Source organism: Heloderma suspectum, chromosome 7 (genome assembly GCF_057233095.1).
Source record: "Heloderma suspectum isolate Gila_16-S chromosome 7, 16-S_ref, whole genome shotgun sequence".
NCBI lineage: Eukaryota > Metazoa > Chordata > Lepidosauria > Squamata > Helodermatidae > Heloderma > Heloderma suspectum.
In genome coordinates this window covers 111,136,278-111,271,605 of record NC_139464.1, presented here as the reverse complement: position 1 = coordinate 111,271,605, position 135,328 = coordinate 111,136,278, and the positions used below count along the sequence as shown (strand labels likewise).

Below are 135,328 nucleotides of genomic sequence, written 5' to 3'. Positions count from 1 at the left end.
ATGTGGGCAGAAAACACCGATAGCTAGTGTAAATTTTGCACTTCACGTTCAAGACAGTATTCTTGTCCCTGAAAAGGAAGTGGGCCCAAACCAAAAGCATGGCGTGTAAGTTACATTGTTTTCTTCTCAAATACATGTAAAATATCTTGTATTAAAACTGTCAGAAAAAAAGGGCTTGGAACCAGAGTTCCATGAGCAGAGTTCCGTTCATGGAATGGGGAGTTCCTCCGCTAGTTCTCCTTTCTCTGTGCAGCCCCCTGAACACTCCCAATCTCTTCTGGATGGTTAGGGGATCCTCTGGAACAGCCTGGGAGGTTGTGTGGGGTGCTGCAGTGGGAAATTGGCAAAAATCCTCCCTGCCACTTCTGTTTCTGGAAACTGGAAGTCCCTTCTGCCAATGGAACAAGTCCTTCCATTTGTGAATGGGCTCTGTTGGATCCAAGCCAATGAACTCTTTTGGGCTGGACAAGTCAGACAGGAAAGAATGCCACTAGAATCTCAATGGAGTTCATGGAAGTGAAATTACTTTTTCAGTTGCAGAGAAAGAAATAAAATAAGGAATTGGGGCTTTGAGAGTTTTACATGGTTTGAGATTATATTCAAGTGCTAAATATAATTACTACTGTGTAGAAAGCTGTACAGAAAGGTATGGGCACATAGAAGAGAGACTGTGTGTGGAGCCAGTCTTTTAAAATATCTGTTATAGTCACTTGCACAGCTGAACAGGAAAGCTGATTAAAACAAAAACAGTATTCCCATTCAACTCTGTGAATGGCTGTAGTAGTAGAGATGTCAAAGATAACTCTAGTTATGTGTATGGTTATTCCTGATGCACACATAGGTTTCTAGGATTGTAGTTGTAGTCCACTGAGCCTCATGCATTGCTCCTTTAATGAAAACAAAAATGTCACATCACACTTGTAAGGGCTGAAGTTCTCCTTCTACTAGAGTTGATGATAATTTTGGAAAATAAAAAGGAGAAACCTGAGATAAAGATGATCACAGACAAGGCTCCATGAAGTCAACATCTCTTCTCACAGGTCAGAAATCTTCTTGGGGCCACCTTTACAGAGTAATGGCTCCCCCATATCCCCCATAACAGAAGAATAAGCTCCTTGTCACATGATGGGGTATGGCATATGCATACCATGAAATCTTCATTCTTATAGAATCGAAAGTGTTTTGTTCTATGTAGGCCTTGGGATTGTGGCCATAGGCTGCTTCTCACATAGCTTCAGGCCAGCTCAGTTCTAATTTGACACCTTGTATATTCTGTGAAAATGCAGCAAGGTGTCAGTAGACCAATGAATCCTACTTCTAAGGTTGCTATCCTAAACATACATACTTGGAATCAATGAGGCTTACCTTTGAGTAAACATGGATAGTATTGGGCTATAAGGTGTTCTTTTTGGAATGCTAAAGTCTTTTAACAACATATGTTTTTGGTTGCAGTATCTGTTCTGAAGCACTGTCTGCAAGGCAAGTTTCCATCACCTTTGCAGAAATCATAATCCATGCACCTAGTTTTCTAGAAGTTCAAGAACGATTACATCTAATTTGCACCATGGCAGAGTATCTCTATTTGGAGCCTTCCTCATTGACACTTACTCCATTCAAAGACTCCTTTGGTAAACATGTTTGGAATCTAACAGTATTAGCTGAAGACATTAGATACATCAACACTTCGAAAAGCCATTATGTAGGACTCTACTGGCCAGTTGGGTTTGGAGTGTTTGCCATGCTGTATGAATTAGTGCAAGTTCTACGACACAATGTTGAGTCAAACAATCTCTCACAGCTGCTGGGATATGAAATTGCTGGTTGGAGAATACTTAAGAAAGAAGGAAATGAAAAAAAGCATTCAGGAAAGCGGTACAGGAGGCAATTAATGGCCACCCCAAGACCTGCACTGAGACCAATCAAAACGGAGACCTTCACAGTTTTGTCAGCTCCTCTTTTATACACACAGTCTGTTGTAAGACCTAGTAAGAGAGTATCACCTTTGTACCAAGCCACCAGGATAGCTATACCCACTTACACAGATACCTTTTTACATCCTGCAGTACACCAAATGTTACTGAATGATCTGACTGAAACACCGGCATCTACCATTTTTCAGTATCTTTCTTCTGAACTTTCACCTTCTCTGATATCAACATCAATAGAATTTGAGGTTAAGGTGGCTTCCAAAACACCACCAATATCAGAGAACCTATACTCTCAAGTGCCACAAGATATATACTCTACAACTAAGAAATCCAAGCCAAAGCATAATTCCACACAATATTATTTAGGCTTTTCTGTGCCAATCAGCAAAACTCCATTCTCAAGACCTGTTCACCACGTAATGGCCACTTATGTTTCACCAGAAGTCATTCCTTCTGAAAGATCATCTGTAGCACACTTTTCAGGAGAAATAACAAGCCTAGATTATGGTGACTCATATGCACAACTAACAGCATCTGAATTACTATCTAGAGATGCCATTTCTATAGAAAAGCTTTCACTGTCATCCAGCTCAACATTGATGAATCTTACAGAATCATCTAGATTTCCTTTTTCCCATGTTGTCATGTCTTTACTCTTGTCAGATGATGGATATCGGAATCAAGGCCTACGTAGCAACTACAAATATGCCTCAGGGTCATTTATGTCTTCACCACTTGCAATACAGACTGAAGTACCTACGTGGAATATTGGCTTCAACTTGGTTGGTATTTTGTCAACATTTGACGCTGCAATTATAACAAGTGCTTCTGCCCACAACCATAGATTGCCTCCTGATATACGCCCAGCAGATCAGTTGTATTACAATGACAATACTCTGGACTTGACAATGTATAGCACTCCAGAATTCAACATACCCGTATCTGTCAATTCCCTAGAATCTCGATTACTATTTAAAAGCAACAGCATTCCTACAATGCTTCCTTCCCTTTCATTATCATCACCTATGGAACTGACAAGAGTATCATTTGGACTTTGCAGTATATTACCAACAGAAGAATTATTGTCTGATAGAAGAGAGGTTAGCCCAGAGGTAATTCATATCTATGAACGTGCACCAGAATCTTTTCCAACTGCTCCACAAACATACAAACTTTTAGTTACAGAAGACAAAATCTCACCTCTTACTATAACTCACATGGACACGGTTCTGTGGGAAAAACAATCAAATTTATTTTATGTTACAAAATCCAGTGCCACCATTTTAAGCAGCAGTTTCCTTGATGAGGAAGAGCTGTATACTTATGAAGCTTCGCTGCTTACCTCGCCTATAGAATTTGCTGGTACCCCCAAGTTCTATTTCCCTACAGATGAATTTGGCTCTTCTGACAGCAGTGTTGTTAGAACTCATACAGGATATCGTGATGCTTTACAAGTGGACACGAATGATTTAAGCTTGGATAGTTCATTTGGAACCAAAACGATCTTCCAAATTACCAGGGAGCTTATGTCAAAACTGATGGAAGAGTCAACTGTCACCTCCAATAAAGAAATACTCACAGAGAAGAGATTCTATGCCACTACATTATACCAAGGACCACAAGGTAAGCTGTGTGTTCATTAGCAGAGTGTTACCAATTCAGTGTGAGCAATTCACACCAGATTTCATTATATGGGGCAACCGTATCCTCATCCATTTATGGCAACAACGTCTTCACAATTTTTTTTTCATCCCTATGAGAAAGGAGTAGTAAATAGAATAAAAGCAGGAGCCCTGTTGGATCTAACGAGCAGTCCATCTAATGCAGTATCCTACTTCCAACAATAGCCAGCCAGCCAGCCAGATACCTTTGGGAGACCATAAGCAGGGCATGATGGCACAAGCTGTCTGTCCTTGCTTGTCCCCATTTGTAGTCAGAAGTATACACCCCTCTGAACACAGGATTCCACTGTGCTGTCACGGCTAGTAACAGTTTAATTCCCCTTTATGCCACGCAAGTTAGTGCCCAACCCCACATCTTGCGGCAGCCTTCATTTAGGGAAACGCAAAAACTAAACATGACATACTAAAAAATACTGCGACTGTTTTTGCACCCACTGGCTTGGCTTTTTTGTGCTATTCCTTCATGTTGGGTGTGACCCTTCTTCCCCCACCCCTTTATTCTTTTATTCTGACTATTATGGTAGCTTAAACAAATTTATTCTAATGCAGTAATTATTTAAAGATACCCCAGATTGTACAGGGTCAGAGAAAAGAAGAACTATGAATTTTATTGTGGCAGCTTTTTTATGACTGCTTAAGCAGGGAATGAAATTTTGTTTAGGCATACTTAGCTCTGGTGGTTGAAGGAGGTTTGGGGATATTGTAAGAAAAGTGTGTTCATGGTCTAAGTTGCCTAATCTTTGTCTCACCCCGATCCAATTTTTTAAACATTCTGTCAATTTTTTTTCTCCCTCAGTCCAACCTTGACTGAATTAAAACCTCAGTCTTAACCTTCTGGCTTGTTGATATAATGAAACAAAACTGCACACTTTTTACGACTGGAATGGGTAGCAGCTCCAGAATCTGGTTGAGTTTTTAGAATTACTGGCTCTAATGAACCCAATCAGACAATTAGGTGTATTTTGTAATCTGGCCATAGCACCCTTGTTAGGCTATTCTAATAATTCTTACTTGGGCCATTGCTGACATCCCTAAAGTTATTTCCTGTATTCCCTTTGTGTTTACTTAAGGATGCCAAAAAATTACCATCATGCAGATAAATAATAGGTGTATCTAGCTCATGATGAAGCTGAGGAGGAGAACAAACTAAGCAGAGACTATGTAATGTATTTATATGTGTGATGCACAGAGACCATGAAGAATTATAGTTATTGAATTTTATGTTAAAAACATTAGTTTTGAATTGTTAAATTTTAAAACAGTAGATTAAAAGTCAGCTTGCTGAGAGGCTTGGTTACGGCAGCAGACCAGGAGGCTTGTAGTTTTTCATTAGCTCTGTGCTTGCCACCTAATATAACAATGGGCGAATGTGGCTTGAATACAATTGGAGTAGAGGAGAAAAGTGGCCAGGAAGTTACTGCGACCAGCTACTGCTGATTGGATGGCACCACAGCTTTGGAGCCAACTCACTCTATAGCCATAAGCAGTTTATCTGAGCAGTCAGATTTTGAAGATTCAGCAGCAGTATCTTTGAAGTACGCAACATGTCAGGAATGCCCCTGTAGTCTTCTGAGCGATCCAACAGCCAGAATCAACAGTCAGACAAAGGGCTGCTTTCCAAGGCTTTATCTCCATTCAACCTAATGAGGCTTACAGATGCTAATTGCCTGAGACTCAGAGGAAATACAAAGGAACAGCCTACCAGGGGTTTCTAAGGGTTAGGACGTCAGTTGGTCTCCATTTGAAGAAACACACAGCAACTCTCTGAACTTAAGGAGGAGGAGGGGAAATTCTCCCCTTTTCCTGTGGGGCCTTGGGGCACAGCTGCTGACATCGAGCCAAACGGGCTGAGCGCCTCAGCTCAGCTCCTGCAACCACTTGCTTGAACTTGCGCCTGTGCCTCGCATCTAAAAGCTCAAGTTGTCCCTCCCTTTCCATGCCAGGGTCAGTATCGCTCCCAGGAATGTGAGTGGGGGGGTGCTCCCCCTCCAGCTATGCCTCTGAAACCTGAGGGGGTTCCTCTCCCACGGACTCCTCCTCAGAATCAGGGCTACTTTAGGACTCTATGGGCTCAGATCCAACCCTGACACAACAATTCCTAATTCACAGATTTAACCATCACTCCCCATAGGGCTAAGTCCTGTTCTTTCATTTAAAAGTCTTGACCTACTTCATGGCTGACTTGAATTTGTGTGGTGCATAAATCAGGGGCAGGCATAAATCAAAATGGAGAACTGAGAGCTTTCCTGGTGTGTGGAAATGGCTAGTTATGACAATGCCACCTTGGCCTCCTCAGCTTCATCATGAGCTAGATACACCTATTATTTATCTGCATGATGGTTATTTTTTGGCATCGTTAAGTAAACACAAAGGGAATACAGGAAATAACTTTAGGGATGTCAGCAACTAAGCAGCCACTTTCTTCTCTCATTTCAATAAACATGCTTAATTATGTTGGTTTCATTTTTCTTGTCAATGGGTTTTTTAAAAACTCAGTGCTACAGTAACCATAGTATTTCATGAATTTGCCCAGAAACATCTTGACGTTTACCTCATATGAGTCTCCACATGGTACAGGAGCAATGGTGACTCCTTTATTTCCAATGTCACAGATCATGCTGATAGGTAAGACATAATTAAAGTTTTAAAGTATAGGCCTAGACATTCCCCAGCCCAAGTACAGAATAGTGCTGAGTTTTCCCTCACACAGGTCAGTAGAAGGGCTACATATATGTCCTGGGAGCCCTTGTGCCTTGTATCTTGATGTTCCTTATGCTCAGAGCCATCATCAAACCTCTACCACTTGTGCCCAGAGCCCACAGTTGGTTGGATTGGGGCAGTGGTGGGGCCCTAGGATCCTAGTGGGAACGCTTCTTCCAAGGGAGTGATAGAATTGAACCCAGGAGAGTGAGGGTAGCCCTTGCATATCACTCATTACCACCTGGTCAGCAGCAGGATTTTAACTTGGTCTTCCTCACTCAGCTGCTCTTCCAAATATCAGTAAATGTGGATAGGGAAGCTGAGCTAGTTGAACTTGGGATGACTCACTCTAACAGAGGGAGCGGTCAGCTGCCTGGATATAGGGGTCTCCCCCAATGAGAACTCAGCAGGACATGTGGGGGCACTAGGGCCTATGTCAGAAATATTCTGAGGTAAACTGGTATAAGCATGCATTTTACAAATTCCTTTTGCTATTCAGTGCCAGACTAGTGAAAGCATGGCTTTCTACCTTTCTTCCCTATTTCTTCACTCCTATGTAGGCCAGACAAACGCCTCACCAAGAGTTGTTAATGCAATTAAGTGGATAACGGCAACAATTGGACACATGTTCTCATTTTCGGTACCTCCCGACACATTTTATGATCAGGAGGATGGAAATACAACCCAGCTAACCCTTGGAATAAGTCCAGTTGATGGTTCACCAACAGGTCCGGAAAGCTGGTTGCAGTTTAATTCAGCTTATCAAACTGTGTATGGCTATCCACTTGATAACGATTTTCAGTATTCACCTCAGAAATTTCTACTCTTTGCCACTGATTCAGGAGGACTGAGGACTTCAGATACCCTGACAATAGAAATACTCAGGCCATCCATTATCCCATGTCACATTTATACTGTAAGAACAAAAAATAGCTATCACTCATTCCTGAGAGACAGGGAAAGAGTTAACTTGTTTTTTGAGAAGCTTTCCAAGTATTTGACTGCTGGCAGTCCTGGGAACATGGCACTACTTCACCTCAAACCTGGGTCCACTGTGATCACGTGGTATAACAAGTCCTTTTGCACAAGAACCAAATGTGCAATACATGACATCCAAGGTGTGTTGCTCAAACTAGGAGTGCCTGGTGAAAATGTTAATCCAGATTTTGTTGAGGCAATGTTGCCAGACTACAAAATTGTTCAAATTGAGGATGTTGCATATGGTGGAATCTGTTTACCTACTGCAAAGCCATTGAATGAATCTCTAACATCAAACAGGACCTTAGCTAACTTTAAGGACAGTCATTCCTGGATAAAAAACATCTTCTCTGCTTTGCTAATCAGCATATGTACTACAATTATGGTGATTCTGATAGTTGCCTTCCACTACTATAAATACTACAAGAAATTATTTAGATCACAACCTGCTTCTGTTCATGGAAAACCCTTCTTTAGCTACATTGATTTGGAAATGGATATGCTGAAATCCCGGAAGTCACCTATACTTGAAAAAGAGGTCCCACCAACAGCTCAGTTATGGTTACCTGTGCCACCATCTTCCCAACTGTACCTCTGCAGACCAAATAGAAGCCTTGTTGCCTCAAGGCTATCTCCACCCCCAAAATATAGACTTCCACCATCTTATGGAAGAACCTTGTCAGACTCATAATTACCTTAAGTCATAGAAGGTATTATCCCACAGCTAGACTATACTGAGAACAGAATGTAGGGAAGACACTTTTTTTTCATCCTTATATAGGAATAAAATGTAAATTGGCTTTTTTAAAGTTGCCAAGAGGCATAATTATGAATTTGGATACATAGTAATTATTCATGATGACATAATTTTAAAAAAACATAGCTAAGTGCCAAGTAAAATAGAATTAGATACAAAATTTTATTTAATGGGTCAATATACTTACCATAAACACATATATGCCTGCCATGCACACCAAGTAATAAGGTGTTATATCACCATTTGCACCTGCTTTGTCTCTCAGAAGCTCTGGGACAATAAAAAAGGTTCCCCAACTGTACTATAGGGTATGTTAATGACTATCGAATAATTAAGTAATTCCCCCCCCCAAAAAAAAAAAAAAAATTAGGGGAATTTTTGGCAGTTAGTGGCAAAACACCCAACCTTTACTGATCAAAATCAACAGATCCTTTTTTTTAATCTCATGTTATGACAGTGGTGTGATTGCTGCTGTCCCATGGCTCCATCCATCCCATGCTGATCTAGTAACCTAAGAATATAGATAATATGTAACATGGGGAGAACTATGCTAATGTTCGCTCCTCTGATTCAGCAGTTGATGGTAGCATGGCTTTCTCCATACAATAGCTTCCCACTGATGTGATTTCTACCTTATATTATTCAATACATGAAGAATGGGTGGTGGTGGTAGTGGTAGAGAAACCATGCCACTTCCTTAACTTAATAATCAGCTTTTAAAATCTCAGCTATAACAATGTAAGGCATTCTGTATCCATTAACTGTTTCCTCTGGCTAAGATGAAGTCAAAGAAAACTGGGGTTTGCGTCTACTACCAAGTAACTTTCCTTTTTAAAGGCAAATTGCCAACTATAACTTTTCCAGGTTTCCTTCATGTTTTGTGGACTAGCCTCTAAAGTTGCCAACTTTTTACTCACTCTTGCTTCTGTGCAGCATAGGATCTGCAGACATTAGCAGGTGATAATTCTTATCTCCACGTCACGGGAAACGTAAACTACCGATTTCTGCAAGTCAAACTCCTGTCAGAGACACAGTAGGTCAGGCTGTATTTTTTGGGTTAGCTGGCCATCCTTGGCTTTCTCTTGTGTTACAATGGCCACAAGGCCCCAAATAAATGGAGTACAAAATTTGAAAGTAATATTTTAAAGATGTTATGAATGGCACCATAGTTTTATCTTAAGAAGTATTTAAAAACACACTAATTTCTACAGACTGACACTGGAAACAATTATTACCTGAATTTCCTAGTCTATTAGGCATTTGAGTTATAGCAACAGTCTAAGCTGTAGGATTTTAAATTCTGTTCTCAAATGCTCTAACACTTTTAAAACAGTGAGGAGGGGAATATGATAGCTGAAAAGTAGGTGATAAGACGGTATGAGAAATACAAACTCCTCTTCTTTAAAAGGTTAGAAAGCCAATTTCCCATATAACTATTTCTTCACTCCGTATGCTCTTAGTGTTTATTATATGGCATAATAAAACAAGTTGTTATAAAAAGCAGATTAAAGTACAAGAATAAAATGTATGAATCTATTGGGAAAGTGTAGATAGTATTAACACCTAAATTTTCTGAGCGTTTTGACTATCCAGACCAAGATATTTCACCTAACCCTGTCTCCCCACAATTGTGACCAGTAAAAACTTGAAAGTGCATATTTCTCACAACTGCAGTTGTGAGAAATATGCACTTTACTATAGGGGTCCCAAACCCTTTTGGACTCATGGGCACATTTGGGAATTTGAGAAACTGCTGTGGGCACCGTTACAATATTGCTCCTACGTGGCTGGTCATGTAATGGCTGCTGTGGGAGCCTGGATAGTCAAAAGAAGTGGCGGGGACAGAAACAGCAAGGCTAGAAAATGGGAGGGGGGAATAGCAAGGCAAAGGGAGAGAAATAGTGAGGCTAGGGGCTGGGAGTGGAGAGAAATAGCAATATAAAGGGGTGAGTGGGAGAGAGTGAGGCTAGGTGCTAGGAAGGGAGAGAAAGAAGGCTAAGGATGGGGGAGAAAAATAGTGAGGAAAGGGGTTGGGTGAAGAGAATGAGCTCGGAGGCTCGGAGAAGAGAGAGCAAAGGGGAAAGGTCTTTGTGGATGGAAGATTGGGTAGGGCCAGGAAGCATCTTTTTCCTTCTCTTCTTGCCCTCTGAATAGCTGATTGGTGGCAGATACAGGAAAAGGAAGGAGAACCTGGTGTCCTAACATTTTTCAAGTTTTTTAAAATGAAAAAATACATTTTTGAAGGGGCAGGGAGAGCTTTGTGGGCACCATGGTGCCTGTGTACATTGCATCCTAATGTTTTCTACTTTTTAAAAATTAAAACTACATTTTTGAAGGGGGCAGGGAGTAGAAAGCTTTGCAGGCACCATTAGAGGTCCCCGGGGGCACTGTGTTGGGGACCCCTGCTTTTTTATATACAGTGCCATTTCCCTCTCCACCCATCCCTCTTTGTCGGTGGATGGACAACAGAGAGAGGGCCAATCTAGCCACCCTTGGCAGGGAGTTGCAGAGCTTGGGAGCAGCCACTGAGAAGGCTCTCTCTTGCAACCTCACCAAACGTGCCTCTGATGGCAGTGATACCGAGAGAAAGGCCTCCCCCTGAAAACTCAGCCAGGCTGACATGGAAGAAAGTGGACTTCCAAGTAGCCCCTTCCCAAGCCATATAGGGTTTTATAGGTTATAACCAGCACTTTGAATTCTGCCTGGAAACAGACTGGTAGTCAGTGAAGCTGTGGTAAAAGGGAGGCATGTGCTCCTTGCAACTAGCCCTGGCGAACAGTCTGGCCACGGCATTCTCGATGAGCTGAAGTTTCCAAAGGCAACTGTGCACAGAGCATGTTAGAGTAGTCCAAATGAGATTCAGCTAAGGCATGTGTGACCATGGCCAGATCAGACATCTGGAGGAATGGGTGCAACTGGTGCACCAGCCTCAGCTGTGCAAATGCACTCCTGGCTGCTGCTGAAGCCTGGGCATCCTGGTTCAGGGCTGAATCCAGTACACCCAAGCTGCAAGCCTGCATCTTCAGGGAGAGTGCAACCCCATCCAGCCCAGGCGGAATTCCTATTTCCTGAGCTGTCTTTTCACTTACTAAGGGCACCACTGGCTTGTCTGAATTAAGCTTCAATTTGTTTGCCTTCATCCAGTCCACTATCAATATCAGACACTGATTTAGAACTAGAACAGCTTCCTTGGATGTAAATGGATAGAGTTGGGTGTCATCAGAATACTGGTGGCATTGAGCCCCAAAACTCCAGACAACCTCTCCCAGCAGTTTCATGTATAATTTAAATAGCATAGGGCACAAGACGGAACCTTAACAGACACTACAGGCCAATGGTCATTGCATCAAACAGGAATCCCCCAGCACCACCTTCTGAAATATATATACATAAAATCTAGACAGAGTCAAAGTAAGCCAAACTAATGGTTGCGAATTGAAAAGGTGGGGGTGGGGAAGGAAGCTAAGCAACTAATGTGCAATTTTCTGGATTTTAAAATGAACAAGCAAGAAGAATGAAAGGTAAAACCTATTACAGAAGGGTGTGTGTGTGTGTGTGTGTGTGTGTGTGTGTGTGTGAGACCTAGGGACGAAACTCAAAGTAAGTACTAAATGTTTGGTTTCTAAAGAAACAGAATAGTTCAACTGACACACACACACACACACACCCTCTAGCCAAATAACTTCAGACAGAGCCCTCTAACACCACTAGAATGATCTCTTGCCATGAGCAAACACAGCCATACAGATTGAAAAGGTGTGTGTGTGTGTGTGTGTGGGGTGGGTGGGAGCTAAGCAACTTAAGTGAATTTTTCTGTTTTTTAAAATGAACAAGCAAGAAGAATGAAAGGTAAAAACTTATTACAGAAGGGTGGGGTTGGGTGAAACAGAATAGGGAGGAAACTCAAACTCAGTAATATTTTTTTTAAAATAAAGAATCTACAAAACAAAGAAAGAGAATTGAATTCGGATTGGGAATAAAGACACACAAAGCTGCATGCACAGGATCTCTCTCTAACAACAAAACCATCACCTAACCAGCGCGCGCCCTCTCACGCAATGAAACAAAAACAAGGACGCAGGCTGATCTCTCCACTCCAGTATTCCCTCCCCTCCTCCACCAATGTCACTGATTGGAGACTGCTGGGTTCCATTCAGCCCTAATTTGGCAACTAGAGTTGCCATTCGCCAAAGCTCCCTCCCTCCTCCTCCTCTCCCCTTCCCCACTCCCTCCCCTCCTATTCCCCCGACCCCCCGATCTCTCACAAGTTGATAATTTGGCACCAGGCTGTCTGGGCTGCTCAGAAGGCATCATAAGAGCTCCAAGTCACCGAGGTGGACTGAGGTGCCTCGTATAGGAACAGCTCCGCTTTGGGGAGCCTTGGTGCTGTTCTGATCCACCTCATACCGTGCCTCCGAATCAGCCTGCTTCACCTTGTTATTTGGGCTTTGGACTGAAGCAGTGCACAGCCCTAATATTTAGTGTTGTGATACCAGTGCTTTCCCTTCTGCAACTTCTGTTTTGAGCTGTAGCCAAGACACTATCTCAAAAATTAGCTGGGATACAGAGTTGGCAAAGTATCTTTTCCCCTCTGCAACATGTGTTACCTAACACTTCCAAACTTAATATCTACTTTTAAAAACCTCTCCACCCAGTAATTCCTCTGTAAGAGATCACATGGAAAGACCTCAGTGCGAACTGGGCTATACGTAGAAATTGCCTAACAGTCATTTTTGCTGTCTGAGAAACAGCTGTGCGTTGTCTATGCACAGCCCAGTTCAGATTGAAGTTTCTCACGTAATTATACAATGACTGCTTGGAGATACAGTGGTACACTTTTAAGTTGCATACCAACCCAAACCAGTCAAACAGGAAGGACCATCTTACTGAATTTGTCTTTTTTAATGTCCAGAACTGGGAGAAACACTGCAGACTTTTCACAGCACTTTTAACTATGGAAAGTGCTTTATAGACATTGTCCTGTTCATCCTAGAAACAATTTTGTATGGCAGGTCACCATTACCCATTTTTAATGGGATTAAAGGTTAAGAACATTACAGTTCTGCTCAATCAGATGGAAGGCCACTCTAGTCCAACATTCTATTCCCACAGTGGCCAGCCAGATGGGAAGCCTGCAAGCAGGACACGAGTGCGATAGCATCATTCCACTCGTGTTCCCCAGCAAGTGGTATTGAGAGGCAATTAAGAGCCCATTGTTGCTCAAGGCCTCTCCCAGTGAGCTTTATTGTTGGTCTCCTAGCCCAGTGATGGATTTTTTTATGAACAACTCTACTAAACAGTATGGGGCAGTATCCAATACTGGTGCTGTGCCTCCACTCATTCTGCTGTGCCCCTGGGACTCACTGCTAGATCAACAGGAAGCTAGTGCTTCCTAATGCAACCCTGGAAATGAACAGAAATGCTCGTTTCTGGAATGGGAAAGGTCAGTGGAGCTCCTTTCTGCAAGCTCTGTTGACCTGCACCACTCCAGAAACAAGTGCTTCGGTTCGTTTCTGATTGCTTTAGGAAGCTCTAGCAGTGGGTCCTGCTGGCTCACGGGGAGCATTGGATACTGTGCATGACCTCCTAAAAAGATGTCAGGTATCTAAGAGTATAATGATACAATTAAAAAGAAAAGCACTCAAGTAGAAAATAATTGTTTCTCCAATAGGCAGCAAAGCCATTTTAAAATTTATTTTATAAAGACCTTACTACAAGTTGGAAATAAAATGTCTTGCTTTATTCAGTCCTAGAGTAAAAAGGGATTTGGGGCAAATGATTTGCACTTTTAATGTAATATTCAGATTTTGCATTTTCATAGAAAAGGGCTAAAATTAGAAAACTGTAGAAATCAATCAAAGCAACTGAACTGTACAATTTGATACAGGTATCAAATCAATCATAAAAAGGTTTATGTAACATAACCAAATATAGTTCTTAAGATTCAGTATTCACTGTCTGCTGGCTTTGCCATTTTCTGTTGTTTCCATTCTGAAACAAAACAAAAACATTTGTAAAGTTCAATTTGGAGTATACTTGTAATTTTCCCAAAATTATTTTAAATTAATCTGGTAATTTCATCCACTTTCCTGTTTACAACTGAAGTGATACATTCCATAAAGGCTCATAGTCTACTAGACTTGGTGAAAAGCTGGGGGTGGGGAGTGTTGCGGGGGTGGAGAGAGATGAAAAACACCACTCTCTTGTAACCTTTGTAGCTCTAGTCCACTTACAGGAAAAAATATTTAATAACTTCACCTGAATGTTTTCATCTACTAGCTAATACTGTTGAACGTGAATCTCTTTGATATTGTTTCGGAGGCACCGAGTTTTAAAGAATGACTAGAATTAATTTCAGGAACCTATACTGAATATATATATATAAGATATAATATATATATCTTTATTATCTCAATAAAGATAAATGTCCTGGAGGTGTGAGGTTTCATCTATCACGTAAACCCTGCTTTCCTTCCTCAAGCTGATTCTCTCATCACTGCCTACTAAAACCAGCTGACTAGTTTAATGTACACCTCACTGGGATTTTGTTTCAATAAGGTATCCACATAAAGGTTTGTTTTTTAAATGAAAAAGAGAAGGAGGAGGACTCCTTTTCTCTCCACACATATAAGCAAGATCTTGTGTGATTATGCCTTACGAATTTTACAAAAGCTAAATCTAACCTTGTTCCTTATTAAGTAGTTCCTAGTGTAAGGAGTGACTTCTACAGATAAGCATGCTGTGTCCTGGCAGAAGAGAAGAAACCCTTCCTAGAATAAGAACCTGATCATCATTGTTCTGAGCAGACTGCAGAAGAACAGGATTAATTTAAGGAAAAATCAATTAACACCCCTCCCCCAGTTATATTTTTGATATACTCGTGAACAAGATATTTAGATAGCCTGTTGAGCAGTAAGAAAATCACATAATGTAACATGCTATTTAACAGTACAAACCCATTCTCCTCTTTAAGATGTTGATACAGTTCTGCTTTATTGTTCACAGAGTTCAAGCGACCAATAAATTCTTGATGTTTCCTAGAATTTGCAGTGTTAATTCTGTTGCTCCATAAAGACAGCAGAGATATTGGGCCTAGAAATAGGATTTAGTAAACAGAATTTAAGGGTACTCATTTGTTTGTATTCTCAAATCCTAGTTTAGTACTACTTGTTCAAAACAATAAGCATGCATTTTAAAGAGAAAGTTATACGAACACAGCAACTTTGTGTTCATATTTTTACTTGACTGACAGGGTTCACATGACATGCCAACCAACGATTGTTTTCTGGAACAAACCATCATTGGTTAGCATGTCGTTTGAACCGAGACCATTCTTATCAGGGTGAGTTGTTTTTCCCAAACAACCTACCCTGAGAACCCATGGCCTGCCGTAGGGGTTGTTTTACCCACGATGGGTTGGCGTGTCATGCGAACCCAGACATGCCAATCCATTGTGGGTAAACGGCATTGGGCAGCGAGCCCCTCAGCAAGAGGAGCAGAAACCCCTGCCACTATTGCCAAGCAGGGCTCTGATCACGATTCGCAGTCACGGCCAAGCCACTGCCCTTGCCCTTTCCCCCTTGCCAGTGACAGCCCTTCCAGTGGTGCCCAAACAACACCTTGGAGGGGCGGTCACCCACCCTCTTTGCCCCCACCGATGCCCCCTTCCTGACTCCAATCGCAATCTTCATGGCAGCCAGAGCACTTATTTTATTTTCCCGGTCCCATTTTGCGCACAAACAGGACTGCATTTTTTTTAAAAGTGCCCCCTCCCAAAAATCATATGAGAAGGGTAACTCCCATCATCCACTATAGACCATTGGGGCAACAGGACCCATGGAGGGGACAGGTTTTCCCCCCCATCCAACTTTTTGGAAGGGGGCGGAGGACTGAGGGGGAGGAAGGGGGGATGAGGAGGCAAACAAGCCATACACAAGCTCGCCTGATTATCTGGGGGATGTGCTAATCACGCAGAACGGGTTGTTCAAAAAACAACCTACCCTGTATGGCTAGTCACTCATCATGGGCTAGTGTGATGTGTGAAAACCCCTTTTATCTCTTCAGTGGATCCAGGATAAAACACCATCTCCAATTTCTAGCAGACCAGGAAATATTTTACAGCAACTGAACTGAACTTTTCACTCAGAAACAAAATCCAAAGCTAAGCCCTATCAGTATCATTTAGAATTAGAGCAACAGAGGCTCCAGACTTCCCAAGGGCATTCCTCAACCAAATTTGGGGACTACAATACAATGAATTTCTCAGCAGAATTACAAAACAAAGACAATCGCATAACTGGAGATGGAACGTTTTTGACAATCAAAAGTGAAATAGCATTGACAATTATATTATTTTGTTCAAGGAATTATTATATAATCAAGCTTTTGTATAAACTGAGATGTATGATGAAGAGATGCCTTCCGTCCAGCCCTTTGTTTATGCCCCATTCTGTCCTGAGAAGACTGAAATGGCTCGTAAACCCAGAAGGGGAACAGAAGTGCATGTAAGCAACAGAATTCTTCGCTGCAATGTCTGTATCACCCCTCCCTAAGCAAGAAGCCTAGGACAGAGTGAGTGGATTAGCAACAAAGGGAACAACCTCCCTCAGGGGACCAGACTGAGCCTCTGGGCTGCCAGTGACCAGACCCCAGTATAACAACTTGCCATGAAGGCTGATACTATTATCTTTCAAGCAACAGTATTGAACTGTATTATTTAAACTGTATATATATTTTATGTGCTGGTGGAAAAATAATTATACTTCTTGTTAAGATGTTGAGTTTTATTTTGCAATTCATTTTGTATTTAACAGGTAACTGTATAAATAAAAAGCTATTAAATTTGCCTCTGTGTTTCTTCTCAACAAATGTGCACAATTTAGGCCAGTCCTCCAGAACATACACCAATTTTTTGAGGAGTTCATGCGCCTCAATTTTCTCCCATACATGGAGGGATCTCAAGAGCAATTTGTCAATACTATGACAAAACAGATAAATTTCCCCTCTTCCTACTTGCTAAACTGCTGTAGTTATTTACAACATTTACAAACTTTAATGAGTAATTTCTTCCCAAGGCAATCTGCTGCATCCTGTAAGCATATTTTGCATTCTACAACCCCAGATGTAGGATTCTTTCATTCAATTGTATTAAATCCCCATTGGCTACAATCTAGGAGATATAAAGGGTTATTTTTCTCATGTATTATGTCTTCTTGAAATCAATGTGACTTATGCCTGTGCAGTTATGTACTGGACAGAGACTATACAAGACAATCCTGATTTCTCCTCCTCCCTCACCAAAACAAGCATCTTCCTTAGGTTATCCTATACACACTTTCCTGGGAGTATGTCCCATTGAACACAGTGGGACTTACTTCTGAGTAAACATGCACGGGATTGCTCTGCACACGATTACAATTATCAAGGATATATTGATGTTATCAAAGATTTTGTACCTCCAAGATGACTGAATTTTTTTTTAAAAATGCATAATTTAATGCATCACAAATTAAAATGCATTTCAAATCCGTGTTTGTTTGACCTATCTTGCAATTCTTTTGAATTTACCTTTGTTTTTTTCAGTGGTTGGAATTTCATCCATTGTAACAAGGGGCTTTTTGTTGGGTGGTTCAGGAGAATCTGGTGAATCTTTTATTACTTCTGCTTCTGCGAGTTCCTCTTTTTCACGATCTAATAATCCTTTTAGTCTTGAAAGATAAAGAAAAAGAATTACCACTGCAATTCTGAAATTAACAGTTCAGTTTTGTAAGTTATGATGCAGTAATATTGCCTACAGACATGGGCCCAAAACCAGGACAGAGATGTGTGAGAAAGAGTTCATTATGTATCAAGCAATACTGGTAAGATATGAACATAAGAAGAGCCATTCTGGATCAGACCAAGGGTCCATCTAGTCCAGCATTCTGTTCACAAAGTGGCCAACCAGCTGCCCACAGGAAACCCACAAACAGAACATGAGTGCAAAAGCACCCTTCCACCCATGTTCCCCAGCAACTGGTGTACTTAAGCATACTGCCTCTGATACTGGAGGTAGGACATAGCCATCTGGACTAGTAGTTATTGACAGCTTTCTCCTCCAGGAATTTGTCTAACCCCGTTTTAAAGCCATCCAAATTGGTGGCCATCACGACTTCTTGTGTACATGAATTCCATAGTTTAACTATGTGCTGTGCGAAGAGGTACTTCCTTTTATCTGTCCTGAATCTCCCACCAATCAGCTTCATGGGATGACCCCGGGTTCTAATAATATGAGAGGGGGAGAAAAATGTCTCCCTCTCTACATTCTCCACACCCTACATAGTTTTGTACACCTCTATCATGTCTCCCCTTACTCACCATTTTTCCAAGCTAAACAATCCCAGATGTCATAATCTTTCCTCATAGGGGAGTTGCTCCAGCCCCTTGATTTAGTTGCCCATTTCTGCACTTTTTCCAGCTCTACAGTATCTTTTTTTAGATGCAGAATTGTACATAGTATTCTAAGTGTGGTCACACTGTAGATTTGTATAAGGGCAGTATGATATTGGCAGTTTTATTCTCAATTCCTTTCCTACACAGAGTTTGCCTTTTTTACAGCAGCTGCAGCGAGCTGTCCAAAACAACCCCAAGATCTCTTTTTAAAAAAATTATTCTTTATTTAGTTTTGACAATATACGTGAAATACCAACAACAAAATCCATCATATAAAATAAAATTAATAAACAAAAAGGAGGGGGAAAAAGAATTGTTTTCCCCACAATAATTCAAACAGCATATGGAATCTTTGTACAAAACATACTCACAAAAATAAGTAGGAGTCTTAGGGGGATATTACAGATATAAATATAAACATTAAAGGAGGTTTGTGCCTTAAGTAGGCCAAATATTACTAAAGCCTTTTGGGACTGAATGTGAATTACTATCTTTATTCATATATGCAGTAAAAGTCCACCATTCAGCAGCAAAAGTATCTATTTTCTTTTTGTCCTTTTGCTATGCATAACTTTTGAGTCAATTTTTCTATTAACGCTACTTCACATACCATGTTATACCACTTAGCTATTGAAATTCCTTTTAAATCTTCCCAGTACCTGGCAAAAAGCACTCAACTTGTGCTGCTATTAAAAAATATCCAACCAACTTCTCATGTGATAGGTCTCTAATACTGTCCATGGAATAAAAAAGGACTAATTCTGGAGATTTGGTTATAGTTGCTCCTATTATATTTGAGATTTCTGAGAAAATCTGGTCCCAAAATTCTGAGACTTCTTACAATCCCACCACATATGATGGAAAGACCATACCACATCACATCCCCGTCAACATTTATACGAACTATTCCTAGACATATAAGAAATCCTCAAAGGGGTGAGATACCGCTTCTGAACTATTTTTATTGATGTTTCTTGGAACATAGCTGAATTGTAAGGGAATTATGTCCACAGAGAGGACCCTTCCTTCTCATCAGTATTCCAGCCTCTTTCCCATACTCTTTTTAGGTCATTCAATGAGCCCGTATCTGTACACAATACGATGCCGTAAGTTGTGGAAATCAATCCCTTTTCCATGTCTGTAAAATCTGCTACTAACCTTTCAAAAAGGGTGAGAGGCATAATACCATGTTCTTTAATATTGGGTTGCCTTATAAAGGTACCCAATTGGTACCACATTAATGAAGTTATATTAGATTGTCAAAGTTGGAGCCTCCAGGTCTCTTGCGCTGTTGGTTGTGAATTTTCATAATAATCCCTTAATCTATATAAATTCTGTTCTTGAAGTGATTTTACTTTGATTCTCCTATCTTTATTTTTAAATTCAGGATGGATATGAATTGCACAAAGAATTCTGACTGTGGTCACACCATACATTTGTATAAGAGGAGTGTGATCCTGGCAGTTTTATTTTCAATTCCTTTCCTAATCATGGCTAGCATGGAGTTTGTCTTTTTCACAGCAGCCATACACAGGGTCAACACTGTCCACCGCAACCCCAAGATCTTTCTTGGTCGGTCCCTGCTAGCTCAGATCCCATCAGGTTAAACTTGGAGTTGGGAGTTTTTGCCCCAACGTGCATCACTTTACATTTGCTTACACTGAACTGCATTTGCCATTCTGATGCCCATTCTCTCAGTCTGGAGATACTTTTGGAGCTCCTTGTGCTACCTTTTTGTTTTAACCACCCTAAATAATTTGGTGTCATTGGCAGACTGGACCACTTTCAAATTAAAATTATAGGCAGTAAAATACTACAGATCTGTTACTCTGAATCATTACTTCATTTGGGTTGTTTTCATCAAAGCCGAATTACATTTTTAAACAAGCTTAACCCTTCAGTTCCTAGTGCGCACAAACGTACTTTGCTGGGAATTAAGGTAATATGCTCTTCAGGCAACCTCGTAATACAGATTCCTCAACCATCTCTTGTGCATGGATGCTAGCATGAAGCCCAGATAAAGGGTTAGGGATAAATGTAGTGTGGGTGCCCTCTCTGCTGACAATCAGTGAGTCCTTGAAGATTATTTAGGATGCTAATATTTTCTGGAAATCTCCCATTCCATATTTCAGTCTTCAGGATAGAGCTGCCTTGCAACTTGATGAGGCAGAGAAAACAGGCCCTTCATTCATGCCATTTATATAAACAGACATTCTATCAATACTGAAAATTTACCTCTCTGATTCCTGCCAGGATTTTTCTGGCTCATAGTCTTTCCCTGTTTTCTCCGATTTGTCCTCTTTTTCTTCTCTCTTCCTCCCTCGTTTCTTGCGCTCCTCTTCTTCAGGAGGTTTGCTTCTGCAAGCCAGAAGGCACTCCAAGACGCGTTGATGTTTATCTGAGTTAGATATGTGCGCTCTAACAAGGGTCTCCAATTCATTCCACATAATCCTGTACTGTTCATCTCTACACAAGGGAACAAAAGTGAGTTCATTCCTATGTACACAGATGGAGCAATTAACAATGTAGCTTCGTGTTTAATTTAAGACTTCTGGATCTATTTTAACAGCCTATTCTGAGATGGATGGAGCTCTGTAAAGTGGAATCACTACACTCATCTGACTTCCAAAAGAAAATTATTCTTCATTTGATGTACATTACTTTTCTTAGTAACATAACACAAAAAGGGAGAGAGGGAGTTAACTCCTGATTTAGCAATGTAATCTTGCATTAAACACACTAAAAAACATATTTACCTCTTAGGACCCTTTCCTCTTGTCCCAACTGTTGATATTGGCAATGGATCATTTTTCCTTTCCATGTCTACTAAATTGTATATTGTTTTTTGACAATTTAGCACATCTTCATCTGTCAATGCTTCCTTCACAATAACACTGGCTAATGGGACTACCTGCAAGACAAAAGATTAATACAGATATTCTTAACGAACTTGGTGGCTGAGAAATGAATATTACCTGTTTGTACTGATGAGTTTACTATACTAGTGTCCAATATCCCTAACTCTGCTATAGTTCGCTAATGTTTCACATTATATTTGGTTTAGAAAGATTTCCATGCTAACATATACAAACAACAGTATCTAAAAACATAATTCTAATTGGTGTAATGAACAACAGACGTTTCTGTGATAAGGAAGCCATACATTTCTTTTATATACATTAAGACACTTACCAAAATTTGCTTCCTCTAATACCAAACTTGGTGCCCCCATGCCAACATTTTACATTTTATTTTACCTCAGCCTTCTCTTGATATGACTGCTATTTTTGCTGTTACTGCTGTTAACATTGTTGCTGGTTTTTTATGGTTGTTTTTCCTGTGTTTATGTTTTTATTACTTTTAATATTTTAACTATTTTTATGTATTTTATTGCTGTAAGCCACCTTGGGAGGGCTTCTGCCCTGAAAGGCGGCCAAGAAATATTTTAAATGAATAAATAATAAACAAACAGAACTGGAGCCAAAATGGGGCCACTGGGAATGAAGGTGGAGTCAGCATGCTTGGGGAACCCCGAGGTGTACAGAGGTAGCACCACAAGAGCAACAAAAGGGGCCTTGCCCACTGTCTGAATGGCCCGACAAGGACCCCAGAAGCAGATGCTGAATGTCAGCTGGATAAAAATGAAAGGAAAACTGGGCGGGGGGGGGAGTTAATGTTCCTAATAGCTTATGAGAAGATACTGCAACAACCTGTTGCAGGCCCCGCTTGTACAGATTACTATCATGCAAATATTATGTCCGCTACCTACCAAATCCACCTGAAAGGAAGTACGACTAAAATCAGACTAGCCCGTTTCCAAATAAGACATGACTGAAGACTGGGATATAAATACAATTCATGGTCACATACCGCTTGCATATTGAATATGGTAGTCTGTGAGATAATCATGGGCCAATACCGAGTATGCTTCTCTAGTTGATCTTTTGCTCGTTCCAAAGGTATCTCGACACTTTCATCACTTTTGTATCTAGGTTCTAGAAAAGGAGTAAGTCTGTTTTCCCTCATAAATTCACCGAAATCCTAAATAGCCAAATAAGATAAAATTATTTTTCTAAACAAAATTTCATGATACAGCTCAAATATAGTATCCATTCTATATCTTCTATAGTACAGTACCCCTTCTATATCTTCTACATCTTCCTCAATACTATTAAATTCTGCTTAATACATCTTTTCATAGTGTTCAACATGCTTGCATGATTTGGCAATTGTTACAAATAGGAAAAGCTCATTTGTACATTACATTTTTAACCCTGAAACATTCACCCATTAAGTTTCTAAAAGATGGGCCAGTTACTTTTAAATAAAACCACTACAAACCCTATAAGGGGTTAGGCAAGGTGGCATCTTGGTGCATCCCCGGTACCTTTCATGGTGTCCGCTGGGGTGCCATACCCCTCCCACTTCTTATTTTTATTAAATAACAAAGTTTCTTACTGGCAGCTGAGATTGCTTCAAAGCAAAGTGAGGGTCTCTAGCTGCTCCCACCTTCTTTTCCCATGAACGCTTCAGGGCTACATGTGGGTCTCAGAGACATTCTTAGGAAACGACACCAGGAGGATGCAGTCAGATTCTTCCATGTGCAGCACACCCATTTTGCAGTCGTGCCCAGGCCAGTTTCCCAAATTGCCAAATGTGCCCATAGACTCCCCAAAAATTGCCCCTGCCGTAAGGGTTGTTCATGCTTCAAGAAGCCTATGTTTAGAGCTTGAATCAGCTAGCACAATTAAGCTTGATTCAAAGACAAGCTCCCTCTCATTGATTCCAATAGGCCTGAATCAGTTTAAAAACAAACAGTGTATTGCTTTCTCGAGTCCCACAAAAAATCGGTGGCTTAAAAGACACACACACACACACGCAGGAGAACCTTACTGTAATCCTGTAGTCTGTGACTCTACCACCACATCCTTCACTAATTGAAGGAGGATCTTCCAGAATGGATCGGGAACTGCTTAACACATGCAGGAATATCTCTCCTCCATGACTACTAAGCATATGACTAATTACTTTAGAGCCAGACTTCCGTGGTTGTTCCAATAGCACAGAACGACCTAATGAAAGAGAAACTGCTTTATTAGTTACCTTGCTTAACAATTCTACATGATACTTATTCACTCACCCCTATTCATAATTATTAATCAAATGTAGGACTCTTAATGTAAAATATGTTCTGCAGTTCTTTACTAGTAAATATAAAGAACCCATATAAAGCCAAGAATGAAAAAAAATTCCCACCCCTATACAATTAAGCTGAAAATAAAATCCACAGGTTTCATGCAAATCCTGATTTTTCATGTGCAACAAAAAATGCAACCATGTGTCTGCAGCATGTTGTGTAAAACTATCAACAGCAATAACAATCCATTAACATTTCAAAACTGAACCTATTTGTATGAAGGGACCATTATTCTGCTTGCATTATTAATACAAATTCCCACCCACCCACACCACTCCCATTTTCCTAAATTGATTCCAACTGGCACAACCCCAAGAGAAAGTTTTTGATGCCGTTGGAAACAGATCCAGAATTCAATATAGGAATATCGTTTGAGCTTTGTGTTTCAAAGAGTGGCCCTCAGTCTAACACCGCCTCCCCTAACCAGGTGCCCTCCAGAGGTTTTGGACTACAACTCCCAAGATTCTTGCCCATTGGCTATGCTGGCTGAAGCTGATAGGAGCTGAGACCCTAAACATCTGGAAGGTAACAGATGTGAGAAGGCTGATCACCTCTTGAGCTAGCGGAAGCTAGTAAATGATGCAAGCACAAACAATTTTTTTTTTTTTTAAGGTGCTTGAGCAGGTGGTTGCAGGACAACTCCAGGCACTCTTGAAAGAAACAGATTATCTAGATCCATTTCAATCCAGCTTCGGGCCTTTTTTTTTTTTTTTTAATGGAGACTGCCTTGGTTGCCCAAGGGGTGACTTCTGCCAGGAAACAGACAGGGGGAGTGTAACCCTGTTGATTCTGTTGGACATCTCAGCGGCTTTCAGTACCATTGACCATGGTATCCTTCTGGATAGGTTGTCTGGGCTGGGGGTTGGAGGCACTGTGCTGCAGTGGTTCCAGTCCTACTTGGATGGCCGATTCCAGAAAGTGGTGCTGGGGGATTATCGCTCTGTGTCTTGGCAACTATGCTATGGAATTCCACAGGGCTCTATTTTATCCCCCATGCTGTTCAACATCTACATGAAATCGCTGCAAGAAGTTATCTGGAGGTGTGGGCTGAAGTGTCATCGATATGTGGATGACATCCAGCTCTACCTCTCTTTTTCATCAAAACCAGGTGAGGCAGTGGCTGTTCTGTATCAGTGCCTGGCCATGGTAACGGACTGGATGAAGGCTAATAAACTCAATCCAGATAAGACGGAGGTACTCTTAATGGGTGATTCACCTGCCCAGCTAGCTGACATTCAGCCTGTTCTAGAGGGGGTTACACTCCCCCTAAAGGGTCAGGTTCATAGCTTGGGGGTGCTCTTGGACCCAGAACTGTCACTTGAGGCACAGGTTAACTTGGTGGCACAGAGCACCTTTTATCAGCTTAGGCTGATATACCAACTATGCCCTTATCTGGGCAGAGATAGCCTAGCTACAATTATCCATGCTCTGAAAACCTCTCATCTGGATTACTGCGATGCATTATACGTGGGGCTGCCTTTGAAAATGGTCCAGAAACTTCAGCTGGTCCAAAACAGAGCAGCGAGATTGTTAACAGGGACTGGCCAATGTGATAATATTATGCATTTTCCAACTGCACTGGCTGCCAGTCCATTTCCAGGCCTGATTGCTGGTATTAACATTCAAAGCCCTAAATGGCTTGGGGCCAGGTTATCTGAAGGATCATCTCTGCCCAGTCCTTAAGACTATCTTCAGCGGTCCTTCTTCGGGAACCCCTGCCAAAGGAAGTGAAGGTGGCTACCAGGAAGAGGGCTTTTCTGCTGTGGCACCGCAGTTGTGGAATGAGCTTCCTAAAGAGGTTTGCCTGGCGCCTATGTTGCGTCCTTTCCAGTGCCAGGTGAAGACATTTTTATTTTCCCAGGCATTTTGGCATTTTAGTCTTTTAGCTCTGTTGTTTTAAATATACTGTTGTATCTCTGCATTGCTGCTAGGTTTTATTCTGGTTGTACTTTTATACTGTAGTTTTAAGCTTTTACATTTTATATTGTATTTTATGCTGTATTTTGTGGTTTTAATTTCTGTGAACTGCCCAGAGAGCTTTGGCTAATGAGTGGTATAGGAATGTAATAAATAGATAGATAGATAGATAGATAGATAGATAGATAGATAGATAGATCACTTGCTTGAAAAGTACACTTAAGACTTTCAAAAGTTTGGCTTAAGAGGGCAAACTGTAAGCCTGAATTACAAGGGGTACAAGTGCTCTTCAGAAGTCAAGCTGCATACACTTAAGCCCTGTTAATTGCAACCACTGTTCTTAACATCCTATTCCTTGGTGTTACAAGTCATGTTTGCTGGCCTATAATTTCCAGGATCAAGTCAGAAACATATTTTTATATTGGTGCTGGTTTGGTACTAGCATAACACAAAGTTTCAAAGCAGATTGGTATTTGTCTGGAAGAGATGGTAGGTGTGGAGAAAGAACACCTTCTGTCAAGAAAAATAATATCACCAGTCCCACTAAATGCACCAACTTAGTTGCACAGTTCTTAGGATCACGGCCACAGTTAACATGGAAACTTCAGCTAGTCCAAAATAGGGCAGCAAGATTGTTAACAGAGACTGGACAATGAGATCACATTATGCCAGTACTTTTCCAGCTGCGCTGGCTGCCAGTCCATTTCTGGGCCAGATTCAAAGTGCTGGTATTAACATTCAGAGCCCTTAACGGTTTGGGACCAGGTTATCTAAAGGAGCGCCTCCTCCCATATGTGCCTGCCCAGACCCTATGATCATCCTCGGCGGTTCTTCTCCGTGGGCCCCTGCCAAAGGAAGTGAGGCGGCTGGCTACCAGGAGGCGGGCCTTTTCTGCTGTGGCACACCAGCTGTGGAATGAGCTCCCTAGAGAGGTTTGCCTGGCACCTATGTTGCATTCCTTCCGGCGCCAGGTGAAGACATTTTTATTCTCCCGGGCATTGTACCTTCCTAGTCTTTTAGCTTTGGTGTTTTAAATCTATATTTTAAATTTCTGCATTGCTGCTAGGTTTTATTCTGGTTATATTGTTATAATGTGTTTTTAATGCTTTTATATTTTATATTGTTTTATCCTGTGCTTTTTGCTTTTAATTTTTGTGAACCACCCAGAGAGCTTTGGCTATTGGGCGGTATAGAAATAAATAAACTAACTAACTAACACAACAGGCTTCTTGCAATATTCTTATCTGCTTTGCACAACACAACAGCCCACCGTGGCTTAATTTGCCTGTTGTACCCACGGGCACCATTTTTGCATGGCGACCAACTTGCCTTGTGTGAACTGAGGCAACACAGGTTGTTTGAGGGTTAGATAACCATCAAATAACCATCAAACAAACCCTGCTGCCTGAATTCACAGAACACAACAAGCCATGGCAAGCTGGGCACTCAGCATGACATGACAGTCACCATGGGTAGATTAAGCCACAGTGGGCTGTCATGTCATGCGAACCAGGTCAATGTCTGCAACCATTGGAGTGTTTTAAGAAGGGTCCTTGTAGAAGTACAAGTTGGGTAAACCATATAAATGTTTCTGGGATAATCCCATGCATAGGAATCCCATACACAGAGCTAATAATTCCACTAAGATGTTTTCCACGTTCAGATCTTCATAGTAATCATTCCAAGGCATTCTGACAAGAGCAAACCTTATATTGGAACCAGCCCTAGTGTTAGGTAGGTAGGTAGGTAGGGCAACAAAGATTTTGCAGGGAGAAGTTACATTTCATGAAATAATGGTCAAGAGTTTAAATAAGCACATGGACAATTTAATCAGTGTTCTTGGATTTTCTAAAAGCTTATTGAAAAATTAAATAACTTCAGTATAAAATGCAATGTCCTTCCAAGCAACAGCAACTGGATTGCCCAGGCATATTAGTGAGCAAATAAGATTAAATACCAACGTTCCATTTTCTAGGCCAAGGGGGGATCCTACCAAATACAGAGAGGCTGTTGAGCTCAACATCTTTGAGGATAGTGGCTTGAAATGGAGACTGAAGTGTAATAAGAAGAAAACACTGCACTGCTGAGCAAGCAAAGGTAAGGGGTCCTGCTCTATTATTCATACCAGGCCTGGGCAATCCAGAAAGTTCATACTGCCTGCCAAATGCAGAAGGGTAATTGTACATACCCCTATTCCCTTCTGTATCTAAAGTGGATTTCAAGGCTTGAATATATACTCCATTAGCTCCCAGTCTCAGACCATGTGGCTCTTGGTTCAGCCTGAACCCTCAACAATTAAAAAACATTGAATTTTTCACGAGTGTTGAGTCAGAAAATATTTTACCATTAAGAAGGAAGTTAGTAAGGCAAGAGGACGGTCGACTATTTACATCTACAGGTGATATTCTGTATGCTCCAGTGCAATAATGCAGTTCTGAAGAAGAAAAAATGGGGTGGGGTGGAAAGAGACTTTAGTTTGGTTATAGGACAGGATACACATATTGATTTCATAATACACACAAAAGTTAACTTTCCCGAAGTGAAATAAAGATTTTCTTCCAGTCTGCAAATCGACATGATACATATATTGGGATTAATGCAAGTTGAATAGAATTGCACATAAACATTTGTGATTGTGTTATGAAGTATGCTTTACATGAAAATGTATATTGCACATATGTAAACCAAGCATACACACAAGGGATATTTTGGTGTTGAACTCTGGGTGCTTAGGAAAACCTGATATTCCAAAAGCTGAGAGGGCCAGAGACCACAGACAAGGTACTTGAAAGCAATTCTTGGTTTTATTAAATAATTTTAAATGAATTAAACTCACACATCAGGAGAATTAGAATCATACATTAACGCTGAGAAAGTTAAAAGCTCACAAGCACTTAAAAACCAGTAGTAAAGCTAGGTACAATGAGAAACATAGAAAATTGTGTGTGTGTTTGTTCAGGGAGGGGTGAAGGAAGTGTGGCACCTTAAAGAAAACAGCTTTAATTTCTAGCAAGGGTTGTGTGTGTGTAGCTGATTGGGGAAGAAAGATGGGGAGAGAAAGAAGTTTCAGCCAGGGATAATCTGAATGGAAGAGAAACGGACTGTTTTGGGGATTGTGACTGCGGAAAGGTAGCACAAATGCAGGGGTTTTGGAAGTAAATGGGGAGGCTTGAGAGAGGAAAAGGGAACCCTAAAGCCAAAGAGTTTTGGATTTGGGGATGGGGTGATTATTTGGAAAAAGGGAGGAAAAGGATGATTTGAGTATGGACAAATCTGAAAAAAACACAAGTTAATGCAAAGATTTACCTCTCCGTAGCTGCTGACTTGTGAAGTGATGGGAAGCTCTGTTGAGCTCCTTCTCTGGAAAGAAGGGGAGACAGAGAGAAGGAACGGGGAGTTTTTGCTCTTCGAAGCAGCAAGTGAAAAGGGTCTTCCTGGATGGAAAGATTCCTCTTTCTCTAAAATCCAGGGATTGGGTTGCTCTCTTTATCTCTCCTCTCAGGATTTAGTAATTAAAATAAAAAGAGAATAAGTTCTTACTTTGGTATTGCTCACCGGATGTTGGGAAATGGATTTTCAGGTATCAGATTGTGACCTGGTTGCATGATCATTTTCAGCCACTGTGGCTTAACGTAACCATCATGGCTTGCAGCATGTGCCAGACGCTCGCAGGTGGCAGGTGTCTGTAAGCCAACCCCCTGATTGTAGGTTGTTGCGTCATCTGAACCCAGTGAGGGTGGGTTCTTGGTATGGTTAACAAACTACCCACAACTCCAAAACAGCCCATGGGTTCTGGGTGGTTTGTTAACCACTCCAACAACCCATCCTTGCCGAGTTCAGACAACACAACAACCTATGAGGAGGGGTTGGGTGCCCATGGATGCCTGACACTTGCCACAAACCATGGTGGCTTATTTAAGCCACTACGGCTGAAAATGATTGTGTAAACCCGCCAACTGAGAGAAGAAATTAGACAATGACTGGGTTCACATGATCACGGAGGGAAAATAAGCCATGGTGGCTTATTTTCCCTCCCTGCTTGTACTGGTTGCGAGCTGTCTAATTAGCATAATTACCCTTGTAGAGCATCAGTTGTCACAATGTCTGAACCTGGCGAGGGTAGGTGGCTGGCGTGGTTTACAAACCACCCTGAAACCCATGGGTTATTCTAGGGTTTCAGGGTGGTCTGTAAACCACCCCAGCTACCCACACTTGCCAGATTCACATGTCACGACAACTTGCGCCCAGTGAAGGTAATTATACTAATTAGGCAGTTCACAAATGGCAAGCATGAGGAAATAAGCCACCATGGCTTATTTTTTCTCCGTGATCGTGCAAATCCAACCACTGCCTTTCTTTCTCCTTCATGATGTCAGAAAACAGTAGGAGGAGTTGATAGGTCTTTTGCATTAATATCTGGCTATTGCAGCTCCAGGTGAACAAGACAGCCAGGGGGCTTCCGGTGATTGTCTTAAACAAAGGTGACAAAAGAGTAATGTGGGCATATCCACTTACACAATATTGGGGTTTCAGTCTCACAGCTTTAAAAGGTATTGAATACTTAATTTTCTCCTTCCATCGGGCTTGAACAGGAAGGTTAGAAATCAGCATAAAATATTTCATAGAGGGGGCTTCTGTGCTTGTCACCCTAAGGCAAGATCTGAAATGTGCAAGTGTTAATACAGAGGAATTAATGCAATCAGAACACAGTGGCTAGCCAGAAAGGTGCTCGCAAGAAGTCACACAGGTAGTTTCACTTGGGATGCGCATGGCCTGAATTGTCCTATGGCACTGTTATTTTGCCCTCCTCCTAGACCTAAAAAAAACCATTCTCCTTCCAGACACAGACCCCTTCTTCCCAAAACAGCAGAATTTACTAGGTATTTTGTAAGTGCACGCGCATGCACACACACAAACACCTGATTTGCACAACACTGTATATTGTGGGTTATTTAACCCACAATGAGCCACAGTGCCCATGGACACCACTTTGCATATCCACCCCCCACTTAGGGGTTGTTGTATCATGCAAACCCAGTGAGTGTGGGTTAGGCAAGGGTTAAATAACCCTTGCATAACCCATAGTCTGTTCGTGAGTTGGATATGCAAAATGGTGGCCGCACACATCGCAGCCTCACTGTGGGTTAAGTAATCCATGGTGAACCGTCGTGTCACACAAACTGACCAAGGGACATGGAGAATATGCCATCCACTTGTACACTAACAGGGAACTACATAAGTTCCCCAGTCAATACACACAGCCTTCAAGTATTATACTGTCAATGTTTATATATTGTTCAACATCACTTGGAGATGATGCATACTTATCTGACAGTATACAAAATTCTGTATTCATTCTATCTTTGCTTTCCTGTAAACTTGCACATTATCTATTCAACTCACATTAATCACAACATACTGATTATTTAAAATAATTTTAAAATTATCAGAGAATATCTGGCTTCAATGTAGAGCTCCTATACAAAATGGAAGGCGCTCAAAGTCATGAAACGCTATCATATTTGAAACAAGTACATGCTGTACAAGTCTCCTGGCTGTCTGCATTGTATGTTCAACAAATACTGGTAACCTGGAAGAAAAAAAAGAAGAAACAGCACAATCATTAGCATTATGCAGTGAATTGACACCACTGAGGGGGAAAAAAATATACCTACCAACACTGTTTGTTCTTGGTGTACACCATTTTAAAGTTACAGTTTCTTTGAATGTGCCCTCTTTGCTACTACCACCCATATGATTATCACCTGTAACACAATGTTAGAGATAAATGTAAATTATTCAGTAACACATAAAAAGAAATACAGATCAGTATAATGGCACTAAATATTATAACCAATTACTGTGTCTATCACCAAAACAAGTTGTTACTACATACATTTTTAGGAACAATAACAATTTTAAGAAACTCCCTTTCAAATTGGTCCTCAAATCAATGTTCTGCCTTCTTCATGCTGTCTCTTTACCGAAATCCTTTGCTCTCAGATAGACTATTTTCAATGCCCAAGTGTTTTGAGCGTTCTCTTGCTATGGAGATAAAACTTTTCCCTCAACATTTTAAGTTGCATCATATCTCTCATTTTTAAAATGCCTTTTCCAAACAGTGCAACTTCTATATCTCTAATTATGTACTCAATAGCATGCTTAATGTAATCTGTTCTGGTTTTCACCTCTGAATTTATAAGGGCATCTATACAAGAAATGTCTCACCCTGATGCCCAAAAAAACCCAATCAAACAATTCTGTTGCATGAAAAAGCTTCTGTTTTCCACTGATTTAACAGTAGCCTACTATTCTAAGATGTTATTAGAATAATTCTGAATCACTCGTGTCATTCAGAACCATTTCATCCAATATATATCACTATAATACTGTGGAAGAAATTACTGTTCAATATATGTGGATTGAAGTAGTACAGTGAAAACAGGCAGCAAGGATTTGACCTTATAAAAATGAGAATAGTTATGCTCATATCTGTTATTTCAGTTGAAGAATATAAACTAGCAAATGCTAGGGGATCCACGGTAAACTGACCAGTAATCTACTCATGGACCACAATCTACTTTTTGCCCACTCCTGGTTTAATGATTTATTTATTTCATTTCTATACCACCCAATAACCAAAGCTCTCTGGGCAGTTCACAAAAATTAAAACCAGAGTGCAGCATAAAACAATATAAAATATGAAAGCTTTTACATTGTGTAACAGTACAGCCAGAATAAAACCTAGCAGCAATGCAGAGATTAAAAATACAGATGTAAAATACCAGAGCTGAAAGATTAGGAAGCTAAAATGCTAACATACTGGGAGAATAAAAAGGTCTTCACCTGGCGCCTGAAGGATTACAATGCAGGCGCCTGGTGAACCTCTCCTGGAGAGCTCACAGCTGGGATTCCACAGGAGAAAAGGCCCTCTTCCTGGTAGCCACCTGCCTCGCTTCTTTTGGCAGGGGTTCCTGGGGAAGGATCCCTGAGGATGATCTTAGGGTCCAGGAAGGCACATATGGGAAGAGGCGATCCGTCAGTTAACTTGGTCCCAAGCAGTTTAGGGCTTTGAATGTTCATACCAGCACTTTGAATCAGGCCTGGAAATGGACTGGCAGTGAGTGCAGCTGGAAAAGTACTGGAGTAATGTGATCTTACTGGCCAGTCCTTGTTAACAACCTTGCTGCCCTATTTTGGACTAGCTGAAGCTTCTGGATGATGTCAGATATATTAAACATTATGGTAAAAATCCAGGCCCAAGTTAAGCATATTTAAGTACCACTTATTTCCAACACAGCATTAAACACATGCTTACTTCCGTTCCATTGAAATCAATGGAATTTTAAGGGTGCAATCCTATACACGTTTAGAAAGAAAAAAATGTCCTACAACTCCCAGCATACCCCAACCTTTTTTTCTGTCTAAACCTGCATAGGATTGCACTCTTAATTCTGGCTTTATAAAGTTTGTGTGTAACGTATCAGGTACCACTTAGCCCCTTAAACTATGGCAACTGAAAAATGTAATAAGATGAATGTCCTGCTAGAACAGGGGTCTAGAACGTCTTTCAGCCAGAGGGCTGCATTCATTTTGGAGAAGTTCTTGCAGGCCACATTCCAGTGGTCGGCAGGGCAAAAATGCCAGTATATTTAACTTAAAGCTCTTACTGCCAGTAGCTTAGCCTTAGGAGAAGCATTTCAACCTTTTAGAATAGGGAAAAAGCTGGAAAATCACCAGACAGGTGGTGGGGGGGGAGCATGAGAACCACCTGGTGATGTGGGGAAGGGGGTGTGGCCATCTGGAGAGGTCCGAAGGGCTGGATTGGGACTCCAGGAGGGCTGCGTTTGGCCGGCAGGCCTGAGGTTCAACACTCCTGTGCTAGAACAACGAGTAACAACCACCCGAATAAAAGGTAATGCAATTTGATGCTCCCAATATATTCTATTTTATTAATAAAATAAAATAATGTTAAAGATAAACTAACACTGGTTGGGATCCAGAGAACTGCGGGTAGAGTTCTGCTCATGCAAGAGCTTTCTCAACTCTCTGTCCTACTGCAACTCCTTGGACCCTCCAAAGAAGGGTCCTGAGAACTGGGGTCACTCTCGAAAAACATGGGATACGGTGTTGGGGCTACAGTTGAAGATAGGAAACCGGATGCCTTTTGCTTGTGCAGGAAACGCTCTAGATTCCAGCAGTAAGCCTGGAATAAATCTAAAAATGTATATTATTTATTTTGCAAAAATGCAAAATAAGTTTGAAATCCACCGTTGCAGAATTAAAATGAGCTATTTTCTTGTTACATCTCAGAGGCAACAACTCCATATTATTTGCCTTACTCACCACTTTTAAAGAAATCTACATGTGCTTCCTTGTGATGAAGCAGCTCCACATCATAATTGGCAGATGTATTGGCATGCTGTTCTTCCTTAAAAAAACACATTATAATAAAAATATATAAACAAGCCATTTTAGAGTTGTTGTTTTAATTAGATAGATAATCCTACATTTTGCCTTTTGATAAAAATTGCCAAAAGGAAAGAAAATATCTTAGATGAGACATTAATGGATTGGAATTCTGAGGAAACTTGGTTGCTCACTAACCTACTTAAAGATGCAGCCGCTTATCATCGTATGCAGCACAACCCTGTTTACTCAGAAGTAATCCCCACTGTGCTCAACGGTGCTTACTCCCAGGTAAGTATAAATGTTTGCAGCCTTCAGCACACCATAAAATTACTTTAAAAATGACAAGTCAAGATGTGAATTCATTCTATAGCCTTGTCCTCTCTAATTTCTGTACATAAAATTATAAAGGGATGCAAAATAAAACAGACCCAGCACCCACTTCCATCCAGAGATAAGTTATCCAACAGGAAAGCTCTTTCATTTCCTAAGCAACCAATAGTAATTATGATTATAACACCACCATCAGCAAGTGCAGCCATTTTTCATTTTATGGGAATGTCTTCTTTCACTTCAGGTTAACAAGAGAAACCACACACAGTCTTATCTGGCTTCCACAGCTGAAGACTAGCAGCTACTGTGGTTCAAACTGCATGCATAAGGGTAAAAAGCAAAAGGAAACAGCATCTTTAAACAGCTGAGGCAGACTAGCAAACACCATGTATGGCAGATTAGCAAAAAAATTTACTGTAGGGCTTCGTTTTTAATGAATAATACATAGGGAACCCAACATATATACTATTACTAGAAAGAACAAAAGGCAAGAAGAAAGAGCATACCAGCAGCACACACGTCAGTAAGTTGCAAACAAGGTATTTGCAAATGTAAAAAGTTGTACATGATGGTCTATTAAAATTTAATTAAAATAGCCAGAGCACAACAATCACAAAATAATTAACTGCTGCTTCAGCCTACACAATCCAGGCAGTACAATCATTATAACATTTTTCCTTTTGTGCATTCTCTTTTCAAATACAAATAATAAAAATGCTGTGCTTTCATACTGGTGCCCAATTACAGTATATAATTGAAATTTAAGTCTAATTAGAACATCTGGTTTCTCTGATGGCCACTGCAGAGTTGATGAAGGCCAATAATAAAAGGAAACTGCCCCCACTAAGGCTGCAATCCTAAACACACTTACTAGAGAGTAAGCTCCATGGAACACAGTGGGATATACTTCTGAGTAAACATGGATAGGATTGCACTGTATGTATTAGTAGGGAGAATGTCAAGCTTCTACAGGTAAAAGGCCACATTTTAAGATCTCATCAAAATTGCTTTTCTCTTCCTACTCTTCTTGTAAATAGCACTAAATCACTTGGAATTTTTTTTTTTACTTTTTATTCCCAATGATTTCTACTTATTACAAACACCTTTATGTTGGGAGGGCATGAAAATGACACAGAGGAATGAAAGGCTCACTATGCCACTAAAATGCACAAGGGGGCAGAAAAGTCTAACACATGTAAAAAAACAAAAGAATCACAGACAAAGTAATTTGAAGCAAACTAGGCTACATTTACATAAAATAAAGGAAAACAAGTACTACTTTTGTAATTGAATGAATTGCTGAAAACCAATATGGCCATTTGTTCTGTGATCCTTTTTCTCCTTCATAAAATTTACTAACCTGGTCACAGACATTGAATGTGGGCTAATAAAAAACAGAAAAAAATGTGATATGGAGAGAAAAAAACAAATGTAAAAATTCCATTAAAATAAATATTAAAACAATTAAACAAATTTAAAAGAAATGGTGCAGCTACTTCAGCACAAAGCTGCTGACACAACCTTACCTTCATAGGAATGTTAGTTATAGTGGTTGAAGCCAGATCAAAATGCTGCTGTACTAAAACATTCAGTCTGGTGGCCAGATGCCGTCCAGCCCGAACACTATGTACTTCACTGGTTAAGACAGGAGAGAGCTTTTTAAAAAAAAGACAAATACACACAAATACACACACGCAGAATACTCAGTAGTAGCAGATTATGGTATAGCAGCATATAAAAAACAAGACAATTTAGATTAGCCTTGAAAATTCAGTACCTACCTAACAACTGATTAGATGCACAATATTATATTTACAGCCAAACCTTTGAAAATGTGGCCTGAATCTTTTGTACAAAGTACTCTCCGTGCCCATGCCCCCTTCCAGGACTCTTTCATCCTCTCTCTCCCCCTCCCTCATACACACACTCACTCACTCTTCATTCAGGGTTCTCATTGTCAGAGAGGCAGAGGACAGCCCGACTCTTTAGCCCAAGAAGGTTCTCTGACACATAGCACAAAAGCATGGAATTAAATCTAGTAACTCTGGATTGTCTAAAACTCAGCTTTACATAGTAGAAGTAGCAATTTCTCTTCTTTCACTGCAACAACTACATTCTCCTATCAGTAATAAATACTCCTCTCCCATGCGGGGGATAAATGCTTAAGCAACATTCTAAAAACACAATTCACTATCGTAAGGTTACTCAGTAATTTAACAGCCTTACCTCTTTTTTAAGATGATCTGACACAAGACTTTCCTCACCAACAGGGTAAGTGTGGATTAGGACCAGGTCACATTTCTGGATCTGCATAAGACTAAAGAAACCAAATATCCTGTTACAAAGGCAATAATGAAGCATCAACTGCACTACATGTAGCATCCAGGAAATTGTCAACCTATTTCTGGAGTATAAAGCCAGACAGGAACGCTAGCTATACACTATAGTTTTCAATTTCTTCATATACTTGCATGGTCAGGTGGAATTCCATTTACTGTATTTTTCAGTACAACCCACAATTGAAATGTTAAGATTTCTAACTTTTAAACTGAATTTAAATATGAGCTGAAGGAATTCTAGTAGACTAATCCCAAACCTGATGCAGTCTTTTAGCAGAGAAGGATTATTCCCAAATATCAGATATCTTTGGGCTTTTTAGGGCACAGTCCTATGAAGACAGTTGGCAGCCTCTGAACTCGGAGGCTGACGAATATCCAGTGCAGGGCAGCTGGAGTGCAGAGGCTCTCCAGCTGCCCTGCATTTCTGCTAGATGGGCAATTTTGTGTGTCTGGTAGCAGTCCTTTGGAGGGGGAGGGAAGGAGGCTGGAGAAGCCATAGGAAATGTCGTATGGCTGCTGTCCCAGTCTCCTTCCTAACCCTAGGAACTCCCCCTTTCCCCGTCTCCATGTTCTGTTTCTGAATGTGGAGATGTAGCCAGAACCATGCTAGCTCTGAAGGGGAGGGGAGTGCAGTTTCTGGGTTCCAAGGTCAGAGTCCTGTTTCTGACCTCTAGAAACTGAACAATCCTATGACCCGCCCCCCCCCCCCCCCCGGACGCTGTCTGGGTGGACATAGGATTGCTCCCTTATTCACTCAACTACTTTCAGATGTATTTATTACACTGCTGCTACTGATCAGTGCACTACTGATGTGTACCTAAAGAATCTCTTACTGCAAGGAATGTTCCACATGTTTTCCTACACCTGCTGGTCTCACTTCCCTTCAGTAAGAACCAGATGGTAGCATCTCTCAACACATGGGGGAAAGATCCGGCTCCTCACTACTTGTTAAATATGGAGAGGAAAGATTGAAGGGCCTGGGTATGTTTAGCCCTGAGAAGAGAAGTCTGGGGGTGGGAGGGGGATATGAAAGCACTTTTCGAGTACCTAAAGGGTTGTCACACAGAAGAGGGCTGCAATCTGTTCTCTTTCATCCAAGACTGTAGAACATGAAATAACAGGCTTAAGTTACAGGAAGGCAGATTTCAGCTGACCATCAGGAAAAACACCCTGTCAGAGCAGTCAGACAATGGAACCACCTGCCTAGGGAGGTGGTGGTGTCACTGGAGGTATTCAAGCAAAGATTAGGCAGCTATCTGTCAGGGATACTTTAAACTGGATTCCTGCACTGAGCAGGGAGTTGGATTCAGTGGCCTAAATGGCCCCTTCCAACTTTATGAGATGAAATGTGAAAATAAGGGCTTCAGTAAAAGCAAACGCCAAATAAGCCTCTCTCATCCTTCTCCCATCTATGAAGATAGGAAAGCTGCCTTATACCAGTCAGCCCACTGGACCATCTACCTTAAGTCTATATTGACTGGCAGAATCTTTTCCATGCCTAGCTGGAAATGTCAGAAACTGAACCAGAAACTTTTTAATGCAAGCATATATGTGCTCCACCACTGAGCTATGACCCCTGCAGTTCACATAAAAAGCTCTCGCCACCAAAAGATCCCTGAAGATTCAATGTTCAGCAATGCAAATGCAACTTTCATAAAAATGATGTATTGAGACAGAAGGAAATAAATAGCCACAGTGCTACTGACTTGCACACTTACTGATCCGAATTAGCTGCTAGCTTGTTATGCTCATGTATTGTTTCCTGGACAAACTCCTCAAGCATTCGTACATGGCTATCACTGGAAAGAGGGGGGAAAAGACCTCATCTTAGAAAAATATATTGAAATCAACATAACATGAGAAAATACAAATAGTCATTCCCTCATTAAGGGAGCCATCCTATGCAGATAGATGGCCACCTCCAAACTCAGAAGTGACTGCCTATCAAATGCATGGTGGGAGAATTGTGGAGGGGATCCTCTCCGCCGTGCTCCAGCCACTCTGCATTCACAGCTAGATGGCTGATTTCAGCTGTCTAGCCACGGGACATCGGAGCGCAGGGTGGGGAGGCCGAATGACACATTGGAAGTGTTGCACTGGCACTTACGAACTCCCTGCCCCATCCCCAGGAATGCCCCCTTTCCGAGTGCGGGGGGTGGGGACGATCCGTGCCATCTATGAGGCAGCAGGTGGAGAGGTGATTCTCTGGGAACTGACCAATCCTTTGGCCGTCTAACCGCTGTCTAGAGGCCATAGGATTGTGCCCTAAGATGATTTTTAAAATACGCTGCTATTGCGTTTCCTTGTGCTTTATCAAATTTAAACAGACATTTTCTCTCCTTACAGGTACCCTTGACTGTTCCTTGGTGCAGACTAATTTCAGCCTATTTCCTGTCCATGTCACTTTTGTTTGTGTTGCATCCTCCTTCTACATTAATCCGCAATTTCTAAAAAAAACTGCACAAAAATGTGTATTTAAATACTATTTTCTCTCAAAATATGCATTTCAAAATGTATTTTTGTAATTTTCCGAGCTAAGAAATTAGTTGGAACATTCTGGAAGTACAAGAGCCAGTGAATAAATAAATTCTGAGCCACATATTAGTGTGAGAGTTGCAGATCAAGTCAGTTTTTATTGGAATGCATGATGACTGAATTCTTCAAGCAATCCTAGCAGTATAGACCAGAAGTGGAAAGAAACCCATGAGAGCAGTTAGAGAATCAAATGAGCAGAGATGATGAGTGGAAATACCCACACAAATCCTAAATCATAGCCTAACCAAGCTCATTTATATCCCACCTCTCTTTTTTCTTATACAAAAATAAAAAGTAGCTAAAGTTTAATTAAGTCAGTGCCATAATTTTACAATGACAACAGTGCTTTGCCTTTGATTCCTCTCCAACCCAACATTCACACTAACACACTCTGTCCTTATACTTTCCTTCCACAGGAGGACCACAGTCCTTGTTTGCTTGCCTAAGCAGAACAGGATATATGCTGCTTACATCTCGCTGCAGTTGCCCTAGGACCACAGACGCGAATGGCATGAGACCAGAGGCCAATGATGGGCAGCTACCACTGCCTAGAGATGTGAAGATCTGGAGAAGGAGAAGAAGAAACTATCTCCCACCCTAGTTTTTCCCCCCAAAGGACCTCTTTTATTTTGTTCCCAAAAACTGGAAAAATTTAACAACCCTGGATTATGAAATATTTTATTTTAGAATAACAAAATGTTTGAGACAAGGTGTTGATATATTGCCTTTACTCCCCCAAACTGATTTCTAACAAGCTATGTAACAGGAAGACTTTTATAGGAAGGCTCCACTCACAGAAGGTACTTCCACTGATTTTGGGGGATCCCCCTCCTTCCACACCACAGTTCATTCCATTTAGCAGCAACCCCTGACCAGGTTCATACGATCGCCATGGCTCATCATGGCTTATTTAAACCACAACAAGCTGCAGTAGCCACAGGCGCCATCCTGAATATTCAAGCTGTGGCTTGCTGTGTCGTCCAAACCCGGGGACCATGGGTTATGTGGGGGTTAAATGTTGTTTAACCCTTGCAAAACCCTTGGTGCCCAGGTTCGGATGACACAATAAGCTACGGTCATGGCTTGAATATTCAAAATGTCCGCTGGCATATGCTGCAATCCACCATAATGTAAAGAAAATATGTATTTTTGACAGTTTGGGTTTGTGTGTATAGTCCTGTGTTTGTTCTTGTAGTTCTAAAACCCACACGTGAGAAAAACACTGTAGGTTATCCCACCACATATGATGGAACGTTTGGGTTATTCCATCTATGCTTCTTAAAAACAAACACACACACATTTGAAGCTTGGGTCTATGGAACTCATTACTACAGTTTTTAATAATGTTTCCAATTAGAGCTCAGCGAATGCTGCCTCAGCTATAGGACCTTTAACCACTGCCACCAAAGTAAACCCTCTATAGATAAAAGCAATTTAGTACGCTGGTTCCCATGGTGTAGGCATGGGATTGCTACCACCATTAGAGACGATATTTCAAAGCAAACAAAAAAAATAAGATGATTATTAATGGGAATTCTTTACAAAAGGGAGTAAGATGTCATTCTTCAAAGAATAAGTTGAGATTGCTTAAAGGTTCTTAAATTAAATATGCTTGGTTACCATTCCCAAGAGGTAACAGTCTTGCCCAGCAAAATAAGCTCTCAATAGCTTTTCCTTCAGACCAGATTTTTCTAAGCTCCACCCCAATTCCTTCACAAATAAGAAAAGATGCTGCTACCAGTCTTCTGGCTTCTCAGACGATTCAGATGTTGCAAGGACTACTTGCTGCAGTTACTAAAATGTATTACGTATAACCTGGTTTGCTCATAAAATTGTATTTGGTGTATTAAATTTAAAAATATAGTTTATTCAGACAATGATTACACATTTACTGAGTTTACTTTTCAATGTTTTTAATTGCAATGATAATTTTATGAGCAGGCCAAGTTATTCATAATACATTGTATGTGCCTAAAGTAACAATGTGATTTCAGATCTGTAATGAACACTAAAACAAATAAATATCACATATTTTTCAGTATTTCCCCAAATTTCTACTGGGAAAAAAAAAAACATCCCCCCCCCCCCCCATGGTTTCAAAATTTCAAGAAATACTACATCTCTACACCTGCCTTCCAAGAAGAACATCATGGCAACAGCCGGCCTGAAAGAGGAGCTGTAGGGTGCTTGCTTCCCTTCTCTTTGCCAGAAAAAACACTTATAAAAACTATGTAACTGAGACCCAGTGCCTGAGTTTGCTTTTCTCCTCCTCTCTCCCAACCCCTTTTTCTTTGAGTTGTGTCTTCTAGATAGCAAGCCTGAGGGCAGAGACTGTCTAATTAGTGACCTTTGTAAGCTGCTCTGGGAATCTTTTTTTAGTTAAAAATGGAGCCAAGGTGAGAAAGTCTGTATGGGGAAAGAAGTAAAATGTTCCATCTTCAACAGGAAAGATAATTTGAGACCACAGAGTAGGGTGGACAGCCTATCCTTGATTCATTTCCTGCTCAAGAAAAGGATTATGGACCTGTAACAAAGATTGGTTCTCTCTACATTTCTCTATAGTTTAGGTCTGCAAAATGGAAGTACATTTCCCTACTCTGGGGATAGGCAAGCTATGGCCCTAGGGCTGCATGTGGTCCCCAGTCTACTTTCAAAAGCCCTCTGCAAGTGATCAGTCAGATCTCTGACAAGAGTGATCAACAGCCTTCTGGGCAGGAAAGAAAAGGGAGAGCAAGTAAGAAAGAAGGGGGTGGCAGAAAGAGAAATGTGGGGGAGCCATCTGCTGCTGGCTTCAGATCCCGACTGATTACCCCCAAAGAATGCAGTCCTTGACAGAAAAAAGATTCCCTACCACTGCCCTACTGTACGGAGAAAACTATGAGAGGAGATAGCATGTGCCCAATCACTCTGTTTTTGCAATGGACACATGCTACCTATCATAATTTCAACCTACCCCTACCCAGTTCTGTAGCAATACAAATGGCCATGGGCATACTCTGAACATGAGTTAGCTTGCCTGCAGTGTTTCCCTAACCTATTTGTATATATGAGTGGTGGGAAACTTGTTTTGGCTTATAACTCCCATTAACCATTACCATTGGCTATGCCAGCTACAGCTGATGAGAGTTGTAAGCCAACACATCTAGAAGGCTACAAGTCACCCACCCCTGGTGTACATGGTCTTACGGGCAAATTAGAACCCAGAGGGTTTGTCAAGTTGAACGACTTGTACCTTAATATTGCAAGTGCCACAAACCTCTTTGCATTTGTAATACAGATTATCCGTCCTCTATTTCCAACCCGGTCAGCATTCTCCATTAATAAGGTTCGGGCATCATGCTGGTATTCAGTAATTTTGCAGAGCGCTTCTACAGCTGCAACTAAGCCATGAAGTATACTGCAGCATTCAGGGTCTGCGTGAGGATTTGGAGGTCCAACAGCTGCTAAAGCTGCCATTAACTGATTAAGAAAGGAAAATGTTTTGTTGGTTAGTTGCAATCTTAGAGATCCTACTAGAAAAACAACTTTCTTACAAGTTATCCCACACTGAAAAAGATTTTGCAGGGAAAAGACCGATCCAGACGTCCTCTACTATACTATATCCCTAGAAAGTGTCTAGGACTATAATTCCATCAAGAATTATACACATGGTATTTTTATAATTGTTACTTTTGAAATAAAGGAATTTATGCTGAGCATAACCTCACATCATAGCTCCTGCTTTAAAATCATTTCTGCTTCATATCCAAACTTCATATGCAACAAACATGCTAGAACATTTGAGGCAAAGATAATATCGGAACCTGTTCCAGCTGGACTGTTGCCTCCCCAACCTCAGACAATCTTGCATCATACACTCCAAGCGCTACGGCATAGTATGCGGTTATCTCAGAATCTCCATACCCTAGTATTTTCATACAGTGTTAACTCTCAGTGGAGAAAAATGTCCTCCTTTCAAATAGGTCAGCATGAACCATGTCAGCCAGTTTTTGCATTTCCACCAACACTGAATGCCAGATGATTACACAGTAGGCCACCTGCAGGCTGATTTGACAACTCCGTGATCCATAGTAGCCTTACAGTTAGGGGTTAAAAGAAAGGATACCTCGGCTGGTAGTAGCTTTACAGTTAGGGGTTAAAAGACAGGATACCTCGGCTGGCAAAGCTCATTCTGTCACGGTCATTGGACCAAACAAATCAACTGAAAGAGGAAGGAAATGGAAACGAGGCCTTAATATCCCAAGGGAAAAAAAATCCCTCTCACCAGGACCCCCTTCCCCAAAGGCAACTGTTCTATTGGCCTACACCACTATAAATCAACAAATGGTTAGAGTGATGGACTAAAATTGGGGAGACCAAGTTAAATCCACATGCAACCATAAACCTCATGGATTTGGGCACAGTCACTACCTCTCAGCATAACGTATCTTACATGATTGTCGTGAGGGTAACATGATGGTAGGGAGAACCATGTACACTACCCTGAGCTCCTTAGAGGAAGGGTGGGACATAAATGTAATAACCTGACATAAACAGGAAGCACAGACCTATCTGAGCAATAGAAGCTGGGACATTCAGAAGGTTTTTAAATCCTAATTTAGAAAGAAAATATCAATCACAATTTAGAGAGAAAATAAATGCAGGATAGGATAAAGAACTCATATCTTTCATCTCTGTAGGTCCTTCCACATTTGAGTTGTTTGGCTCCCCAAAATGGTCTTTTTGCACACCTTTTCATAAAGTACTTCTTGAAGAACCATGGCACCATAATAGTAAATCTTACTTTCTGTCAATACTAGGAAACCATGAAAGTCATGATTGATTTGTCCCATTGATATGATCTAGTTCAACTAACTTAGCCTGGATCAAACCACATATTCTTTCCATTCTGTTATGAATTAAAAACAGCTTTATAAACCCTAAGTACTTAGTTGTACCTCCTGCAAATTTTGATCTTCTTGGTTCCAAGAGTTTAAGACATTTGCTCCAGAATCACTTACAATGAAGTTCACCTGCAAGTATACAAAACATAGTTTAAGAACGCATTTTAAAAATCTTGATAATGTAACAACCAACCATGCTCAAACAAATATTTTCAAGAGATTCGGAAATACAACATTCTCTGAAGCTGTTCAACCTTCAAGTTTCTTCCAAGGAACTGTAGCCTCATTACAGGGTTATACAAAGACAGGGTAAGCAGGAAATCTGTAGAACGTTACTTTATCTGATCAGCTAATGGTCTTATTGTGTGGATTACATTTAATAAAAAATTGAGTCCAAGGACCTGTGCCATTCCTTCAAGTGATGTGCCCATAAGCACAAGTTAAATGAATGTGACTGTATCAACAAAACAGGCTGAAGTTCTGAACACTCATGCATATACTGGAAAATGTAACAGTACACAGTCCCATTATTCAAAATGGGTAATTTACATTTGCATGCACCATGTGCTTTCAAGTTTATGACCACAGCCGCTCAAGAACTAATGCTCCTATACCTTGGAATATTCAATAATAAGATTGCTGCAGAGTACCTACAAATACCAAATATTGCATTTATACAATTAAGTGGTAACATTTTTAAAAAGTTAATGTTTTATGCTGAAGTGTTTTATCCTGCTCTTGGTTTCAGTAATCTGAACTTCTGTTATTATGTTTTATGTATTCTATGATTTTCTGGGGGTAAGCTGTTTTGAGTTTATTCTACAAAATAGAACAGGATATATAGTTCAAAATAAATAAATAAGAGTAACATGGTTTCCAAGGCTGCAGTCCTAAACAGATTCACTAGAGAGTAAGCCTCATTGAACATAATGGGACTTACTTCTAAGAAAACATGCATAGGATTGCACTATGAATAGCATGTTAATAGTTATTTAAAGTTCTAACTAATGGGTTTTTTAATAAGCGTATAGAAAACTGCAGTACTTGGCACTAAAACCCAAGAATCATGCCTTTAAAAAATAAAAGCAAATTTCTAGTCATAGTGATTTTAGAGAATAAAATAAAGGGTTGCCAGTTTCTAGTAACACAAGTACCTGAACGCAGATTGCAAAGATTGCAATGACAAAGTGGACCACTTCATTCAGTACAGCAATCAATTCTCCACAATGGGAGTTTATTTCCATACCCTTGCAAACTCATTCCCAATATCTATATTTTCTACTTTTCCTTGAGCTTCAGCTGTTCTGTCTAGGACTCACAAACAGAACCAACTGTTTCCAATGAAGTGTCAAAAATGAAAAAAAAAAAAGCAGCATGTAAGTTGTCCAAAGACTGTGGTTGCAAAATTTAAGTGTTAAGATGAAATCCTAAACACAGTTAGTAAAGAGTAAGTCCTACTAAATTCAGAGTAAACTTACTTACAATTACAGTTAGTGTAGAACCCTTTAACTACAAAAGATAATTAACAGTTACTTACTAGTTTTTTAAAAGGAAATATATCATACATTATTCTACAATATTCCATGGAAGATTCCACTGAACAAGTCCATAGTGATCTTGATATAGGTGCAAGTGGTATAATTCCTTGGGTTCGATTCTTTATTAACATATCAAACTCAACATGTTGTTTGCAGGATTCTGCCATATAAGGACAGTGATCCACCACAAAAACTGTTTTGTGTGACTCTGAAAAAAGTTTCATTTTCTTTCTAAAACAAATGAATGACAAAATTAGGAAAACACTACGCAAACTAAAAAGACTAAACTACTAAATGAAGACAATACTGCAATTCACAAGAACTAATAAGATATTTAAGTACCTTTGCATAAGATGTCTTCTAATATATCTACAAATAATAATGTTTCAAACAAAGCATTTTACTGCATTACATAAAGACAGGTATATTACAAAAATGGAAGACATGGAATTTGGTATTTTAGGTTCTCAAATATAATACTTTAAATTCTTAGGCTGCAGTTCTAAACGTGGAAGTAATCCACAGTGAACTCAACTGGACGCATTTCTGAGTAAAGATTTATAGAATTGGACTGTTAGAAGTACTAAGAAGCTTGGTTTAGGACTGTTGCACGGTTATTCTTGCCCCCATTAACACTGCATAAACTTGATCTTTCATGTCCCAAATCTACAATCGGTACAATCAAGGCTTTATCAAATGTGACATTTTTCCTCAGTACTGAAGATAGCATCTTTTAAGACAATCAAATTTCATTTTCCTGCAAGACATAAGCTTATTCCATCAGCTCTTATATCCTTCCTAAACATTTCTTCAACAACATTTGAGGGATAAGATTATTTGGATTATACACAATTATTTGGATTAATTCATTATTCTTCTGGAGGACTGATCAGCAAATTTCAAACTTGCTAAGAAGACATTTACCAAATTTATGTGAAGCCAGGAACACAGTCTCCTTTCTAGTTTTTGGAGATGTTAAAACTCAAGTTCAGCTGGCAATTGTTATCACATTGTATCCTTATTATTACTCACTGGCAACATAAACACAAACTAACTACAGTTTGCTTTTAAAATAACTTGCAGATTTTTATTCAAATGGGCAGTCAACCAGATTTCCCTGGAGCCAAACAGTTTGTAACAGAGCAATCCTATACATGTCTACTTGAAAGTCAATCAAATTCAACAGGATTTACTCCCAGGTAATTAGGATTGAAAGCTAAATTATCACTTCTCCTAGCCTCCCTCATCTGAGTTTTTTTTACTACCTCCCTTTGGTAACTCCAAACCACCACTTTCTGAATGCTAAGGTGCACACTTTTACAATCACAGAACATTATTAGCAACAGGAGTTGCTTTGGAATTAATACATGTAAACCTCAATTCTGTCCAATACTATGCAGCAATCAAAATATGCAGAATAATATTTCAACGTTAAAGAGCATTATGTATAAGAGAATGGAAGACGATCCAAGAATCCTAGTTATTCTTCCTCATTCTCAAGTTCTGATGATGCCTCTCCAGAATTCTGCGTAAGCGGGTACATGATCAGCAAAACATATATGGACAGCTTTGGTTGTGAACAGTCTTTCTCAAACCATTCCGCCCCCCTTACACCCCCCCCCCAAGGTGTCATATGTGTATGAAACACTGAAAAGACAGAAGCTGAGAACAAAAAGGAACAGAATGAGTTAGGATTCTCAGATCTTGGTTTTTCTAAACAGTTCCCATCTGCATGGGAGTTTCTGGGACACAAGCCTCTCCCCCTTTACTGGGAACGCCTTCTCGAGTTTTATTTATTTTATTTTATTTATTAAATTTATTAATCGCCCATCTGACTGGTCACCCAGCCACTCTGGGCGATGTACAGCCCACCATAAAACAATTTGAAACAATAAAGTGTTCTCGAGTAACTCAACATGCTTTCAACTTTAGAAACAACACGCAGCTGAGAACTGCACTGACTTTTATGGATCTTGCAAGCGGTCGCCTGTCCTCCTGGCCTATATAAAAGTCGACAGGAGAAGAAGGTTGTTCCACCCGTCTCTGCTGGTTCCTGAACACTCTGCTCCGCGGACCCAGGGGAGAGGTCTTGTAGCGCGTGTCGGAGTATTTGTTTCGCGTGGGCCTTAGCGAACGAAACGTTTCTTATCCATGTCCTGGGTCTGCCGTTAAAGAGTCGCGCCTATTCCGCCGGGGAGGGAGACGAGCGGCTGCCCTACGGCTCTACCCTGGGGCTGCAGGGAAGGAGCCCCCCGCCCGCCCCCGTTAGAGAGAGAGCTGTGGGCGAGACGGCAGATTGTTTGTATGGAGCCGGAGGAAAATGTGGGGAGGGGGACGTCGGGGGAGGGGAAACTTAGGGCCCTACGGCGGGGGGGGGCGCTTTCGCTCCGTATCGCGGACGGCCGCAGCGAGCTTCTTACTGTAGTCCGCGTCTTCCCTCAGAACCCGGGCCGTGACACCAGCCGCATCTGCAGGGCCCCCTCCGCCAGCCCAGGCCTCGCTGTACTGAGGAGGAGGAGGGCGAGAGCTACCGCGCAGAGGCAGCGGCAGCGGCGGGGCCTCAGCAGCCCCCGTTCGCCCCAGCCAGCCCTCGGGCTCGTCCCCCCTCCGCAGAAGCGCTCAACAGAAAACGGGCCGACCGCCCCGCGGCGGCGCCCGGAGCCTTCCCGCCGCCTCGGCCCCTTTCGCGCACCCGCCGGCAAACCAGCGCCTCACGGTATCGCGAGAGCCGGGCAGCGGCTTCCAGGTCTACGTCAGCCGCAGAGATCGGGGCGGCCGGAGGGAGGATCGCTTCCCGGGGACGGAGCTCCTCGGCTCTTTTCGGCGCGGAAACGCCGAGGCCGCGGCTGCGGCTCGGTAGCAGCGCGCTCCCGGCCTCAGCCCGGCGCGCAGATGCAGACGGTCGTGTTGCTCCGCTGAGTTGCGCGGGCATTTTTGTTTAGAAGCGCGCGCGCGCGCCTGTGCGTTTCTCCGGCAAAATAAAACCCGACTGAGGGCGCAATCCTGTGCCTGTTTAGACAGAAGACAGCCCTACAGCTCCCAGCATTCCCCAGCCAGCTTAGGACTGTCTTCTGTCTAAACAGGCACAGGATTGCGCCCTTAGAAACATCATGGACTCCCGTGCTACTTTGGCGGGGAGAACACACAGTTACAGTGCTGAAGCTTTGCATCTTGTTTTTGTAAGCAGCTGTCATTTCCGCCCCGCAAATAACACAGAAATAGCGTTTAAAGTCACCCCGGAAGATGCACTCTCTCTATTTAAGGGTGCATCCTATGCATGTTTAGGCAGAGAAAAGGCCTACAACTCCCTTGCTGGCAGGGGAATGCTGGGAGCTGTAGGCCATTTCTCTGTCTAAACATGCACAATAAACCGAGTCTGGTTTACTCAGCAGCGGAGTACTGTGTGGCTTAATAGTCCGTACATGAGAAAGACTGATACACAACTGCATGAGTCAATGCGTATCGTTAGTGGGACGATACGACCTACTCCCACATATTGGTTGCCTGTTTTGAGCCACACACCACCTCCGGATGTAAGACGAAAGAGTGCCCTTTTTCAAGAATATCGGAAGGTTATTGCCAATCTCCAGCTACCAATATTAGATGACGTAACTTACTTGGAGCGAAACAGGCTAAGATCGAGACATCCAGCCATTTCTACCGCTAAAGCTCTTCTAGATTATTGTAATATCCACAACACGTGGAAACAACATTGGCTAGGAAACGGCCCTCCACAATGCCGAAGCTTGCCCTGCATCTTGGAAAAACCACCTGGATTTGACCAGCCCCGTGCGATATGGACAACCTTGAACCAAATTCACAGGGGTCACGGTAGATGTGCAGATGCCCTTTATAAATGGGGCAAAACAACGGCATCAGATTGTGATTGTGGGGCTGAAAAACAAACTATCCAACACATAGCGACAGAGCGTCAAAACCGAGCCTACAACGGAGACTTTGCTGATTTCCTGGCTGTGACAACTGAAAGCAAAAAAACTATATCTGTAACCTAGACATACGTTTGTGATCTTCCTGTCTATATTCTATATTCCATATTTATAAATACGAAAATTTTTATAAATTTATAAAAAAATTATAATTTTTTATAAAATCTCTATGTTTTTATTGTAACGCGACGTGAATGTGCCCTACGATAAATAAATAAACAAACAAACATGCGCAGGACTGCGCCCTAAGCGTAATTCCGAAGGTCTATAACAGCAGTCTCGTTCTAAGCCTCGTTCGTGAAAAAGAATTTACGGTCTCGCGATACTTTGACGCAACGTTGGATTGGCTGAAGTAAGTTGCGGGGATTTCCCCACCCTCTCCTTGCGAATCTGTTTCGAAAGGTGCGGTGGGAGGAGCTAGGGATGGAAATCTCGTGATATTAGATGCGGTACTTCTCCCTCCCCCCTTCCCTCCCCTCCGCTCCGGGGGAGCTGAGGCAACGCTCGGTCGTTAGAAGCTCGTCTCGCGATGTTCGCGCGCTGCGGGGAAAGGCGAGATCTCGCGAGAGCCGCTCGCGCGGAGCTGGGATCGGAGCTTAAGCAGCCGGTCGCGGGTCTCGTTCTCGTCGCCTTCACCTACCTCGCAGCCCCCTCATGGGGACGCTCGGCAGGCCGGCGCCTCTTCCGCCGTTCCCTCGAACCGCCGCCATTTAGGGGCGCGACGCCGCAGGCGGAAGGCGACGCGGGATAGCGGGGGTCTCTCCACATCCCCCAGCTCGGTCCGCCGGCTGGGGAGGAATGCGCTGTAACCATCGGTGAGCGTGTGCCCGCGCGCGCGCCTGGATGTGTATGTATGAGGCGAGTGAGGGGGCGCCGCGCTGTGATTGGCTGCTGTGGGGAGACAGGCGAAGGAGCGCGCGAGCGAGGGACAGGTGTCTCCCTCCCCCGCGGCCCCCCCCCGGCACGCGCTGCGCCGTCACGTCGGAGTCTTCGGTTAAACGGCTCTTGCGTGGACGGCGGGGGGGGGGCGCGCCGAGCCCATTCCCGCCTCTCCCCGCTGCGGGCGGGGGATTCCTGGAATGGGGCCGTTCCGTCCGCGCGAGGCGGGAAGAAACTGACGCGCGGAATACAGCGCGGAGGAGAAAGGGGTCAGGAGGCGACTCCTTCCCAGCCGTGGTGGACGTTCGTGGTGGATCCCCGACATCAAGGCCAAGGGCCTATTCTGGCCCCATGGGAGGCGGACAGATATTGTCACGGGAGGTGGAAGCCCAAGGTCCTACTAGATCAGCTTAGAATCGCAGAATAGTAGGGCTGGGAGGGGCCTGCGAGACCACTGAGTCCAACTCCCTGCTGAATGCAGGAATCCAAGTCATAGAGCCATAGAATGGTAGGGCTGGGAGGGGCCTGCGAGACCACTGAGTCCAACTCCCTGCTGAATGCAGGAATCCAAGTCATAGAGCCATAGAATGGTAGGGCTGGGAGGGGCCTGCGAGACCACTGAGTCCAACTCCCTGCTGAATGCAGGAATCCAAGTCATAGAGCCATAGAATGGTAGGGCTGGGAGGGGCCTGCGAGACCACTGAGTCCAACTCCCTGCTGAATGCAGGAATCCAAGTCATAGAGCCATAGAAGAGTAGGGCTGGGAGGGGCCTGCGAGACCACTGAGTCCAACTCCCTGCTGAATGCAGGAATCCAAGTCATAGAGCCATAGAATGGTAGGGCTGGGAGGGGCCTGCGAGACCACTGAGTCCAACTCCCTGCTGAATGCAGGAATCCAAGTCATAGAGCCATAGAATGGTAGGGCTGGGAGGGGCCTGCGAGACCACTGAGTCCAACTCCCTGCTGAATGCAGGAATCCAAGTCATAGAGCCATAGAATGGTAGGGCTGGGAGGGGCCTGCGAGACCACTGAGTCCAACTCCCTGCTGAATGCAGGAATCCAAGTCATAGAGCCATAGAATAGTAGGGCTGGGAGGGGCCTGCGAGACCACTGAGTCCAACTCCCTGCTGAATGCAGGAATCCAAGTCATAGAGCCATAGAATGGTAGGGCTGGGAGGGGCCTGCGAGACCACTGAGTCCAACTCCCTGCTGAATGCAGGAATCCAAGTCATAGAGCCATAGAATGGTAGGGCTGGGAGGGGCCTGCGAGACCACTGAGTCCAACTCCCTGCTGAATGCAGGAATCCAAGTCATAGAGCCATAGAATGGTAGGGCTGGGAGGGGCCTGCGAGACCACTGAGTCCAACTCCCTGCTGAATGCAGGAATCCAAGTCATAGAGCCATAGAATGGTAGGGCTGGGAGGGGCCTGCGAGACCACTGAGTCCAACTCCCTGCTGAATGCAGGAATCCAAGTCATAGAGCCATAGAATGGTAGGGCTGGGAGGGGCCTGCGAGACCACTGAGTCCAACTCCCTGCTGAATGCAGGAATCCAAGTCATAGAGCCATAGAATAGTAGGGCTGGGAGGGGCCTGCGAGACCACTGAGTCCAACTCCCTGCTGAATGCAGGAATCCAAGTCATAGAGCCATAGAATAGTAGGGCTGGGAGGGGCCTGCGAGACCACTGAGTCCAACTCCCTGCTGAATGCAGGAATCCAAGTCATAGAGCCATAGAATAGTAGGGCTGGGAGGGGCCTGCGAGACCACTGAGTCCAACTCCCTGCTGAATGCAGGAATCCAAGTCATAGAGCCATAGAATAGTAGGGCTGGGAGGGGCCTGCGAGACCACTGAGTCCAACTCCCTGCTGAATGCAGGAATCCAAGTCATAGAGCCATAGAATAGTAGGGCTGGGAGGGGCCTGCGAGACCACTGAGTCCAACTCCCTGCTGAATGCAGGAATCCAAGTCATAGAGCCATAGAATGGTAGGGCTGGGAGGGGCCTGCGAGACCACTGAGTCCAACTCCCTGCTGAATGCAGGAATCCAAGTCATAGAGCCATAGAAGAGTAGGGCTGGGAGGGGCCTGCGAGACCACTGAGTCCAACTCCCTGCTGAATGCAGGAATCCAAGTCATAGAGCCATAGAATGGTAGGGCTGGGAGGGGCCTGCGAGACCACTGAGTCCAACTCCCTGCTGAATGCAGGAATCCAAGTCATAGAGCCATAGAATGGTAGGGCTGGGAGGGGCCTGCGAGACCACTGAGTCCAACTCCCTGCTGAATGCAGGAATCCAAGTCATAGAGCCATAGAATGGTAGGGCTGGGAGGGGCCTGCGAGACCACTGAGTCCAACTCCCTGCTGAATGCAGGAATCCAAGTCATAGAGCCATAGAATGGTAGGGCTGGGAGGGGCCTGCGAGACCACTGAGTCCAACTCCCTGCTGAATGCAGGAATCCAAGTCATAGAGCCATAGAATGGTAGGGCTGGGAGGGGCCTGTGAGACCACTGAGTCCAACTCCCTGCTGAATGCAGGAATCCAAGTCATAGAGCCATAGAATGGTAGGGCTGGGAGGGGCCTGCGAGACCACTGAGTCCAACTCCCTGCTGAATGCAGGAATCCAAGTCATAGAGCCATAGAATGGTAGGGCTGGGAGGGGCCTGTGAGACCACTGAGTCCAACTCCCTGCTGAATGCAGGAATCCAAGTCATAGAGCCATAGAATGGTAGGGCTGGGAGGGGCCTGTGAGACCACTGAGACCAACTCCCTGCTGAATGCAGGAATCCAAGTCATAGAGCCATAGAATGGTAGGGCTGGGAGGGGCCTGCGAGACCACTGAGTCCAACTCCCTGCTGAATGCAGGAATCCAAGTCATAGAGCCATAGAATGGTAGGGCTGGGAGGGGCCTGCGAGACCACTGAGTCCAACTCCCTGCTGAATGCAGGAATCCAAGTCATAGAGCCATAGAATAGTAGGGCTGGGAGGGGCCTGCGAGACCACTGAGTCCAACTCCCTGCTGAATGCAGGAATCCAAGTCATAGAGCCATAGAATAGTAGGGCTGGGAGGGGCCTGCGAGACCACTGAGTCCAACTCCCTGCTGAATGCAGGAATCCAAGTCATAGAGCCATAGAATGGTAGGGCTGGGAGGGGCCTGCGAGACCACTGAGTCCAACTCCCTGCTGAATGCAGGAATCCAAGTCATAGAGCCATAGAATGGTAGGGCTGGGAGGGGCCTGCGAGACCACTGAGTCCAACTCCCTGCTGAATGCAGGAATCCAAGTCATAGAGCCATAGAAGAGTAGGGCTGGGAGGGGCCTGCGAGACCACTGAGTCCAACTCCCTGCTGAATGCAGGAATCCAAGTCATAGAGCCATAGAAGAGTAGGGCTGGGAGGGGCCTGCGAGACCACTGAGTCCAACTCCCTGCTGAATGCAGGAATCCAAGTCATAGAGCCATAGAATGGTAGGGCTGGGAGGGGCCTGCGAGACCACTGAGTCCAACTCCCTGCTGAATGCAGGAATCCAAGTCATAGAGCCATAGAATGGTAGGGCTGGGAGGGGCCTGCGAGACCACTGAGTCCAACTCCCTGCTGAATGCAGGAATCCAAGTCATAGAGCCATAGAATGGTAGGGCTGGGAGGGGCCTGCGAGACCACTGAGTCCAACTCCCTGCTGAATGCAGGAATCCAAGTCATAGAGCCATAGAATGGTAGGGCTGGGAGGGGCCTGCGAGACCACTGAGTCCAACTCCCTGCTGAATGCAGGAATCCAAGTCATAGAGCCATAGAATAGTAGGGCTGGGAGGGGCCTGCGAGACCACTGAGTCCAACTCCCTGCTGAATGCAGGAATCCAAGTCATAGAGCCATAGAATAGTAGGGCTGGGAGGGGCCTGCGAGACCACTGAGTCCAACTCCCTGCTGAATGCAGGAATCCAAGTCATAGAGCCATAGAATAGTAGGGCTGGGAGGGGCCTGCGAGACCATTGAGTCCAACTCCCTGCTGAATGCAGGAATCCAAGTCATAGAGCCATAGAATAGTAGGGCTGGGAGGGGCCTGCGAGACCACTGAGTCCAACTCCCTGCTGAATGCAGGAATCCAAGTCATAGAGCCATAGAATAGTAGGGCAGGGAGGGGCCTGCGAGACCACTGAGTCCAACTCCCTGCTGAATGCAGGAATCCAAGTCATAGAGCCATAGAATAGTAGGGCAGGGAGGGGCCTGCGAGACCACTGAGTCCAACTCCCTGCTGAATGCAGGAATCCAAGTCATAGAGCCATAGAATAGTAGGGCTGGGAGGGGCCTGCGAGACCACTGAGTCCAACTCCCTGCTGAATGCAGGAATCCAAGTCATAGAGCCATAGAATAGTAGGGCTGGGAGGGGCCTGCGAGACCACTGAGTCCAACTCCCTGCTGAATGCAGGAATCCAAGTCATAGAGCCATAGAATAGTAGGGCTGGGAGGGGCCTGCGAGACCACTGAGTCCAACTCCCTGCTGAATGCAGGAATCCAAGTCATAGAGCCATAGAATAGTAGGGCTGGGAGGGGCCTGCGAGACCACTGAGTCCAACTCCCTGCTGAATGCAGGAATCCAAGTCATAGAGCCATAGAATAGTAGGGCTGGGAGGGGCCTGCGAGACCACTGAGTCCAACTCCCTGCTGAATGCAGGAATCCAAGTCATAGAGCCATAGAATAGTAGGGCTGGGAGGGGCCTGCGAGACCACTGAGTCCAACTCCCTGCTGAATGCAGGAATCCAAGTCATAGAGCCATAGAATAGTAGGGCTGGGAGGGGCCTGCGAGACCACTGAGTCCAACTCCCTGCTGAATGCAGGAATCCAAGTCATAGAGCCATAGAATAGTAGGGCTGGGAGGGGCCTGCGAGACCACTGAGTCCAACTCCCTGCTGAATGCAGGAATCCAAGTCATAGAGCCATAGAATAGTAGGGCTGGGAGGGGCCTGCGAGACCACTGAGTCCAACTCCCTGCTGAATGCAGGAATCCAAGTCATAGAGCCATAGAATAGTAGGGCTGGGAGGGGCCTGCGAGACCACTGAGTCCAACTCCCTGCTGAATGCAGGAATCCAAGTCATAGAGCCATAGAATAGTAGGGCTGGGAGGGGCCTGCGAGACCACTGAGTCCAACTCCCTGCTGAATGCAGGAATCCAAGTCATAGAGCCATAGAATAGTAGGGCTGGGAGGGGCCTGCGAGACCACTGAGTCCAACTCCCTGCTGAATGCAGGAATCCAAGTCATAGAGCCATAGAATAGTAGGGCTGGGAGGGGCCTGCGAGACCACTGAGTCCAACTCCCTGCTGAATGCAGGAATCCAAGTCATAGAGCCATAGAATAGTAGGGCTGGGAGGGGCCTGCGAGACCACTGAGTCCAACTCCCTGCTGAATGCAGGAATCCAAGTCATAGAGCCATAGAATAGTAGGGCAGGGAGGGGCCTGCGAGACCACTGAGTCCAACTCCCTGCTGAATGCAGGAATCCAAGTCATAGAGCCATAGAATAGTAGGGCTGGGAGGGGCCTGCGAGACCACTGAGTCCAACTCCCTGCTGAATGCAGGAATCCAAGTCATAGAGCCATAGAATAGTAGGGCTGGGAGGGGCCTGCGAGACCACTGAGTCCAACTCCCTGCTGAATGCAGGAATCCAAGTCATAGAGCCATAGAATAGTAGGGTTGGAAGGGGCCTGCGAGACCACTTAGTCCAACTCCCTGCTGAATGCAGGAATCCAAGTCATAGAGCCATAGAATAGTAGGGTTGGAAGGGGCCTGCGAGACCACTGAGTCCAACTCCCTGCTGAATGCAGGAATCCAAGTCATAGAACCATAGAATAGTAGGGTTGGAAGGGGCCTGCGAGACCATTGAGTTCAACCCCCTGCTGAATGCAGGAATCCCAAGTCATAGAACCATAGAATGGTAGGGTTGGAAAGGGCCTGCGAGACCATTGAGTTCAACCCCCTGCTGAATGCAGGAATCCAAGTCATAGAATCATAGACTAGTAGGGTTGGAAGGGGCCTGCGAGACCACTGAGTCCAATCTCCTGCTCAATCCAAGTCAAAGCATCCCTGACAAGTGGCTGTCCAGCCTCATCTTGAATGTCTCCAGTGTGGGAGAGCCCACGACCTCCCTTGACAGCTTGTGTCAAGGAAAGTTGAAGGGTGGGCACTCAATTCCCATGTTTAGTAGTAGAACCATTTCACAAAGTACAAGGAAATAAACTTGGGTTTGCCATCAGAAGTGTAGTTGTCAGGGAGCAAGGACTGGTATGGTAATGTAACGTGTTTGTCACATTTTTAAGTTTGCACACACACACACATACACACACACCCAACATGTGTATATAGATCTGCCAATTTGAAGTGAATGCTTCATGTATCTGATGAGGTAGACCTTGTCCATAAAAGCTTATGCCAGAATATATTTGTTAGTCTGTAAGTTGTCACAAGACTCAGTTGCACCGGAAACAACAAACATGGCTCCTACTCTGGATACTTTTAAGTGTATACCTAAATCATAGGTACACATCCACAAAACGGAAGCCACACATTAAAAGTGTGAATTGGCCCTCTGAGGTTCTTGTACCAGTTCATCGTTGTTCAAGAGCTGGTGTGAGCAGGGCTATCTAAAATGCTGCTGGTCTCTTTCCTCTCTCAGAGTAGGCACAATGAACTACCTACCTTTCTAACATTCTGCGTTCCTACACATGGGAAATTGGAGGAAAGTGGGCCTTTTTGGCTAAGTCTCTCCTACTTTACCACCCTCTTGGGGAGGGAGGGTTTGAAATGTGCTTCCTTGTTTCAACTTCCAGTTTGTGATTACTGACACATTATTGTTGAGAACTGGCCTTAGTTTTGTGTGTGTTATTATTGTAGACTAGTCTCCAACTGACACAGGTTTTGTAAAGAGATTGATTTAGATTTGCTGGCAACTCTGGATGTTTTTTCCATTTATTTTAAAAAATCATTTTATCCCCTTCCTCCAAGGATGGCATACATGGTTCTCTATCCCTGCCCTTCCTAACAACATTGTGAGGGAGGTTATGCTGAATGATAGTGACTGGCCCAAGCAACATGTTTGAGTGGGGATTTGAACACAGGTCTCACTAGTTCTGGTCTGACATTCTAACGACTACATAATGCTGGCTTTGCTGATAATACTGGCTTCGTTGGCATGAAATAGATGTATTATCAGCAATGTGATCCTCTACAGAACATAAGTGATGGAGATGCTGCCCATAGAGTTTACACATGATGGAGATGCTGCCCATTGAATTTACACATACTCTACACCAGGGGTCCCCAACCCCCGGGCTGCGGACCGGTATCGGTCCGTAGCCTGTTAGGAACCGGGCCGCAGTAGGGCTGTGAGAACCCCCTTACCTTGGGGGACCCTGGAATTGTCGCCGGCCCTGGCTGGCTCCGCTCCGTGGCGAGTCTGCAGAGCTGCTGGCCAGCTGTTCTTCAAGTAATAGGCTACGTAAATCTTTACGTAGCTGATTACATGAAGAACAGGGATGCAAATGGCATCCGCAAGTCCGCCAGCAGCCGGAGCCGGCCAGCAATTCCACGGACTCCCTGCAGAGCGGAGCCAGGCAGGGCCAGCGAGGATTCTGGCAGGGGAGGGACGGATTGCCTCCCCCCCCAGCAGACCCAAGGTAAGGGGGGTTCTCACACCCCTACTGCGGCCCGGTCCCATCCCCCCCCCCCCCGGTCCTTTTTTTCCACAGTTTTTCCACGAGACCGGTCCCTGGTCCCAAAAAGGTTGGGGACCGCTGCTCTACACAGTTTTAGTACTTGGTAGAAAATAGTCTTCCATTGCTTTGCTGTGGTAAGAATTTGAGTTGCTCTGAGGTGTAACTGGAACAAATGGTACTTGTCTGTATGTTAAGTAACAGAGGAAAACTGAATTGTGGCCTGCTTAAGATGTTGCTGAAGTAGTTGTGTATTTGGATGAACTTGCTTATGAATCTGTAGAGAAGGCAATCTATAGGGCTTCTATTCCACTTAATTTTCTTCTAATTTGTGGGTTGCCATGTTTCATGTGAGTCTTTTTCCTCCTTTTTAATATAAAAATATTTATTGCATTTAATAGTAGTGATTTATTTATACCCCACTTTTCTACCCCAGAGCGCTGTGTAATAATTGTAAAAAATCATAGAAGCTATAAAAAATACAAATGCATAATAGAGCAAACAAAAAATAAAAGCTTATAGCAGCAAGGGTAAAAGATGTTACTATTAAAACTTCCAGGAATAAAACCAGAACTTTGTCAGGCTGAAGTATCCCTCTTATATGGTGACCTGTTTGTCATGTAAATCACATTACTAATTGATGTGTCAGAGGAAATGTACAGTAAATAACAGGGTAATTGTGGAGTAAGTTGTTGACTGACTTCTCATTTGTTTGGTGGCTTTCAATACTTTTCAGGCAGGAATGGATTGTGACTGTCAGTGAATTTCTAGCTTGTTTTTACAGTGCTGGCATTTGGCAGGGAGTCTAGAAAGGCTATGCAATCTACATAAGCCTATTGTAAAATTGGAATTTATGTAATAGATCTGCAGTGATATTTTTGTTAAGGATTCTGGTTCATGAAATCTTATTACTACTTTGTTTCTCTGCATATTTTTATAAGAGCTAGTTCATATGTTTTGTTTTTATGGATACCCAGATGTGGGAGTCAAAGAAGCATAATGTACAAAACATTTGCACAGTTACACATTATAAGATCCAGGCATTCCACAATGAATTTCGTACATACATCTGCTTTGTGCTTCTGTGCTTTTATGTATTCCTCGCTCGTACATTGTTTTATCCCTCTATGTAGATTTACAGTGGATTGATAATTGACATACATTGACTGTCAAAAGTATTAATTAGAAATGTCTGTATTCCTTATTGTTCCACATTCTGGGTAGTAACCATTCCTCATTTCAATACTGGTGTTTGAAGGTTGCTACCCCAACACCGTCTGCATATAGAAATTCCAGTGTGATTCTGTGGAACAAGCGTTCTAGATAGCTTCTGCGAAGCTTTGACTCAAATTATAGCTCAGTGATGGACATGCTGAGTAGTCTTAGGGCCACTTCAAATGTGAGAGCCTCAAATAGCACTAACAGCTGCCATGACACAAGCCCAGCCAGCTTGCGAACCTGGCAGTGGCTCTCCACACTCGATCCTATTTGTTTGTTCACAGAAGATAGTTTCTTTTGTCAACTTTCCCTATGCTTCAAGTGATGAAAACCAAGGCAATCCTATGCATGCTTACTTCAGAGTAAATCTAACAGAGTTCACTGGGCCTTGTCTCTGAGTAAATATGTTGCTTTGAGAGCCTTGTTGATGCAGGATAGAAAATGAAAGAGACCCATTTGGAATTGGATATAAGTTCTAGTCATTATAACTACTAAAATATGACAGGATTGCCCAAATCAATTTAAGCATCTCTTGTGAAATAGGCTGTCTTATATGCCAATTTGTAAGATAGGATTGATAAGGACCACTCCAACAACCTTATTGGGAGGATCAATGAGGTAAAGTTTAAAAGCAGTGCATAATGAATCTGCAGTCCTAAGTATACTTACTTGGAAGTAAGTCCTGTTAAAATCAATGGGATTTCATGTTATTTGAAGATACTATAAATCTGTTATATAAAGGGTAAAATGTTAAGCAATGTGTGACATTTTTAGGAGGATGGGAATAATATGCCTTAATTCTGGATATGGCTTCCTAATTATTTTGCTTGTTCAATATGTTGCGTAATGATTTTTAGCTTATCAGGTTGTTGCTGGTTCAGGTGAAACCTGCTTTCTCCTCAGTATATTGATTTTCGAGCAACAATGGAAGCAGAGCCATAGAGGAAATAAACCTATTTGTATATCAAGAATACAAGGAGCCTATACATATTAAAATACTTCTTTGAGTTGAGGTGAAATATGTGTGAATGTTTCAGAGTCTAGGAACACATACTCAACACATCACAGGAGTGGCAGAACAATGTTGGTATTATATAAGAAATTTCTTTTTTTACTTATTTTTATTTTTTAGAAATGAGTTGCACAATTGAGAAGGCCCTAGCTGATGCAAAAGCTCTAGTGGAGAGATTGCGAGAACATGACAATGCAGCAGAAGCTCTGATTGAACAAACTACAGCTCTCAACAAACAAGTGGAAGCAATGAAGCAGGTTGGTAGTCTTTTTTTAATAGTTTTTATTCAGAAATCGACTGCTTAAATATGTCCATTTAAAGCTTGTTGCAGAGACGAAATGAGTGAAATGCATCATGCAGCCCACTTATTATTTTGATAGGGCCTCTGAGATCAATGCTGTCTTTATTGGCTGCATGTGTGTGCATTATAATTGAAAAGGCCTCTACAGCATTTTCTTTCATGAACCTGTACATTTGAAACCAGTTGAAGTAGTATAGTGCTTTGTAGTCTTGTGTATCCACATTCAACCCTTTGAGTTTTACATTATATTGCTGATTGTTTACTTGGGCTTCCAAAAGTTTTCTGAGACAGTCCCTCACTAAAGACTCCTGAGAAGATTTAGCAGTCATAGAATAAGAGGAGAGGTCCTCTTATGGATCAGTAACTGGTTAAAGAACAGAAAGTAGAGAGTAGGAATAAATGGTAAATTCTCCCAGTGGAGGGATATAAACAGTGAGTGTCCCACAGGGATCTGTATTGGGACCAGCACTTTTCAACTTATTCATATATGATCTGGAATTAGGAGCGAGTAGTGAAGTGGCCAAGTTTACTGATGATACCAGATTATCCAGGGTGGATAAAACAAAAAGGCATTATGAAGCGTTCCAAAAGGATCTCTCCGAACTGTGAGAATCAGCATCAAAATGGAAATGTGGTTCAATGTAAGGAAGAGCTACTGACTGGTCTGTAGTTCCCAGGTTCCTCCTTTTTGCCCTTTTTGAAGATAGGGACAGCGTTAGCCCTCCTCCAGTCATCTGGCACTTTACCCATCCTCCATGATTTCTCAAAGATAATAGACAATGGTTCCGAGAGCTCTTCTGCCAGTTTCTTTATTCTCTAGGATGCATTTCATCTGACCCTGGAGATTTGAACTCTTTCAAAATAATTAGGTGTTCCTTGACCATATGCCTATCAGTCTCAAGCTGCAATCCTGCCCCTTCAGCCTGTACTTCACCTTTGCCAGGGGGGTCATAGACCCTCTTTTGGGAGAAGACTGGGCCGAAGTAGGAATTGAACACTTCTGTCTTTTCTTTGTCATCCGTTAGTGTTTTGTCATCCTTATTTGTTGAACCACCACATATCTGAAGAAAGCCTTTTTGTTGCTTTTAACTTCCCTCGCTAACCTCAGCTCATTCTCAAGCTTTAGCCTTCCTGACACCATCCCTGAAATTCTGTGCTACCTGCCTGTACTCTTCCTTTGTAGCTTTGCCTTCCTTCCACTTCCTATATGTGTCTTTTTTTCTCTCAGGTCATCTCTAAGCTTTTTGTGAAGCCACATTGGCTTCTTCTGTTGTCTTCTGCCTTTTTTTCTTGTTGGAATTGTTTGTAATTTTGCCTTTAGAATTTCCTTTTTTTAAAATTCCCACTCATCTTGGACTCCTTTTCTCGTTAGAGTCGCTTCCCATGGGACCTTACTGATCATTGTTCTGAGTTTACTTAAAATTGGCTTTCCTAAAATCCAGGGTACGCGTTTGGCTACACTCGGCTTTTGCTTCCTTTAGAACCAAGAACTCAAGCATAACATGGTCGCTTTCCCCCAGAGTTCCCGTAACTGCTACTTTATCCACTAAGTCATCTCTGTTGGTTAGGATCAAGTCAAGGATAGCTGATCCTCTAGTTCCTTCCTCCACTTTCTGTAGGAGGAAGTTATCAGCAACACAAGTCAGGAATTTCCTGGAGGGGCCATGTTTTGCAGAATTTGTCTTCCAACAGGTATCGGGGAAATTGAAGTCCTCCATTACTACTATATCTTGCTTCCTTGAAATATTGGCTATTTGCTTTTCAAAAGTTTCATCCTCATCTTCTCCTTAATTGGGTGTCTGGTAGTAGACTCTGACTACCATGTTCCTTTTATTCTTTGCTCAATTTATTTTAACCCAGATGCTCTTGATGGGGCCACCAAGCTCCTCCTCCTGTATTTCTGTGCAGAGATCTGTATCTTCAACATATAGTGCAACCCCACCTGCCTTTCTGTTCCTCCTGTTCTTTTTGAACAAGTTATATCCTTCAATTGCTCTATTCCAGTCCTGGAAGTCATCCCACCAAGTCTCAGTTACACCTATCAAGTAATAATTTCCCTCCCGTATTAAGAGTTCAAGTTCGTTCTGTTTGTTTCCCATACTCTGGGCATATAAATTTATATATATATTAAATTTATATAATGTATATATATATTACATTAAAAAGTATATAAATTTAATGAATAAACCTTCCTTTCCCCTCCCCAAAGTTGTGGCTGGACAGGCAAAATTGCCCATCTAGCCAAGAACGCAGGGTGGCCTCCATGCTCTGGCTGCCCTGCACTGGATACTTGGCAGCTTTCGACTGCAGAGGCTGCTGACTATCTCAATAGGATTGCACCCTAAGCCACTTGAACCATTTTAATCCCTTTGACTTCACTGGAACTTTACTTAAAAATGTTAAAACTCCATTTATTTTGTGTTTTTAATGAGCGTTGTATGTATGTTCCAGTATTCAGAAAAAATATAAAAAAAAAACATCCCCCAAAATTGTTCAAAATATGCTTTGTCTTTTGAAAATAGCCTTTGGATGAAAAAAGTAACAAGGGATATTAATACTGGCTGGGATACAAAGATACTTTGTCTTTGTCCAACCTATGTCCAAGGGCTTGGGCATGCATAGTTAGATTTCTGACTTCTTTAAAACAGCAGACCCCCATATCAAATTTACAAGCTGCTTTTGAAAGTCCACTCAGTTTCTAAAAGAAGTTGTTGGTGGCATGGTGGGCTCCTGTTGAAAAACACCAGGCCAGAGTCCTCTTGGGCATATTTGACCAGCTGGATTCTGGTTGTTGTTATTGGGGATAAGTTCAACTCTGCTACTGATAGCAGGTGTAACATTCTTTCTGCCATTGTTGATCTTTATAAAATATCTATTTAATTACAGTACCAGGAAGAAATTCAAGAGCTTAATGAAGTAGCAAGACATAGGCCTCGCTCTTCACTGGTATTGGGTATCCAGCAGGAAAACAGGCAGATCAGGGAACTGCAGCAAGAAAATAAAGGTAAACATTTTATTTATTTATTGGATTTATATCCCACCTTTGCACCAAAAAAGGGCACTCAAAGTGCTCAATCTAGACAGAGTCTCATTCTGACCATTTACATAATTTCTGAAATTATGCTCCAATAATGGAGTCCTAAGTATTCATTAATATTAAAAATGTTTTATTAGTAATGTATATTACTAATAATGGTAACACTTATGTGCTAATAATGATACCCAAAATACTCCGCCCTGTATCTGATGAGCAGATGCACAATTAAGCCTCTAAAGTATCTGAAGCAGTAGGTGGGTGTATTTCACCTAGGCACTGTATTTCACAGTATCAGAAATTTGAGTTAATTTCACACATCCAAAGTCCCCCAGTCATTTAATTCTACAGCAACAGTAATTAAATTGATGTCTCTCTTGTAGCTTAAGCAGATTGAGAATTATAGCCAGTATTAACATGTAGAAGCTCCTCTTATAGATGGGGTTTCCTGTGCACGTTTTAAATGTGTTACGTTTATTTTGATAGAACTACGTACTTCCCTTGAAGAACATCAGTCTGCCTTGGAGCTAATAATGAGCAAATACAGAGAACAGATGTTTAGACTGCTCATGGCTAGCAAAAAAGATGATCCAGGTATAATAATGAAGTTAAAGGAGCAGCACTCTAAGGTAGTATGCCTTTAAAAATATGTAAACCTGTTGTAGTGTAATGTTTTTTCAATTACTTTCTGCTTTATACCAGATACTGCAGTTCTTTTATGTTTTACTTGCTGTCTTTAGATGGGTCTACATGTGGCTAAGTCTCATTTCCAAACCCTGGGCCTTACTTCTCCACCACAAAGTGGCATTGAGAGGGGATGATTTGCACAGAAGAATGTGTGGGTGTGAGGAGAAATGCTTAATTTTTTATCTACCCAATATTTTCCCTTCGAACTCCTGATTTCCCCCAGACCTTCATGTTTGTATCAGTTGATAGCACCTTGTACAACAAAATAAGGCGAACTGCTTACCATGAATAAGTTTAGTAACCAATATTAAAAACAACAAAAAAACTTTCAATTTACTCTTTCAGGTTAACTCCTCAAAGGACTGAATGGAAACTTTGTTCAGTCTTTTTAAACTGAAGGAGAATCCTGTTTGTTGGGTTTAAAAATAGTGGTGAAAACTGTTGGAAAACACATGCAGTGTTTTGATTGCAAGCATGATGCAGAAAAGTATTTTGCAGTAGTATGTTTAGGCACATAGTACAGTGCTTTAAGGTGCTGGATTAGCCTATGTCAGCAAAGATGTGTTAAGCTGTATTTAAGATGGGAGGGTCACATTTGTATGGCCTTTCTCTGCTGCTGCATTTTTATTAAAACATTAATATGACCCAGTTTGCACCTAACAATCACCTAATTAACCCATTGTTGGTCAGGGCCATACAGGAGTGAGCAAGTGCACTGGCTCCTGCTGCTTCCACTTTGCATCCGGCTTAGAAAACAACCTAAGAATGCCTCATTCTTGGGTTGTTCAGCATTGCATGCAAACCCAACACTCCAGGGAAACAACCCAGAGTTTTAACCCATGGTTTGTTGTTGTGTTAGAACTTTGGGTTGTTTCCTCAACAACCCAGAGTTCCAGGTTTGCAGGTCATGCTGAACAACCCAGGAACTTTCCTGGGCTGTTTCTTAAACCAGATGCAGTGTGGAACTAGCTGTTGTTAAACCCATGGTTGTCATTATGTGTGAATTGGGGCTATATCAGAAAACATGCCATAACCACTATTTTGGGTATTAAAAATATAACCTCATCCTCTGTGGCCAAAGAGTACTAATAATCCCAAGACGCAGCAGCTAGCCTCAGCCATTGCTTATAAAAGCTACTTTAATAGATTTTTTCCTGCAGTTTCCAAATGCATTTTGAATGCTTCTTTTAAAGTTTCTTCTGAATTGATATGTCATTTATTGCTAGGTAAGGTGGTTTCATCCCTCAAAAAATGGGCTACAAGTCCTTCCTGCACATACTTACTTGCGTGCATGTGTGCACACACACGCACAACGTAAATGACACCAGTGAGAATGTTGAATATAGGAAAAGTAGAGTATTGAACCCACTCCCATCATGGAGAAGTCAGTTGTTGGAAACATGTGTTCTAAAGGTGGCTTAAAAATGCTAGTGTTCCGTATGGAGCAAGACTTATTGGATCTGCACTGTTACATACAGAAATCTTGTAGCTTTAACAATACAGATATTTAGTCTTGAAATGGGCAAAGCATATGACTAGAAGAAATAATCTTTGGTAGGGTTTTACAGTTTAATATGGAACTCTGGTTAAGTACAACCATATTCAGGCATCTTCCTGTTCATGTGTAGAGCTAATGCAGGGGATGTGCACATAAGCCCTGTCCCCAGCATCCCCGCGCACCTGGCTTCTGTTTAATGTATGAAAGTCTGAAAAGGGCTCTCTAAGCATGTTCAGCTGAATATGCTTACAGAGTTCCCATGATCAGGAACCCTCATAAGGCAGGAGCTCTGTAATTGTGTTCAGCTGAACATGCTTACAGAGGCCTTTTCAGACCTTTGCACTCAATGCACAATAGCCTAAATGGAAGTCAAGAACTTGGGGGCGGGGCTTACTTGCATGCCCACATCTTCCTCCCACATATTAGCCCTACATGTAAGCAGGCAAATGTCTGTATAGTGCTTATATTGGAAAGATTTGTGCTATTTTATTCTTTTTGCCTGAATTGTATAAGCTTTGCTTATTGACCACACATACACTTAACACTCCCCTTCATGGATCACTGCTCAAAATCCTACAAGCTAGGCTTCAGCAGTATGCGAACCGAGAACTACCAGAAGTACAAGCTGGGTTTCGAAGAGGCAGAGGAACTAGAGATCAAATCACCAACATTCGCTGCATCATGGAGAAAGCAAGAGAATTCCAGAAAAACGTCTATTTCTGCTTCATTGACTACGCTAAAGCCTTTGATTGTGTGGATCACAACAAACTGTGGCAAATTCTTAAAGTGATGGGAGTACCAGACCACCTTACCTGTCTCCTGAGAAACCTGTATGAGGGTCAAGAAGCAACAGTAAGAACCAGACATGGAACAACCGAGTGGTTCAAAATTGGGAAAGGAGTACGACAAGGCTGCATATTGTCACCCTGCGTATTTAACTTATATGCAGAGTACATCATGAGAAATGCCGGGTTGGATGAATCAGAGGTCGGAATTAAGATTGCCGGGAGAATTATCAACAACCTCCGATATGCAGACGATACCACCCTAATGGCAGAAAGCGAAGAGGATCTAAAGAGCCTCTTGTTGAGGGTGAAGGAGGAGAGTGCAAAAGCTGGTTTGAAACGCAACATTAAAAAACTAAGATCATGGCATCTGGCCCTATCACTTCCTGGCATATAGAAGGGGAAGAAATGGAAGCAGTGACAGCTTTTATTTTCTTGGGCTCCAAGATCACCGCAGACGGTGACTGTAGCCATGAAATTAAAAGACGCTTGCTCCTTGGGAGGAAAGCTATGGCCAACATAGACAGCATAGTAAGAAGCAGAGACATCACCTTGCCGACAAAGGTCCGTCTAATCAAAGCTATGGTTTTCCCAGTAGTAATGTATGGCTGTGAGAGCTGGACTATAAGGAAGGCTGAGCGCCGAAGAATTGATGCTTTTGAACTGTGGTGCTGGAGAAGACTCTTACGAGTCCCCTGGACTGCAAGGAGGTCAAATCAATCAATCCTAAAGGAAATCAACCCTGAGTGCTCATTGGAAGGACAGATACTGAAGCTGAAGCTCAACTATTTTGGCCACCTAATGCGAAGAGAAAACTCCCTGGAAAAGACCCTGATGCTGGGAAAGACTGAAGGCAAAAGGAGAAGGGGACGGCAGAGGATGAGATGGCTAGATAGCATCACGGATGCAATGAATATGAACTTGAGCACGCTCCGGGAGAGTGCGCAGGACAGGAAGGCCTGGCGTGCTCTGGTCCATGGGGTCACGAAGAGTCGGACACGACTGAACAACAACAACACTTAACACTCAGATGGCATTTGAAACTGGAAATGTTACTAGCTGTTAATTTTACTTTTTTCTTTAGGAGCTGCAAGTGCATGTGGACCAAATCACAGAAATGGCAGCAGTGATGCGAAAGGCCATTGAAATTGATGAGCAGCAGGGCTGCAAAGAACAGGAACGCATTTTTCAGCTTGAGGTAAGCTGAAACTCTATGGAAGCTTGAAAAGTGAATAAAATACTTTTAAACTGCTAAATTTAAATAACTAACAAACAAGAGAAGAATTTTAAAGCCCTAATAATTAATGATAATAAAACAGTTTTACATGTATCAAGCTAGCAGCTGAAATCATATTTTGAAAGACATTGCTCACTTAGCTAAAGGCAAATATTTTCCACAGAATCTCAAAGTGCGCTCTTAAAGACATTCTTAATTGTCATACCTAATCTAATAATTAGACTCCCTTTATAAATTCTTAAGTATATAGCACTATAGAAAATAATGCAGGAATAACATTTAGCATATTTTGGGCAAGCTTTATTTGCAGTGGCACAAGAAATTACCTGTGTTGCTGTACCTAACTTCTAGTGCTATGGAAGCTGGGGAACAGCTGGCTGTTCCTAGTGGTAAATTCTGGGGAGCACCGTCATGGGCCAGTTCTTGCACAGTAACGAGGAGGTCAGAAGCTTCCACTTTTAAACTAGTTGTAACCAAACTTGGTAACTGTGCCTTCTTTAACTTGTGATTTGTTAGAATAAATCAGAATCAAGTTGTGCCTTCAGATCCTGACTTGTTCTTTTTTAAAAAAAACATACTTAGCCATGTTCATATGCAATGACTGTGGTTAGTTTAAAAGTGGAAGCAAAAGCATCGGTCTTCTCACAGCTGTGCATGAAATGTGTGTGTGGAGGGGGAGGGAGGGATATGTGAGTCCAGGACTTGTGCACATAGCAATAAACCATGGTTTCTCATTACCTCTGCACCATCACAGTACCTGCATTAAGGAAAACCTTAGGTGTTTTACTTATCCGTATTTCCCAATGGTTCAAGCTATTGTGTTGTCTTTCAGCAATGAGGGAACAACATTAATTTCTCTCCTGTCCAAGTTTAAATCCTGGCGAAACCCAGTTGAAATTTAATTATGAATTCTATTTGTGCTGAGAGGCATTTTTTTCTTGATTACAATTCACAAGTTCCAGAGCTGAAACCTGAACATTGAACTGAGAAACCAGGTTATTCCCAGGCCTTACTTCTGGCTTAATTTTTGCCAGAAGTCCTCACCACCACTCTGTTCCAATGTGTTTATCTGTCTGCTGGATTTGTGGCCCATGTTCCTGTTCAGAGATGCCTACAGTTATAGTACATGTCCGGTAAGAAGTTCAGCTATGTGGCTTAATAGAGATAGGCAAGGCAGAAGCTGTCTGGAGAGAGTTGCAGGATAAGGGGTGACATCCTGTAAATAAGAGGTGTGCCATCCTGACTCCTGCATGGCTGAGGAATGAGGAACTTTCGCTTCTGGTCGTGCTATTGAATTATTCCAGGTACGTTGCCCCTTACACAATGGGATCCTAAAAATCAAAGAACATTTGACTGTGGTCAAATAAGAGACAGTCAGGTTGGTTGGTTGGTGTTCCAACTTTAAAGTGTTGATGTTCTTGAACACTTTTATATCATTCAGTGTAAGTTTGGTTTTTTTACATTTACATTTATGTACTGTCTTTCTGCCAGAGTATTCAGGGTGGTTTAGTAAGAAATAATTGGTTATAATCTAATAGACATAATACCAAAGAGACTGGGAAGAAAGAGGAAATTTGGGTATGGCAGTTGGTTGTAGCTTAGCTGACAGAGGAGGTCTTTCTGTTTTGCTTCTCTAATGTGGTCGTGTGGAAAGTTCTTAACACATGTCCACTTAAAATCAGTGTTTATATTCCTTTATCTTAAGCTTGACCTAATTTACTCTTATTTAACTCTTCCCCCACATTCGCCCTTTACTTTATGGGCTATAAAAATGTCCATTTGCATTTTGGTTCTCTTACAGCTAATATATATATTTTTTTAAAGAAAAAAAAATATTTATACCAAACCATATTTCTGCTAAAAGCAAAAAGCTTGAAGTAGCCTTAAGCTGGGACTTAACCTATGTTTTCCATTACTTTGTTTCAGTTGTCTGAAGTAGCATAATATATAGCTACTTCCACTCTCACGCTAGCAAATATTCTTTCCTGCTTTGCCATGCTACTTTTAAAACCACTGTTTCTTTGTTTACAGCAGGAAAACAAAGGACTGAGAGAGATCCTACAGATCACCAGAGAATCATTCCTGAATCTTAAAGACGATGCATCAGAAAGTACATCTCTTTCACCGTTAATAACAAACAGCGACTTGAGTCTGAGGAAAAGCTGAAGACTCTATGGAGACACTGTATGGCCACTGCACATAATAGCATAAAGTATCAGGGCTCACTTGTCAACCAGCTGTTTTCTAGTACAGCATTGACAAGTTAATGCATCCTAAATCAGATGAGTTTGATACTTTTTTTTACCATGTACAGTACATAAAAAATGACTTATTTAAAATCGCCATTAGTGTCCAATGTTAGGTGCCATAGACATAATTTCTGTAGGACACTGTCTAATGTTGTCAGTGGAAGTTTTTATAAGAAGCCATTCAGAGCAGCTGACAAACTAGATGCAATATTTAGAAAGTTAAAACTACTGGTCCATAGAGGGTGCATAAAGATGTACATAAGAACATAAGTTGCTGTACTCTAGGGCACTTTCACTGCATTGTTGACACACTGACTGAACTTGAGGGAGATCAGTTCTGTAGGTTTTGCAGTAGGGCTGGTTGTACAGCATTTATTGGCTGACACCTGTAGTACCTGCCGTAGTACCTGTTAATAGAAATTTTGCACACTCGGTGCACTTCTCACATTAGCTGCCTTTGAACAAGGAATTGGTGGTAACTACTTACTGTAGAAGTTGCAAAGAACTGTTTCAGCCCTATGAAATAAGATTTCACTTCATATCACACCAAATAGTTTTTAAAATGCAGGCCTTACTTTTTACCCTTACCTAAAGCAAGATAAGTCAGCCACAAATCTCCTTGTAAACAAGGAAGTAATTGAATGAACTTGAGGTTCTAAATGCACTTTCTTGTGACTTTTGCAAAGGAACCTATGAAATGTTTAAGAATTTATTTCAGAATATTTTTTCAGATAAAGAATAATTTTTGCTCTGTTATTTACATAATGTGAAACACTTAATTTTGCCATAAATAAAACACCAAGGCCTGGATCCAATGATTCTGTGCAGTGTTGTGTGTGCGCACTGCGCGTTTCATGTCCCCTGTCCCCACCCTGCAGCACCTCTGAAAAGCCACTTCTGAACATTCTCCTGGATGGTGTACAAAGGAGTGGGGTGGCTGCAGTTGGGGTGTGGGATGGGTGACCTCTTCCTCTCTGCCTTCATAGGACACTTAGGATCCGAGCCTGAATATAGCTTTTCATGTACTGAAATGAATTCAGATTTCAGTAATGAATAATATTTTTAAAGGCATTTGGAACCTTTCTGTACACCAGAGCCAGCTGTCTGACACATGTGACATGCTGAGATATAGCAGTGTAGTAGAATTGATAAATTTTGCTGTAATATGCTCTGCTTTCTTGACATTCACCAACCATAAACCAATATTAATTTTTTGGTAAAGGAGAGATTCCATTCTTCAAGCAGCCTAGCTGAAAAGGTATGCTTCAGTTACTGCTGTGTACTTTCTAGAATGCTCCTCAGTATAAGTTCTTCTAGCAACAATAGGTTGGATCCAGATTTAGTTGAACTTAGGTCTCATTGAAAACAATGGGACCTAAGCCATGACTTAAGTTCAACTAATTTGATCTGAATCTAACCATTAGATTCTAATCCCAGTACTAACAAATGAAACATTATGTACATTCCTTATTGTAGGAATGTATATAAAAATGGAGCAACCCGGTGGTGAGGGCTAAAACTTCAAAATAAACATGGGATAACTGCTTGAGATAGTACAATCCAATTATTTATTTATTTGTTTGATTTCATTTCTATACTGCCCAATAGCCGAAGCTCTCTGGGCGGTTCACAAAAATTAAATCCAATTCAATTAAATCTGACTGTTGTTTAGAACAGGCTATCCCAGCCTTGGGTCACCAGATGTTGTCTGACTACAACTCCCATCATCCCTGACCACTGGCCGTGCTGGCTGAGGGGAGTTTGTCAGACATCTGTAGAATCGCAGTTGAGTGAGGCCAATTTAGAAACATGTAAGAGCAGGTACCTTATTTGGGGTTCCATTTATAAGTAATGTGGCAACTATGCCTTATTGGTAGTATGAGATACTTTTTGTAGCATGCTAATTCATTCATAAATGGTATAGTGCACAGCCACCTAATAAAATACCTTCATCTGCCTTATAAGCACGAATACAAGACAATTTGAATACCTGGCATTTCAGCCTTAAACATTTGCCCTGGATTATTTATACAATGGTAAACATTTTTTAATAAGCTGTTCAAGCGTGTGGCTAGCTTCCATCAATCCTTTTATAATTTCCTTTTTAAATATATGGCCTTACCTAAATACAGTCTGCCCTAATGCATGCAGTTACTTGTGCTGGCACTGAGAAGAACATTAAGGGTGCAATGCTATGCATGTTTAGACAGGAAAAAAGTCCTACAGCTCCCCGCATGGCCCAGCCAAAATGGGTGGCTGGGCCATGCTGGGAGCTGTAGGACTTTTTTCTGTCTAAACATGCATAGCATTGCACCCTAAAAGATAATTGACAGATATACATCCAATAATTTAGCTGCCTTGTTTTGTGCCCTAAAAGGTGGCCCTAAAAATATTTTAAAGCAAATAATTATTGAATAATTCCATATGTATTGCAGTGGAAATAAACATATTCATAATTTGTGTTTAAGTAATCTGGCTTCCCAAAACAAACACAAGGTCAAAGAAAAATTAGCTTGAGCACCAAGTTTTGTATAGCTTTTTTCTCTCCTGTGTTGAAGAGTGGAATTTCTCAAAGCTTTACTTAACCCCTTTGTAAATTATTTTAAAAATTGTAAATAGTTAAAAAATGTATTTTCTTTATATTTGGAGTGTAAAGAAGTAACTATCCCTCTTGCATTTGATACAGCACTGTCAAAATTCAGAGTCTTCCCTGGAAATCCTATTTTGTAAGTGTGGAAATCTTCAAGGTCATAGAGTGGATGTAGTTGTTAACTCACCAGTAATTCTTTCTGGAGAAATGTTTGATTAATGATTTTTAAGTGTAAATTATTGTCTAGTTTAAATATTTGGTTGTCTGAGAGAGTATCATCCTTTTCTCTTGCTCAAAGCAGCATAACTTAGACATTGAATAACTTTCCTTCTGTGTGGCATGACAATTTTCTATCTCTCATTATTTTTGTAATGCAGATCTTGAAATGACCTTATGGTTGAGAATGCATCCTGTACAGTAAACTTATTTTTACCAGTAAATTGGGTTGGGCAAATATTTCAACAGCGTTCTTAGTTTGTCAGATGTGTGAAATGTGTATTCTGGGATGTCTTTGTGGCACCTTCACTGACACTACCTGGAAGAGAAACTTCAGGAGCCTTCAAGCGCGATCCTATGCATGTAGAACTTTTTGCTGTCTACACAACTTCCACCATTCCCCAGCCAGCATGGCTGGCTGGAGAATGCTGGGAGTTGTAGGACTTCTGCTGCCTAAACTTGCACAGGATTGCGCTGTTAATTACCAAGTAAACAAAATATTCAACTTTTAATATAAAAGGAAGCTTTTTTCTATTGTTTTTTGACTGCTAGAAAGAGATCGTTCTTGCTAGCTCATCTCTAAGGATGAAGACGAAGCTGATCACTATAAAATGCAAGTGTATAGAGTAGGAATTAGGTTTTAAGATCTGGTGCAGTAGACACGGTATGTACGTTGTGCTAGGGAATTTGAATTCTGCACTCAAGCAATTCAAGTTTATAACACAAGCAGCTGAATTCTAGAACCTGTATAAGTTATGCATATTTACATAAATCTGTTAGTATAATTCTAATTTTGCTAGTCAGAGAAGCTCCAGGAACTCTCGAAGGCACTGAAGCCCTTCTCTCCTCACAACCACTAGAACTGGTGTTCAGCTGTAACTGTGGCTTCAGCTGGCATTGTCCACTCACTTTCAAATATATCACAACCATAAGAACTAGAAAATCACTGTTGTAGTCTGTTCCCCTCTGGAATCCAAGCATACAGACATCTCTGCTCATAGCTTGTAATAGTAATGGTAAAGCTTCATTAGACAAGAGCATAACAGGAATGCTGAAGCCAGACTGCAATATTAACCCACTAGCCTTCATGCTTGCCCAAACTAGGGAGAAAAAATTGAGACTGTTGTAAACCATGGGCAGTATCCAGTGTTGCTTGTACACTAGCTACAAAGCTAGCAGGAGTTTGCTCCGCTGACCTGTCCTGTTCTGGAAATGAGTATTTCAGCACATTTCTGGGGTTGCTTTGGGAAGCGCTAGCAGTGGGTCCTGCTGCTACAACACGAACAGTGGAGGCGCAGCAGCATTAGATACTGCGCCATATTTGAGGACGTTTCTGCAAGCTTTTTGAACTGATCAGAAGAACCCTTATAAGAGAACAAGCAACATTCTCAAGAGTGAACGGGATTGTACACAAAACTACTGGACTTGTAATTTTAGAAATAGAAAAATAGTGACACACAGCCTTAACTTCCAGTTTTAGTACATTTTCTAGGGGGATAGATGTCAGAACTGCTCAAGAGAAAATAGAGAAAACCAGCGTCGCTCTGATCAGGCAGCAGGTGTCCTAAAAAAATGAATAGTAGCAAACACAGTACTTTTTCTTAACTCTGGTCTTATTTTGTGTGATAAACTGGATTTCACTTCTCCCCAAGGGCCAATTTAAAAATGTTTTCCACTGTAAAACCAGCCGTCCCCAATTGAGACAATGAGATGGGTTTATTTTCTTATGTCTGTGATTCAAGAGGGAAGTGTGCATCTCATTGGCATGCTTCCCACAAACTACAAGTCTCAGAACTTTCCGTAGTTCTTTTTGGGATGGACAAGCAATATAATTAGTCTCGGGCATTGAAATCCTAGGGACAGTGAGCCAGTGACATTGATAGGATTTACAGGCTGTAGAGTATGTGAGTCAATGAGTTAGGTCTCTGATCTCAAGATTCACAAAAGAACCAATACTAGATTCCAGAGCCAGAAGCCATGTCTGAAAAGCATGTGTCATGTTATAGCAATTTTATATCAGTTGCACTGATTACATGTTCATTTCCAGGCTCAATTTGGTGTATAGTGCTAATCTTTAAAGCCCTGAATAGTTTGTACCCAGGTTATCTGAAGGATTGCCTACACCCCTATCAACCTGCATAGGCCTCAGAGGCTCTAGTCTCTGGCCAGCCACTAATATTGGTCAGGATGGCACGTGACAGGGCCTGTTCAGTGTTGGCCCCCACACTTGGCAAATTCCTTCTTCTAGAGAATTCTACCTGGCTTCCTCTCTTGTGATCTTTAAGTGGTCCTTCTGAGATTATTATGTGAAGTTCTGTATTGATCTTATTGCTGGCCACTATGTGTGGTTTTATCTGATAATTTTATATGTGTGTTCAATTGCTTTAACATTTTTATTGTGCACCACCTTGTGTGGACTTGCCCTAAAATAAAACGTAAGGTTAAAGTATGAAAAGTGTAATCATATGAAACAGATTAAGATCAGAACAGGTGACATAGTGAACAAATATTCCAATGCTGGATAAACTTATTTGTACTCTCTTGATCCTAATAAGCAAGATCCTAATATCCAGCCAGATCAGATCAGTCTGTAGCTGTGTTCCTATGCTTTCCACTTCATTTGGACAAAAATACACTAGCTACCCCCTTTACCAGATAAAACAGCAATACACAACAGGCTAAGCTGAAACATACTGACCAGTCCACAAATACAAGAAATCTCAGACAACTAACACTTCAGTTTCAAGCACATCTTTATTATAAAAAGGGATAGAAAATGGGTTAAATGTTTTTGCATTATAACTCATGGCAGTTAAACAAAACAAAACAAAGTAATTATGGCTAATTTTTATACCAAAGTATTTACTGCTTGGTCACATCAGATATGGCAGTTAATCTCAGCACCAAAAAGTGACCAGACAGCCAACAGTATTGAGTCGCTCTGTGCAAAAGGGACACAATATATTTCATCTATTTCTTTCTCTTTTCCACATTAAAATTAAATTAATCTCTGAACAGCTGCCAAGAACTATAGACTTTTCCATCTTTTATCAGTTGTAATCCAATTGCTAGCTTTTTAAAAATTTAAAATAATTTTAGGTGAAATTATCAACTATGTTGGTTCATTTGACACAAGAATGCCTTACAAGTATTCAAAAAGAACATTAAAGAACACTGTTTTTGCTTAATCACTTGAGCCTGTGTGGGGTTGCAGAGATGCAACCAGGAGGTTCACACTGTTCCTTTAAATTTCCTGAGACAGCATAGCACATAAGGCAGCTACAGCATCATTTGTCTTGCACCCCTCCTTGTGCAGCACACATAGGGTCTTGTTAGTTACACCAGGCAGGGAAGGGTGGGCTACATAACCAGGAGAGGAATGGTAAAAGGTACAGTGCATCTCTGGGTTTCCACCTGGCAACCTTAGGCATGAGATAAAATTTAAGCATTAACATTAAAAATTAGGCAAGTTTTAGATGTGTGCATTGTCTTCTCATTTAAGGTGTCGTAACGCAGCAGCTCTCCTGATTTAAGAGAGAAGTCAGTGCAGTTTGTGCCAATAAGCCTTTCCCCACTACTGAAATGTACAGAGTCAGCAAAACAGCCAGCAGCTCAAGAAAGAATCAACATGGAATGCACCAGATCCTTGTTACACATAAGCTGTATTTGAACTGAAAAGGGAGATAAGAGGAGAATGTAGTCTCATGTCTTAAACACTGCCTGTCTACTCTAGAAAGAAAACGTGACACACAGTGCCAAATTCTGTAGCGATGAAGCTCCTACACACTAAATTAGTTGTGTAGATTTGCAGGCACAGCTTTTGCTACCGCAGCAATGAATGGAGAACCTGATCTGCCGAAGTTCTTTTATTCCTGTGCCTAATGAAGGCACGGAACTCTGTTCCACATACTGGATCTCAAAATCCCAATGAAGCTAAGCATTTATCAACATGCTTCCTCTCCCTTGACCAAACAGGCTCTGAGAATATGACATGGACCAGGGTACACTTTGATTAAGCCAGGATGCACATGCCTTCTTGCCCCTACAACTGTAAAGTGGCTAGTTATCCTGCTTTGTGTCACTTCTTTGCCCACTGAAGCTACATAAGTGGCAGGAAAAGATGCTTCAATATTGTATTCACACAATCCTTACAAGCTGCTTTTTTGGATTTGCAGTTCTAACCAGGCAAAGGGGGAGGATTATATTGGGCAATTAGTAATTAAACAGGCAACATCCAGCTGTGCAACGTTTTATTAGGCCTATACAGCACACACACCGGAGCTGCCAAATTCAGAGCAGACAGGAAGATGATGTGAGAGAAGATGAAGTTAAAATGCCTCTGTTTTCTGCACTGCCCTTGCATAATTGTCCCCTCTATTCTGAGCAGATGGCTCACATGCAGGCTTAAGGAACACCCCTGCCCTCCGTGTGCCTTCAGCCTGGTAGAGATAACAAGGCTGGGGATGTTTTGGCCCCCTGAGCAACTTAAGTGAGGAAGCAACTTAGGTCTATTACCCTTCCCCCTCCAGGAAGTTGGCTCTCTTAGGCTATTACATTTTCTGAACAACAGTGCCTCAAATGCCTGTGAACCTGTTCTTTCAATATATAAAGAAAGGGAAAACATTTCAGTGACGAGGAATATTGTGGCCAAGAACAATAGTCCTATATGAAAAGGAACTTCAGCGACTTACAGGCCACTGTAAAAATTAGTCACATTTACTCTACAGTTTTTTTCTTTCTAATTAAAAAAAAAACCCTTCAGTTTCAGGAGACCATTCTTTTTTTAGCCTTAGCAGCCACAACTCACTAAAACCAAATTAACAGCCTGCTAGAGACTTATGCCCTAAAATGTAATTTTTTTTCCTCTCCTCTTGGTTTTTAGAATCGAAATTGCTTATTTGTTTTGACACACAGGAAGTGAACACAAGTTAACCTGGTGCAATTAAAACATTTTAATACTGCCTGACTACTTAAGAGCTGTTATTGGCAAGCAGTGAGAATGCAAGTTTTGTAGCAATAACTTTAATAGTTCCAAGGCCACTACGAGGTTGTTCTTCTATTTGTAGCCAAATCTGCAACTACTTTCCCCCACATTTTGTACATTTGGCTCGTAACCTAAACCTATACTAAAAAGGGTGGTGTTTCATACCGTTGTTGAAGATAAGCGAAGAACTATGCATGTGCTTGAAGTGACCATTTTCTTTTTCTCAGTGTTTTGAAGCTTTAAAAGTTTTACACCTCACCATTAAGCTACCTCTCCATCCTACCCTCCCCACCCCAATAACTTAACACATTGCACATACACGTACTCCATCCTTGTTACAAACTACAGCCAGACAAAAGTGCCTGTGTGCTACAGCACGGAAAGCAGATCACTAAGCAGAGCATAGGGCTTCTCTTAGTCAGCAAGCATGGATCTTTCTCTAGTCCATTCTAGTCTTTGTTGAGGAAGGCAAGGTAACAGAGGAAGTCCTCAGCACCGGGGGATGCCTACTGGTTCCCGAAAGTCTCCAGCCACATTTCTCAAGTCTTTCCACTTGTACATCAGTTTACAAGAGTAATGGTGTTCTTTCCCCAGCTGGTTGCTCTTTTTGGAAGAAGTCCTTAATCTGGGATAGCTTACTATGAATCCTCTCTCTCAGGGGAGGGACATGGTGACTGGGATCCAGGATGTTAGTTATCCTGCGCTCTCTCTCACGCTTCCATATCCGATAGGGGTGCGGTGGGAAAGGTGCCTCGTGTCTCTCTCGGCGCAGCTGTACCGTTATTCCTCCAATTGCTAGCATTGCCCATACTGCTAAGATGATGAGGTCTGCAAGATGAAGAAACCATTCAATCAATAGGTAGTTTCCATGATGTGGAGGATTTCCCTTCTTTTCAGCATGACAGTCGGAAGCATTATTTGCTTACTTCACCCAGTTTTGCTTTCCATTTTCTTACATCTACAACTCCCATATTTCCCTGTCTCCTTTTGGAAATCCATCTTGACAACTAATTCTTCCCAAAGGCCTTGAACTATTATCCTTGGTCCCTAATGCAGTAACAAGAACAACTTGAGATGTTCTGTGGAAGTGGCAAAAGGATAGGCATATATGCTTCTGGCTTTTGTCTGAAGAGGTGAGATGTACATTTCCCCAGTGGGTACCGCGTATGCACCTCCAGCCAGAGCACAATGCATGGATTTCTCCCCTCCCCTTGGGCAAGAGCCAGAAGCTTAGGAAGCAGCAGCAGAGTCATTTACCCTTTCTTGGAACATTCAACTCCTCTCTAGGCCAAGCATACTTGGCAACTGCATTCATAAGGCACAACATTTTCGTTCGCTGTTTCCGTCTGTCAAACATGAATGTGCAAGCATTTTAGAGTAAGGGATGCTATATACTTCTCTCTACAAGTTCTCATGGGCAAACCCCCCAATCAAGGAAGCAAACAGCCTTTCCCCATCCCTCATCTCAAGACATACCATTAGGCTGAAAGGGCACACTTGTGTAAGCTCTCCTGAAGTCTTCATTTAGAATTCTCCGAAGCAGATCTATGCCAATGTAAGAAAGACTTGTGTACATGTAACATGCTGTGGCCAAGACTATGGTATAAGATCCTATTATGCCACATGTCAAGATGTTGAGCTGAAGAGAAAGATCAGAACATGAATAGCTTTGAAATTATAAAATTAGTTTTCACAGTATCTAGCAGCTATCTGTGCAGGCAGAGGTGTCTGAAATCCCGTAACTGGGTCATGAGGCCAGATTTCATGTGGCTTCTTGTTTCAATGCCTTTCCTATCTCCATTTTTGTTCTATTAGTGCCTTTGTAGTGCATGTTCATAAAGGGAAACTACTCTTGTTTGCACTGCAGTTTGTGCAGGAGTACAGAAGGTGTTGAACTGCTAGGAAATGCAGTTCAGCAGAGGCAAAATGTAGCAAGGCTTTTAACCAATGTGATTCACTGAGCACTGGTTTTTACTCATTACATTCACTGCCCTTTTACCATAACGGTACACAAAGAGCAGTGAATAACTAGCATAGTATAAAATCAAACACAAAACAAAGGTGGTATTTGGGGAAGGGGTTCGGAGGGAAAAAAATATAATGGAGCTGGGATTTCATACATGAAAGGTTTACTGAAATAACATAGATTGCCTCTTACAACTATAGAGGAGATATTCTGGCAGATTTGTCAGGATATATTTATATATCATATATACATAATATATATGAGTGAATGAGTATGTTGCCTTTTCAGTGGTTGCACCACCATTATTGCTCAGTTCCAGCAGTTCTCATGTCCTGAGTAGAAGGGACCTTGAGCAGGGCCTCTCCCAAATATCTTACAGGCAGGGTGGGGGCATATAATGACAAGGGCAAACTCTTGTAAAGGTAGTTCAGTTGTAGTATTCTGTACACCACCATTCCAAAATGTACAAGAAAACTGAAGGTGAAACAATTTAGCTTTAAAAAAAAGATACTTACAACTCTGGGGCAGCCAACAAAAAAAATTGGGACCATCAAGGTGATGCAACAGAAGGTCACCCAGAATACAGCATCATCCTGGAAAACTTTATAGTCTCCTGTGAAGGATTCATAACACGAGTCAAAGGCAATTCTAGTCTCCATGCAAAACCAGTTTAATCAAAGTTTAAAACCATGACCAGACTGGTATGTTTCTTACAAAAAGGCTCATTTAACACACCTAGACCAATATCCATAACCCAACTACTTTGGAAAAATTAACTGCATATAAAAGGGACAACTGAGGAACAAAATAATTGTGGAATGTAGGCTATATACTTTCCCCAAGTGAATGCTTGATGGAACACTTGATGAAATGTATCTGAACTCTATATTACATAAGTTATGCAAGATGTGTCAGGTTCATGTATAATATGAAGATTCACAAATTCTTATGCAAACTAATTGCAAATACTACAAGTTATTTTAGAGTGTAATTTATTTTAAACTAGTAGTTCTGTCTATACAACGGTGAGAAAAAGTTTGTGAACCCTAATGATAATTACGGAAATTCCATAGTTTTACCATGATGGTCTTTGTGAATCAAAACCAGTCCTTTTCTAAATATCCAGTAGGGTTTATATTAACCAATTCCGTGTCTTGTGAAATAAAATGATGTATAAATTAGGCAAACAATGAGTACTTAAGAGTCAGAGTATGTGCAAAAGTGAGTGAGGGTTGCATCAGCTCAATTAAAGGGAATAATTAGAATCAGGTGTTTAATTAGGTAGATCTTCAGGGGTGAGTTTGGGAGGCCTCACCCTATAAAAGGATCAGAAACTTTGTGACTTTGGTCTTCACCATATGGTTGTGTGGAAACACATCATGCCACTATCAAAAACCGTCTCTGAGGACCTCAGAAAAGCAGTTATCACTGCTCATCAGTCTAGAAAGGGTTACAAAACCATTTCTAAGGATTTGGGGCTCCACCAATCCACTGTTGGACTGATAGTCTTCAAATGGAGAAGGTTCAAGACCACAGTCACACTGCCCAGGAGCAGTCATCCTACCAAAATCTCTCCAAGAACAAACTGGCACATCATCCAGGAAGTAAAAAAGAACCCCAGAGTAACATCCAAGGATCTGCAGGCCACTCTTGCCTTGGCTAATGTGGATGTTCATGACTCAACGATCAGAAAAAGACTGAAAAAGAATGGTGTTCATGGCAGGATAGCCAGGAGGAAACTGCTGCTGTTTAAAAAGAACATTGCTGCCCGTCTGAACTTCACTAAAGATCACACAGGTGATCCCCAAGACTTCTGGAACAATGTTCTCTGGGCAGACGAGTCAAAAGTAGAACTTTTTGGCCTCCATGAGAAAAACTATGTTTAGCGAAAAACAAACTCTGAGTTGGAACAAAAGAACCTCATCCCAACCATCAAGCATGCTGGTCGGAATGTGATGGTTTGGGCCTGCTTTGCTGCCTCAGGACCTGGATGGCTTGCCAACATTGATACAACCATGAATTCTGCAGAGTATCAGAAGATTCTAGAGGAGGATGTCAGGCCATCTGTCTCTGAGCTGAAGCTGAACTGAAAGTGGGTCATGCAAGAAGACAATGATCCTAAACATACAAGCAGATCTATAAAAGATCGACTGCAGAAGAAGAAATTCCATGTTGTAGAATGGCCTAGTCAAAGTCCAGACCTAAACCCCACTGAAATATTGTGGCAGCACCTGAATTGACCTGTTCATGCAAGGAAGCCCTCAAATGTCACTGAGTTGAAGCAGTTTTGTAAGCAGGAATGGGCCAAAATTCCTCAAAACCAATGTGAGGGACTGACCAACAGTTATAGGAAATGCTTACTTGAAGTCATTGCTGCTCAAGGGGCTGCCACCAGGTACTGAATCTAAAGGTTCACATACTTTTTCACACATGGATATTGAATGCTGAATCAGTTGTGGATAAATAAATGTTGAAAAAGCATCATGTTTACGTGTCACTTGTTCAATCAGGTTATCTACTGTTCTTTATCTAGGATTATGGGGTTAGATTAAGATCTAATAACATCTTAGTTGGGAATACGTGACAATCCTACGGGGTTCACAAACTTTTTCTCGCCACTGTGTTTCTCGCCATTATAATATATGGGATGATTGACAATGGTCTCCATTTTAATATAGCAACTTTTTTTTTAATCTCAGCAAGACAACAGGCAGTCTCTCTAAGAACTGGAAGTCAGCAGATAGGAGTTGAGTTATCCCAACACCAGCTTCATAAAACAAAACATATTCACACATCTGTGGGAACAATAAAAAATATCTCAGGAATTATGACTTTGTGACATACCTAAGGGAGTGAATAAAACTGTAGATGCGACAAGGAACCCCAGCACTAGTCCTACAATCAACATACACAGGATCACGAAGCCAAATCGCCACCAGTAAGCCACCAAGAGGAGACCGCCAACAACTCCAGCTACTGCTGTAAGGGCAAGCCTGACTGAAAAGGCAAAGGCAAGGGGAGGAGGAGGAGAAAGTGTACAATGGTAAGAAAAGTCAGTTGCATACATTTATCCAATCCTGCCCATTCTTGAAAGATTACACTTTAGGGTTTCACATTGTTTTTTCAAATTCTATGCTAATAAGAGTTTCCAGAAAGGTAGGGAAGGTAGTCTGTTGCAGCAAGAACACATAGAATAGTTTAGAGATTTAAAGACTAACAGATTTATTATGGCATAAGCTTCTATGGACTTTGTCCTAATAAATAAGACTTACTGCAAGTTGAGCAGATCCATCCTAGTTTTCTAAAATGTGAACCTACCACTGTAGAGGGGTTGCTGCTTCCCCATGGTTGGCTGGATCCCATGTTGTTAAAAACGTTATCTGAGCATCCAGAGAAGTGTGGGACCAATCATGTAGAATCAGCAGCTACACAGCACTGATAACTGTATGAGTGTAACATTTCACTCTAAGCATCTAGTTCAAGATTGCCTGTAGTTTTTTCATTAGTAGAGAAAGAAAGATACACTTCCACAGCCAACAACAGGATTTACACTTGCTTAACGTTTTCCTTTTGATAACAGAGATCCTATATATACTAGCTTATCATATATTTATCCAGCGCTTTTTCTGAAAAAATTGGAGCTCAAGAATTCACATTTCCACCTCACTCAAGAGTCCATGCTTGCCAATGGCTACCACCCTCTGATGAGGATGACAGTGGGGTCTCAGCCTTATTTACTAGCTTGCAGCTGGGGAAAGGACAGAATCCTGTCCACAGTTGTGCTGAGACTTCTGAAGATTGGTGCAATGGAGAATATCCCTGCCTCCTCTCCAGTTCCAAGCTAGGGACAATGGCTGGGGCAGACTGTTTTCTGCTCACCACCCACATGAGCCCTAGCCTTTGGTTGTTTTGAGCTAATGCCAAAACAAGACTATCCTTCCCTCCCCAGTTCAGGGACTAAGGCTGCAATCCTATGACACTTACCTGGGGGCAAGCCCCACTGAACAGTAGGACTCACTTCCCAGGAAACATACACAGGATTATGCTTAAAGAAAAGGGAGAGGTTCTAACACCACAGATTTGCTTTGTCTGCCAAGGCCAGCCACGATTTGTGGACCTCTGACCTTACTTACGGTTTTCAGGAGATCCCACATCCAGGCAACTTAGAGGTTTTCCTTCCAGAATTCCTACTGCACATTTCCCCCTCTAGTAATTGATATAATACAAATGAATCACCAAGTCCACCAAACAGTTTGTGGAGGGGGGAGGTTGCAAAGAAGTGGGGGGGGGGAGGCAGAATGCCCCCAAGACCACAGAGCCCCACATGACTCTCTGACGGACCTAAGTCTGCAAACATTCTGGATTTTAAAAAAACTTTTGACTGTTAACTTCATCTTGCTTTTGTAAAAGGAAAAAACTCAATCCTTCCATAAAGAAATGAAAGCCTACACTGAAATTCTCTAATTATTCACTGAGAGCTAGGCATCCAAGATGGTCAAATAGCATGTTGACATTACTAGTGTAAATAAAGAACGGACAGTCTTACTGTGTGTCTTCTCCATTAACACAATTCATTTTGTATCAAAGAGGCAGAACTCTGCAACTTGTATAGATTATGCAAACTGAGGATGGTTACAGAATTCTCTTACGATGCATAATTTATTCTGCACTGTTTACTTTTCACAATGTATTCTTTTTCACTAGTTATGGGGGAGGGATTCAGCCATCTATTTAGCTTTTGACACTGCCCACACACTTTCACACATCTTCACAGCATAAGGGTAAGAACCTTTTCCCTTAAAGAAAAAAAAAAAGCGAGAGCCAAGATGATATGCAGGAAGTTGAATTCTGCACTTGCTGTACTTTTTTGCACTGCCACAGAATTGAAGGATACATACAACTCCTGCTTGTGGCCCATGGACTCATTAGAATCTTAGAATGCCAAACTTTAAATCAAGTTAAAGAAATCGTGGCAGATCACAGGATGCAATGTGGACTTTGCTTCCTCCTAGCAAAAATACCAGTTTTGCAACTCGTGAAAAAACAAAAAGCCATCCCTGTTGCTTGTAATACCTTTTTGAATCTTGGCCATGTTATAAAAAGTTTGCACATCTCATGCAATGAGCCTGTTCTGGGCCTTCTGGTGCTACCTGGGAAGCCCTCCTTGGACTTGATAGTTCAGTAATGAGAAGCATTAATATTCATTAATGTAATATTCATCTTTGTAAGCCACTCTGAGAGCCTTTTTCGGCTGAAGAGTAGGGTAAAAACGCCTTAAATAAAAATAAAATAAATAAGCAACTGATGGTCACATCAAACCAAGTCGGCCAGCCCTTTTTACCAGGAGCACTGATGTTCCAACGTCAGGCTTCAAACAAACATTCAAAGAGCCCAAATAAATCCATCCCATAACTCTGCTTACCATCGTAATCAAGAGCCGATGTTCTAGTAATGGCTATGAAGAAAAAGAATGCCATGGAGATGAAGCCCATAAAAAATAGATCTAAGGGGAGAAGTTAGAAATACTTATTAAAAATAGTATTTTTTCCAGGAAAGATTAAGATGCAGTTGTGAATATTAGAAAGAATCCACCTGGTTTTAAGAGGGCTCTACAAGGTCAGTATTTATTCATTCATTCATTCATTCATTCATTTCTATACTGCCCAACAGCCAAAGCTCTCTGGACACATAAACATGAGGACTGTATCATGGTTGTAAACATTATCCCCATAGGTACAGGGGCAGAACTCCAAATCCAATAAAAGCCACTGTTATGTTCATTAAAGAGCCTGTAAACAGGAAGCCCCTTTTAAAGGGCTCATACTTTCGAGGCAATGGAGCTAAGAGTAGCTGTTATGCAACCCTGATCTATTCCTACTAATATGGAATTATTTCATTAACTCCCCACACTGTGTGCTGGAGCACACAAGTGTGCTACAAGTAGTAAAGGCTCCTGTAAGCCCAAGTATCCACCCAGAGAGGAGGCTGCCTGCAGTGTCTCTGCATGGCTAGCTGCTCTGGATATGTCTCCATCAGCTTCCATAGGGGAGGAGGGGCAACAGCTGATTCTGCAATCTCTCCATATTGGGCATGACTGAGCAGTCAAGCACTGATACAGGGACACTGCAGAAGTATCCATCATAAAAGAGGCTACCTGTCACTTCTCTGGGATAGGTCTGGGATTGCCTCCTGCCAATCCTCAGATCAATGATTTATGCAAAAACACAGCGGTGAGGTAGACACATTTCTCTCAGACTCTCTATAACAGGAGTGGGGACCTGTGGCCCTTCGGGAGTTGTTGATCAGAGTTCAGCAAATTTAACTTTGTTGGGAACCATGTCTCGCTGTTCTGCATTGCAGTATCCCCAACCGGTACCTGTTTTCCAGAACCTGTGTCCAAGGAAACAGATGAAGAGGCCAAAGACAGCAAGTGCGGTGAAAAATATTTTGGTGGAGAGTTTTCCTGTACAAGGAAACAAGAGAAGAACGAGCATGTACATTTCTTGAGTAGCCTTTGCTGCTGATGGTTAAACAAGTTGAAGAGGCAATTTTCCTCCAAGGAATGATAAAGAGGCAGCTTCAGCCTACAATACGCCATGCACCGAAGGCATTTTGACAGGCTTTTTCCAGAAGAAGGTGGTCACTATCAAGGTCATCCTTCTACAGTTGTCAAACTGTTTGACAAATTAGACCCCCCTCTGTGAAAAACTATAGGGACATTTTAATCGCTGCAATTAAAAAGAAAAGAAAGATTAAAGCTACAGTAGGTATCGTTCCTCCAGAATTCCCAGCTGCTACTTCCCTGAAGAATTTAACTTTAAAATATAGACAAACATAATAAACGAGTAACTGCACCATTCAGCACAGTTGACCAATTCCTCTTCGACAGCACCCGAAGGCTTCCTTTCCTTTCAACTTCAAGGTAATATTGGTCAAGGTCAAGGTAATATTGTCAAATATTGTCATTCCCATCTCTGTATATTGGGAGTACAGTGTATAATATGGCGAGATGAGAATGGCAGTACTGACCTCCCTCATAGGGATCCTGAGAGGGCCAAACTAAATGTCCTCCTAATCATTCATAGCCACAGTATTTTAATCATGCGTAGTGTAGCTATGCATGATAGTTTTACTTACGCCGTTGTAAGTACACAGATCTCCGATTTAGATCAGGACCATGGAACTCCAGGGAGGGGTGTGTGTGTTAAACCTTCCCCCCACCCATTTCCCCCTGAAATTCACCCTACATACACATACCGCACTATAAATGATGAGGGGAACATTTAGTTTGCTCCTTAGGTAAACTGGCAGAGGTGTTATGGTACAGAGACTTTCAAGGCCATATTGAACCATTCAATGAATTAGAGTTTGAAGAGCTGCCTCCAGCCTTCTATTCAGGTCATGTGTAAAACTGTCTTCTGCCAGCAGCCAGTTTCCAATGGGCAAGTGGCGATTTACAAACTCTGAAGTATGGTGTCAAGCCCTCCCCCCTGTTCTAATGTTATTGGAGCGGCATAACATAAAGCCAGTAACCATACCATTTCTGCACTGTAAGAATCTAGCATTTTTGACTCCCAACCCAGGACTCAAATCTCATTTCAGAAAGAGTGGGTTCAAGATGACACCAGGTGAGACATCCTTCCGCCCCCTCTCCCAAGGAGCTGCCAAAAAATAAAGACCAGCCTCTTGGCCACCATGTTCCCTTATGTACATAGAATTGGACAAATTACGTATGTTTTCAGTTGACTTACTGAGAGTGGAGCAGTTATCCACCAAGGCAGAGACGCTACACGCATATGTGTGAACAGGTACATATGCAGCTGAGGTGTTCCACAGTGGGTCCCTCACTATGACATTGTAGATCACTCCTTGTCCAGGGAGTGAGGAAAAGTACAAGTCAGTTTTGTCTTGGCTAGTTAAGGTCATCATCTGTGTGTGTGGGGGGGGGGGGAATATAAAAAGAACATTTAGGAAATAAAAGTGATGGAACACACACACTCCCACAACCCACATTTAGAGGCGAGCACTGTGTTTACTCCTAACACACTGGATTAGTCATTAAAATATTGGTAACCTCTCAACTGAAGAATCTCCAAGGCAGTTAACAAGTCATACTAGAAGCAATATAAAATAATATAAAAAGACTCCCCCCCCCCCCCCGGCCCTATATATGCTAAAATTTGGATTGTTCAGGCTCAGGCGGAAAAATTTTGGGAAGAGACTAGTGGAAGCTCTACGGCAGAGTACATGCTTTGCATACAGAAGGTCACAGGTTCTGGCATTGCCACTTAAAACAGGGATGGAGAACATACGGCTCTCCAGACGGCCCTCCCATCATCCCTCACCACTTCTACACTGCTATGAGTTACAGCCCAACAACATCAGGAGGGCTACATGTTTCCCCATCCCTGAGTTAAAAGAAATTCTGGAGAATTCCTCTCTCTTTCAGACCCCAGAGAGTCACTACCAATACTAAGCTACACTGACCAACACGTATATAAACCAGCTTTCTATGTTTATGTGATTCGCGTGCACGACCTATAGTCTCCTATTGAAGCAAGTCACCTCAGACACAGGCTACAAAAGGTTTCAAGATAACTTCATTGGAAACTGACTGAAGGAGTTACACCAGGGGTAAGCAGTGTGGTGCTGACGGACACCTTTCTTGGTGCCCATCAAGGTGCTCTAGCCCTCCACTTTTTAAAAAATTAACACATTTTCTTACTGCCAGCTGGGACTGATGTGAAATATGCATCTGTTGGTGCTGAAAATTGTGGGTTCAAAGGATTTGTTTAGTGTGTTTTTGTTTAGTGTGTATTTTATTTAGCTCAGACCTCACTTCTGCCTTGTTCTCTTAGGCAGGTTAGTTGTCCTTGCCATGCCTCCCATGGTAGCCATTTTGTGATGGTGCCCAGGGCAATTTATCAAATTAACAAATGTGCCCACAGTCCAAAAAACTTGACTACCTCTGAGTTACTTGGTCATACAGCAGGATCTCAAAAGCACCATTAATCCATACACCAAAAGCGTACAACTTACTTTAACCCCATTAGCTCTGATATTTTGCACCTCAGACATCTTCCTCATGTGGCTCACAAATGCTGCTTCAGTCAGGTCATTCTCTGGTAGGAAGTACTGATAGATGTCATAGTATAGTCGCCACCTAGAGTCCCGACTAGTTCCAAAATCACATGAAGGTGGATTTGTACCTCTGGAAAATTGCAGAGAGAATATTTACTTGAACTGAGTTAGGCCAGCTATCATACTTTGCTTTAATGGTCTAATTGTCACACTTTGCTTTAATGTTCCAGAGTTTTTAGTAGCAGTTCCTCTTCCCCTCCCAAACATTACAAAGCCTATTCATACATCTTATTGTTGCCCACAGATAAAAAGACAAATTCAGACATTACAAACATGGACAAACATGGTTAGCCTAACTCTGAAAACCATCCTAATTTCCTCCTTTCCTTTGCCGTCAGCCTGTATGTCTTAAGATTCTGACAGAGCCCTAATGAAACAACTTTGTTCAGAACTGTAAGAATATATATTAACTCCTATAGCCCTCGGGTAAGACTGAGGGCTAAATACACATACCTCATGTACCCCAGATTTGCTGGGGCAAATTTAACATGCGTCTCGGCCAAGTTATAGTCTAAATAGATATTGGGGTCAATTTCCAAGTTAAATTCCAGGTTGCAGCCTCCAGGAATTGGATCTAGACAAAAAGAGTCAAAACAACTTGAGTAAAAAAGGGGTTATGACAGGTTTTGAACTATCTGGGAAATCAAGTTACTGTTATGTTCATTGCTTTTGTTAACAGGCTCCACCGGCATGCAGCAGAGTTATATTCACCCACTGCAGGTCTAATGCTGGCTCTCTGCAAACCATGATTTGTAAACTGAGAACTAGCTTCATGAATGCATTACATCTCCCCTGCTATGGTTGCGATGTACTAACTCAAGGCATGGCTCCTTCATAAATTGAAGGTTGAACCATGGTTTGAAATGGGGTTGGGTCAGCACACACACAATATGAAATAATAGCTAACACCAGAAAGGGGAGGGAAAAATAGTTCCAGAGGGAGAAGAAACAAAAAAGTGAGAGAAAAAGAAACAGAGAAAGTGGTTCTAAGAGGAAGTACTGAGCCTAAGTGACAGAAGGAAGAATGTGTGGAGTCCTTTAAGCATGCAGGAGATTCTGGTTAGCTGAGGGTGGTAGAGGTCAAAGGCCAGGAAATAAGGGTCAGAAAGATGGAGTGGGGGGAATAAGACCGTAGAGAATTTTAAAGAGAAGGTCAAAGAATGATGACTTTCTGCATCTCAGCATGATTTCCCAGGCAAACCTTTACTCTGTTGCAGGAGTGGGCAACTTGTGGCCTTCCAGAAGTTTTGGCTTGCAACTCCCATTAGCTATGCTGGCTAGGGCTGATGGGACTACACACACTAGTGATTTATACAGGACAGCCGTATAGATTAAATTATTTACGTTACTTCTAGATTAAATTACTTAAATTACTATGGGTAATTTCAATTCTGATGGCAGGAAATAAAAAAATACCTCTTTCAGCATAAGAGAAAGAAACAGCTGTGCTGAACACCCGATTGGTATCCACAGCTTGCAAATACCATGTACACGTGGTCTGCTGCGGCCGAAGGATATAAACCAGCCCTTTGTCTACTCCAGTTCCCGAGTTGTTTGTGGATGGTTTCTGAGAAGAGATTAATGCATACTTCTAAGAACTGTAATCAGCTAACAGTGCAATCCTATACAGGTCTACTCAGAAGCCAGCCCCATTAAATTCAATAGAATTTTCTCTCCAGTAAACGTGTATAGGACTGCAGCCTAAATTTGTGTGCATGTTCTCACTTAACATACATTGAAGTTTTCTGGAGTGAACATCCAATTGCTCAGTTTGAAAGGTTGCAGCAAGCCAATCACTACATCCATTCATCAGCTACCACATTTTTACAAGAACCTGGATTTAAAAGTATGTTGAGATTTCTGGAAGTACAGCTTCAGGGAAATTTGGGGACTGTAGGAAGCCTGATTTCAAGATAATTCAGGCATATAAGAACAATGTGATAAATTGTTGTTGTTGTTCAGTCGTTAAGTTGTGTCCGACTCTTAGTGATTATTCCTGAACAGAACATTTTATGTCATTGTAAGACAATTTTATTGCAACAGTGGGGATAGTGCGAGCCAGTTTCCCCCTGCCCCCAATTTAACATATACTGCAATGTACTCAAATCTCATCTTGTGATAAGAAATTACAGCCAAGATTGAAATAAACCGTGCAGAGTAAAAACAACTTAATCGTTAACGGATTCTGCTAAAAGCTCAGAAAGGCTGTCCTTCTAGTCAGAGAATGGCCCCCTTTCTTTCTCCATAGTTCCTAATTGCTACCACTCTATTTTCTCACTACCACTACAAAGCCTAGAAAGAGTTCCAGAACTAAACTTCATTATCAAGTTACACCTAAAAGTTATCCATGACTGCTTTATTTATACCTGTTGAAACATTTTGAAGGGGAGGGCAAGCTGTCAAAGCAACAGAGGATTTCAAACCAAGGCAGACTACAATTCTGAAGAAGCCAGCCCCAAGCTTGTTGTTAATGGAGAAAGCAAGGGTATAACAGTTCCAGGACATGGTCTGAAGACATATGATACAGCAAGGTTTGGGTCTGCCTTGATGGGAGACCACGTGCGAACCTTAACTTCTATCACTGAAGAAAGGCAATATATAACTGTAACAGCCAAATAAATGGTACCAGAAAGTTTACTGTGCTTCAAGAGTGGAACTCATATTTCATTTCTTCCCTTAAGCCAGCGGTGCAGAAACTCTTTCACCCAAAGGCCAAATTCCATTGCGGAGAAGCTTTCAGATGGTGCCTTCCAGTGGTGGGTGGGGGTGAAGGCAAAAGGGGCAGGACCAAAAAAATAAAGGTAAAAAAAGGTAAAGGTGTCCCCAACCAGTCGTGTCCGACTCTGGGGTGTGGTGCTCATCTCCATTTCTAAGCCGAAGAGCCAGCGCTGTCTGAAGACGCTTCCGTGGTCATGTGGCCGGCATGACTGAACACCGAGGTGCACGGAACGCTGTTACCTTTCCCGCCGAAGCGGTGCCTATTTATCTACTTGCAATTTCTAGCTTTCTTACTGCTAGGTTGGCAGAAGCTGGGACTGAAGACGGGAGCTCACTCCGTCACGCGGCACTCGGGTCTCGAACTGCTAACCTTCCGGTCTGCAATTCAGTGTCTTAACCACTAAGCCACCGTGGCCAAAAAAATACCAGCAGATTTTAGCTTAAAGCTCTTACTGCCACTAATTAAGCCTCAGGAGAGGTATCGCAACCTTTTAGACTGGGGAAGGAACTGCACAGAAGTCGAAAACTACAAAATGATCTATGGTTGGGGAAAGGGGGTGGGACCAGGAAAAGGGGGTGAAGCCATCAGGGGAACCCTGGAGGGCCAGACTGGGACCCTGGGACTGAGCTTCTGCGTCCCTGCTTTACACCTTGTTCATATGTATATGTTTCTTCCCGGTCTGAGTAAAGCAAGCCTCAGGCTTACACATGTCTGTCTCCACTATCCCCATTCCTCTCCCCGCAGACAGGAAGTAGCACACAACCCAGTGCAGTCCTGGGTTCATGTGCCTGGGATCTCCCAGAGCCTGTTATCAAGTCAGTCCAGATAATGGGCAGTTTATTCAGGGCTATTCCAGATACAAATGAACCATGTATTAGACCAGGTGATATGTTATTTTTTAACCAGATAAGACAGGGCAGGGGAAGTGTGTGTCAACCCTAGGCTTACAGCCCTCAGACCAAGGGCAAAATTCTGATACAAAGAGGGTCTGCATATTGGAAACCATCCACCAAAATATATGTATATATATATATATATATATATATATTGACTCTATCATGCTGTATTTTGTTGCTATCATGTTAAGAAGCAAGACACTAAATACCTTATCAAAGGAGATGGTCACGTTCTTGTGGTGGGTATGGATCTGAAAGACAATGGCAGTCACACTGCTGGCAATATTCCTTAACACTGCTTCAGCTGGAATGGTTTCGTTTAGCAATACATCCTTATACTTCCCCAAAGAAAGCTCAAGGGGAGGGCCTGCATTAAAAAGGGAGAAACAACTTTTAAATACAGGTTTGTTGTCTCGAGCGGGTAAGGAAACACAGATGCCTGCCTGCAGGAGACAAAGCACACTCTGGTACAACACGAAGTTTAACTGGAATCACTGTCACTTTATCAAGTACTCCTCGGAGTCAAGAATGTCTTTGTATTAGATGCTGCCTATCTCTTCTGTTGAATCATGAGTCACCTGATAACCCTTACGCCTGACATAACTAGTTGCTTCTCAGGCCTGCAGGGTCACAAGGCACCATCCACTCCCCTGGAGCTCTAGCTGGGCAGACTTTCTGGAGCTGGTGAACCTTCTAGTCCTGACTTCCTCTTTCCAATTAAGCTACATGGCCTAGCTGAGGAGTCCCCAACCTTTTTGGATCAGTGGACACATTTGGAATTTTGAGATTGATACGTACCAAAATGGCTGCCATGGGAGGCTTGTCCATTCATAAAATGTCTGCCATGGTGGGCATGGCCAGTCACAAAGCACCCGTTTTCCCAGAAGGCAAATTGGTGAGACTAAAACAAAAGTAACTAGCCCAAGAACGTAAGCACAAACAAGGTAGAGCTGGGGTCTGAGCTCCAAAACACAAAAACACTCTTTTGAACCCAAATGAAGATGGCACTGGAAGGCAGAACTTTACTTTGCAGCATGCCAGCCTCTCAATTAAATTTTTAAAGATCTTAAGAAAATAAAAATCAGGAGGGGCAGGGAACCTGAGGGCACCAACATGGGCACCATGTTGGAGACCCCAGGCCTAGCCTGTGCTGGTTGAAAATGTAGGAGCATAACATAAGATGAGCCCTGCCAGGTCAGACCAAAGGCCTAGTAAGTTCAGCATTCTGCTTCCGCAATGGTCAACCAAATGCCTATGGGAAGCCCACAAGCAGGACCTGAAGGAAATAGCCCTCTCCCGTTGTTGCTCCCCAGAAACTGGTATTGAGAGGCATGCTGCTTCTGATGCTGGAGTATGTAGGCATTATGACGAGTAGCCATTGATAGCCTTATCCTCCATGCATTTGCCTAATCCTTTTAAAAAACCATCTGTGATGGTTGCCATCACTACAACTTATGGAGGCGAATTCCATAGTTTAACTATGCGCTGTGTGAAGTACTTCCTTTTGTCTATCCTGAATCTCATCCCCTTCAGTTTCACTGGGTGAGCCTGGGTTCTAGTATTATGAGACAGGGAGAACAAATTCTCCCTGTCCACTCGTTATTGTGCTGAACTGGCAGGCAACTCTGAACAGGAACACAGGATTCAGGAGGACGAATTCTTCATGACAAATACAAGCAACCATTGTAGTTACAGGGATCATAACTGCCCCACCACTGAATTTGCTGAGGGAAGTGGGGCCTCCACTTGCTCTATAAAACTTCTAGGAAGGCCTGGAGTCTTCTACAAAGCCATATGTTTGCAAATAACATAATTCTCTCTCTGTGCTACCATTATACTGTAGTGTTATTCAACATTTTTGGCCAATATTTGACTGTCAGTTGATTATGTTTTTGACCAGGCAAAAGGCAACTCTAGGTAAACCTAGTTAACCAAGCAGTCAAAGCAGTATGCCCATGGCCTCTTGAAAAAAGGAAGAGACAGGGAATTGGTTTTAGTTGACACATGAGACTTTATATTGTGGATTTTAGTGTGTTCGGCTTTAAACTCTATATACTCCTTGGCTTCAGCTTGCTACCTGCCCTCAGGAGGATAACAATTGCATAAATTGTTTATAAGACTGGGTCAGTTCATTAACTGCCACTCCCAAGCTTTCCTAAGCAAGCACAATTTCTTTATCTTGGGAGACAAAACTCACAAGGCTGACAAGCCGTAGCAAGCAGAAGCTTTGACGGCTTGGTTAACTAGGTAAAGCTAGAGTTGCCTTTTGCCTAGTCAAAAATATAGCCCACTGGCAGTCAAATATAAGCCAAAAAATGTTGAACAATACTTGTATGTAAACATTTTGTTGTACTGGTGTGAGAAAGCTACTGAACAGTAGTCATGGTAAGTAACACACCTCCCGCTCTCTGTATTTGCAATACGTTGGAACTTTTTTCCATTTAGAAGAGTTTCTTTAGTATGTGAAAGGATGACTGCTTATCCACAAAATGTCAGTGTGTGTAGTGGGGCTTTGGGCCAGATACTGACTCTCAGCCTAATCTATCTCACAGGGTTGTTGTGAAGATAAAATGGAGAGGAAGTGGCTCATGTATGCTGCCTTGGGCTCTTTGGAGGGAAGATGCCATATAAATGTAACAAACAAACAAATAAAAGAACCATTAGCAGAATGCTCTAAAACTGGGGTGTCCAATATGGTGCCCAAGGGTACCAACGTTGCCCATAGATACCTCTCTTGCCACCCACCAGGCTTCCTGCCCCTCCTGATTTTCATTTTTAGATTTTTAATTTTTAAAAATGTTTATGAAATGGGTGTTTTGTGACTGGTCACGCCCACCATGGCAGCCATTTAATGAATGGGCAAGTCTCCCAATGGCAGCCATTTTGTGAGAGCACTCATGGCACTCTCTAAAAATTACTAATGTGCCCAATTTGAGTTCAAAAATGGTTTTGTGTTTTGGAGCTCAGACCTCACCTCTGCCTTGTATGAATGTTCTTGGACAAGTTGCTTTTCTTTTAGTCTCACCAGTTTGCCTTCTGGGAAATAAGTGTTTTGTGACTAGCCATGCCCACCATGCTAGCCATTTTATGAATGGACGGCAGCCATTTTGTGAAAGCGCCCACAACACCCCCTCAAAATTCCAGATGTGCTGACTGACTCGAAAACGTTGGGGATCCCTGGTCTACAGGAAATCTATACAGCTGTATTATTTGTTACATTTATATCCCATCTTTCCTCCAAAGAGCCCAAAGCAATGTACATGCTTCTCCTCCTCTCCATTTTATTTTCACAACAACCATGTGAGGTAAGGTTAGGCTAAGAATCAGTGACTGGCCTAAAGTCACCCAGTTTATGGCAGAGCGGGGACTAGACCCTGGGTCTCCACAGTCCAATATGCTAACCACTACATCACAGTGGCTCTCAATGTAGCTCTCAAACATAGCTGTCATGAACCAAGTATTCAAGGCCCCATACCAGAGCTTACCACCATAACGAGATCAGACCAAGGTCCATCTAGTCCAGCATGTTGTTGCCAACAGAAACCAACAAGGTGTCTCTGGACATTCACAAGCAGGCCATGACCACATCCTCAGTTATGCAGCTCAAGAAAAAAAAGCAACTTCCATACACAATCATGACTAATACCTATTGATAGACCTATCCTTCAAGAAGCATCACACCTCATAGCAGTAAATTCCATATGTCAATAATGCATTATGTGAAGTATTATTCCCTTTTTTTTCCATTTAAGCCTATTGCCAGACAGTTTAACTGGGCAACACAGAGTTCTAATATTACATGAAAAACGTTTCTCTCCCCCATTCTTAATTCTATAAGCTCTAACATGGCCTCTAAGACTCAAACTAAGAAGCCCCAAACCCTTTAGCCTTTCCTTATATAGAAGGTGCTCCAACAGTTCTCCAACTGCTATTGAAAGCAAACAGTCCTTGAAAGCTTTAAATAGCTGTTTTTCCATTAGGCATTTATTACTCAGGGGCAAACTTCTCTCAGTCCCGCTCCCATCTTTGACCTTTCCGCCCTTGTTCTAAAACAACTAGTTGCACAACATTACAGCAACCCCCTCCCCAACCGAGAACCTTGCTAAAGGTTACAAACACTGCATGTAATAAAGAGATGAGCTTCTTAGGATATTACAGTTCGAAATTTACTCAGTAAAACTAATGTTTGATGTAGGAGCCTTTTTGTAATTACGACATTAGACAAAAATCTGCATTCATTAGCTCTAGAATTAACATCTTTCCAAAGAGTCCATGTATGCACACACAGCTCAGTATACTACAGCTCAAGGCAGATTAGATTGACTATTGGGTAGATTCCCTGACAACACAGCTACACAGGTTTATGAACCTCATTCCATGAACAAGATCCCATAAACTACACAGAACAAGTGAAAAACCGACATCCGCACAAGCAGGAATAAGCTGCAGTGAGTCTTGAGCTCACATACTCACTGCCCTCTCCTCCTGCATGCAGAAAGGGGCATTTCAGAAGTTTCAGCTTTTGATTTGCCACATCTTCCCATGTTGTCTGGACCTAGAACTGTGGTTACTCTTAACTATGGTTTGTTTAAACAAGCCAGCTTCCATAACTATAGTTTGAAGCTGGCTTGTTTGAACCATAATTCATGTTAACCATTAATTAACCATTAATGTTAACCAGTTTGTTGGTCCGAACAGCATGACAAACCATCTGTTAACCAAAAGTGGAAACAAAAAGCATCTGAGCTCCTCCTCTTCCTCACCGTAACAGAGGAGGGGGGAGTTTCTCATAAGCCCAAGCTTTCCTACAACTCATTCCTGTTTGTCCTCATCACACTTAAATATGGTTTAATGTGGGGGAGGCTAACATGCAGCCTGTGGGCAACACGCAGCCCCTACAGCCTCCACCACCCCCTGAAATGCAGGGGGACCACACACACACACACACCTAAATGTATGTATATTAGCTTACAATCAAGCTAATTTTGACCCTTTGGGCGCTCCGTAGCAGCTAGGGATGCCATTTTGGTTTTGATTTTAAATAATAATTATTTTTCCTCCATTTTTGGCACTTGCCAGGGGGTGGCCTGTGGGGGGCGGCCTGTGGGGGACTTGGGCCCCCTGAAATTTTAAACATATAGGGAGTATCCTATACCGGTGCTGCACCACAGCTACTTCCGTTGTGCCAGCGGTACCTACCACGGTTGCAACAGGAACGAATGGTTCCTGAAACAACTGCAGAAACGAGCGAAAACTAGCACATTTCCAGATTGGGACAGGTCAGCGGAGCTCCCTTCTGAGAGCTCCACTAACCTCTCCCTGTTCTGGAAATCAGCATTTCTGCTTGTTTGCAGTTGTTTCAGGAACTGTTAGCTCCTGTTCTGCTGGCACTATGCAGGAGTGTAGGTTACTGCCCAAAGATGTATTTTTGTTTATTTAAATATGTATATCATTTTTCTCCCCATTCACCATATCCGTTCTTCTGCAAACTATAAATTTAAAAACCAAGTACACAATTCCTGATAAGCACAAAGCAGCCTTTGGCTTCAAAGGGTTTCTGCTGATGTTGATTAAGGTGGTGTTCTAGAAACACCACAAAAAGCCAATCTACCAATCTCTCTCCGAAGAAGAATAAATGCTGAAGAGAATACATGAATTATTACTTTCCCAGCAGACGCATCACAAGCACATGATAAACTTTCAAACAGGTGTCAAGGAATACCGAGGCACATAACATTTGTGTGCAATCATGCAACATGCTTTGATGCCTCGTTAGGATATTAAAACCTCTCTCCCAAATGATCATTTTCTTTCTGCATCTCCTAATATCCCTTTTTAGAGCAACAGGGATAAACTGAAGACAGATTTCTTAGCCACACATGTCTGTTTAAGCAGACCACCACTTTAGCGCTTTCATTATCTATCCAGATTTGCGAAAGGGGGAGGAGGGGAGGTTTGCAGAAGTTAAGAGGCATTTTGCTCTTACACCCCTCTCCCCACCCCTTGCTTTGATCAATGACTTTGATTCTTAACCAGCAGACCACAGTTTCTATATAATCCTGAATCCTTGCAATGAGCACAACTGAGTGGTGCTCTTGGACTGGCGTTTTCTGTAGCGGTAGCTAGATTTGGAAATACACTGCTCAGATAGATCTTCCTGACGCCCTCCTCATTTTTAAGATAGCAAATGCAAATAATTCTTTAGGTTTGCCTATGAAGGAGGGGGGGGGAATAGTTTTGAGAAGTTGTTTAGCGCTTTGCATTCTCTACTTTTAACTGATACTTTATCCTTTGTTGTTTTTGTGATTGTGTGTGTTTCTCTTATTCAGAACCAATATAGTCCTGCTCACTTTCGATACTCTTTGAAGAACAGCGGAATATAAATGTTTTAAATATGGAAGTAAAAACTAACTTTCTCAAGGAAGACAAAATGACAGCCTTCCACCACAGCGCTGTGGCCACTGTCTCTTCAGCGCTAGCGCTGAGCAACTGAACATACGCATGGAACTGCCTTATACAAGTCAGACCATCGGCCCATCCAAGTCCAGCCCTTCCCCAACCTGGAGCCTTCCTGATGTTTCAAATTACAATTCCCATCATACCTGGCCACTGGCCATGCTGGCTGGGGCTGATGGGACTTGTAGGCCAAAACATCTGAAGACACCAGGTTGCGGGGGAAGGCGGATCTAGCTTAGTATTGCCAACTGACTGGCAGAAGCTTTCCAAGGTCTCGGACATAATTCTTCCCAGCCCTACTGAACACGAAGACCAAACGGGCACTGGACGGCTGTGAGCCTCACAAATGTACTTACTCAATGGCCTTACACTAGTTAGTATAGTGGTTAAACATGCAAGCTGTGTCCAGCGGCCTTAGGCAAAGCACCGTATGTCAGCTTAAGCCCCTCATGAGCAACACGGGAATACTGCCTCTCTCACTAGGCTTACTATAAGCCTTATTATAGTATAAAGGTCACTGAGAATATATGTGCAGCTTTTTTAACTCTCTGAAGAGCTATACAGGAACTAAATATTAACTGCCAAATAAGAAGTTTTTCTAAAAATTGTTTATCAGTTCAATATTAGCGTCTGCCCTGCAAAAGGGTTTGAAGGTGCTGGTTTAAAAATACACACAATGCTCAGTTTCATGCAGGCCTAATACACAAGAACTTCAGTTGTCGGTTTCTTTTTTTAAACTCCTAACATTCAGAATATATATACAGCTTACTAGCAACAGGAGCAGTTATTGTTAGTAACCAGGACTAACTGCAGCAAAGGATTTGATTCTTTAACATCTCATGATTTAGGTACAGGAAATCTGGCAATTTTCTCAATTTTACGCCGCAGGAAATTGTTATGTAATGAGGGTTCTCAGAAAACCAGCACAGCCTCCAAGCCTAAACTAGGTCATTTCCTGTGTAAAAGAGACTTCAAAGGGCAAACACCAAGGGAGCTGTTCTCACTCCGGATCAAGCTTGACAGTCCAGCAGCCAAACTCCTTGTTACTAAGTAAACCAGGCGATGAGTTTACCAGCACCTTTGATCTCAGTTAGCACCCTCAGACTCATATGAGACTCTGAGCTGGTTCAAGCATTTCCAAGAGACAGGGCAAGTTGACACAAAAACTTGCTCCCTCACCCCCACCCCCAGCTTCTTTCAAACACGTGAACCAGCTCTCTGAACTAAACATGTTATTGAAGAAAACCGGCATCCCCTCTTTGCTATAGGGAAGGCAAAGCAACTCATAAAGGGGGACGGGACTGGGCACTCTACTAAACCAAGATAAGGGTGTTGCTTCGCAGCTTTTGCTCATGATTGCCATGTGCTTTTAGAATGGTTGCTGTTTTATGCCACCATAGTGGCACAATGCTGGGATGAAAACTTACTGGGAAAAGGGTTGTATGGATTATAGAGGATATAACAACAGGAGACTATGGATGGGGGAGAATTTCTCCCCGAAACTTCAGGGGGCCGAGCGCCAATGCATTCGGCCCCCTGAAATCGGCGGTGAAATTCTCCGCCACCCCCCCGCCACTCCCCGGATGGGACTTACCTTTGCCGAATGTCCCTCCCGGCGGCGGGTCCCGGCGGCGGTTCGGCGGGTCTTCGTCCAGGGCGGGGGCGGCAGCCGGTCTTTTGGCCGGCTGCCGCTGCCGCCATTACAAGGAAAGTAAAAAAAAACAAAAAACGCCCCTGTGATAGGCTACATAACGATTAACTTAGCCTATCACGGCTAGATTTGCAAAGTCAGCCATGACAGGCTACGTAAATCGTTACGTAGCCTATCACAGGTGACTTTGAAAAAAAATAATGCGGGTACACTAATGGCGGCCCCCATAGGGCGCCGCCATTTGCGTTCCTTATTTGGTCCCTGTAGTCTACGTAAAGATTTACGTAGACTACGGCGAACTGGGAGCTGGGAGATCCGGGTTCTAGTCCCCACTCGGCCACGGGAGCTCACTGGGCGACTTTGGGCCAGTCACACACTCTCAGCCCAACCCACCTCACAGGGTTGTTGTTGTGAGGCTAAAATGGAGAGGAGGAGGATCATGTAAGCCGCCTTGGGTGCCTTGCAAGAAGAAAAAAGGCGGGATATAAATGCAATAATAAATAAATAAATATTCCAGAAATTTTGAAGCCATGGGAAAAAAACATTTTTTCCTGTTTTTTTCAGGGAAAAATGGAAATTTTGGGAAAAACTGAAAAATAAGCAATACTTATTCTTTAAGCACTCTTTACGGATCTAAAGTCACTTTGTTGCTTTAAGATAGCCTTTCCAACCTGGTGCCCTCCAGATATTTTGGACTTAGGTTCTATCAGCATCAGGCAGCATGGCCAATGGTCAGGAATGCTGGCCATTGTAGTCATTGTAGCTTTATCACACGGAGCTTTTTAACCTACAATTGAGATTGCTCCTTCATGGAAGTTTGCGGGCTCTTTACATGATGCTGTGACCCTGCCGTGACCCTCCTGCACTGAATGCCCTTTGTTCCGTTTTTAAACAGATTGCAGATAATGAGCTATCAAATTACCCCGCTTGTATTCCACTTCAGTTTCCTCCATGAAAAGAGTTAAAGCAGCAAGAAGAGGAGTGAGATCAATGAAAGATAATGAAAGACTCAGATGCGGGGGGGGGGGGAAGGGGGGGAGGAGGAGGAAGTGCATGTAAAGGGAGTCAGTGGTGATCCTGCATTTAAAAAGGAAGCAGAAAGCCCTGTTTTAAATGAAGAATTTAGGGTGGTGTAGAAATGCCCCAAAACATCTGTAGGTTGAAGAAGGCTGCTTTAGGAACGTAAAGCAGCCTTTATGTTCCTAAAGTTTTATTATGTATAACATGGTTTGCTCATAACACTATCATTATATTTGAAAACTTTAGAAAGTTAACTCAGTACATTTGTAATTATTGTCTGAATAAACTATACTTTTAATATTTAATATACCAAACATGATTAATTTTATGAGCAAACCAAGTTACACATAACATATTTTAGATTCCTAGTTTATATGTGACTAGAGGGAACTTCAAGAAATAGCCTTGAAACATCCGAAACATCCTAGAAGCCAGAAGAAGCAGGAAATCCTGGAGACAAAGGAAGATAAGTCCAGAAACAAAGGACTCTGAACAGCCATCTTCCATATTGTGATATGTGACTCTATTCACATGTTGGGAACAGGGCTGATTTGATTTAAACCAAATTGATTTAAATCTTGATTTAAATCACTTATCCGAAGGACTCCATTTTAATGATTTAAATCACAGTTTAAATCACTAGTTAGGAAGATTCTATTTAAACATCATTTTAAGTAGAAGTATATTACTGTTTAATATAACCCTAATATATATTCAGAGATGTAGGTTTCATTAGAAGGTAGATACAGACTAAGCGATTACTCTGAATTGTTTTCAGATGAATTTTTATCGAAAATGGGGTGATAATTTAGTCATTTTAGTACTAAAGCAGAATGAACTTGTGACGTTATTCAGGAGATGAACCAGCTCCAACTGTTCAATTAATCATGATATTTTTGTTATGATGTGCCAGAATCATCATCACCAAACAGGCTTATAAACTGTACTAATAAGATTGCTGAAGAAGAAAACTAACTAGAAGAACAAACGAGCAACAACATTAACAAAACACGCACATGGATTTTTGAATGGTTAACTATTTCAGTTTTTAGATAAATGTAAAGTTCTTTAAAAAAATACAATTTAGGCAATTCTGACCACAGCAGATACAGCAACAAAACATTCTCAAATGGGCTCTCTTTTGCCACCTGCTGCTGTTGTGCTAGGTTTTTCCCTTCTATGGTGGAGGATATATGCAGCAGAAGTTCCAATGCTGCAAAGGCATTTGGGATACAGGAAGAGAGTGGGTGAAGGAGGAGAGAAGCAAACAATCCAGGGATTGAGAAAACAAACCACAGTTTGTCTGATCATCTGCCAAACAAAACCTGAGTAGGGCAACAAAACATGGCTTAAATAAACCATGAGTTGGCTTTATGCGCAAACCAGGATGATCAATTGGTTGGCTACAGTTCTCAGTTTTATATATTCCTGCTGTTAAGTGAGAAAAATCTCATTTTCCTAGTCACACGTACAACAAAAAAATATGAGATCAGCTCTGATGTCTATCTAATCTAACACAGCTTGCCTCCAAACTATTCACTGAAACCCACTTCAAAGCATGGTTTCAGGTCTAGCACAAAGGCAACTACGGATAGCATTCACAATAACCAGATTGGGATGCAGTGGGAAATTAAGTGTTGTCTCAAACCATGGAGGGAAGGGGGAAGGAGTATATAAACCCAGGGAGAGGGAGTAACGTGCAAGGCTCAGGGGCACTCCCGATCGCAAAAGCACAATATAAATACTGTTCAGTTTATTTGTTTTGGCTATGAGCCATAACAAAACAGTCAAAATAGCTAAAGCTAAAACAGCTCATCCAACAAGCTGCCAAGGGTACATCCAAAGCAACCCAAGGGGCATACGACAGTCATCCAACGTTGACACTCAGTAGCAAGCATCTCGATTACAGGCCAAAATGCACAAGTCAAAACGTTTTTGCTGTTGCTTTGCAGACTCTAGAGCAAAGGTGGGCACAGAACAAGTAATGTTTTCCATTGGCAAACAGAACTTGTTTTCTGTTGAATAAGTCTAGGAAAAAAGTTAAATATCTATTCTAAACATTCCCAGAAATTATAGCACAGTGAATACATGCAATTGGGAACAATACCCAGCTCCTTGTCCATACAAATACAATGATAAAAACTAAAAGGTGCTTTGCTAATGCAGTACAGATGGGAGGCATTGCGCATCTACCAATATTTCGGACAGGTGGGGGAAGAAAGTATGATTGCCACTGGCAATGGCCCATTGCTACATGGAAGAATCCTGACCTACAGGACTTTGTACCAAATAAAGGATTTTGTTCTTCTGTCTTGCATAACCACCCCAAACCATAGGAGCATCTCTGCAGAGTGGGTACTTCTGCATGGGATGAGAGCACACTCCATGTGTACAATAGGTAACTTTTTATACAATCCATATAGAAGTCAGGTATGCCAAAACTCCACTGCACTCAATGGGATTCAGTCAGTCAGTAGTGAGAGTTAAGCACACAATTACTCTTAAAGCCATTCATTTCAATGAACCACAGGTGTAGTTAACTGACTTTGAATGGTGCTCAAGATATTCTCTGCGGCTAATGTAGCAACAAGATACAATATTAAGATTTGACCTGAATTGACTCTGTACCCAGAAGACTTCCTGAATTAAATGCTAGCTTCGCTACTAACACAATTTTGTTTCTTGTTATTCTCCTTTACAAGGACGTTTTTTTCCTGAAGGCATACAAGCACCTTACAATCTGCCTGCTATCTTTTTCAGCTACTCATATTCTCCTGAGCAAAACACACCTACTAGAATTCTGATCAAGCGATTTGGGATCATGGCAATCCTTTGTAAAACTGCTGATCAAGATGTTGCATACCAGGTAGGTGAGCTGTTAGAGGGCTGCATTTAGGTCAAGTTATCTGATATGAAATGACATCACCGTCAGGCCCAGCCTCGGCACACAGTGGAACTACAGGCCCACAGGGACCACCGCTGTCAATGCCAGCACATGTAATTATAATTATTATTCTTATTATTCAGTTTTAAAAGCCCAGAGCTGACTGGAGAAGTGCCAAGCAGGTGCAGCTGCCCTCCCTCCTCTCGATCTCAACAGAGCAGAGCCCAGAGGCATTTGAGGGAAAAGAGAGAGTGGCCGGCCGCAGCCTGGGACTGGCCCACCTTTTAAAGGAAGAATAAAGTGGGGCCAGGTGCATCAACACCACTGCCTCCACCATCTCATCTGGTAAGCTGGTGGGGGTGCCCAGAGCCCCCCCAAACCTGGCACCAGACCTGATTTCTATATAACAATCTTCCCCAACCTGGTGCCCCCAGAATGCTATTGGCCATGAGGGCTGGGAATCATGGAGTCGCAGTCCAAGACATCTGGATGTCACTACTTTGGGGAAGGCTGGTATGTATCCTTGGCTCTATGCTTGATGTTCAAAGGCAGTATAAACACAGACTACCAAATGCTACGACAACAGGGGCTGACCACTAACACACGCATAAATAGGTGTTGCCTCAATATGCATGGTAAGACCAATGGGAGACTTGGAGCCAAGCCGAAATTTTACCAGCCTCCTGAACTTACGCCAGGGGTGGGCAAGTTGTGGCCCTCCAGTTGTTTTGGCTTACAACTCCCATCAGACCTGGACAGCATGGTCAATGGAGAAGGATTATGAGAATTGTAGGGCAAGACTTATCATGGAATCATAGAATGGTAGGGTTGGAAGGGGTCTATAAGACCATCGAATCCAACACACAAAAAACAGTAATTAGCCATCGCCCCAGATGAGCGTTAATATTTAGCTTTCCAGATATCTGCATACAATACAATTTCTGAAACAAAACCCAAGTAACCCTTTAGTTAGTGTCATGAAGCACAAGTTACCAAAGTTCAGAAGGAAACTGAATCTCCCAAGAAGCTACAGTTCTACTTCTACTCCTGAATAGGGGGAGAAAGATTTAACTTGAGAAAGGATGACTACCCAAATCATGTGATGGGGGCTAAGAAAATATCTTAGAGTACAATCCTATGCATATTTAGACAGAAAAAAAAGTCCTACAACTCCCACCATACCTGGCCATCCTGGGAGTTGTAGGATTTTTTTCTGTCTAAACATGCATAAGATTGTGCCCTAAATGTCCCAGAGATCGCAAGCAGCCCATTTCAGGTTTTAAAATTCATGTGACTACTATCACGTGAGAGGGAGAACAAGGCCATACTAGCTCGCCCTGAGCCCTCTGCTGCCCCATCTATCACCTGCATTAGTTCCGAAAGTCTGAACAAGTCTATGTGCGTCTACTCTATGCACATAGGCTCTGCATGCAATTTAGAACCCAGTCTAATCAGGGAGCTTAAACACATAGAACAGGCTCTCTACTTCAGACCTCCTCCCTCCAGTTTGGAGGGCACAGAGGCCAGGCCACAGGGGCAAAATGCAGGGAGCAGGGCCAGCAAGCGCAGCCCTGCTCTTCCTCTCACACAGTCAGAACCGTGCACGCTGTGAATGGCTAGCAAAGGCCAGGGGTTGCGAAAAGCCAATGGGAGAAGCTTTGTCTAAGGTGAGTCTCCATTCTCCTTGGCAAGAAACAGAATGTGGAGTTACACAAGCCACTCATTAGACCAGGGCAGAATTCCTAACTTTATACTTCTCTTGTGTTGTCTTGATGACAAAGGAGATGTGCATGAGACAGAATTTGCCAACTCCCAAAACGGAGTTTAAGCAGTATAAAACAGTAGTAGCTAAGTCAAGCCAGTGGTTTCTGTTTTTGTCTCCCTGGGTCTTTCACCTCCAGTATTACTTGTTTCTCTCCTCTTTCCTAAACTAGGACACACACAAGCAGCAGTGTTGCCCATTTTATGCTACCTTAACTTTGGAGTCTGTCTTTAACTTTGGTTTAGGATTCTGATTACAATCTCTGAATGCTGTTGTAATAAGCTTTCTGAAGTCAAGTGGGAGGCTGGTTAAATTTACGGCCACGTATTTCAAAATATGACTGCACTAAAATAGAAGCACTTTTCACCTCCTGTGTACTCTCTGCTTCAAATATTAAATTGTGCTTATGTAGCCTATTATTAAAATACATGTCATATTGCAGCAAGATAAACCAGTCAGATTGGCAAAAACCTGTATTTGCATTTAATGAAATTATAGACATAGGAAGCATTTGTTGTTCTCCTTTTGGATTATCCACAGCAGTCAGCATATATTCAATTCAGCAATAAGGGCATGCTTGTTCATCAGCTGAGAAAACCGAAAACGCTTCACTGTTGCCAAAACACATGACTAAAACTATGAGGACATATGACAAATTCTTTTAAGGCCTACAGTTCCCATGACTGCTTTGCTTCCTTTGGAAGACACCTGATTTGGGAAAGTAACTGCAATTCATACCTATATTCCTGTTCAGAAAAATTTCGTGCAAACAAGGGCATCATATTAAATACCGCATGTGCACGAATACAATATAGGCGTTGGAGCCATATTTAGTCATGACTCATTGAAATCAATGGAACTTAAGTTAGTCGTGACTTACTTTCCCTATTGATTTCAATGGGTCTATTCTAAGCATGACTAAATCTGAATCCAACCCAATGTTTTTCTTCTCCATCCCAGGCCAAAAACCACTGCCCACCCTCATACTATCAGTGTGTGACAAAATTTTCAGGGACCCTTTCAGTGCTTCTCTCAGGGATCCAGACATGCTTAGAGGGGACCCCCTGAAATGGATGGGGCAGTTTAATCACAACTGAATTCAACCTTATCAATTTCAATGGGTTTTCTCCACACATGGGTAAGTCGGGAACCAACCCATTACGGAGTTAAGTTGGGTTTTTTTCCCCTAAGTGTACAAATAAAATGGAACGAACAGAGGTAGCAAAGCAAGCATGAGAAAGAGTATTATTTATTATACAGGCACATACATCAGACACCTTGGGATTGGCTGTAGCATGCTGTTGAAGGAACATGCACTGGCAAACCCAGGGGGCCTAACGTGTGAAACAGCCCTCAATATAGACTAGTCAAGGAACCTTCCCTGTACCCACTGAAAAGAACAACCCCTTTGCTTCGGTCGAATTAAGAACCCCCTCAAAACGGAAAGTACGCTGGTGAATCCTGAACATCCACTCCATACAAAATGTTGCAGAAGAGCTCAAACTAATCCACGGCCTTTCACCTCCTGCTTTATGGAATTACTCCGAATTTGCTAGCGGGGAGCCGACAACTCTGATGCTTCCGCCCTAAAAACCCCTCTGAAAGAAAAACAGTTTTGGCACTCACAACCAACGTCAGAAGCTACAACGTTGCACTGGTTTCGGCCACGAAAGGCTCTTTCCGGAAGCAGCGCGACGCGCGGCTCAACCCGATCATGCGTGTCCCACCCGTGTCGAGTCCGGATGAGCCCTAGGGCGTTTACTCTCCCATCAACGAGTCCCGGGGCGCAGCCGCGGCCCCCGAGCCGCACACCGGAGAGGGATCTGCGCTCGCGGCCTCACCTGCCGCGGCGTCCTCGGCGGCTCCGCTCCTGCAGACGAGCCCCAAGACCAGGAACAACCCTCCAGGGAGCCACATTACGCCGACAGACGAGATCCTCCCGCCCCCCGACTCTGGAAAGGGCCGGGAGGGGACGCCCCGGGTCTCCAACGCGCACCGGCAGGGCGGGCAGGCGGGCGGCTCTCTAACCCGGGCTGCGGGCGCAGAACCTCGCTGCTGATCAAAGGCGCGCCGCGCGGGCTCCGGCGCCGCGCCCGGCCGGCCTCTCCTCTGCAGAGGCGCAGCTGCCGCGAAGCGCCTCCATTTCTGGACCCGCAGGCGACCCCGCAGGCGCGCACTTCCGCGAGTTAACCCTTTGCACAGCCTCCTTCTTCCCCGGAGCGCGGCGGGACGTGCGACCCTCTGCCTCTGCCTCCCCCGCGTACCCGCACTCGCCGGCGTGGGTGAGAATTCCCGCCCCTCCATAAACAGCGAGCGCGCAATCCCGTGCCACGCGTGGGCAGAGAACGGGCCCTGCAGCTCCAAGCCTTCCCCAGCCAGCCACCAAGCCCGGCTGAGCCCGGCGGGGTTGGCGCCCGCATAAACGGGTCCAGGAGTGCAACTTCAGCCTCGAGCTCATCGACCGAAGGAAGGGGAACGTGCAACACGCGCAGGATTGCGCCCTGAGCGAGTGAAAATAAAGCCCAACTTTTAAATATTTTGATTGTTCCAAGGGTGGTTAGGGACACAATCCTATGCATGTTTAGACAGAAAAAAGTCCTACGGCTCCCAGCATCCCCCAGACAATTATGCTTGTTGGTGGATGCTGGGAGTTGTAGGATTTTTTTTTTGGTCTAAACATGCATAGGATTGCACCCTAATGGGGGTTGGGGAATAAGTAATCTGCATCAAGTAATCCAGGGTATATGCACCCATACATTCTAATTTAATAGTAAAACCTGTTTCTATTTATTGTGAGCCAATTTCCAGTTGTATCGGTTTGGGATTGAAGAGTTAGATTAGACTAGGCTAGACAAGATGAGATAATAAACGCTTCTCCCGAGGTGCTAGTATACATTTTTAAAGTGTGTGTGTGTGTGTGGTAGAGGGTTGGTTTAGACAAGAGGAATCATCGGGGCACAGTAGAACCGGAGTAAAAGCCCTATGTAGATTGGCCTTGCGTGTGCATATTGCAAAGTGGCTTGTGGTTATTCATTAGAGTTGGTGGCAGTACCTTTTCAATATAAATCTATTTAAAGGTAAAGGTGTCCCCAACCAGTCATGTCCAACTCTAGGGTGTGGTGCTCATCTCCATTTCTAAGCCGAAGAGCCAGCACTGTCCGAAGACGCTTCCGTGGTCATGTGGCCAGCATGACTGAACGCACAGGTGCACGGAACGCTATTACCTTTCCCGGCGAGGCGGTACCTATTTATCTACTTGCAGTTTCTTGCTTTCGAACTGCTAGGTTGGCAGAAGCTGGGACTGAAGACGGGAGCTCACTCCGTCATGCGGTACTCGGGTCTTGAACTGCTGTCCTGCCGACCTTCTGGCCTGCAGTTCAGCGTCTTAACCACTAAGCCACCGCGGCCCCCATAAATCTATTTAGTCAGAAATAAATTCCATTGGTTAAATGAGGTTTGCTTCATAGCTCAGTTCTATACCTGTTTCTCAGAAGTAAATATCACAGAGTTCTGCGATTCCTAGGCAACTGCGCAGCAATGCGGCTTTGAGTCGGCATGCCCTGCAATACACTCGTGATGTACTGCGCACTTCCATAAGAGACTCGCCGTGCCCTTTTCTTTGCCACTATACTGAAATGCACAGCTGTGCAGTCCTGTGAGTATATGAGTGCGACACTTCAGTGGCTCTTTTCTATTTGAGAGGCTCTGCTGTGTCTTTCTGACCCTGTTTTAGGTAAAAATTGGGTGTTTTGTGCTCCACCATATCCACACCATCAGTTTGTCAGTTCCCCAGCCTGAGACTTTCATGATGGTTCGCACTCATAAGTGTGAGCCATCACTCCAAAATGGTGCCTGGAGAGATGTTGTTCCTCCCCCAAGACCCTCCCCAGCCCTTGGGAACTGAGTCCAAAAACAACTGTTGTGAAGATACAAAGCTGCAAAAATGTGATTAAATAAATGAAAATGCTCCTCTGTAACTGCGCAGCTGCAAAGGGATGGGGGAGCAAAGGGGTGTCACAGGCACTACGCATGCCTACAACACGCCCGCTGTAAGATGTGAAGTCAGGTCAGGGAAGGAACAGACAGCCCACAACCGCGGGGGGAATCCACAGCAAACCCCCAAAATCTCAGTAAAATGACACCTTGGAGCTCTGCTTTTTCAGGGCGAAAACCACAGATGGTTGCGAAGTCACGACTGTGTCATCTATCAGAAGGGACCTTGCCTCGCACTCACCCCAGAGTAAAAGCCCGGAGTAGATGGGGCCCTAGAAACAAAATGTGCAAAGAATTACAGTCTTGGGTTTTTCTGCCACGGCATTTTTCTGTGCTTTGAACAGTTGCCTGACTAGCCAAAGTTCAACAGGTGAAGCATTCCCCATCCTCATACACAGAACTGCATCCCTGGAAGCTGCACCTGTCGTGCTATGTGCAGGATATCGGCTGGGGGAGGGGAGATGCGAACCCTACTGAGGCTGACGCGATCCATTTCGCAGCCTTTCGTGATAAAATCCCACTGATTTCAATGGGAGTTCTTGCCAAAAACGCACGCGGAGCTTTGCAGCTACGCAGCCCTACCCACGCACATTTTTTGTTGTTTCTTCGGTCAGCCGCTTCCGACTCTTCGTGACTTCATGGACCAGCCCGCGCCAGAGCTTCCTGTCGTCCGTCGCCACCCCCACCTCCCCCAAGGTCGAGCCCGTCACCTCCAGAATATCATCCATCCACCTTGCCCTTGGTCGGCCCCTCTTCCTTTGGCCTTCCACTTTCCCTAGCATCAGCATCTTCTCCAGGGTGTCCTGTCTTCTCATGATGCGGCCAAAGTACTTCAGTCAGAAGCAAATCCCCCTGGGTACAATGGGCCTTTGTTGTTGTTCAGTCGTGTCCAACTCTTCGTGACCCCGTGGACCACGGCACGCCAGGCCTCCCTGTCCTGCGCTCTCTCCCGGAGCGTGCTCAAGTCCATATTCATTGCATCGGTGATGCTATCCAGCCATCTCATCCTCTGCCGTCCCCTTCTCCTTTTGCCTTCAGTCCTTCCCAGCATCAGGGTCTTTTCCAGGGAGTTTTCTCTTACAATGGGCCTTACTCCCGAGCAGTAAATTCTACTCCGCCTGTATTTATCACTGGAGTTCTACTACCCTGAGCAACGGGAGAGCGGCAACGCCGCCTCTCTCCCGACAGAGGGAGCACGACAACGCTGCTCTCCTTCTCCCCGCCATACCATAGAGACAGGGAAAGACCGAGATTTGCGCTGGCGAGTCTATGGTCCCGGCGGCGTACCCATCGGACCAGAAAGAAAACGCCCGCTGCGTTGCCTGGGAACCCCGTCTTCCGCTTCTTCTCCGGCCTAGCCTAGACCGAGCGATGCCATTGGCTGGTTGCTCTTCCCGAGGGCGCCGCCCTATGACGTGTTAGGGGCGGAGCGTTCCTTTGGGAAGGGAAGGGGCGCGTAATGGCGGACCGTCTCACGCAGCTGCAGGACGCGGTGAATTCGGTGAGTCGGAGGCTTGCGGGAAGCGCTGAGAGCTCTCTTCTCCGCTCGGCCCGGCACTGCCTGGGATTTGGGGCTGTATTTTGGGCTTTTCCTGTGGACTGTTAGCTGAAAGGAGAGGAGGGGAGCGGACTGGCCTGGAAACGGCGACACCAGAGGAACCCCAGTCTGGAGCAACCGGTAGAGGAGGACCTGTGTAGGGTCTGCGATGGAAGTGACTCTAGAACTGTCCTGCTGGGTCAGGCCTAGGGTGCAACCCTATGCCAGTTCAGACGGGGAAAGGGGCCTACAACTCCCAGCATGCCCCTGGGGCATGCTGGGAGTTGTAGGCCCTTTTCCCCGTCTGAACTGGCATAGGGTTGCACCCTAAAGGTCTGTTCAGCCCCATACCCTGTTCCCAAGAGTGTCCAGGAAGACGCTCGTGGAAGCCCATGACCAGGATGTGGCACTGGTGGTGATGGTGCAGAGGAAGGACTGATGGTGCCCTTCCTTTGAACGTGGTAGTTCTGGTTCAACCTTCCCCAACCTGGTGCCCTCTAAATGTGTTGGGCTACAACCCCCGTAATCCCTAGCCATGGAAAAGTGGAGCATTTCTCTGGTTAAAAAAAATGGAATATTTGGTTTAAAAAATGGGGTTGGCGATGAAATCTTTTGTGAAAATGGAATATTTCTCTCTCCCTTCCATTTTCAGTTTGTGACTTTATGTTACAGGCTCTTCTTCCTACATGTAATTCAGAGGATTGCTCGAGTTACCTTTGCTATTATCTTCCTCTAGTTCTATCCTCTCGTTGTCCTTTATCTAGCCTAACCCTCCTCTTTCCCTCTTTCCCTGTATTTTGAATAACAGTCATTTTGGTACTTTGGTACACCGTATGGTTTGATACTTTCGCAGTACTACAGATATTTGCAATGTGTGCTAAGGAAAGCAGTGGCATGTATCATCTAGCAATGGTATGTATTGTCTAGCTTGAGAGTCAAACAGAATGTTGGGTGCGTTGTCTGTTGTCCTTATCTGAAGTTGCATTTCATTAAAATTTTGGCTAGGTATAAAAGGTGTGCACACATGGAACAGCTGGTAGAATAAAGGTCTTTGCCAAGTTCTTAAAATATGTTTTCCTCTTGGTGAACAACTACAGTTTTGTTATCTTGTGGCAGGGCTTAAATGTGTTGTGATGCTATGATTTTGTAAGCTAATCAGTTTGTATTTGTCTATAGCTTGCAGATCAATTTTGTAATGCTATTGGAGTATTGCAACAATGTGCCCCACCTGCATCCTTCAGCAATATACAAACTGCAATAAACAAAGATCAACCTGCTAATCCTACAGAAGGCAAGTAAACCTCATTTTCTTCATTGTAATATTATTTTAGTGGTAAGGGAAGAGGGGTAAGTACTGCTGTCCTAAAGTACCAGTTGTGGAGTAAGTGTCATAATGTAAAGTGTGAATCTGTATTTATAGATGGTTGCCTATATATTCATATTATATTTGATACTAAATGCCTATATTGTTTCCTGACTTGGCTGTCTTCAGCCTCACCCAAAGCCAGAAGTTTTCCATTTTTGCTTGCTGAAAAGCTTACAGGATGCTGGACCTGGAGTTTGTGTCAGTATACAAGGCCTATTGCCTATTTAATCAAAATTTGCTTTTCAGTTGGAGACACAGTTTATTAAAAAGTGTGATTCTATGGTTTTTAGGAAAGTTATTGTTCCAGCTCTGGATTGTGAACTTAGAAGCCGCTGTTGATAGGCTTAATTGGGGTTGTTCAAATGTTGAGATGCATTTTTCTGAACTATCTTTTAAGCTTAGTGATTGTTTAGTAAACATGGATTGCATAAGTTCCTTGTTCAACCATGTTAGTCAGTAGCTAGTTCTCAGAGCTGATTTGTGGGACATCCAGTCTGTAAAAAAGAGCTAATACTTGCCTTAAACTCATTCTGAGGTGAATTCCAATGAATAAACTAATCAAGTTAGTACCATCTATAAGTCTGACTTTTATAAGGAGGGAATCATATATGCAGGAGATACCAAGGGCGACCAATCAGCACCAGAGTGTGCCTCAGGAAGATGAGAATTGGCAAGGAAGAGGCTAATCCCTTTCTGCCAGACTGCTTTGTGTATCTGAGGGGCTGCAGGATGGGACATGACTGGACGGATGGCCCCAAATGGAGGCTGCTATTCTAGGCTCTATAGAGAAAGCCAAACTGTCTGCTTTGCTGGGTTTTAGGGCATTGTGATAAGCACCTTTCTATGTTTTTTTTTTTTCTAATATCCTAGACGTCTTAGCTCCTAGATGTCTTATTGTCTGATATCCCAGATGTCTTATCTGATGTCTTAGCTCAGCTTTCCCCAACCTGCCACCTTCCAAATGTTTTGGACTGCAGCTCCTATCATCCCTGGACAGCAGGCCAGTGGTGGCTTGGGTTGATGGGAGTTTTAGTCCAACACATCTGGAGGGCACCTGTTTGGGGAAAGCTGTCTTAGCTTTATATATGTTAAAAAGCTGTCATGGCTTTGGTACTGCAGAAGGGGCACTCCACACAGATGTTCTGCTGATGGTCAGAAAGGGTTTTTTTGTTACGCAGTAGCTTACACTTGCTTCAGCTCTTGGGACATCATAACTTTAATGGTGGCTGACTTTGTACATGGATGGTGGGAAAAGGAATTTGGACTTACCTAAGACAGCTTATGTAATCTGTCTTGCAAAATAATAATTTCCTAATTTCCCTGGCCTGTCTAGTCCAGCATTCTGTTCCCGCAGTAGCCAACCAAATGCTTATCAGAAAGTCCACAAGCAGGACATGAGCACAGTAGCGCCCTTCTGCTCATGTTCTCCATTGTGCCTCTGATAAGGTAATATATAGCCATCATGACTGCTAGTCAATGATAACCTTATCCTCCATTAATCTATCTAATCCCTTTTTAAAGCTGCCCAGGTTTAGTGGTCATCACTACATCAGCTTGTGGTAGTGAATTCCATAATTTAACTATGACCTGTGTGAAGAAGTACTTCCTCCTTTTATCTGTCTTGCATCTCCCAACACTTGGCTTTATTCTTCATTGGATGACCCCAAGTTCTAGTATTATGAGAATGGGAAAAAAGCTTCCCCTTATCCATATTCTCCATACTATGCATACATTTATACACATCTATCATGTCCCCCTTACCATTTTTCTAAACTAAGAAGCCCCAAATGTTACAACATGTCTCCATAGATCGATTGTTCCAGCCCCTTGATCATTTTGATTGCCTTATACTGCACTTTTTATGGCTCTACAATATCCTTTTTGCCCTGTGGTGATCAGAACCATACATAGCATTCCAAGTGTGGTCACATTCTAGATTTGTATAAAGGCATTATTTGCCTTTATACAGGAAGCTCTGGCGTGGGCTGGTCCATGAAGTCACGAAGAGTCGGAAGCGACAGACCGAATAAACAACAACAAACATTATTATTTTAAAAAAAAGCTTTTTTTCCCTTTCCTAATAGTTCCCAACAAGGAATTTGCATATTTTCACTGCACCTGCACACTGGGACAGTGCTATCATAAAGCTATACACTACAACATCAAGGTGCAATCCTATGGCCTCTAGTCAGTGGCTAGACAGCCATAGGATTGGTTGGTTCCCCGAGAATCAACCTCCACCCTCTCCCATGCTGCCTCGTAGGCAGTGCGGATTGACTCTACACTTGGAAGAGCAGCGCAGAGTGGGGAAAATGGGGCAGTTCTGGGGGTGGGGCGGTCGGAAGAGCTGGTACAACACTTCCGATGTGTCATCCAGCCACCTCTCCCCGCGCTTTGAGGTGCCGCAGCTAGACAGCCGAAATCGGCTGTCTAGCCACGAAAGTAGGGCAGTGGGAGCACTGAGGAGATCCGCTCCTCACCACTCCTCCCGCCCTGCAGTGGATAGGCAGTGCCCCCTGGGGTCGGAGGCAACCGTCGATCTGCATAGGATTGCTCCTCGAGATTCTTTTCCTGGTCAGTCAGCTCAGACACCATCACTATATACGTGAAGTTAGAATTTTTGCTCCAACGTTCATCCCTTTACGCTTCCTTACATTCAACCCCATTTGCCATTTTAATGCCCATTTCCCCAGTTTGGAGAGATCCTTTTGGATCTCTTTGCTGTCCCTTTTTGTTTTAACTAAATAAATTTGGTATCATTAGCAAACTTGGGCACCTCACCTTAACTCCAAATAATGTAGTAATACGTTTAAAGTTACTGGTCCCAATACAGATCTTCGGAGGGACCACTTCCATTCTGAGAACTAGCCATTTATTTCTACTCTTTCCTGTCTGATCTTTAACCAGTTACCGATTTCATTCTCCATATGATATGTTGTAAAATCTTTACAATAGTTCATCTACTTCTTTCTTTATTTGACCTATCTTCTGGCAATACCAGCCATATTAAATATTCCTGTGCATCTTGAAAATACATTTCTTCTAAAACACTATTGAAATAAACAGCCTAGTTTTTTGTTCATTAATAATGATAAAGATGGTACAAATGAAATTGTATTGCTTTTACAGAATATGCACAGCTGTTTGCTGCATTGATTGCAAGAACTGCTAAGGATATTGATGTTTTAATAGATTCCTTGCCCAGTGAAGAATCAACAGCCACATTACAGGTAAGAATGCAATTTAAAAAATTAATATGTTTTGTGTTCTACTGTGCTCTACCTTAATGGGAGAGGCAATATAGGCACTTCAAAATGCCTTTGGAGCACTCATAAAAATGTTTGTTTGGCTTTAGCAATAAACTGGACTTTTAAAACAAAGCACTGCAATCAGCAGGCAGCCTGATCAATTTCAGTGCCATCCAGAACAATATTGCCTGACTAGCTATGGCAGATTGTTGAAATTGAGTAAATGGATGCTAAGAATATCAAATAATGACTGGCAGAGAAAAGTCCACTGTAGTATGTTCTAGTCCTGTATGCTCTAGTCTAGGTTCTCCTTTTAATATCCTGGTCCTAAACCATATAGGGCTTTAAAGGTCAAAATTGCCACCTTGAATTGAGACCAGAAACACATTTGAAGCCAGTGAAACTATGTCAACTAGGGAGCTGCATGTTCCCAGTATCCAGCTCCGGTCAGCAATCTTGACTGTCACAGTCTGGACCAGGTGAAGTTTCTGGACATTCTTCAAAGTCAGTTCGATGTAGAGCACATTATAGTAGTCCAGGTGTGAAGTAAGTAAAGCATATGTTACCTGTTCAGCATTTTCCAGAAATGGGTGTAGCTGGCGCACTAAATTAAGTTGGGAAAATTCTGTCACCTGAGCATCCAGCCTCAAGGCCGGATGCAGGAGCACCCCCAGGCTGTGAACCTGTTTTTTTCAAGTGGAGTGCTGTTCCATCCTTCACAGGCTGACAGTTTACACCCACATGAGTGGTTCTGCTGACCAGGGTTTCTGAATAAAGATGGAAAGAAGAGAATTGGGTGTCATCTGCATATTGGTGACACCACACTACAAATTCCTGGGCAACCTCTTAGCAGTTTCATGTAGATGTTAAACAGCATGGCTGTCCATATAAAACCCAGTAGGTTTTATACCCACTGTAGACAAAAGAACCAAGAAGTCAAATAGGCATCCCCCTGAACTACCTTGCGGAACTGCTCTTGTAGGAAGGACTGCAGACACTGTACAACAGTGTTCCCAGGCCCCATCCCAGCCACATGGTCCACAAGGATTCCATGGTTGATGGTATCAAAAACCTCTGAGTGGGCCAGCTGAATCAACAGAACATATTACTACTATTTCGTTCTAGTGTAGACCATCCACCACAGTGACCAAGGCTGTTTCTGTTCCATAAGCACACCTAAAGCCAGATTCAAATTATCCAGATCCATTTCAGTCATCCAAGAAAACTTGGGAGTCTAGAGGACACTGCATGTTTGAGCATCTTGCCTGACAATGGAATATTGAAGACTGACCTAGTTGCTGCTGTGTCATTAAAAACCCCTAATCCACCTATCTCAAATCTAGTCAAGTTATGGGTGTTTGGCGGGGTGGGGATCTTGGGAGTGCTAATACATTTTGCAAGAGTATAATCTGCAATAAATGAAACTACTTAATATGGAAGTACTTAAAACTCCTTAGTATACTACTCAAACATGTAATAACATGCAGTATTGCAAAGTGTTGTAAGACATCAAATATTCACAGGCTAAAATGAAGAGGGACTCGGTTGTGACTTTTTTCTCTAAAGCATATATCCACTTCCATTTTAGAATACTTAACAAATGTACTGCTCATTTTAAAAATTTCTGTAGGCTGCTAGTCTGTATCGCTTAGAGGAAGAAAACCATGAGGCAGCTGCACGTCTAGAAGAGGTGGTGTATCGTGGGGATATGCTTTTGGAAAAGATACAGAGTGCTTTAGCTGACATTGCTCAATCGCAACTGAAGACAAGAAGTGGCACTCATAGTCAACCTGTTCCAGATTAACCACAGCAAGTGTCAGGACTTGACCATGAAATTTGAACTTTTACAGAATGGGCTTTGGGGGGTGGATAAAACACCCAAGTTATACATCACTGTTGAGCCTTAATCCTACAGAGAAACATATGGTGCTGTGCTTTTGGGAAAGGTCGTGCCTGTTGACACAATCATCATCCTTTTGTACAATACTGTGATAGTTATGAGAAGCAGTCGCAAGTGGAGAGTTGCTGTAACTTCAATATGTTATGTCCGAACCCTGTGCTTTGATTGTTACTTTGTCAGGAAGTCAGAATATCTGATGCCATTTATTAGACAGCCTTGCATAGTCATAACTAATAATACTTGAGGCAAGGCATGCATGTGTGACCAACCTACATAGCAATGTACACATGCATGGGAATGCTTTCTGTGCAGGAAAGGGTCATGTGATGTGTCACTGACCCTGGCCTCTTAACATGCTGCCAGGACTGGGTTTTGTACTGATTAAGCAAAATCACGTAGTTCTTTTAACTGGAAGTTTTCACTGGGTATAGAGAACTTAGATTTTATTTCTTGTGGAAGATCCCTGGATGCTGTTTGCAAGAGGAAGAGCAAAGCAAAAGCATCCCAGAAGCAATTGGACCAATGAAAATGTGTAGACATCTGTACTCAAGAGTGGATACATACTCTCTTCTCATCACTGTACACAGTTACGGGCATGATAGGATGATTTGCTTTGGAATGCAGAAGAGGAGAGATTATGGGAGCACTGGTGGCTTGCCTATCTGTTCCACATAGCATACAACTTTGGCTAAATCAAATGATTTAAGAAATACTGTTGGAAGCGCAGTCTTGGTAGTATCCAAAATCTGAGCTCAGACAATATGAGTGAATAAAGCATAATCTTATCAATGGCCTTAGCTTTGACAGAAAATAACCAACACTTCTTAAAATGGAGTTTAGTATGTCAAATATGTTCAGGAGAAGCAAAGTATTAATGTTGGGGTGTTTGAATTAAAGTTGTATTTGCTGTCTATTTTTTCTCTCCCTGCTCGTTTTGCTAGTGTTGTATGCAAGAGAAATCAACTCTGGTTTCAAATTTATTTTATAGCGTTCATCTTTATTTCATATATCTGAATGCCAACAAAAACCACCATAAAAACACTACAAAATCAAAACACAAAGCAATCAAAATAACAGAATTTTTTAAAGATTAAGGGCACAATCCCATGCATGTTTAGGCAGGAAAAAGTCTTACAATTCCCAGCATTCACCAGGCAGCCATGACTTTTTTCTGTCTAAATACACATAGGATTGTGCCTTAATCCAGTTAAAACGAAAAGCTTAAAAGCCTAAAAGGCTTGGTAGTGAAGAGAGAGATAACCAAGCAGGCTTCTCTGGAGAAGGGGTTCTATGAAGGGGGTACCACCACTGCAAGGGGCCCACTGTTATGTCAGGCAGTGGGGCACCTGGAGGAGAGTCTCACTTGATTAATCTGAGCACTCAGGTGGGTTGATGTGAGAATAAGGGCCTCTTCAGTTAAGCAGCTCTTAAGCTATCTAGGGCTATATATATATATATATATATAGCCCTAGATAGCTTAATATATATATGTATATATATATTAAGCTATATATATATGTAGCCCTAGATAGCTTAAGAGCTGCTTAACTGAAGAGGCCCTTATTCTCACATCAACCCACCTGAGTGCTCAGATTAATCAAGTGAGACTCTCCTCCAGGTGCCCCACTGCCTGACATAACAGTGGGCCCCTTGCAGTGGTGGTACCCCCTTCATAGAACCCCTTCTCCAGATATATATATATATATATGTAGCCCCTTCTACATATATATATGTATGTAGCCCTAGATAGCTTATATATATATATATATATATATATATATAAAAAAGACACCCCCCCCAAAAGTGCTTTGCCTATGCCTTACATGCACGCTAATTCAGATTTTGTTGTGCCACAAAAGTGCAATCTCCAAGTCTATTTCATACTACTGATTTCCAGGGGAAGAAACGTTGAGAATTCTTGAGCATTTCAATGGGCTGCTTGAAGAAAATCTGGCTGTTGCCTTTAGTTCTAAGCAGTTCCAGAATCAAGGTCCTCCCGTTTGTTCTGATACTGGAAAGGGAAGAATAAATGAAATCAAGGTTAAACGCATGTTCTAGAATCTACAAATGTATATGAACATTTCTGTATGATTTTACTCATTGCAGTAGTTTTGTTTTGACAGATACTTAAGAAATTGGCAATTGGAAAATATTGCTTTCATATCTCCCTTAGCAGATATTAATTCCATTACTAGCAACTAATTTCATCTGTTAACTGATTCAAATAAAAACATTAAGAGCGCAATCCTATCGAGATAGGTGGCCACCTCTGAACTCTGAGGCGACCGCCTATCCTAAGCAGGGCAGAAGAAGCACGGAGGGGATTGTGCCCTCCATGTTTCCCCTGCCCTGCTTTTTTGGCTAGACAGCAGATTGCAGCTGTCTAGCAGCAGGAGGAAGGAGCAGGGAAGGAGGCTGCTGTACGACACAGTGGATGTGTCATACAGACAGTTCCACTGTCCCTGCCCTGGAACGCCCCCAGCCATGCCCCTTTTCGGCCCTACCATGCTCTTCTTGCGAGCATGGATGGGGTTGTTCTGTGCTGCCTAGCAGCCATAGGATTGCTCCCTCCATTGTTTTACCATTTTGATCCTTTCCTCATCTAACCCTTTCCAGGGTTTAGGAAAGGGTTTACCCCTTTCTCTTTGGCTAATACCCTAATGTAAATCACATACATGCACAATATTAGCAGTGCACAGCAGAAAAGACCAGCACAATACAGGTGGCAGTTTCAGGTAGAGTAATGATGCAGGGGGCAAAATGTTAATCAGGTACCCCAGCACTAATCCAGGTCAGGCTCATGCATTGCTGCCGCTGCCTGTAAGCACAGAGAAATGTGTTGGGAGATCAGGACGGGGATCTCCCACGTTGCATCTAGTTTTGCCCTCCAAACTATGCTCATGAATTCCTTTCAAGAGCAACACATTTGTAGAGCAGGGATGAGCAACTTGTGGCCCTCCCAATGTTGTGGCCTACAACTCCCATGATCCATCACCATTGGCTATGCAGGCTAGGGCTGAAGGGAGTTGCAGGACAAAACTTTTGGAGGACCACAACTTACCCATTCCTGTCATGGAGTAACAATATGCAGGATGTTGCCCTCATGTTTTTTGTGTAAACAGAGCAATGAGGCTAAAGTCACTAGTACTGGGTTGATACTAAAGGAGCATGAGTTGATGGCCCTGACCTGGTTCAGACAACATGACACTGCATTGTGGGTTAATTAACCCTTGAGGGGCTGCAGCATGTGCTATCCGCCATTATGCATATGCAAAACCCTGGCTGGGGGTTGCCGTGGCTTGTGTTGTCCTAACCTGGGCGGTGGTAGTTATTTGAGGGCTAAACAACCCTCACATAACTCACAGTATGTTTTAGGGTTATGCAAGGGTTGTTTAACCCTCAAATAACAATGCAAGAACTATACTGAGCTGGATGGACTGTTCCTTGACCTAGTGCTGTATTGACTGTGATGGCCCAAACCTGACATTTCCAGAGAGTGCAAAGAATCTACCGAACAATCACCTGGTGCCTTTGGAATATTCCTTGAGGTTGGACCCTGTCTGGCCATTTCCTCATGAGCTGTCTTTTAGCAGAGCTACTGGTCTTTGACTGAATGCCGCAGTGATGCTAAATGCAATTTGTTACTGAAGTCATTGCTTTCTCATCTGCCTGGCTATTAATCCTAACAAATAAGATGCTCTCCAATCAAGTAAACAGAAAGAGACATGGTCTAAATAAAAAATAAAATCTTGCCATGCTAGAGCTAGGTTCTATCCTTCCTGTTTGTCCAGTTGCTTCTGTCTTATAAGGCAAGAGGCAAAGTATGCTTTTGAATGAGTAAGATTTTGCAAACTCTTATTTGCTAGTGTTTTACTACTTCAGTGAGAACTCTCTGGTTCAGTATTGAGAGAGGCAGGGGCTTCTGTCTCTGGAAGCTTAAGATATACTCACCAATCTGCCTATTCACCAGTCTGAGCTAGACATCTTTTGACTTCCTTCACAAAATCTGGATCCACATCTTTAAAGATCACTCTCTCTGCCTTGAAAAAAAAAAGTGTGGGATTAGTACTAAGTGATGCATTACATCTCTTGTTAAAGCAGGCAATGAGTTGTGCAAGCTTGGTTGTAACTTCTTTCGGGGGACAGCTTTGGCCTGCTGTGGTAGAACATCTGCCAAGTTACACAGACCTCCCCAGTCCTTGCTCCAAAATGACAGCATGTACAAATTTCCCCAGAATTTTCAATCATTGAAAAATATTGATACATGGATGCAGATCATTGAAGTTATACAACAATGATTTTATATTTAATTTTACTCAATACGTAGCATTATATAATGCCTTGAGTGTTTTAAAGTGCGTCACATAAATTCTCAGTCATTTTTACAACAACTCTGTGAGTATTCACACACACACACACACACACACACACACACGGGAAAAGCACTGAATGCAGCAAATGACCAGGAGAGTTCTCAGAACAGTTCTCAGAAGTGTGTAAATTTATTTAGGCCCAAAGCATTTTGGAAAAGAAGTTTCCTTTAGGGACATTCCGCAACCTGAAAAATTAAACTCCTTTAATTTTAATTTTAACAGTTTTGATTCTGTCATGAGAGAACTAAGGAGTTTAATTTTGCAGGTTGCCAAAAGCCCGTTTTCTGAAATGTGTCAGGCCTAAAGAAATTCAGGCACTTCTGAGAACTGTTTCTCCCCCAGCCTTTCTTGATGCCCACACAAGGAACTGAACGACCCATACCTGCATCAGTTTGAACAAAGCTTTTCTGTAATTCCAGGATTTCCATGCTGACAAACCCTATGCATATTTACTTAAAAAATGAGCTCTATGGAGTTCAATGGAACTTACTCTGAAGTAAGTGTGGATTGGATCACACTCTTCTAAACTACATTACGTCACTTGGTTGTAACCTTATAAGCTATTATACCACATCTATTGCTATACTAGGTGCCACAGAAAAGAGACCTGGCCCCACCTGCAGGCTTACAATCTACTCAGGTACTGTTTCATGGACTTTGTATTTTCTGCTGTCATATTTTCAGTTTTATCTGTAGCCATCAAGGGGTAGAAAGTTCATAAAGATAAAAGCCAGATTCTCATCCTTCCCCAACTTGGTGCCCTCCAGATGTGTTGGATTCCAACTGGTCCCGCTGGCTGGCAGTGGTGGGAGTTGTAGCCCAGCACACCAGGTTGAGAATGGCTGCTCTAGAAACTAACCAGCATCACAAAGAATAATTGGACAGAAGAGAAGACAGACACCCATGGCCATACATTTTCCACCTATGCTATAATACAGTCAAGGATTGTTTTCTCCTGCTGTATTGTTGTTAGCAGTTTGTTAAAGGTGTGGGTACTTTATGAATACAGATGTCCTAGTTAACCTCTTTATTACTTGAGAGCATGCAGACAGTTTGCTCATTAAGCCCTCTCCAACTGCAAAAACATACAGCAATTTGTCAACAAGCAACTGCATGCATAGGCTCAGGGGGTACCTTTCAAGACTTCTAAGTAATCCATTTCCTTCCTTAGTGAAAAATAGACATAAGATCTTCTCAGACACTTCTATGGAACATAACCCCCAGTCTTAGTGCTAGGTCAGTTATGACCTGCCATTTATCTGCTGCTGGAGAACATTTTGCTTTTGAAGCCTGCTAATCAAGCTGTTCATCTATTACTAGTGCTCTGAGTAAGAGCCACCTGTGATTAGGGGGTAGGTTTCAAATTGCTGGAATATATCCTAGCGGTCCATTCTCTCAACAGTGCAAATTCAAAGGCTGCATGCTGTCGGGAATACTGCAACCTCGTCTGCAAGTTACTGGAAGGGGGCAGTGTTGCAGTTAGTTAATTCACGGGAATTTGGGGCATAGCTAGGCTTAGGATCTCTATAGTCTACAATGTGGTTTCCTGTGATTTCTTCCCTTTGCTCCTCCTCTTCCTTTCTTTCTCTTTCTCTCTCTCTCTGATCTCCTCCATTGCTGGGAGCACATGTATTTGCTTCTGCCAATGTAAGAGAACACAAAATGGTCTGAACAAACTCTTTTGAAATTCTATGCTGTACCTGCATTGCATATGCAAGAATATCTGTAAGTAAAACTGTTTTTCTTTTCTTCACTGAAGGAGGATGTGGTCTCCGTTATTGTCTGTGTGCATGAAAACATACATTCTGTTTTGCCTTTTGGTTTTTCTCTGCTAGCAAGCGGCATCATTCTAGCAGGAGGCAACATTACTAAATAACCCCCATCACTTGTAGAGGTAATGCTCACCACAGCTTAGCATTATGAGAATGAGCCTCAGGAAGCTGTGAGCTCTCCCCACCCCTGTCCTCCTCCAGCACAGCTGCAAGGCGAGAGCAGAAGCTTCTGTTTCTGTTTTAGAATTATTATTATTATTAAATTTATTAATCGCCCATCTGGCTGGTCACCCAGCCACTCTGGGCAATGTACAACATGCAATAAAACAGTTTAATACAATAAAATTCTACAATAAAAACATTTCCTAAAATACCCTAACCCACCCCAAATGCCTGCCTGAACAACCACGTTTTTAATGCACGACGGAAGCTCATTAAAGAGGGGGCATGACAGAGTTCCCTAGGGAGGGAGTTCCACAGAGTGGGGGCCACCACAGAAAAGGCCCTCTCCCTCGTCCCCACCAGTCTAGCTGTCCTGGCTGATGGGACAGAGAGAAGGCCATCCGAGGCTGATCTTGTTAAGCGGCCTGTCTGGTGCTGCTGGAAGCGCTCCTTAAGATAGGCTGGGCCGGAACCATATAGGGTTTTAAAGGTCAAAACCAACACCTTGAATTTGGCCTGGAAAACAACTGGTAACCAGTGCAACTCCTTCAGCACTGGAGTGATGTGATCTCGCCGGCGGCTGCCTTTAATCAGGCGAGCCGCCGCGTTCTGTACCAGCTGCAGTTTCCGAACTGTCTTCAAGGGTAACCCGACGTAGAGCGCATTACAGTAGTCTAAACGAGAGGAGACCAGGGCATGTACTACTGATGGGAGCAGATGGTTGGGAAGGAAGGGGCGCAGCCGCCGTATCAGATGGAGTTGATACAGCGCTGTCCAGCTCATAGCTGACTCCTGAGCCTCCATGGACAGCTGGGAGTCCAAAATGACCCCCAGGCTGCGGACCTGGTCTTTCAAGGGTAGCCGTACCCCATTCAACACCAGGTCAACATCCCCCAGCCTCCTCTTGTCTCCCACCAAAAGTACCTCGGTCTTGTCAGGGTTCAGCTTCAGCTTATTCCTCCCCATCCAGACACTCACCGTCTCCAGACATTTGGACAGGGATTCTACGGCCAACCTTGGTGAAGATTTGAATGAGAGGTAGAGCTGCGTGTCATCCGCAATAACTGCAGAGCACTGTGTTGTCCAAGCCTGGACAAATCTTAACTATGGTTAGTCTTAACTATGGTTAGTCGAAACAAGCCAGCTCCATCAACTGTGGGTTGAAGCTGACTTGTTTTAACCACAGCTAAAATTAACCACACATTTAGGGCACAATCCTATGGCCGCTAGATAGTGTCTAGACAGCCATAGGATTTTTTGGTTTCTGGGAACCGAGCTCAGAGCCAGCATTCCAGGCTCGGTTCCTAGAAACCCGACTCCCCTTCCCCCACCGCCTCGTAGGAGGTGCAGTTTGTTCCCAGCTCTGCGCTCGTAAGAGAAATGCAGAGCGGCCAAAAACGGGGTGTTCCTGGGGGTGGGGATGGGAGGGGACCACAGAAGCACTGTTATGACGCTTCCTATGCACCATCCGGCCTCCACCCCACTCCGATGTGCCCCAGTAGACAGCCGAAATTGGCCATCTAGGTGCAAATGCAGGGCAGCTGGAGCGTGGAGGAGAAGGTCCCTTCTGCGCTGCACCTGCCCTGCATTGGATAGTCAGCCACCTCCAAGTTCAGAGGCGGCTGACTATCCTCAAAGGATTGTGCCCTTAATCTCAAATGGAAGTGAAAGCCTCAGAACCTCTCCTCATGGCTGCCATAGAGGAGATGGAGCGTGTAAGCCCACTTACAGCTCGTTGTCATAATGCTAAACTATGGTTTCGCCTTAAGTCTGAACAAGGCCAAAGTGAAAAATAGACATAAGAGCTTCTGTAGACTTACCTGCTCTGATATAGCAATGTTGTGTCTAATCAATGTGGCAAAGTGCTCGCAGTTAGCTCTCGTAGCATCATACTTTAAGACCTTGCCCACCATGTGCTTAGCTCTTTTTACCACACGATCTCGAGGCAATGGAGAATGGCTTTTATCAAACTTGTTGTTCACAGCAGATTTGTGTTCAAATTCTACAGCCTTCACTTGTTGCCTTTGGACTATGTAATCGCTTGGGCAGATCTTTGGGTCACAACCATTGGCTTTCCAAGGCCGCATCTACATGGCACCAATTTCATTGTTCGCTCCATAGGAGCTGTGCAGTATTAGCACCGCAAATTAACAACTGGGGTGGTAGAGGGGGGAGTTAATGCGGACTTCCCAAGCCAGAAACTTGGATGCGCGATGACGCAGCACCGTTGCTTGACTGTCCTTGGGAACATGTTCAGCGAAGCAGGACTTGCTTATGAGTAGACCCCACATGCACACACACATTTCTCAGGCACGCAGGCAGGCCAGAGATTGAGCCAGTGCTGAGAGCAGAGAGTGCAGAGCTGGGGAGGAGGAGCGAGCGAGTAGCACATAATCTATTAACTGCCCATTCAACAGGCTCCCCTGCCCCGCCCCGCAAAAACGCAGGCTCAAGGAAGTGCTTCAAAGTACATGTTTATGAAAAACATCCACCCTGGCAGCCACCCCTTCTCAACGGCGCAGCTTCGGATCCACGGGCATCCAGCATTCCTCAGCTGTGTTCCTTTGCAGCTGCACATCTCCACTCTCAAGCTCGATACTGAAAGTGAGAGAGGCAGCAACGTGGAACTGATGGCAGTGAGCTACTTCCCGGTAGACATGTTTGCCCCCTGCTCTCCCCCAACTCCTGCCCCAGGCTACTTTCCCTTCCACCAATCAGCGCAGCTTCCACTAGCCCGCTTCTTCATGCGTGTAAATCGCAGCAAATGGGCTCTGAGAAAACCCGGATTTCCCTGGGAAAACCACAATTGGGCTGCGAAGCAGCAACTGCGTCATCTGTCACAAAGATCTTCCCTTCGAAGTGGCACCGGGGCAAATGGCTCATGTAGATGGGGCCCAAGTGGGGGGAAACTTTGACTTGTGTCTATCTCTGATTCTAATATAGCCTAACTCTACGATTCTGATGTTTGTAAAGCCACCTAAGTTACAGCTTGTCTTGGTAGACAATCAGAAGAAATTAAAAGTCTGATATAGAATGTATATGTTACTCACCCAAAACAAATTCTTAAGAAAATCCATCTCTGGATCTCTCCTTTTTGACTCTCTAGTCTTCTAATGGTTTGCTGTAATCTGGAATTTCTTGTATTCTTTCTCTTTACATTCAATGAAAATGAAGGAGAGCATTTTGAAATTCTTTAAGAACGTAATAGCTCAAGCAGAGTGAAGGTCCATATATCCCAGCATCCTGTTTCCAACAGCAGCCAGCCTGAGACTTGTGGGCAGCCTGCAAATAGGTCATAAAGCCAACAGCACACCTCAATTGTTTGTACTCATCTACTGGTATTCAGAGATACACTGCTGTTGAACATGGAGGCTCCATTCACCTTACATGGCTAATAACTGTTGAGAAATCTGTCTTCCATGAATTTCCTTACTCCCCATTTAAAACCATGGAGGGAGCAATTCTACAGCCGCTAGTCAGCAGCTAGACGGCCATAGGATATGTTGGTTACCGGGAACTGACCTTCCCCCCCTTCCCGTGCTACCTCGTAGGCAGTGTGGAACAGCCCCGTGCTCCGCAGTTGGAAGAGGACCACGGAGTGGCGAAAACAGGGCGTTCTGGGGCAAGGAAGGCAAAAATGCTGGTACATGCACATCCTATGTGTCACCCGGCAGTCGCTTCCCCCGCTCCGCCTTCTTGCGGCTAGACAGCCGAAATCAGCTGTCTAGCCGCAAATGCAGGGCGACTGAAGCATGGAGGGGACAATCCCCTCCGCACTTCTCTTCCCCTGCACTGGATAGGTGGCCGCCTCCGAGAGCAAATAAAATATAGTTCTTTGCTTTGACAGATTTTCTTGAAAATAGCAATTTTTACCTGTGACTAGCACAAAAGCCACAGAAACTGAGGGAAAAGGAGGCAGTAAAAGTCAGCATCCAGAGGGGGAGAGAGGTGGCAAAAGTCAGAATCCAGAGAAACTGAGGGGAAAGGGGCAGCAAAAGTCAGCATCCAGAGGGGGAGAGAGGTGGCAAATGTCAGATTCCAGAGAGGGCGCGAAAGGGAGGCAGCAAAAGTCAGAATCCAGAGAGGGAGGGAAAGCGAGGCAGCAAAAGTCAGAATCCAGAGAAACTGAGGGGAAAGGGGGTAGCAAAAGTCAGCATCCAGAGAGGGAGGGAAAGCGAGGCAGCAAAAGTCAGAATCCAGAGAAACTGAGGGGAAAGGGGGCAGCAAAAGTCAGCATCCAGAGGGGGAGAGAGGTGGCAAAAGTCAGATTCCAGAGAGGGCGGGAAAGGGAGGCAGCAAAAGTCAGAATCCAGAGAAACTGAGGGGAAAGGAGGCAGCAAAAGTCAGCATCCAGAGGGGGAGAGAGGTGGCAAAAGTCAGAATCCAGAGAAACTGAGGGAAAAGGGGGCAGCAAAAGTCAGCATCCAGTGGGAAAGCGAGGCAGCAAAAGTCAGAATCCAGAGAAACTGAGGGAAAAGGGGGCAGCAAAAGTCAGAATCCAGAGGGAGGGAAAGGGAGGCAGCAAAAGTCAGAATCCAGAGAAACTGAGGGAAAAGGGGGCAGCAAAAGTCAGAATCCAGAGGGAGGGAAAGCGAGGCAGCAAAAGTCAGAATCCAGAGAAACTGAGGGGAAAGGGGGCAGCAAAAGTCAGCATCCAGAGGGGGAGAGAGGTGGCAAAAGTCAGATTCCAGAGAGGGCGGGAAAGGGAGGCAGCAAAAGTCAGAATCCAGAGGGGGAGAGAGGTGGCAAAAGTCAGAATCCAGAGAAACTGAGGGAAAAGGGGGCAGCAAAAGTCAGCATCCAGAGGGAAAGCGAGGCAGCAAAAGTCAGAATCCAGAGAAACTGAGGGAAAAGGGGGCAGCAAAAGTCAGAATCCAGAGGGGGGGAAAGGGAGGCAGCAAAAGTCAGAATCCAGAGAAACTGAGGGAAAAGGGGGTAGCAAAAGTCAGCATCCAGAGAGGGAGGGAAAGCGAGGCAGCAAAAGTCAGAATCCAGAGAAACTGAGGGAAAAGGGGGCAGCAAAAGTCAGCATCCAGTGGGAAAGCGAGGCAGCAAAAGTCAGAATCCAGAGAAACTGAGGGAAAAGGGGGCAGCAAAAGTCAGAATCCAGAGGGAGGGAAAGGGAGGCAGCAAAAGTCAGAATCCAGAGAAACTGAGGGAAAAGGGGGCAGCAAAAGTCAGAATCCAGAGGGAGGGAAAGCGAGGCAGCAAAAGTCAGAATCCAGAGAAACTGAGGGGAAAGGGGGCAGCAAAAGTCAGCATCCAGAGGGGGAGAGAGGTGGCAAAAGTCAGATTCCAGAGAGGGCGGGAAAGGGAGGCAGCAAAAGTCAGAATCCAGAGGGGGAGAGAGGTGGCAAAAGTCAGAATCCAGAGAAACTGAGGGAAAAGGGGGCAGCAAAAGTCAGCATCCAGAGGGAAAGCGAGGCAGCAAAAGTCAGAATCCAGAGAAACTGAGGGAAAAGGGGGCAGCAAAAGTCAGAATCCAGAGGGGGGGAAAGGGAGGCAGCAAAAGTCAGAATCCAGAGAAACTGAGGGAAAAGGGGGTAGCAAAAGTCAGCATCCAGAGAGGGAGGGAAAGCGAGGCAGCAAAATTCAGAATCCAGAGAAACTGAGGGGAAAGGGGGCAGCAAAAGTCAGCATCCAGAGGGGGAGAGAGGTGGCAAAAGTCAGATTCCAGAGAGGGCGGGAAAGGGAGGCAGCAAAAGTCAGAATCCAGAGAAACTGAGGGGAAAGGAGGCAGCAAAAGTCAGCATCCAGAGGGGGAGACAGGTGGCAAAAGTCAGCATCCAGAGAAACTGAGGGGAAAGGGGGCAGCAAAAGTCAGCATCCAGTGGGAAAGCGAGGCAGCAAAAGTCAGAATCCAGAGAAACTGAGGGAAAAGGGGGCAGCAAAAGTCAGAATCCAGAGGGGGGGGAGCGAGGCAGCAAAAGTCAGAATCCAGAGAAACTGAGGGAAAAGGGGGCAGCAAAAGTCAGCATCCAGCGGGGGAGAGTGGTGGCAAAAGTCAGCATCCAGAGAAACCGAGGGAAAGCGAGGCAGCAAAAGTCTGAATCCAGAGAAACTGAGGGAAAAGGGGGCAGCAAAAGTCAGAATCCAGAGGGGGGGAAAGGGAGGCAGCAAAAGTCAGAATCCAGAGAAACTGAGGGAAAAGGGGGTAGCAAAAGTCAGCATCCAGAGAGGGAGGGAAAGCGAGGCAGCAAAAGTCAGAATCCAGAGAAACTGAGGGAAAAGGGGGCAGCAAAAGTCAGCATCCAGTGGGAAAGCGAGGCAGCAAAAGTCAGAATCCAGAGAAACTGAGGGAAAAGGGGGCAGCAAAAGTCAGAATCCAGAGGGAGGGAAAGGGAGGCAGCAAAAGTCAGAATCCAGAGAAACTGAGGGAAAAGGGGGCAGCAAAAGTCAGAATCCAGAGGGAGGGAAAGCGAGGCAGCAAAAGTCAGAATCCAGAGAAACTGAGGGGAAAGGGGGCAGCAAAAGTCAGCATCCAGAGGGGGAGAGAGGTGGCAAAAGTCAGATTCCAGAGAGGGCGGGAAAGGGAGGCAGCAAAAGTCAGAATCCAGAGGGGGAGAGAGGTGGCAAAAGTCAGAATCCAGAGAAACTGAGGGAAAAGGGGGCAGCAAAAGTCAGCATCCAGAGGGAAAGCGAGGCAGCAAAAGTCAGAATCCAGAGAAACTGAGGGAAAAGGGGGCAGCAAAAGTCAGAATCCAGAGGGGGGGAAAGGGAGGCAGCAAAAGTCAGAATCCAGAGAAACTGAGGGAAAAGGGGGTAGCAAAAGTCAGCATCCAGAGAGGGAGGGAAAGCGAGGCAGCAAAAGTCAGAATCCAGAGAAACTGAGGGGAAAGGGGGCAGCAAAAGTCAGCATCCAGAGGGGGAGAGAGGTGGCAAAAGTCAGATTCCAGAGAGGGCGGGAAAGGGAGGCAGCAAAAGTCAGAATCCAGAGAAACTGAGGGGAAAGGAGGCAGCAAAAGTCAGCATCCAGAGGGGGAGACAGGTGGCAAAAGTCAGCATCCAGAGAAACTGAGGGGAAAGGGGGCAGCAAAAGTCAGCATCCAGTGGGAAAGCGAGGCAGCAAAAGTCAGAATCCAGAGAAACTGAGGGAAAAGGGGGCAGCAAAAGTCAGAATCCAGAGGGGGGGGAGCGAGGCAGCAAAAGTCAGAATCCAGAGAAACTGAGGGAAAAGGGGGCAGCAAAAGTCAGCATCCAGCGGGGGAGAGTGGTGGCAAAAGTCAGCATCCAGAGAAACCGAGGGAAAGCGAGGCAGCAAAAGTCAGAATCCAGAGAAACTGAGGGAAAAGGGGGCAGCGAAAGTCAGAATCCAGAGAGGGAGGGAAAGGGAGGCAGCAAAAGTCAGAATCCAGAGAAACTCAGGGGAAAGGAGGCAGCAAAAGTCAGCATCCAGAGGGGGAGAGAGGTGGCAAAAGTCAGAATCCAGAGAGGGAGGGAAAGCGAGGCAGCAAAAGTCAGAATCCAGAGAAACTGAGAGAAAAGGGGGCAGCAAAAGTCAGAATCCAGAGAGGGAGGGAAAGCGAGGCAGCAAAAGTCAGAATCCAGAGAAACTGAGGGAAAAGGGGGCAGCAAAAGTCAGAATCCAGAGAGGGAGGGAAAGCGAGGCAGCAAAAGTCAGAAGCCAGAGAAACTGAGGGAAAAGGGGGCAGCAAAAGTCAGAATCCAGAAAGGGAGGGAAAGGGAGGCAGCAAAAGTCAGAATCCAGAGAAACTGAGGGGAAAGGAGGCAGCAAAAGTCAGCATCCAGAGGGGGAGAGAGGTGGCAAAAGTCAGAATCCAGAGAGAAAGGGAGGGAGGGAGGGAGGGAGGGAGGGAGGGAGGGAGGGGTGGCTACATCAGAATCCAGGGTCAGAGGGATAGCAAAGGTCAGAATCCAGAGAAAAGAAGGGAGAGGGAGGGGGCAAAAGTCAGAATCCAGAGAAACTGAGGGGAAAGGAGGCAGCAAAAGTCAGCATCCAGAGGGGAGAGAGGTGGCAAAAGTCAGAATCCAGAGAAACTGAGGGAAAAGGGGGCAGCAAAAGTCAGCATCCAGAGGGAAAGCGAGGCAGCAAAAGTCAGAATCCAGAGAAACTGAGGGAAAAGGGGGCAGCAAAAGTCAGAATCCAGAGGGAGGGAAAGCGAGGCAGCAAAAGTCAGAATCCAGAGAAACTGAGGGAAAAGGGGGCAGCAAAAGTCAGAATCCAGAGAGGGCGGGAAAGCGAGGCAGCAAAAGTCAGAATCCAGAGAAACTGAGGGAAAAGGGGGCAGCAAAAGTCAGAATCCAGAGAGGGAGGGAAAGGGAGGCAGCAAAAGTCAGAATCCAGAGAAACTGAGGGGAAAGGAGGCAGCAAAAGTCAGCATCCAGAGGGGGAGAGAGGTGGCAAAAGTCAGAATCCAGAGAGAAAGGGAGGGAGGGAGGGGTGGCTATGTCAGAATCCAGAGGCAGAGGGGTAGCAAAGGTCAGAATCCAGAGAAAAGAAGGGAGGGGGAGGGGGCGAAAGTCAGAATCCAGAGAGACAGAGGCACAAATGCAGCCAGTGCAATGATGCTTGGGTGTGGCTAATGTGGAGGTGTGTTTACCTGCTCAACTTGCAGTCGATCCCTAGGCCTTGCTCTCCAGGTAGTACACTCCAGGTAGACCCAGATCCCACAACAGCAAAGGGAACAGAGAAGAGGCCCCGCTCAGGCCTCCAGAAAGGGAAGAGAAACTAACAGTTGCATGCTTCTTAAAGTTATGCGCACATAAACATATCACAGACAGAGAGAGCCAGTATGTGTGTGTGCTAGAGAGAGGGGGGCAGTCAGAGAGAAAGTACTCCCACAGACAAAGCTCACAGACACCTGCGCACCTACACACTCATAAAAGGGTGTGCGTGCTCCCAACATTTTGTGATAGGTGACAGCCCCACAGCAATCTGTGGTGATGCCCAGGATATGTTCAAAATGTCAAATGTGCCCTTGGGCCCAAAGAGGTTGCCTGCCCTTTCTCTGTTGCCTTAGATCTTGGCTTCTGCCCTGCCTTGAGTATGCGCCTGTCTCTCCAGCCCCTCGGATTCTTGTTTTTCTGCTTCAGAATCTGATCCACAGTTGTTTTGGAGGACCGCGCCCCTGCCTCTGGCCCGCCTGTCAAGCCAGCCCTGCCATGGCTCCTGGAACCAACAGCAGCCTGACACCTGTCTTTCGGCAAAAGTTCAGGAAGGCTTAGACATTTATTTGGGAGGCCCTTTTGAGGTGCTCTGGCTCTCTGTGACTTTGAATTATATTGCTGCTAGTTTGTTTTTTTACTGCTTTTTTGTACTTACATTTTATATGGCGGTTAGCTGCCTTGAGGGCCCTGTGGGATACTCAAAAGGTGGGATACAAAAGCTTAGATCAATAAATGAAGAAATGTGCTACCTTGCAACCAAAAACTGACTTCCAGGACCTTACAATAATATTTCCCAGTGTTGTTGGTGTCAATATGTACCATGAACACTGCCTCATCTCCCACATTATCTATTAGCTTAACTACGCAGAGCACGATGCCCCAAATCTTTGTATCACAGAGGTAAGGCACAAGATTTAATTAGTATGCACTTATGTTTATTGATTATCTTACAGTGCAATCCTGTGTATGTCGACTGGGAAGTAAGTCTCACAGAGTTCATAGAATCATAGAATAGTAGGGTTCGAAGGGGCCTATAAGACCATCGAGTCCAACCCCTGCTCAATGCAGGAATCCAAGTCAGGAGGGAAATCCATCAGGCCATCCTGATGGCCATCAGGCCATCCCTGACAGATGGCCGTCCAGCCTCGTCTCGAATGCCTCCAGTGTGGGAGAGCCGATCACCTCCCTAGGTCATTGGTTCCATTGTTATATTGCTCTAACAGTCAGGAAGTTTTTCCTGGTGTTGAGCCGGAATCTGACTTCCTGTAATTTGAGCCCATTATTCTGTGTCCTGCACGATGATAGAAAAGAGATCCTGGCCTTCCTCTCTGTGACAACCTTTCAAGCAGGTGCATTGCTAGGTTCTTAAAAGATCCGGGGCACAGGCCCATAACATATTTGCATATACGAGTCTAAGCGCACGTCTAATATATGTGTGTGTGTGTGGTGTGTACATGCAGTGTGCTTGCGTGTGTGTATAGATTAAAGACAGACAGACAGACAGACATACAAAGTGTGCACTGACCTCCCACCCCACTTCAACTCAGACCCCAATTCAGCATTTTGGAAAACATCTGGCTTCTGCTCTGACCAATTTGTAGTTGGACCACTTCATCTCAGCACCAAACCTGAGTTAAGGTCTGGAGAAAGGAGTCTTTATGCTTCCTGTTGACTATCATGGGAAATTAGGGGAAAAAACCCTGTAACTTTTTTCTCTTGGCCAGAACTGGATGATAATTTCAGGCATAGTAGCCCCCTAGAAGGGGATTACACCTGCCCAATGTCAGAAAAATAGGTGCAGGGTTTATATTTTGATTTTCTTTTAAAGGGAACTGCCAATAACATTTTAATTCCTTGGAAAAATTGGATAAAAATTTCAGGATCATTGCCCCATC

General features: G+C 43.3%; 6 protein-coding genes across 33 annotated transcripts in view; 3 read left to right on the top strand and 3 right to left on the bottom strand.

Moving 5' to 3' along the window:
• LOC146340190 (uncharacterized) overlaps positions 1–8,389 on the top strand; it is a 15,351-nt gene extending 6,962 nt beyond the window's left edge. Inside the window, exons 3-6 of the mRNA XM_084811910.1 lie at positions 1–105; positions 1,453–3,555; positions 6,144–6,235; positions 6,871–8,389. The exon at positions 1–105 is cut by the window's left edge and continues 131 nt beyond it. Coding sequence (XP_084668036.1) covers positions 1–105; positions 1,453–3,555; positions 6,144–6,235; positions 6,871–7,979 — 3,409 coding nt within the window. The 3' untranslated portion in view covers positions 7,980–8,389. The remainder of the gene's footprint in view (positions 106–1,452; positions 3,556–6,143; positions 6,236–6,870) is intronic.
• A 5,310-nt stretch (positions 8,390–13,699) lies between these two features.
• Positions 13,700–50,357, bottom strand: INTS13 (integrator complex subunit 13). 19 transcript variants are annotated; one of them, XM_084811115.1, is made up of 19 exons: positions 47,590–48,348; positions 45,627–45,858; positions 44,144–44,218; positions 42,463–42,665; positions 38,390–38,470; positions 36,559–36,649; positions 35,859–35,987; positions 35,693–35,716; positions 33,937–34,021; positions 31,266–31,355; positions 28,897–28,950; positions 27,935–28,024; positions 23,370–23,548; positions 22,347–22,517; positions 21,233–21,387; positions 20,712–20,942; positions 17,613–17,752; positions 15,002–15,137; positions 13,700–14,036 (listed from the first exon to the last, which is right to left on the bottom strand). In XM_084811115.1, the coding sequence occupies exons 2-19, from the start codon at positions 45,849–45,851 to the stop codon at positions 13,997–13,999; spliced, it is 2,199 nt and encodes a 732-aa protein (XP_084667241.1). In that variant the 5' UTR covers positions 45,852–45,858; positions 47,590–48,348; the 3' UTR covers positions 13,700–13,996. The 19 variants fall into 19 exon arrangements, with proteins under 19 accessions (XP_084667241.1, XP_084667242.1, XP_084667260.1 ...); XM_084811116.1 differs by having other exon boundaries at positions 48,048–48,348; XM_084811134.1 differs by lacking the exons at positions 28,897–28,950; positions 47,590–48,348 and adding an exon at positions 50,215–50,357.
• FGFR1OP2 (FGFR1 oncogene partner 2) lies at positions 50,154–73,199 on the top strand. 8 transcript variants are annotated; one of them, XM_084811146.1, is made up of 7 exons: positions 50,154–50,389; positions 60,499–60,635; positions 63,566–63,683; positions 64,200–64,342; positions 67,768–67,881; positions 69,955–72,312; positions 72,476–73,199. In XM_084811146.1, exons 2-6 carry the CDS (start codon positions 60,501–60,503, stop codon positions 70,084–70,086), a joined length of 642 nt encoding a protein of 213 aa, XP_084667272.1. In that variant the 5' UTR covers positions 50,154–50,389; positions 60,499–60,500; the 3' UTR covers positions 70,087–72,312; positions 72,476–73,199. The 8 variants fall into 8 exon arrangements, with proteins under 8 accessions (XP_084667272.1, XP_084667269.1, XP_084667270.1 ...); XM_084811143.1 differs by having other exon boundaries at positions 69,955–72,319; XM_084811144.1 differs by having other exon boundaries at positions 69,955–72,326.
• Positions 73,200–75,710: 2,511 nt separating this feature from the next.
• Positions 75,711–108,617, bottom strand: TM7SF3 (transmembrane 7 superfamily member 3). Of its 3 annotated transcripts, none has more exons than XM_084811135.1 (12): positions 108,296–108,617; positions 92,891–93,048; positions 90,483–90,633; positions 89,520–89,640; positions 88,965–89,136; positions 87,677–87,854; positions 86,302–86,388; positions 85,348–85,428; positions 82,770–82,922; positions 80,441–80,538; positions 79,436–79,598; positions 75,711–78,787 (listed from the first exon to the last, which is right to left on the bottom strand). In XM_084811135.1, the coding sequence occupies exons 1-12, from the start codon at positions 108,369–108,371 to the stop codon at positions 78,525–78,527; spliced, it is 1,701 nt and encodes a 566-aa protein (XP_084667261.1). In that variant the 5' UTR covers positions 108,372–108,617; the 3' UTR covers positions 75,711–78,524. The 3 variants fall into 3 exon arrangements, with proteins under 3 accessions (XP_084667261.1, XP_084667264.1, XP_084667262.1); XM_084811138.1 differs by lacking the exon at positions 108,296–108,617 and adding an exon at positions 93,480–93,605; XM_084811136.1 differs by lacking the exon at positions 75,711–78,787 and adding an exon at positions 79,177–79,305.
• A 3,264-nt stretch (positions 108,618–111,881) lies between these two features.
• Positions 111,882–119,478, top strand: MED21 (mediator complex subunit 21). The gene is made up of 4 exons (XM_084811114.1): positions 111,882–111,948; positions 113,161–113,275; positions 116,480–116,580; positions 118,229–119,478. Exons 1-4 carry the CDS (start codon positions 111,907–111,909, stop codon positions 118,400–118,402), a joined length of 432 nt encoding a protein of 143 aa, XP_084667240.1. The 5' UTR covers positions 111,882–111,906; the 3' UTR covers positions 118,403–119,478.
• Positions 119,479–122,457: 2,979 nt separating this feature from the next.
• LOC146340185 (phospholipase A and acyltransferase 1-like) lies at positions 122,458–126,892 on the bottom strand. The gene is made up of 2 exons (XM_084811909.1): positions 126,626–126,892; positions 122,458–122,538 (listed from the first exon to the last, which is right to left on the bottom strand). The coding sequence occupies exons 1-2, from the start codon at positions 126,890–126,892 to the stop codon at positions 122,458–122,460; spliced, it is 348 nt and encodes a 115-aa protein (XP_084668035.1).
• Positions 126,893–135,328: the final 8,436 nt, after the last annotated feature.

Excerpts from the sequence above, each read along its gene's own strand:
- LOC146340185 (XM_084811909.1), bottom strand. The coding sequence starts at position 126,892 with ATGCGGCCTTGGAAAGCCAATGGTTGTGACCCAAAGATCTGCCCAAGC. Across the intron at positions 122,539-126,625 it reads ACATTGCTATATCAGAGCAG|GCAGAGAGAGTGATCTTTAA; the intron begins GTAAGTCTACAG and ends TTTTTTTTCAAG.
- FGFR1OP2 (XM_084811142.1), top strand. The coding sequence starts at position 60,501 with ATGAGTTGCACAATTGAGAAGGCCCTAGCTGATGCAAAAGCTCTAGTG. Across the intron at positions 60,636-63,565 it reads AAGTGGAAGCAATGAAGCAG|TACCAGGAAGAAATTCAAGA; the intron begins GTTGGTAGTCTT and ends ATTTAATTACAG. Across the intron at positions 64,343-67,767 it reads TAAAGGAGCAGCACTCTAAG|GAGCTGCAAGTGCATGTGGA; the intron begins GTAGTATGCCTT and ends TTTTTTCTTTAG.
- INTS13 (XM_084811134.1), bottom strand. The coding sequence starts at position 50,342 with ATGTGGAGAGACCCCCGCTATCCCGCGTCGCCTTCCGCCTGCGGCGTC. Across the intron at positions 28,025-31,265 it reads ACCAAGAACAAACAGTGTTG|AACTGCATTATTGCACTGGA; the intron begins GTAGGTATATTT and ends TTTCTTCTTCAG. Across the intron at positions 15,138-17,612 it reads AACCACTGAAAAAAACAAAG|GCCCAATATCTCTGCTGTCT; the intron begins GTAAATTCAAAA and ends TCCTATTTCTAG.
- TM7SF3 (XM_084811135.1), bottom strand. The coding sequence starts at position 108,371 with ATGTGGCTCCCTGGAGGGTTGTTCCTGGTCTTGGGGCTCGTCTGCAGG. Across the intron at positions 93,049-108,295 it reads CGCCGAGGACGCCGCGGCAG|GCCCTCCCCTTGAGCTTTCT; the intron begins GTGAGGCCGCGA and ends TTTTTAATGCAG. Across the intron at positions 89,137-89,519 it reads GCAAATCTGGGGTACATGAG|AGGTACAAATCCACCTTCAT; the intron begins GTATGTGTATTT and ends GCAATTTTCCAG.
- MED21 (XM_084811114.1), top strand. The coding sequence starts at position 111,907 with ATGGCGGACCGTCTCACGCAGCTGCAGGACGCGGTGAATTCG. Across the intron at positions 111,949-113,160 it reads TGCAGGACGCGGTGAATTCG|CTTGCAGATCAATTTTGTAA; the intron begins GTGAGTCGGAGG and ends ATTTGTCTATAG. Across the intron at positions 116,581-118,228 it reads AATCAACAGCCACATTACAG|GCTGCTAGTCTGTATCGCTT; the intron begins GTAAGAATGCAA and ends AAATTTCTGTAG.